This window comes from Pituophis catenifer, unplaced genomic scaffold (genome assembly GCF_029215685.1).
Source record: "Pituophis catenifer annectens isolate HBS135680 unplaced genomic scaffold, rPitCat1.0.hap2 SCAF_5, whole genome shotgun sequence".
Taxonomy (NCBI): Eukaryota; Metazoa; Chordata; class Lepidosauria; order Squamata; family Colubridae; genus Pituophis; species Pituophis catenifer.
The window spans coordinates 45,910,070-46,054,248 of NW_027256885.1; the positions used below are offsets into that span (position 1 = coordinate 45,910,070).

Here is a 144,179-nt window from a genome sequence, read left to right on the forward strand (position 1 = left end):
GCTGGGGGGCAGGCGTCGGCGGGCGGCAGAGATGGCTCGCGGGGGCCTCAGGGACCAGGAGGGACCGATGAAAAATGGGGTGGAGCCGCATGGAGCGGGGTAGAGTCAACTGGTAGGCCACCGGGTTGATGACCGCCTCGATAGGGAAGGGACCGATAAAGCGGTGGGCCAGTTTCCTCACCGGCCGGTCTGTGGGGAGGTGTTTCGTGGACAGCCACACCCGATCTCCTACTTCCAGCGGTGGCGTCGCCCGGCGGGCGCGATCGGCGAACCGTTTATAATCCTCTTTCGCCCGGATCAGCTGCCGCCGCACCAGTTGCTGCACCGCCTGCAGCTCCGAGAGGAAGTCCCGGGTCTCAGGAACAGGGGAGTCCATGATGGTCAACGGGAAAAGCCGTGGATGGTATCCGACGTTGGCATGGAACGGGGTCATCTGGGTGGAGGGGTGTTGGGAGTTGTTAAAGGCGAACTCCGCCAGGGGAAGGTACTTGGCCCAGTTGTCCTGCTGCTGGTTGACAAAACAGCAGAGGTACTGCTCCAGTATGCCAATGACCTTCTCCGTGCCCCCGTCAGTCTCCAGATGGTGCGACGACGACAGGCACACCTGCACCTCCAGCGCGGCCATCAGGCTTTTCCAGAAGCGGGCCGTGAACTGGGCCCCGCGGTCCGAAACCACCCGGTCCGGCAGGCCGTGGAGGCGGAAGATGTGTTGCAGGAACAGGCGAGCCGTGGTGCGGGCCGAGGGCAGGCCGCGGCATGGGATGAAATGTGCCATCTTCGTGAACGCATCCACCACCACAAGGACGGTCGTGAACGTAGCGGACAGGGGCAGGTCTGTCAGGAAGTCCATGGAGATGGCTCCCCACGGTCTCTCCGGTGTCGGCAGCGGCTGGAGGAGTCCAGGAGGGGGGCCGGACGCGGCTTTGGCCTGTCGGCACGTCACACAGGACGTCACGTAGGCGTGCACATCGTGCCGTACCCGAGGCCACCAAAAAGTCCGCGTCACTAAGTTCAAAGTCTTAAAGAAGCCGAAGTGCCCCGCCGCGGGGTTGTCATGCCACTGGTTCATGACGAGGGCTCGGAGCGGACTCGTGGGCACGTACAGCCGACCCCGGTGCCTGAGCAAGCCCTCCTCCACGGTCCATGGGGACGCGGAGCCGACGTCCCGTTGCTGCGCTTCCAGCACCTGAGCCCGCAGGTCCACCGGTTCCTGGACCGTGGCCAAGGAGTCCGCTGGCAGCACCGTCCGGGGGGAAAGGGAGTCCTTGGGGCAAAAGTATTCCGGCTTACGGGATAGCGCGTCCGCCCTCTGGTTGAGGTTGCTCGGAATGTAGGTGACGTGGAAGTTGAACCGGGCGAAAAACAACGACCACCGGATCTGCCGCTGGTTCAACTTCCTGGCTGTGGTGAGGTGCTCCAGGTTCCGATGGTCCGTCCGCACCTCCACCTGGTGTCGGGCCCCCTCGAGGTGATGTCGCCAAGCCTCGAATGCGGCCTTGATAGCCAGCAACTCCTTTTCCCAGATGGTGTAGTTGCGCTCGGAAGGATTGAGTTTCCGGGAGTAGTAAGCGCAGGGAAAAAGAGTGCCGCCATCCACCGGAGCCTGTAGCAGCACCGCCCCAATCGCCACGTTGGACGCCTCCGTCTCAACCACGAACGGACGGTGTGGATTGGGGTGCCTCAGGACTGGCTCCGTGACGAAGGCCTGCTTGAGGACCTCGAAGGCCTGCTGCTGCGGGGGCCCCCACTGGAACGGGACCTTATTCCGAAGGAGCTGGGTCAACGGCAAGGTCAGGGTGGCGAAGCCCGGGATGAAGGTCCGATAGTAGTTGGCGAATCCCAACAGACGCTGAACGTCCTTCACCCGACGCGGGGGTTCCCAACTGCGCAAGGCCTCCACCTTGCACGGGTCCATCGCGATGCCCTCGGGGGTGATGATGTGCCCGAGGAACTCTATGGAAGTCTGGAAGAAGTAGCATTTCTCCAACTTCGCATAGAGCTGGTGCTCCTGCAGGCGCTGCAGGACCTGGCGGACATGCTGGAGGTGACTTTCCGGGGTCCAGGAATAGATCAAAATTTCATCCAAGTAGATCACCACGAACCGATCCAGCATGTCCCGGAACACGTCGTTCATCAAGTGCTGGAAGACCGTGGGGGCGTTGGTCAACCCGAACGGCATGACGGTATACTTGAAGTGTCCGTACCGAGTGCCGAACACCATCTTCCACTCGTCCCCCTCTCGCACGCGCACCAGGTTGTAGGCCCCTCGGAGATCGAGCTTAGTGAAGATCGAGGCCTCCCGCAACCTCTCCATCAGCTCCGGGATCAGCGGCAGGGGGTAGCGATTTTGCACTGTGATGGCATTCAAGCACCGGTAGTCGCAACACAGGCGTAAGTCCCCCGTCTTCTTTTTAATGAAGAGGACCGGGGCCGAGAGCGGGGAGGTCGAAGGCCGGATGAACCCACGGGCCAGGTTCTTTTCCAGAAAGTCCCGTAAGGCGGCCAGCTCGGGCTCCGACATGGAGTACAGACGTCCCGAGGGCAGGGGTGTGTTGGGCATCAGGTCCACCGCGCAGTCGTAGGGTCGGTGCGGGGGCAAGCGGTCCGCCTCCTTCTCGCTGAACACGTCGGCTAAGGGCGTCAGCTCCGGAGGTAAGGAGATGTTCGGGGCAGAGACGTCCTGGCTGGCACAGGTGTGGCGAAGGTGGTCGACACACTGCAGGCTCGGGAACGAGATGGCGTTTCTTGACCATGCCACCTGAGGGTCGTGCGCCCGAAGCCAGGCCATCCCCAGGACCAAGGGAAAGTGCAGATCCGCTGTCACGTAAAACTGGATCGCCTCCTCGTGGTTCCCAATGGCGAGGCGCAAGGGCTGGGTAGCGAATTTGAAGGGCCCCGCCACGAGTTCCCGCCCATCGATAGTCTCGACCCTCAACGGAGGGTCCACTGGAACCAAGGGGACTTTGTAATGGGCCACAAAGGCCTGGTCCATAAAGTTCATGGTGGCCCCCGAGTCCACCAGTGCGTGCGCCTGGAGCCCCTCCGACCGGTTAGCTAACAACACCCGGGTGTTCAAAATCAGGTGCCGAGGGGGCTCACAGTCCACAGCCGCCGACTCCGGCGGGGCATGGTCACGTGCCTGACCCAGAGTTTCCCCTAGGCCAGGCCTGGCCCGTTTCCCGGCTGGTCACGCCGAGACTCCGGAACAGGCTTGAGCGGTCCACTCCGCTTCCGGGGACACGAGGCGGCAAAATGTCCAGCCTCGCCGCAATAGAGGCACAACCCCCCTTGGCTTCTCCGCATCCGCTCCTGGGCCGTCAGTTGAGGTCTGGCTGCTCCAAGCTCCATGGGCTCCTCAGCCGTCGCCACAAAACGCGGTGCGGTCCGGAGCGCTGTCGGTGCGAAATGCAGGGGTGCCGACGCTGTCGGTGGTTCCGGAAGAGCCCGACGGGGCCGTCGCCATTGCAGGCGGGCGTCGATGCGCAGGCATTGGGTCACCAGCGCATCGAGGGTCTGTGGCGCCTCCACACGAACCAGCTCGTCCTGCATCTCGTCGGAGAGGCCGTCCTGGAAGGCATCCATCAGCGCCACCTCATTCCAAGCCGAATCCTGGCCCAGCAGTCGGAACTCTGCAATATGCAGGGAGCGCTTGCCTTGGCGGAGGTCCTTGATGCGCCTCGCTGCCGTCTGCACCCGGAGGGGGTCCTCAAACATGGTGCGCAGGTGTTGCAAAAAGCCCTGATAGTCCAGGAGCAAGGGGCTATCTTGCAGCAACAGGAGCGTGGCCCATCGGGCGGCTGTGCCAGAGAGGGAGCTGATAACAAATGCCACCCGAGCCCGGTCATCTGGAAAATCCTCCGGCCTCATTGCCATGAACAGTTGGCATTGCCCCAAGAAGGCCGGGAACATCTCCTGCTGCCCAGAAAACCTATCTGGCACGTTCACTGGGCATCTCGGACGGGGAGGGGGAGGAGGGGGAGCTGCAGGAGCATTTCCCAAAGCAAGTTGGGCAGTTAGCTGTGCTACTTGCTGTTGCAGAAGCTGATTGGCCTCCAGCATCTGCTGTAACTGCTGCTGCAGCTGTTGGTCCATCGTGGGTTAACGATGGAGTATGTGGTGACGAAAAAGATGATCTGTCCCCGTCCACACACACACACAAACACAGCCAGCCGAGGGTTAAGGAAGCACTTGGCACACACCCAGGTCTTTATCTCCAACTTGGCAGCGATATACACACCGTCTGCCAAGTGCTTTATTTCCACAGAAACAGAAAGATAATATACTCAGCGTACAAGAGTCCAACAGAAAATAATATTCCTCTCAGCAGTTTCGAACGATGCTTTAGTGACTATCCAAGGTTTATTTTTGTTCGTCACAGGGATCACTGGCCACCACCCTCTATTATATAGCCTCTGGGGTGTGGTCCAGTGACTCAGTTCTAATCCCTAGCACGCCTCCTGAGCTGCTGCAATCGTTTATCACGCCTTCAGAGGTGTGCGTCCAGGAATGATGTCTCTCCTTCACTCTCATCCGAGACACCTGTCTCCCTGCTAATCTCCTCTCCCTCGGCCGGCACCTGAGACAGTGCCAGAGGGGAGGGGCCTGGAGAGGGAGGCCTGGCTGACTCCTCTTCCTCATGCTCGGAGCTTTCTTCCTCCGATGGGATAGGCTCAGAGGGCAGGGCCACAACAGTGCAGCCAAAACTGGCACCTCCTTCCAAAACCCTCCCTTTCCGTTCTTCAACCCCAATGTCTCATTGGCCATCGTGCAGATCCATCTCTTCGTCCCAAGCACTTTCTTTTCACAGGAATTCCCCCCTCCCTCTTCACCCAGGTAACGCTATCTACTAAAGAGCAGGAAACTAGGTAAAAGTTCATCTCAGCATTAAAGCAAAGCTTCTCCCTCTCTCATTCATGTCAGCGCTGGAGGAGATAATAATTTGGAACTCTGACAGTACCCATATGGGCAAATCCTAGACATGCAATTGAAAATATAAGTATAGAACAAAAACAGGAGGTGATTACTTATAAAGATCTCCTTGTTATGGAAAGGGGTAAACTGCAATTGAAATCTTTAGAGACATTGAAAGGAGAAGGTATAATCTATACTTGGTTTCAGTATGGTCAGCTTCAAGCTAGATGGAAGGAAGATCAAAAAACTGGCTTTATGCAACATGAGGAAAATTTGGTAAAGCAGATTAGAGATCAAAGTCAAATGCATATTAAAAGGTTGTACAATGCATTACTGGAAATAGATTCAGAAACAGAATTGGTTAAGGATTGTATGATAAAATAGGCACAAAACTTTCAGGAACCAGTGATGATGGATACATGGGAAAAGATATGGGTTAGAAATGTCAAATTTACACAAGCACAAAATTTAAGGGAAAATTTTTATAAAATGTTTTATAGATGGCATTTAGATCCTAAAAAGTTATCATGTATGTATTCTAATGTGAAAGCTAAATGTTGGAGATGTGACTGTGATGATGCAACCTATTATCATATATGGTGGACTTGTAAGAAAATCAAAGCATTTTGGATAAAGATTTGGTGGGTGATGCAGAATATCCTGAAAAGAAGATTGAAATTTACTCCGCAATTGTTTTTATTGGGTATAACAATGGATTGTACAGTATTAGAGACTAAATTGATTTTGAACCTAATAACAGCAGCAAGGCTGTTGATAGCGCAATATTGGAAGAAAGACTTCTTGCCTACTATTGAGAAGTGGATATTGAAAGTTGCTAACTTAGCTGAAATGGCAAAAATTTCAGCATATTTGAAGGATTATACTCAAGAAAGATATATATTGGAATGGAGAAGATGGATTGATTATATTCAAAATAAGTATCAGATTAGAAAATACCAAATAACTTATGAATGAATGTTAAATCTTAAAATTATGTTACCTATGGTGGAGTTAAGGTGTTAAGGGGCGGTTTGTTAGTTTAATTGTTAATTGAAATACCTTGTATTTTGCTCTGGGAAGTCGGGGGGGGAGGGGGACAGGGGTTGGTGGGGGCGGGTGGCCGGGAAAAGGGGTTAGGGAAAATTGTTGTTTTTCTTTAAAAACTTTTCAATAAAAAAAAAAAAAAGATCATTAAACTTACAGGTGAAAGTCAAAAAATTAGAATATCGTGCAAAAGTTCATTTATTTCAGTAATGCAACTTAAAAGGTGAAACTAATATATGAGATAGACTCATTACATGCAAAGCGAGATAGTTCAAGCCTTGATTTGTCATAATTTTGATGATTATGGCTTACAGCTCATGAAAACCCCACATTCACAATCTCAGAAAATTAGAATATTACATGAAATCAATAAAACAAGGATTGTACATAGAACAATATTGGACCTCTGAAAAGTATAAGCATGCCTATGTACTCAGTACTTGGTTTGGGCCCCTTTTGCATCAATTACTGCCTCAATGCGGCGTGGCATGGATGCTATCAGCCTGTGGCACTGCTGAGGTGTTATGGAAGACCAGGATGCTTCAATAGCGGCCTTCAGCTCTTCTGCATTGTTCGGTCTCATGTCTCCCATCTTTCTCTTGGCAATACCCCATAGATTTTCTATGGGGTTCAGGTCAGGCGAGTTTGCTGGCCAATCAAGCACAGTAATCCCATGAGCATGAAGTGCTCCAAAATCTCCTGGTAGACGGCTGCGTTGACCCTGGACTTAATGAAGCACAGTGGACCAACACCAGCAGATGACATGGCTCCCCAAATCAACACAGGCTGTGGAAACTTCACACTGGACTTCAAGCATCTTGCAGTGTGTGCCTCTCCATTCTTCCTCCAGACTCTGGGTCCTTGGTTTCCAAATGAGATGCAAAAGTTGCTCTCATCAGAAAAGAGGACTTTGGACCACTGAGCAACAGACCAGTTCTTTTTTTCTTTAGCCCAGGTAAGACGCTTCTGACGTTGTTTGTTGTTCAGGAGCGGCTTGGCGAAGAATACGACATTTGAAGCCCATGTCCAGGATCCGTCTGTGTGTGGTGGCTCTTGATGCACTGACTCCAGCCTCTGTCCACTCCTTGTGAAAGTCCCCAACACTTTTGAATGGCCTTTTCCTGACAATCCTCTCCAGGCTGTGGTCATCCCTGCTGCTTGTGCACCTTTTTCTTCCACACTTTTCCCTTCCACATAACTTTCTATTAATGTGCTTTGATACAGCACTTTGGGAACATCCAACTTCTTTTGCAATTACCTTTTGAGGCTTTCCCTCCTTATGGAGGGTGTCAATGATGGTTTTCTGCACAACTGTCAGGTCAGCAGTCTTTCCCATGATTGTGATTCCTACTGAACCAGACTGAGAGACCATTTAAAGGCTCAGGAACCCTTTGCAGGTGTTACGGCTTAATTAGCTGATTAGAGTGGAACACTTTGAGCCTAGAATATTGAACCTTTTCACAATATTCTAATTTTCTGAGATTGTGAATTTGGGGTTTTCATGAGCTGTAAGCCGTAATCATCAAAAGTATGACAAATCAAGGCTTGAACTATCTCGCTTTGCATGTAATGAGTCTATCTCATATATTAGTTTCACCTTTTAAGTTGCATTACTGAAATAAATGAACTTTTGCACGATATTTTAATTTTTCGAGTTTCACCTGTATATGCACTGCCCATCCTTCTGGTCGACTTGATGGCAAAGAGAAAGAATTTTGCCATAATCATTTCTGAGTGACTGTGTGTCTTTTTTCTTTCTTATGTAATTGCTCTGTGTTCCCCATTTACAGTCCAACAAGTGGCTACGCTTGCCTAATGTAGTGTGTTTACCAGGGGCGGGTTTCAAAACCTGTTGCTACTGGTTTGCTCATGGGTGCACGCGCGCTCACGCGCAATGCTTCTGCACATGCGCAGAAGCATCCAGGCAGGTGGACGGAGCCTCCTGCCGGGGCGAACTGGTAGCAACCCACCACTGATGTTTACACATATTGTAGTAGGTTTGGACAACACATTAATTTAGCTGTGGTTTGCTAAGTTGATTTCCAGGATTTATACAACTTACTGAATCATAAACTACTCACAAAGATGGGGTTTTCAGAACCACTAGATGGTAGTGGTAATTTGTGGTTCAGGCTGTCATGTAGATATATTCAGCATACAGATAGTCCTTGCTTAATGAGTGGTTGTTTTATAACTGTTTTGAAGTTATAACAGCCACAGAACAGGTGCTTTATGGCCCTAAAGTCTGTGTTGACAGGGGGACAGAGGTCGACCCCGAGGCCCCTCATATGTGGGGTGCCACAAGGGTCGGTCCTCTCGCCTCTCCTGTTCAACATTTATGTGAAGCCGCTGGGCGAGATCATCTGTGGTTTCGGGGTGGAGTACCATCAGTACGCTGACGACACCCAGCTGTACATCTCCACCCCAGATCACCCCAACGATGCCCTTGAAGTGATGTCCCGGTGCCTGGAGGCCGTACGGATCTGGATGGGGAGGAACAGGCTCAGGCTCAACCCATCCAAGACCGAGTGGCTGTGGTTTCCGACGTCCCGATATAGTCAGTTGACGCCATCACTGACTATTGGGGGCGAATCATTGGCCCCCACGGAGAGGGCTCGCAACTTGGGCGTCCTTCTGGATTCACGGCTGTCTTTAGAAGAGCACTTGACAGCCGTGACCGGGAGGATTTTTCATCAGGTTCGCCTGATTCGCCAGTTGCGTCCCTTTCTGGATCAGGACTCGTTACGCACGGTCACTCATGCCCTTGTCACCTCCCGCCTGGACTATTGCAACGCTCTCTACATGGGGCTCCCCTTGAGGAGCACCCGGAGGCTCCAACTGGCGCAGAGTGCGGCCCGCGCGGGTGGTAATGGGAGCGACATGGCGTTCCCATGTAACACCCCTCCTGCGCGAGCTGCACTGGCTCCCAGTGGTCTTCCGGGTGCGCTTCAAGGTTTTGGTTACCACCTTTAAAGCACTCCATGGCTTAGGACCTGGGTACTTGCGGGACTGCCTACTACCACCAATAGCCTCCCACCGGCCGGTACGCTCCCATAGAGAGGGGCTCCTCCGGGTGCCGTCAGCCAAACAATGCCGACTGGCGGCCCCCAGGGGGAGAGCCTTCTCTGTGGGGGCACCTACTATCTGGAACGAGCTCCCCCCAGAGATACGGAGGATCCCGGATCTGCGCACCTTCCGCCGCGCTTTAAAGACCTTACTATTTCACCAGGCCGGCCTGGCCTAATTTTCCCCCTCTTTTATAAAAGATTTTTAATTTTTAAATATCTTTTAGTATTTTATACATTCAATTTTAAATTGGTTTTAAAAGTTTGGGGTTTTAAATTTGTCGGGGCCAAAATTATTTAATTTGATTTTATTCTACTTTTAAATTTTGTATGTATGTGTTTTATTGTTTGGCTGTGCACCGCCCTGAGTCCTTCGGGAGTAGGGCGGTATAGAAATCAAATCAAATAAAATAAATAAATAAATAAATAAAGCACTCCTGGCCATTTAAATTGTCGCACTGCCCCCCCCCCCCCATGGTCACATGACTGCACATTGGACAGTCATCTTTATGACCAGTCATGGCATTCCATGGTCACGTGACTGATTCATGATGTTTTTTGCCGGTTTCCAGAAAAAACACCCACTCAAGTGAGTGGGTTCACTTAATGACTGTGACATTCACTTAACAACTGTGATGTTCGCTTAATAATCATGATAAAAGCCAAAAGGTTACTTCCGGTCATGTGGGTGCTTCTACTTATGACTGCAATGAGTTATGACCGTAATTTCGGCTTCATTGTGGTCATAAGTCGAAGACTACCTGTAATCCACATAGGGACTGGGTGGGTCTTCATCTTCCAAGGCAAGTGGGCGCTTTGGAGCACCTGGGTTCATGAGGTAGGTCTTCTGCACCTGTTCAATCCCCACCAGAGCCTCTGTGCTTGCAAATATATCTTAAAGTACCAGAACTTGGTGATGTCAGCCAAGGCTGACTTCCCCAGTTTAGTTGTTGGTCTCTCTGTGACTACACACCATCTCCAACTTACCCAGCTTGGGCAATTCCTAACCGCACAAGAGCTGGAATTTGTTTTGAGAATTCAAAAGACCCTGGTTTTCAAACATGGAGACCATGGAAACATGGACTTCTCTGCAGGGAACCCCAGCCCTTTCCAAGTTTTTGCCTCTGTAGCCTGCCCAGGACTCTGAAGTCAGCCACACCATTGTATCTGGTAGCATCAAGAGAAGGCTTGCTTTTTAAAAGCAGAGTCCATGCCTTGGTTTATTCTTTGCACAAGGACACTTTCCTCAAAATCAGGGGTCCCTAACACCCTGGTCCGTGGACAGGCACCGGGCCACGGCATGCCAGCAACCGGGCCGAGCAAACAAGCAAAGCTCCATCCATGGGATGCAGGCAGCACACAAAACCATGCCCCCTCCAGTCTGCAAAAAAATCTTTCTCCATGGAATTGGTCCCTGGTGTCCAAAAAGTTGGGGGCTGCTTCTCTAAATGCTCTCTCTCCATCCGGATTGAAAGCAAAATGGCTTTCACATTTAATGGCTTCTTTCTTGATGGATAAGAGCAGCCTGCCTCCTTTTTTCTTCCCCTAAGAGGCAGGGCCGAGGGGTTGGGAAAGAGATAATGGACAAGTGGCAAGAGTATTTAGAAACCTCTTCTGTACCAATACATTTCAGAGCTGCTGTTTTGAAAAGAAGGAAGTTAAAATGAATTTAACAGAACTTTCCCATAAGCTCACAGGGGTATGATTCAATTTTCTGTTGACATCTTCCTGGGCTCTGCACGATTTACATCAATCCGCTGCATTTAAGGTTTTCTTGAATTGTGTGGAAACCCATATTTTACTTCCTGTGCACCAAATTAGGAAATAACGGGAATTCTGGGAGTTGAAGTCCACACATCTTAAAATGGCCAAGCTTGAGGAACATTGGTAACCAGATATCTTTAGACACACACAAATTTATTCCTACAGGGCCAAAAGCAAGGAACCAAATTGTGCCCTATAACTCAGACACTGATTTTGCCACCTTCAATAGTTTAGTTTTGTCTTAGAAAATGAGACAGAATAAATATCCAAGCTAAGAAGGAGTTTTTGTTTTGTCCACTCGCCCCACAGAGGCACAGACCATCCTCCCGTCTCTGCCCAGTTCTCAGTCCTTTGGGGGAGAAGGTGGTAGGATCTGAGCAAAACATCAGGTCACAGGGAATGGAGCATGGATGGGTTGAAACAGCCTCCACATTGCCACCTTTAAAGCGCCAGTAGTGAGTATCCTTGAAGAAGTATGTGTGGCCTGCAAGGGAAAGAAGAGGAAGGAAGGAAGGAAGGAAGGAAGGAAGGAAGGAAGGAAGGAAGGAAGGAAGGAAGGAAGGAAGGAAGGAAGGAATATGACTGTTAGGTGTTTTGTGCCAGCCATGGCAGTTTCTTAAAAGGCCACCAGATGGGAGCAAAGAGGCACCTTTGATCCCACTGGTTGGTCAAGGGGCTCCGGCCCCTGCAGCCCCATTGGGGAGAGTTAATGGCCCTCTGGCCCCTCACACACATGGGTAAGGGAGGGGCCAGGGGCCCCTATAAGAACCCCTGCACAGGGGCTGCTCTTCCTGCTCTTGTTCTACCTTCCTACGGGAATGATCCATGGGCTCAATCCAGGCATGGATGCCTCCATGCCAGGGAACTCATTTTACCTACTTTATTTCTAAATAAAGACTTAACTTGATTGCATCCTTGCGTGCTGCCTTTTCTTGGAAGCGCCCTCAACGAACCATCGATCTTCGTGAGATCCCTCACAAAGTGGTAGCAGAGGATGTTTGAGGCAATGCTTCCAAGGCAGCAGAAGCAAGATGCCTGGAGGTTCCAGCAAGAACCCCCAAGAGATGGATGGCAGGAGATCCCCGATTGTGACCAGAAGTCTTCAATCAAGGATGGCAGCCCTGCATCCAGTCCCAGACGCTAGCTTTGATCCAGAGGAGGGTACAGATGATCTCTATGCCCCCAGAGATCACAGCGGAATGCAAGGGACCCCTTCACATGCTTCCCTGCGATTGCAAGCCACAGAGGGAAGCATGGAAAGCCAGCAGTCCACCCAGGATTGCCAGGACACCGGGGAGGCGGCCAGGGACCAGGCCACCCCCAGCATAGACCAGCTCACTGGTGAGGAATGCAGAGAGCTGCTACGAACGCTCCTAGCAACCCGAGGGACGCCAGGAGCCCAGCCACATGGGACACCAGTGCAGGGGGCCTCTGGACACTGGGTAAGTCCTTCTCCAGCGCCCAGGAGGCTCCCCAACATGGCGCTGGCCACCCTGGGGGACCCCGGGGCCCCGGAGCTTTTGGCGGGAAAATTCGCACCAAATCGCGACCTGCAGCTTCCGGGGCCAACCGGAAGTAACATGGCAGCCCCCAGGCTACCTACTCCAGTGAGGCTTTGTGGGCCTCAGCTAGGCCACGAGGCCCAGCAACCAATGGCAGCCAGCCAAAGCAGCATGCAAACTGCTCAGCCCCCCCCCCCCAGGCAAGCCTCGAAGTCTGCCCAGCCGCACCTGCTGCAGCAGGCATCAGGGCCGCAATCCAAGCCCTGGTCACAGCCCTGGAGGCCACGACCAACACAACCTTGATGTCGGGGGTAGCCAGCCCCCCTCACTACCCCCAGAAGACCACCGAGGGGGGGGCGTCCAGTCCGGAGCCCCTCAGCCAGGACCCACACCTCCAGAGAGTCCCAGAAGAACCCCTGGGGGCTCCAGCCTTCCCAACACCCCCACTGAGGCAATGGAGGACTCACCTCGATGACTTCAGGGGGCCTCCAGCCGAGCCTCCCACTTCCCAAGATGGCCACCTCCTCTGGAGTGTTCAGGACCAGTGGTGGGCCCCTCCAGGCGATCCTCGGCATTTTCGGGCTTTTCCGACCCCATCCTGCAGCCTTCTCCCCGCAGTAAGTGTTCCAGTACTGGGAGGGCTTCCAGAAGAATCTTCAGAGCTCCACAGGCCTGGGCTCAGGCCTGGCCCTGAAGCACCAAAAGAGAGGTCCGCCCCCTTCGGCTCCTGGGCTGGAATAAGTTCTGAGCATGCCCAGTTCACTCCGGCTGAAAAAGAGAAAAATAATCAGAGAAAAATACCAACACTTACCAGCAGAGGGATCCCTCTCCCATTTACTTCAATGGAGCGTTCGCAAAGGTACCTCGGACAGCAAAATACATCAGCATTTTCTACCCCAGCTATGTCTGTTCTCCCAAATAACTTTAAGAAACTGCATCGGGGGTGTGTGTGTGAAAATTTCAACATATGGAATAAAGAGATACAGGTATGTCTCTTAAAAGAAGGGACCCTAAAAATGGTTTTAGACCCCCCACCTTTCCCTTGGGGGCCTCAAAAAGAGTGGTACCACAGGAAAGCCTATACCACTCTACTGAGCTCACTGGATGCTAAATTGTACCCCAGCATTCCAGATGGGCTCACAGCTGGTGAGATTTGGGGGTTGTTATATAGCCTATTTAATAGTGATAGCTTGGGCTCCACCACAAGGCTTACATCGGAGTTCTATAACACCAAGCTGAAATTTGGGGCTAGCGTGGCTGAGCACCTGGGAAAGTTGAAGGCACTCAGGGCAGAACTGGTGCTCAGGGACTACCCCGTGACTGAGGCCAACATGATTGCTGTCATTCTGGCATCCCTGGACAAAAGTTGGGGCAATTTTATTGTCTCACTAGAGGGAACCAGAAAGGAAGCCATGACTCTGTCCTACCTCACAGGGAGGCTCAATGAGGAAGACAGGAGGCGTAAAGATGCAGGAGAATACACCAGGGCCACAACTCAGTGCATCAATAGGAGGCACCAGAGTTCAGAGCAGGTTAACGCTCTACCCAAGTGTTTCATCTGTGGCTCTGAGGAGCATCTGAAGAAGGACTGCTCCCATTACCAGCAAGGACCTAAGCATGGGCTCAATCAAGGAAGGAGCAGGGGGCAGAGAAGGGGGCCTGGTGGGGGCAAAGGTGGTGCTAAGGGCAATTTTGTGTGTACTACTTACCTCACCCCCGCCACAAGGGCTGATGGCCCTACTGGCCTCTGGTTACTGGACTCTGGGGCTTCATCTCACATTGCTAACATGAAGCAAGGCTTTAAGAAGTTAAGGAGAATTAACTCCTCCAACAAGGTTGCTAATGGTAACAATGCTTTGGTTGTTGGGGAGGGCACTGTCTCTGTACCAGGGCTCGGCAATGTTGAAGGTGTGTTGCATGATCCCTCTATCGCCAATAACCTGTTGAGTATAACCAAGTTATGTGATGATGGCAGGGTGGAGGTATTGTTTCTCAAAGGGGGAGGTCATGTCACTCAAAACAAAAAGGTCATTGGGAATGTTACCATTATAAATGGTTTACCATATTTCTCCCCCGAGTACCCAGCTACAGGAGACAGCTCACAGGGTGCCACCTCAGAAGGGGCCTGCGCGCAGAGAGAGAGAGAGGCCCCACAGCCAGCCCCCAGGCTGTCAAAGGGACGCAAGGCCGAAGCAGTTGCACCCATACCGCCTAAGCCAGCCCCACGGCCTTCCAAGGCCAATGCGGGAAAGAAACCCGAGCCTCAGCAGGCACCTAAGGCAGGTAAGCCCAAAGAAGGGCCTAAGGTGCCAGCATCGCCCAAGACAACCAGAGCCAGGAGGGTGTCAGTGGGGAAGCCACTTCATACCAAATGTGCCCACCTCTTACATCAGAGGTTAGGCCATGCCAGCTTCCCAGTGGTCAAAAAGGTGGGGGAATTTGCTGAGGGGATTCACCTCCAGAATTGTGAGGTGTTTCTGGACTGTGCCATCTGTAAGAGGGCAAAGAGGAAGGCAGCCCCAATACCTAAGGTGTCACTCCGTAAAACCCAATACCCATATTAATTAATACATGTTGATTTGGTTGGGCCATTTACACCATCCCTAGGGAAAAGGCAGTATTTCCTCAGTGCCGTCGATGACTTCTCAAGGTATGGCCATGTGTATACCCTCACAGAAAAGTCTGAAGCCTTTGATGCCATAAAATCACTATACAACTACGTGGAGACCCAGTACAAGACCAAGATCGCGCAGCTGCAGAGCGAACATGGGGCCGAGTTTATGTCCAGAAATTTCCAAGACTGGGTAAGGCATAAGGGCATACACCATTTTCGAACAGCGCCTTTTACTCCTGCGCAGAACGATGTGGCGGAAAAACAGAATGGTATTCTGCAGACCATGGTGCATAGTCTGATTGCAGATGCTGGGGTTGCAGAATCACACTGGGCGGAAGCGGTACACTACACCAGTTACACCCTGAACCGCACCTGGAGCAGTGTTGTGAACCAGACCCCCTACTTTCTGGTCCACGGTAGGAAGCCAAGTTTGGGACACTTGCGTGTGTTTGGCTCCTACGCTTGGGTGCACATCCCCAAGCAGCTGCGGAAGAAGGGGAGATCCGTCTCCCAGAGACTGAGGTTCTTGGGCTATGCCCCTGGCTCCAAAGCCTACCAGTTCCTGGGAGAAGAGGGCAGGACTGTGACCTCCCAATCTGCCTCCTTCGAAGAGGACTCCAATTGGACCCAGATCCACTCAAATGATCTGGGCCCATACATCAACCGGCACAGTATGGCCGCACCGACCACGACACAGCCTGAGACAACCACAGACCCTGCTACTGACGAGAGTGAGGAACAGGACGAAGAGGTCAGCCTACCTGGTCCAGATGAGGAGGATGATCCGTCCAGTCCTGAGGGGAAAGACACGCCATCTTCACCTGACTCTTCGCCTCCAGCGACGCTTCAGAGGCCCATGATGCCCAATGCCTGGGACCGAGGGCCTCCACATCCCGGTCGTGAACAGCCAGTCGGCGAGGAACCTGCAGAAGAAAAGGGCGGTGAGTGGCAGGAGGTCAGAAGGTCAAAGCAGTCCAACAAGGTGGTCCCACCAAAGAGAATCAACATTGGACATGTTGCATCTGTCAACAGCGTCATGGTCACCCCAAAGACTTTCTCTGACATCCAGGAGCTGCCCATCGAAGAACAGGAGAAGTGGCAGCTCGCGATGGAACAGGAGATGGAGAGCCTGAGAAAGCTCAAGGTCTTCACCCCTGGGCAACCAACAAAGGAGAAGAAGGTCATTGGCACAAGGTGGGTTTTCAAGGCCAAACCACTTGCCAATGGCCACTACCTGTACAAGGCCCGCTTGGTAGCACAGGGGTTCGCCCAACGCTACATGGAGGACTATATAGAGACCTATTCTCCGACCATCCAGGCAGAAAGCATCAAGGCTGCCCTCGTAACTGCAGCTACTCTGGGAAAGGAAGTCTACCAATTCAACATCCAGACGGCCTACCTCCACGCCAACTTGGACCGGCAGATCTACGTGAGGGCCCCTCCTGGTTACCAGCAGGAGGGGGGAAACACATGGTTGCTCCAAAAGGGACTATATGGCCTCAAGCAGTCGAGGAAACTCTGGTACGACTGCCTCAAAAAGGGTCTAGAGCGAATTGGCTTCAGGGCATCTCATGCAGATGAGTGCGTTTTTACACGTGACACCAAAGGTGATACAGAACGGGTTTTAGTTTATGTGGATGACCTCCTATATGTAGGGCCTGGCAAGGATAGGTGTGATGAATTTGCCAAGGCCCTGGGGGAAAAGTTTACCCTGAAGTCCTTGAGGCGGGTTGACAGGTATCTGGGTGTGCATATGTTGGCCACTAAAAAGGGATTTGCATTATCCCAGAAAGAAAAAAATGAGTTGTTGGCCAAATGCAAAATGGCAGAATCTAACCCAACGCGTAGCCCCATACAAAGTGATTAATATGGCCACGATCACAAGGACAGCCCTGTCAGGGTGGCAATTAATCCCATCACAAAAAGATCTAACAATGCATATGAGATAGTTCTTGTTTATGTTGATGATATTGTTTATATTGGTCCAAATAAGCAAATGAGTGAAATTTTTACCAAAGCTTTGCAGAGATACTTCACATTGAAATCATTGGGTCACATTAGTACTTATTTAGGTGTTCAGATTGAAAAAACACAGAAGGGGTTTAACATCGGGTTGAGAAGAACCAGTGAAGTCTTGATCATCAATCTGCGTAGCATCAGCAGTATCATCTCTAGGAAAATAAACTCCAGGATCATTGGAATGAATCCTGGGCCAGTCAACATCTTCCTCAAAATTAGCAGATTGGGAAATCACAATTACATGTCTGGAGTCAATAAATTTGCTCCACTTTGAATTATCATCAATACCCATAAATCTCAGTCTCTTTGCTGCTGGACCTCCTTTTCTTCTATGAGCTAAGGGAATGTTCACCATAGCATATGAACCAAAAATATGGATGTTTTTGAGATCGGGCTTGTAGCCATACAACATGAAGAAAGGAGTCTGATTTATTACACTACTCCAAGTACGGTTGACAATGTAATTTGCATATTAGATAGCTTCACCCCAGTATGGCATACTAAGGTTGGCGTCTTCTAGGAGACAACGCATCATGGTTTGCAGTACCTCTTGTCATCTTTCTACGACTCCGTTATGAGCCGGTGTGAAAGGGCCGAGGTCTGATGAAGAATTCCATTCTTATGCATCCAGTCCTGGAAACGCTGAGACATGAATTCAGCACCACGATCACTTTGGATTCTGGCAATGCGAACTTGGTGTTGGGTAGAAACAAGAGCAGCAAAGTCTTTAAAGATCTGAAAGGTCTCAGATTTTTCTTTCATAGGATATACATATCCATATCTAGAGTAATTATCAACAATTGTTAGAAAATACTTTTTACCACCAAGTGTTGGCTTAAAAGGACCAACTATGTCAGTGTGAACCAAATCAAAAATGCGTGTTGACAGGCGTGTAACGCGTTTGGGAATGGCTGCTGCTTTGGATTTGGCTTTCTTGCAGACAGCACAATCCAAAAACCCCTTACACCCCTTTAGATCCAAACGTTTTGCGAACTCCGGCATCTTCCTAAGAACACGGAAACTGGCATGCCCCAATCTTCTATGCCATTTGTGGATACACCTGGAATGCAAAGGTTTACCAGTTAGTGAATTCTCAACATTAACAGTTTTATTAGGAACCCCAGGCTTGCTCTGAGCAACCTGTTTCCTAATTTTCTTTTTGTTGGCTTTAGGAGCCTTTGGAGTAGCAACAGGATCTCTCTCTGGAACATCTCTCTCTGGGCCTGTGCTCTCCTCTTTTGGTATACTTGCCTGTGTTTGCGGTTTAGACTTTGGCTTTAAGTAATAAACACCACCAATTAACATGGTTTCAGCAACAATATCTCCATTTTTAGCTATTTAACTTGCTTTTTCAAGGTGGTGAACCTGGAACTTTAACACTCTAGACAAGTGACTCTGACTAAGCAAATTACTATTTGCTGTTGGTATATAATAAACATCAGGAATGAATGCATCGAGCTCTTCAACATAAACAGTTCCTTTTCCTTCGACCTGACAAGGATGATTGGAAAAAGAATAAAGTTCACGTAGTTCAGGTTCAGGCTCATGCATCTCTGTAAAAAGTTCCTTTCTGTAGGTAACATGCAATGCTGCACCACTGTCCAAAGTCCACAGGAGTCATCTGTCGTACTCTGAATGAGGTTGTGGATCGTTGGTTAACGCCAATGTGGCAAGTGGAACTTGTGGATCACGCCTGGGACCACGACAACCTTGTCTTCCGCCTCTGCCTCTGCCTCCTCTGGAATCTGTTCCTTGGGGCTGGTACGAGACGGGAGCTGGAACTCGTTGGGGACAATCCCGGGTGGCATGTCCCACACGATTACAGATGTAGCATCTTGGCATCCTTGGAACGTAGGCTCTTCCTCGGAAGGGATGCCTCGCTGGAGCTCTTAATGCAAATTGTCCTCGCAAATGTGTGGCTAACATGAGTGCTTCTTCTTTAATTAAAAGTCTGCATACATGGTCCACTGTGTGTTGAGCAATAGGCACTTGATTAATCTTTGTAATGGCATCTTTCCATTCATAATTCAATGAGTTAATAATAATGCTGATCATTTGAATATCATCAATAAGATAGCCTCTTTCTCTCAATTCTTTTCTCATTCCTTTCAGTTTGGTTAAATGTCCTCCAATTTGTTCACCAGGTTTCAATCTTGAACCATGGAACTTAGACATGAGCAAACATGAAGATTCAATTGAAACAGGCCTGTAGCAATTTTCCAATTGGACCCAAATTTGTTGGGCTGTTGCATCAGGCGGAAAGATAACCTGCAGTTCAGTATCCATGGACATCAATAATGTTGTGCAAGCTTTAGTCTCTAAGTCTCTTATTACAGGAGTCCATGGCTGAGCAGGAGGATTAAAGACCATACAGTGGGTACATTCTCTACAAAGTAACAATCCAATCTCACTGACCCAGGCCTTATAATTTTGTCCTGATTGCTTTAATTTTGACTCACCAGCTAGTGGAGCAACAGAAGAGGCCTGTTGAGGAACATGCATTAGAGGTGCTGGTAAAAACACTTGTGGTATTTGCTGTGCTTGTTGTGGACCAACAAATGGTCCTGGTTGTGCCGCTGGAGGTGGACCGGGAGCTGGTCCTGGTTGCACGGCTGGAGGCATTTGTGCATGCACTTATTTATTTATTTATTTATTTATTTATTTATTTATTAAATTTCTATACCGCCCTTCTCCAAATAGGACTCAGGGCGGTGCACAGCCAAGGTAAAAACAGAGCATACAAAATTTAAAAACAGTATTAAAATAATTAAATATTTGGCCGTAAATTAAAACAACCCAATTTAAAATCAATTTAAAATTTAACTCAAGCCAGCCCAGCTAGTTGAAATAAATAGGTTTTCAGGGCCCGACGAAAAATCCGGAGGTCTGTTATTGTACGTAACTCTGGGGGAAGGTTGTTCCAGAGGGTGGGCACTGTCACAGAGAAGGCTCTCCCCCTGGGGGTCGCCAGCCGACATTGTCTGGCGGACGGCACCCTGAGGAGGCCCACTCTGTGCGAGCGTACTGGCCGGTGGGAGGCTATTGGTGGCAGAAGGCGGTCTCGTAAGTACCCCGGCCCTAAGCCATGGAGCGCTTTAAAGGTGGTCACCAACACCTTGAAGCGCACCCGGAAGACCACCGGAAGCCAGTGCAGCTCGCGCAGGAGAGGTGTCACATGGGAGTGCCTCGTCGCCCCCATAATCCCCCGCACGGCTGCGTTCTGGACCAGCTGGAGCCTCCGGGTGCACCCCAGGGGGAGCCCCATGTAGAGAGCGTTGCAGTAGTCCAGGCGGGAAGTGACTAGTGCCTGAGTGACTGTGCGTAGAGAGTCCCGATCTAGAAAGGGACGTAACTGGCATATCAGGCGAACCTGATAAAAAGCCCCCCTGGCCACGGCCGTCAAATGATCTTCTAAAGACAGCCGTGCATCCAGGAGGACGCCCAAGTTACGAGCCCTCTCCGTGGGGGCGAGTGATTCACCCCCAATAGCCAGCGATGGCGTCAGCTGGCTATATCGGGATGCTGGAAGCCACAGCCACTCGGTCTTGGAGGGGTTGAGTCGGAGCCTGTCTCTCCCCATCCAGGCCCGCATGGCCTCCAGGCACTGGGACATCACTTCAAGGGCATCGTTGGGGTGGCCTGGGGTGGAGATGTACAGCTGGGTGTCATCAGCGTACTGATGGAACTCCACCCCGAAGCCACGGATGATCTCACCCAGCGGCTTTACATAAATGTTGAACAGAAGGGGCGAGAGGACCGACCCTTGTGGCACCCCACAAGCAAGGTGCCTCGGGGTCGACCGCTGCCCCCCCGTCAACACAGATTGCGACCGGTCAGAGAGGTAGGAGGAGAACCACCGCAGAACGGTGCCCCCCACCCCCAACCCCGCCAACCGGTGCAACATGATACCATGGTTGATGGTATCAAAAGCCGCTGAGAGGTCTAACAGGACCAGGATAGAGGAGTAACCCCTATCCCGAGCCTTCCAGAGATCATCCACCAATGCGACCAATGCCGTTTCCGTGCTGTGCCCAGGCCGGAAGCCGGACTGGAGCGGGTCTAGATAGACAGCTTCATCCAGGTACCGGGGAAGCTGTTGCGCTACCACACTCTCAACAACCTTCGCAACGAAGCAAAGGTTGGAGACTGGACGATAGTTAGCCAAAACAGCCGGATCCAGAGAGGGCTTCTTGAGGAGGGGCCTCACAACTACTTCTTTCAAAGCAGCCGGCAGGACCCCCTCACTCAAAGAAGCGTTAACAATCTTCTGGAGCCAGCCTCGTGTCACCTCCCGGGAAGCCAGTACCAACCAGGAGGGACACGGGTCCAATAAACATGTGGTCGCGTTCAGCCATCCCAGGACCCTGTCCATGTCCTCGGGAGCCACAGGATCGAACTCCCCCCAGATAACACTCTCAAGACCTGCCTCAGTCATCCCGTCCGGACATACCCAGTCAGAGGCCAGCCCTTCCCGAATCTGAGCGATTTTGTCATACAGATACTGCACAAAGTCCTCAGCTCGGCCCTGCAAGGGGTCATCCCGCGCTTCCAGATGGAGGAGGGAGCGGGTCACCCTAAACAGGGCGGCCGGGCGATTATCTGATGACGCGATAAGAGCGGCAAAATAGCTAGATTTCGCCGCTTTTATCGCCACTAGGTAGGTCTTAATATGAGACCTCACCAGTGTTCGGTCGGATTCGGAGCGGCTGGTCCTCCAACTACTCTCCAGGCGTCTTTTCCGGCGCTTCATCTCCCTGAGCTCCTCGGAGAACCAAGGAGCTAGGTGAGTTCGGTGCCGGGTCAGAGGCTGCAAAGGCACGACACGGTCCAAGGCCCCGGCAGCCGCACTATCCCAGGCGGCCACCAGGTCCTCAGCCGAGTCATGAGCCAGAGTCTCAGGAAATGGCCCAAGCTCCATCTGGAACCTATCAGGGTCCATCAGGTGCCTGGGGCGGAACCACCTGGTCAGTCCCGCCTCCCTGCAGTGGGGTGCAGCGGTTAGAAAGTCCAGTCGAAGGAGCGAGTGGTCAGACCATGACAAGGGTTCGATGACTATATCCCCTGTATCAAGGCCACTCAACCACTGACCAGAGACAAAAACTAAGACCAGAGTGTGTCCACCCGTGTGAGTGGGGTCATGAATTAACTGAGTAAGGTCCATGGCTGTCATGGAAGCCATGAACTCTCGAGCCACCTCAGACGTTTCGCCGACAGATGGCAGGTTGAAATCCCCCATGACTAGAAGTCTGGGGGTACCAACCGCCACCTCAGCTATGACGTTGAGCAGCTCGAGCAGGGCTGTTGCCACGCGGCAGGGAGTCAGGTACGTGATCAACAAGCCCATCTGTAAATGTGGCTGCTGTATAGGAATTTGCTGTGCTCCAGCTGCCACTTGTGCTTGAGCTTGGAGTTGTTGCATTTGAGCTGCAATATTAACATGGCCTGCTGGAGACGCAGTCATTTGCCTTTGCTGCATTAAGCATTGTTGTGCTCCATCTAAAAGGACACCAGCACCACCAGGGAGTGCTGAAGATTGAGCCTGTGGAGACACTTGTGGCATTGCAGTCTGAATATCTGAGTGAATTAGGGACATGTGTGATAAAGTCTGATGTAATACTTGTAATTGTTCTTGCAAATTGCGATGCATTTCAGCTTCATCTTGTAAATTACTTTTGCCAGCTGTGATACACAGGAAATACCTGTTATCTTTTAAAGAGGATACAGAGACTAAAATAAGCATTGGACAGAGTTTATTTACTTTGCAAAGGGCCTTTCTCTCTCTGGAGGAGAGGAAAGACGAAAAAACAACAAATTACACGGGTTTTTATAGTCTTCAGGATACATCAGAATACACGTCAATAAAGTCCCTTGGGAATCAGTTTCAGATCTTATATAACATATGTAGTACATGATTCACCCTGGAAATTCCCCAATTTCCCAACAGAAATACCCCTCAAAAACATCAATTGCGTACTTCCTTTTCCTAGAACAGACAAACCTCAAAACAATCCCATTTCAGTACTTTTCCCAGAACATCAGCTTCCGTCAAAACAACTGCATGATACATATTTCCTTCAAGGTAATCATTTCAGAAAATCCTTATTATGTACTTTTTGTCTAGTTATATAATCAGGTTATACAAGGTAAAATAAAACCTTAATATGATTTTAAAATGGCGTAGCTTAGGCTATACTTTTTACAGGAATAATTTTTATATTTCTCACAATCCCCACTTCTCCTCTTTACCAGTTTATTCCTGTAAATTATGAATATCCTGTAACAGTATAGAAACTCCTCTCCATACAATAGGTAATTTGGGCAATGCCATGTTACCACATAAAAACATTAACTTGGAGGGAGCTTGTATCCCTAGACATGGAAAATGTAACCCTTCCTCCAAAATCCGAAACTTCTTGTATGAAGGTGTATAATTACCATATAGCTCCGTGCATTGCTTATGTAAAAATTCCATTCTATTTGAAAGATCAATGTCATCTTTATCTCATATGTACGGTTGCACTTGGCACACACCATCTCCAAAAGATGACTTAATACATATCTCAGCTTCCTCAGTGGTGTCTATTAGGGTTAGTGGTGTTTCTATAAGAGAATAACGGTGCTCGAGTTCAGTATGGAAACATAGCTGCTACCATGTTATAGGGTAACTAGGCAACACAGCCAAAATCCCCATTCCTATCTGCACCTGTAGGATAACAAACGCTACCACAAGAAACCCCATTATTCCTAGTGAACTAGCCCCCCCCCCCAACGTATTGTCCAAAGAGATAAAAGGTTATTATCTTACCTCCAATTCGTCAAGCAATCGAGGGGAACTTACATCCACTGGATACCAAAGCATAGATTTACACCAATCAATAATATCTTTCCTCAATACAATCAGAAACACAACAAAAAATTATTATCACTCCTAGCCAAATACAAATCTCTTCTTCCATCCATTGGTCCTCAATCGTCTAAGGTTTGTCATCGAAAAGTCAATTTAAGAGGGTTTGCAAGTTTTGTAGCAACTGTCCATCCATAAGGCGAAGCCACCAGTCCCTCGACTCTGGAATAGCGTACCCAGCCTTGTTCCTTAGTCCTTACAGCCGACTCTGTAGTTAGCAGAACTTGGAACGGTCCTTCCCACACTGGCTGCAACTTCTTTTCAGTAATGGCTTTTATCAGGACCCAGTCTCCGCTTTTGTATTCATGTGCTTGGAAATCAAGAGGTGGATTCTGTTCTTTTTACCTTAAATGAGAAAAACACTGGGACAGTCCCTGTATATATATATTTTCTCAGAAAACATCCTTCAATTCTATCCTAGGCATCTCAACTTTCCCCGTATATGGCAATCCAAACATCATTTCATACGTAGATATCCCCAGATCTTTCCTAGGACTAGTTCTTATTCTTAATAGAGCTAAAGGCAAACACACTTCGTCCAAGGTAGTTGAAGTTCTAACATTAATTTTTGTAACATAGATTTACTTGTCTGATTAGCACATTCACAACGCCCTATAGAACTTGGCGTGAACAATAAATGTAGTTGCCAATCAATTCCTAATTATTCCATAACCTTTATCACCTGGACAATGAAATGTGTACCCCTATCACTATCAATAAGATCAACCAATGCATATTTGGGTATTATTCGCTCCAATATGATTTAACAATCATCTGAGCACCTGACCTTACACAAAGAAAGGCTTCAAACCATCCAGTAAAATAATCCACTATTATTATTACATATATCGATGGTCACACCACCGGCATTTCAATGTAATCTACTTGGATTCATTGAAAAGGCCAAGTGGTCAAATCTCTACATGTTATGCACATACACAATGTATTCATTTCCGTACCATTTGTATAGCTATTGTATACATACCCCTACACACATATATGCATATATACATTTAATAAAATCAATGAGTGCTTGCATTCCCCAATGGGTTCCCTCATGCACTCGTTCAATTACATTCCACATCACAGCTTTAGTAAAAATTTGCACCCTTCCTTTAGTCATCCATTTCCCATTCACTTACACACCCCTTCATCCACTATTTGTATAATAGCAAGTTTAGAAGGACCCCTCAGCTGCCTTTAAAACAGCTGTGTTAAGATCCACCTGTTGGAATTCCTTCCTTTTACTAAATATCAACCCCCTTTCAATCCAGATTATCCCAAAAGTATGTAAGATACCATAAGCATACTTTAAATCAGCATGTATGTTCCCTACCTCATTAGTTAATATGTGCAATGCTTACAATAAAGCAAAAACCTCACATGTCTGCGCTGACCATTCAGACGGTAACTTTCCAGCTTCCAATATCTCAGTAATGTCTCCATTCACAACTGCATAACCATTTAGTCTCATCCATTCTCAACTCGGGAAAACCCATTAATTCATAACCACACAATTTCGTCCCACATCGTCCCATCTCTCTCTCCTGACAGGAATTCAACTAAATTCAAATTCCTATTGGTCAAGAGAACCAAACTCTCTTGAGACAATTTTAAAAACCTAGCATTTGTGCACCACCCTTTTAGTTTCTCATCTTCCCAGTCCACATGCGAACCAACACTCCTTTGGCTATACCATCTTCCACTGCTACAGACAAGTGGAAATTTTTTCCTTAAACCAGGCAAACATAACACTGGAGCATCACTATATTATTACTTTCTTTAACTCTTCAAACCTTTCTTCCAAACAACTTAGTTTGGAATAAACTATCAATAAATCAATAAAGTATCAATAAATACTCAACTCTCCCCACTTCGGAGGAATCACACCACACCTCTACCACAAATTAGCTAAACTATTTCCACAAGCTTCAAAGAATTGCAAAGCTTAATCTAAATTCACAAGTCTATACAGACTAACTTACAGGTAACTTCCTAGCTAACCAGACCAAAAGTCCATCTTTACCTTCTACCAGTAATTCTTCCCTCAAGGGAACATCCCTTATCTGGGCAACACTAAGCTAAAATAATATAGTCAACTATTCCCCAGGCTATCCAGTATCCAGGCTATCCTAGAAATCTCCTTCTCAGCATTCAAAATCATTCAAAATGCACAGACATAAAGACATAAAAGAGGGTAATAAAAAAACTTCAAAAAGCAAAAGAAGATCACCTAATAGAGGTACTCCGGGTCTCTACTCCCAAAAATAATTGTTTTAAACTTTTAATGTCACTTCTCTATTATATAGATTTATCTAAACACCTCAAACATTTCACAAACAAAAATAAAATCAAAACTCAGAGCAGGACAGGAAATATATCTGCATAGCTGCCAATGCAGTCAGAAACAATGCAGCAGGATCAAATCACCCATTCACCCCTCCTTTCTCTCAGACAAACTCAGCAAAGAAAAAAAAAATGTGTAAAAGGGAAAACAAACCGCACCTTCCCCCCCCCCCTTTCCTACTTCTCTTGTTCAGAACAAAAAGAAAGGGGAAACATAGGGAGGAAAAATACTACTCCTGTCTCCTTTCAACATCGTAAATACCTCTTCCTAATCCTACTTCTCCATAGGATCTCTCTCATCTCTCACTTGCTCATTCAAACACGTTGACAACAACTACAACAACAAACTCTTGCCACTCACTATTTCAATATACAAAGGGAGATCTCTCGGGGGTTCAATGCACAGGCATTCACAAATATCAAAATCACCTTACCACCCCCGTATGAGGGCTTGCCACACACACTCATATTTATTCTGCAATCAGACCTTTTAGTGTATTCCAACACACACATGCTTTCTCCCTGCCAATTAGCATAAATACTTCAGGGAGCTTTATTATTATTCTCAGTATTATTTTTTTACAAGACAATGAGCTCTATTGCCTAAACAACTTCCATTTCACATACAGACCATTTAACAACATTTGCAAACCTGGAATAAAACCTGGGAAGGTTCCATCCCTTCAGATACCCATTTCATTTCCATCCTTGACATCTTGTAGCCTATTCCTCAAGCAGTGGAAAACTTCAGGATGCGGTTTTTAATCAAAAACTTGATTTCGGGCCCTAACCACCACCCGTTTTCCACAGCTCCAAGCTCAGGCCAAGAAAGTCACTTAATTCGCTGGCACACACATATCACTATCACATCACATTAATCAAAGACAAATTATTCACATTCAACCTCAAGTAGGAAGAACAATAAACCTTCCTTACTACATTCCTACAGAGTTTTCATTCCTCATCCAAGAATGAGAAAGATCTGTATACCAAGCTCACATCCCAGAAGAGACAATGCATCCCTCCCAAGCAGATTAATACCTGCTTCTGGAACAAATATCACATCCAAATGTATAATACACTTTCCACAACTCAATTTCATATACTTCAACAATGGCACTTCAAAAGGTATACCCTTGACACCCCTTATCTTAATAGTTACACTTGTGGGATGCACTCCTCTAGGCAATTTACAAATAGAGGTTCTAGTCACACCCGTATCTATTAGAAACACATTTTTTTTTTTTTTAATTTGATTTATATGCCGCCCTTCTCCGGAGACTCAGGGCGGCTTACAGTGCGTTAAGCAATAGCCTTCATACTTTTGTATATTTATACAAAGTCAGCTTATTGCCCCCACAAACTGGGTCCTCATTTAACCTACCTTAGAAAGGATGGAAGGCTGAGTCGACCCTGAGCCTTGGAGAGATTCGAACCAGCAGTAAATTGCAGGCAGCTGTGTTAATAACAGGGTGCTTTAAACCACTGTAGTACCAAGGCTCTTAATCTTAATCTTCCTATCTTCCTCTTCTGGACCCACTAATCATCCTCTTCTCAGGACAAGCTCTAGCAAAATGCCTCTTCTTTACACACACAAAGCACTTTTTGCTTTCCAATCCACCAACACTAGGCTTTTTTCCACTGGAGTAATCCTCTCCCAATTCCAGGACGCTGTCGCCGCATTGCAACAGAAGTTTCACAAAGCTTTTTCCTCGTCCCTATTCACATAGACCCTTTGAGCTTCTTTCAACAGAGCAGCAATATCAGTAGTAGCCCAATCTTCAAGTTTCTGTATGCCTGGCCATGATTTCGTCACAAATTTCATTTTCATTAAGGACTCATAAGCCGGCGTTTCAGGAGAAAGACCAGAGTACTTATTTAAATTGTCCTTAATATGTTCCAGAAACACAGACGGTGTTTCTTCCCACAACTGTTCCACCTCAAAGACTTTTGTTAAAGTTTCCTCCTTGAGGTACAGCTGTCTTAACTCCCTGAATTATAATTCTCTTCAGGTCCTCCATTTGCCCCCGGTCAGCTAAATTAACTAATTTAGCTAATTTAGGATCAACTAATGGAGACTTAACATCGGCAGCACTTGGGTTTTATCCCCAAAAAGCCATAGCTGCCTTTCGAATTTGTGACCTCTCCTCAGGGGAGAACAAATAACCCAATATATGCTGTAACTCTGCAAAAGTATACAGATTGGGTCCCAGAAACAAATCCAATGACTCAGACAACTTGATCCGATCCGCCTATAAAGACGGCATGTTGCTTTTATAATCTTCCAGATCAGAAGATGTCAAAGACACATTCACAAAAGCCGCAATACCATTCGGCCTTCCTCTTAAAGGAAACATTCCTTTAGTTTGTGAACATGTAACACGAGGAGAAGTGGATGGATTCTGTTTCACAGTTACTGACAATTCATCCAACTCCTTCTCCAGCTGCCTATATTACTGCCCTGCCGAAGTCTCTTCCTTTCTGCTCCCAGCAGCAACATCAATTCCACTTGGATTATATGAAGGAGGGGGAGGTGGGCATGTAGCATAAACTAAAGGATCCCAGCCTTCCTCTTCTTCTTCCTTCCCATACAAAACTCTAGAACTTCTCTGGGGAGAAGGGTCAAACTACTGAACATGGAACTGAGGTTCAACATATAACAATTGAGCTTTCAACTTCCTTTTTCACCAAAACTTTCTTCAAAGCATTGATCCAATATGGATCTGACTCCCCAAACTTACTCCACCTATAATTAGGCTGTATCAATACAAACGTCAGCCAAACCTTTTTACAATAATTAATCATAGTCACCTTATCTAATACCTTTGTATAAGCTTTCAACCAATCCTCTGACCACTGTGTTAACAATTTCCCTAATGGAGATATGGGGGATGGAGGGTATTTCAGTCTCAGCAGCACTTTTCCCTAGTAAAGGCCCCATACTTTCCCTAGCCTGTATTATACTAATTATACACACAAATCATACAGGGCATACACACACAAACATACACAAATCCAAACCACCAAAAAGAAAACATATACTCACTCCTAGTGCACCGTAGTCGTCAGGAACATTCCTCTTTGTCCAGGCATTCACGTCTTTGCCTCAGGGTACATAGAAAAGCAATTCCGGCTGGAAAGGAAACAACCCCATCTCACTGAAATCAGTGTGTGCGCACTTATCAGGGAACACCTTTCCAGACAGAGAGTTTTCAGGTCCCTTCGGGCGCCAATTGTGATACACAGGAAATACCTGTTATCTTTTAAAGAGGATACAGAGACTAAAATAAGCATTGGACAGAGTTTATTTACTTTGCAAAGGGCCTTTCTCTCTCTGGAGGAGAGGAAAGACAAAAAAAACAACAAATTACACTGGTTTTTATAGTCTTCAGGATACATCAGAATACACGTCAATAAAGTCCCTTGGGGATTCGGGGCTTGGACTTCCGGTTTGCTGCTTGTTGCTGCCAGACGTTCCTTTGGGATCGTCAGCTTCCACTGCCTGTCAGAGCCGCCTTCACAACGGAATGGCGGCTCGAAAAAACTCCGTTTCCATGAGGAAACGGAGATAGAGCCGGCAGGGGTGGGTAGAACTCTCTGCGGAGTCCCAAAAGTTTTTTCTTTACTTTTGGGACGGAGCGGATGAGATGCCCCGTATCCCCAGCCGCTGCTCCGGGCTTTGGGAGACCTCTGCTAATGCAGAGCCAGGCGTCAAAAGCAAGCCTGCAAATTTAACAGACTACTCAAAGAAAATGTGAGCTGGACCTGTAATACTGAACCGCAAGTATTTTACTGATTTTTTAAAAAAAAATACTTAAGAGAGAGGAGGAAAAGAAAGAGGAAAAAAAGCCTTTTAAAATGGCGCTGGCTGGAGGAGAGGCTGAAAGGGAAAGTCCTTCCGTTTTCTATTACTACAATGTAGCGGAATGAATACCACTGGCTACATTTGTAGACAAAACTTCGCTCCTGTGTCTTTTTCTCTTTTTTTCCCTTGGAGACTTGATATTGTTGTTGATTGGAAAGAAGTCTTTTTTTTTTTTCTTGCTTTTTTTTTAACAAAGCCTGCCTGGGCGGAAACATGGCACTGAGACTCACAAAGTCAGATAAACAAGAAGGGGGGGGGATTCCCCCACCAACAATTTAAAGGAACAAGTCTTAACTCTTCAGTCTCAGAAACCTGATTTTAATATAATAGAATTTTTCTTAGAGGAGATTGAAAGAAGGGAGGAGATTGTGAATCAGCAACTTGAAAAATTTAAGCAGGAAATTAAAGAATTGGTGAAATCTAAGTTTGATTTTTTGGAGAAAAAATTCTCAAAAGTGGCTAATGGTTTTTCAGAATTTATGATACAGTTGGACACAAATACTAATTTACTAGAGTCTAAAATGGAAGAAATTCAAGATAAATTGGACAATAGAACTCAAAAAATTGAAAATGATTTGACAAACACTCAGGATAATAGCTTAGAAGAAAAACCTAAAATGGATGCTGATCAAAAGTCTGGTAATGCAGAAAATCTGCAACAGAAGATTGAAAAAGAGATTTTAATGGTACAATATAATTTCACAGAATATGCGATAAGATTAAGAGGTTTGCAGGAAAATAATAGAGATGATTTAAGGAAAATATCTTCTGAAATTCTAGCTGGGATTCTAAAGGTTCAACCTGAGGAAGTGTTTTGTAGGATTGACAGAGTTTATCGAATAAACTCCTGGACTGCCAAGCAAAGGCAATTGCCTAGAGATGTGGTGATTTATTTTACAGATAAAGAAATTAGGAATAATATCGTGCAAAATTCCTTCAATTCTAATTTGCAATTGTATGGAAGAAAGATTTGGATTTACAAGGAACTCCCACCTAAGATATTGATGGAAAGGAAGAAATTTGGTTTTCTGGTGAATGAGTTAAAAAAGAGAAATATCCCATTTAGGTAGGACGCCCCAGTTGGTATTATATTCAGATATCAAGGAGAAAGATATCAGCTAAATACTGTTGAAAGAGCGGAAGAATTTTATCAAAATAGGTTGAAAATGAACTTAACATCTTCAGGTATAATACAGGATAAGCAGAAGGAGCTGGAAATAAAGGTAAAATATCGAATTACAGAGACTGTACCAGATGAATTGCCTTTGGATTTATTGGATACCCCAGCTGGACTATCTACAAATTTGAGAGAAGTGGCATCTAACCTTAATGTGATGACTTATCAAGGCAAGGATAAGCATGGAAACCAACTAGGGGATATACAAGGGATAAAAAAGAAACATGAGATACAAAAACAAAACCAACAAGACCAATCTACAAAGCAGAATGAAAACCGACCAGATGATACACAATTTGTAGAAAGGAAACCAGGATGGAAACCAAACCCACAAAAAGAAAAGAAAAAAAGAAAAAGGTTGCATAAAAATAGAAATTTCTAAATCAAGCAACAGTGAAGCCAGTGACTTTAAAATATGAATGATTATGTGTAAACATAGAAGAGGTGATGTATTGGTTAATATCATCCTGAGGATTGTGGCAGATCTCTGCATGGCCGTAATCTGGGGACGTGAAAAGAGCCTTAAACTGATGGATTTGAATTATCCACTTTGGAATTTCTTTTTGTGTTGATAAACATATTATAATTATCTTGAATCACAAGGCAAGAGAATTATGCTGGGGCATGCAGAAGATCGGGTTGTTACCCACTACGATGATGGGAATTAATAATCCTGATGAAACCCACAATTATTACTATATGGAATATAATTATAATGTCACTCGGGTGGTTGTTTTTACCTTTATACATATAAGAAGATATTTACTACTGATGGGGGCAGATATGATTGAAGATCCTGAATAAACTGTTGCACCAGCAAGCTATGTTACCCGATTATGGATGTTGGTTCTACCAATCCAGTGGAAAGACCTCAAAGAAGATATTATATGGATTATAAATTTAAAGTCATTGTCTTTTCTTTTTTTTTATTTAGATATAATGGAAAATATAGACATATATTTTTAAGTAGTGTGGGCAGTGAATCAAAGATATTAAGAAATGTTGTGTATGGTAATTTTGCATGATAGTGGGTGAATAAGCTAGTTAGTAGATTGATTAGTCTAAGAAAAGGGATTTTTAAGTGATATATTTAGGGGAGTGGAGGAAATGGATAGAGTGGAATAAATGTTAAACTAGATTTTATGGGGAAGGCCGCTTTGAAATGTTATAGTAATATATATAGAAGATTAAATGTTAAAGTAGGACTTATCGTATAGTTTTAAAGTGGAGAAGTTATTCTATAATGTTATAGTATAATGTCTTTTTTTTTCTTTCTTTTCTCTTTTCTGAAATGTATGGATAAAGGGGGATGTTATAATATTAATAATATTTTTAGTAAGTAAAGGTCAATATTTAGAGGAGGGAGTAAGTAATCTGTTACGAATTAGGTTTTTTTTTTTTGTTATGAAGAAGTCACAGGGGGGGATGGGTGGGGAGGGGGGGTTAGGGAGGGGGAGGGAGAGGGGAAAAAAAAAGGGGGGGAAATTTGTATTTGAAAACTTTTTCAATTAAAAAAAAAAATAAAGTCCCTTGGGAATCAGTTTCAGATCTTATATAACATATGTAGTACATGATTCACCCTGGAAATTCCCCAATTTCCCAACAGAAATACCCCTCAAAAACATCAATTGCGTATTTCCTTTTCCTAGAACAGACAAACCTCAAAACAATCCCATTTCAGTACTTTTCCAAGAACATCAGCTTTCGTCAAAACAACTGCATGATACATATTTCCTTCAAGGTAATCATTTCAGAAAATCCTTATTATGTACTTTTTGTCTAGTTATATAATCAGGTTATACAAGGTAAAATAAAACCTTAATATGATTTTAAAATGGCGTAGCTTAGGCTATACTTTTTACAGGAATAATTTTTATATTTCTCACACCAGCAGATGGTGCTGCAACTTTAATTTTAGGCTGCTCAGTTAACTTTTCTGCCTTCGTGGCATGATGTGTAATTTGAGAAGAGAGAACGTCATGTGACAATTGTGACGTGTACACAGCTCTCTGTTCTGATTTGCCTGACACAATACCTTCTAGGGGGTGTGTCTTAGGTTTCGGAGAAGAAGGCAAGATGGAGGTTTTAGTGGTTTGAAAAACACGAGACTCTCTCTTATCTGGCTCGAGCATAGATAAAGCCATTTTTGCCTGGTATGCTCAGCCGTTTGTAGAATTTTTGGCTTTGCACCAAGCCTTTCAAAACTTTGGGCTTCTGCAGGAATTGTTTGAGAGCATGAATAATCAGAAGGGGACGTCACTGACCTCAGTTGCAGCACGTTGCCTTCAAAAGCAGCTTTTCTGTCCTCTTCCTCCTGAAGCCTCTTTAAGAGCATTTCATCCGTTTCTCCTCCCACAGCTTCTTCTTCCAGCCGGGTGGCTGAAGCAAGGGGCTGGAAATTTGAAAGCCTTCTTTCTATCTCCTGTTCGTCAAAGATATTCAAATCATTAATAGAGAATGCTCTGAGTTTCATTTTCCCTTTTTTCTTCTTTTTTGGCATCTTAGCAGTCAATTAATCAGCGTTCCGCAGTAGCTAAATTAATCATCTGTCTAATTAGCCTAGATGCTTATCATCAAAGTAACAAGCAAGGAAAAAAGCCATAAATCAATCCAAGCCACCCTCCTGCTACCACGTGTCAGGGTGGCAATTAATCCCATTCCCCTTTGGGGTAATTGCACTTAATTAGAGACGGACCGTGGCTTTTCCTTGAAGTATACTTTAAGAAAATAAACCCGAGATACATTCTAATAAAACACATTTTATTATAAAGAAGTAAAAAACAATCTTACTAGCTATTAATTACATCTTGGCAGCGTTTCTGCCTTACCTCTTGGCAGGCGAACAAAGAAAAGTTAGAAGAGAAAAAGTGAGAAAGAATGTGGACATGCGCAGTAGTTTAGAGATAAGGTTCAGCATCTACCATAAGTCTTAGAATTCAAGCACACCTGGCAAACACAAAGAACGCAGTGACAAGCCCTGAGTTCACAGACAACAAATTATATAGATCTGTGATTGGCTCCTTGCTATACATTAGCAATTGGAGCAGGCCTGACATATCTTTAGCTGTAAATCTATTGTCCAGGCACGTAGAAAACCCAAAGGAATTCCACTGGAATGCTGTCAAGAGAGTACTTAGGTACCTCAGGGGCACGGCCGATGCCCTCCTTATGCTGGAGCCAGAGAAGGTGAAGCCGGCCCAGCTCTCCGCTTACTCGGATGCAGACTGGGCTGGTGACACCAAGAGTAAATGGAGCACCTCTGGTTTCCTCATACTGCTAAATGGCTGTCCTATCCATTGGCATGTTAGGCAGCAAAAATTTGTTTCTTGCTCCACGGCCGAGGCAGAATATGCCAGCCTATCAGACACTGCAAATGACTTGATTTGGTTCAATGCTCTGGTAACGAGCATCTGGGCACCTCCTACTCTGCCCATCCAAATTCAGGAAGATAATACGGCCGCAATTGGGATCTCCGGGGCATACGCGGTGGGCTCTAGGTCCCACCACATAGACATCCGCTACAAGACTGTCAGGCAGCTTGCCAGAATGGGGTTTGTACATATCAAACATTGTAACACAACCGACCAGTTAGCTGACCTGTTCACAAAACCTGTGCCCATTGACCGACACAACCTTCTGTGTAAATGTTTGTGTTTGGTCCTGTAAATGACGCATCTGTATGTCCATGACACCTGCTCGCCCTCTCACACATATTCACCATCACCTGTCATTGGCTGGCAAGAAGGGGATTTATTAGGTGTTTTGTGCCAGCCATGGCAATTTCTTAAAAGGCCACCAGATGGGAGCAAAGAGGCACCTTTGATCCCACTGGTTGGTCAAGGGGCTCCGACCCCTGCAGCCCCATTGGGGAGAGTTAATGGCCCTCCGGCCCCTCACACACATGAGTAAGGGAGGGGCCAGGGGCCCCTATAAGAACCCCTGCACAGGGGCTGCTCTTCCTGCTCTTGTTCCACCTTCCTACGGGAATGATCCATGGGCTCAATCCAGACATGGATGCCTCCATGCCAAGGAACTCATTTTACCTACTTTATTTCTAAATAAAGACTTAACTTGATTGCATCCTTGTGTGCTGCCTTTTCTTGGAAGCGCCCTCAACGAACCATCGATCTTCATGAGAGCCCTCACAATGACGTTTCTTTTGTCCCTTAATTTGAAGGATCACATCTGGAGTGGACAACTAAATTTCCTGGGATTATTAAGTGGCTCAATTCCTTCACTGTGGAAATAAATGCATCAGGATTTGATTGTGAATACTGGATCATGTTAAACTTCCTTGGTTATTTTTGAGACCATTTTTTTACCTTTTGTACTAGATACATATTTTAGTAGAAAGAGAGGAAGACTTTTTCATCTTGGAAGATGATTTAAAGAAAATTGGATGAATGTTAAGGGGCTGGAAAGATAAATATGTCAGGGCGTTGATTAATCCCATTCTGCTTTTGGGATAATCGCACCTGATTACGAGGGGTGGATCAAGACTTTTCCTTGCAAGTATACTTTAAGAAAACAAAACCCGAAGATATATTCTAAGAAAACTCATTTATTTGTTATAAAGAAAATAAAACATCTTACTGATCTAATTAGTTACATTTTGAAATAGTTTGTGCCAGCTGCTTCTCAGCAGCCGGACCTTTGGCAAGAGAACAAAGGAAAAGTGTGAGGAATGTGGGTGGAGACACATGCGCAGTTTAGCTTACTGATAACAATTCTTGGCACGCTATGGAAAATCTGATAGTCCAGAAATGAGAGCTCAGCTGGTAAATAAAAAAACGCAGTGACAAAATAACCCTGGGGGAGTTTGGTAATATCCTTTAAAATATTTCACCTGCAACATAAATTACTTAACTAAAACAGGGACGGGAAGGATATTGGAATATAGAACAATTCCTCACATCACTGGCATTTTTAAGGCAAATGATAGACAGAAGAAAAATGCCTATAGGGCCCTGCAGTTCCATTTCTGAACATCCTTTGATGCTTAACATTAAACTTGTTTTATTGGTTAAATTTAGGAATTCACAGATGTAGAATTTTGTTCAATTGACTTGGAGGTTGCCTTCCCCCTTGCGATTTTCTAGTTTACTATCTCTTTTCTATTCTGTTGAAGTTGGTTAACTGGATACTCTTTTAAATATGAGCTTTTTTTCCTGTAAATTTAGTTTCAAAAATGAGCTTCAGCATCTGACAGTTATTCTTGAGAGAATGGTTAAGTCAAAGACTCAATACAGGTTGCTCTTGACTTATGACCACACTCAGCCCAAAATTGCTGTTGCTAAGCAAGACATTTGTTAAGTGATTTTTCCCCATTTTACAACCTTTCTTGCCACAGTTGTTGTGAATCACTGCAGTTGTTAAGTTAGGGACAGGGTTGTTAAGTGAATCTGGCTTCTCCATTGACTTTGGTTGTCAGAAGGTCACAACAGGAGATCACATGACCCCGGGACACTGCGACCGTCATAAATATATGTATACCAGTTGCCAAGCATTTGAATTTTGATCACATGACCATGGGGATGTGGCAACGGTCGTAAGTGTGAAAAACACTCACAAATCACTTATTGTAACTTCAAATGGTCACTAAACAAATGGTTGTAAGTTGGAGACTACCTCTATTTGGTACCAAATTCTGCATAGTTCAGTGCTTTGATATGTGGAAGCTGTACAGCACATTTCTGCAATTGCGTGTCACTAATAATTATTGGGGCAAAAAAACTAAAGCCTGGAACAGGCTTGTGGGAGATTCCCTACAGTATAGTATGCCTTAGTACAGGGGTCTCCAACCTGTAGGCCGCGGCCCACTAGTGGGCCGTGAGGGGTTTGCAACCGGGCTGCAGAAACAGCTGGCGAGCGCACACGGACACGGACATGCATCCTTACTTGTGCTAGTAGTGGGTGAGAGCGTGTGCGCACGTTCCATTTAAGCGAGCGGCAGATGCACATGTGTGCCACTCGTGCAAATGGAGCTGCATACACGCTTGCCGGCCGCTTGCACAGAACCATCCCCTCTCAGCTGGTCCACAAAGCCAGAAAAGTTGGGGAACTGTCTTAGTGTGCTGTTTTTCGCCCTCAACTTTTAAATTGCTGGCTGGGGAATTCTGGGAGTTGAAGTTCACACATCTTAAAAGTTGCTGCAATTGAGAAAGTAGAACATGCCATCATTCTAATGAGTGATGTCATCCAGCTCAGAAGGGACTCCTTTCCAGAGGGTGACAGGTTTGGGATATCCCAGTTCCACATGCCCCAGCTGATCATCATAGCACCAATAGCACTCCTTCTCTAAGAGATATGTCTTACCATTGTGAGGCCAAACAAACACAGCCCCAACTATGGTGCCAGGAGGGAGTCCCAGATCTGATGTGGTATGGGGATAACCTCGATTGACTCGAGTGTCAGCAAAAACCAGTGGTAGGGCCCTGCAAAGAGGAGGAAACAAGAAATTAATTCTGTAGCAGAGATGCAAATTCGATTTCATAAATAACTTCTATTGGGGCCATATGCATTTTATTCTATCTATCTATCTATCTATCTATCTATCTATCTATCTATCTATCTATCTCATCGCCCTGGAAAAGGGAGAAGGCTATCATCTCCCTGGAAAAGCAGAGATATTGATATAAATACAAAAAACAGGCTAGTTAGAATAATAGTCTTCCCTATAATGATGCATGGGTGTGAGAGTTGGACATTAAAATGGCTGACCAAAGAAGAATTGATGCCTTTGAACTGTGGTGCTGGTGTAAATTATTGCGTATACCATGGACAGCCAGAGCAACCAATACAGAAGTGCTGAATCGTATAAAACCAGACACATCATTAGAAGCCAAAATCACAAAACTACAACTGATTTACTTTGATCATGTCATGCAAGCAAAGTCATTGGAGAAGCCAATGATGGTAGGAATGTTAGTGAAACAAGAAGAAGGGGCAAGCAAAAAACTTGCTGGCTTGATACCGTGATGGCGCAGTGGTTAGAATGCAGTATTGTGGGCTACTTCTGCTGACTGTTGGCTGCCAGCAGTTCAGCAGTTCGAGTCTCACCGGCTCAAGGTTGACTCAGCCTTCCATCCTTCCGAGGTGGGTAAAATGAGGACTCAGATTGTTGGGGGCAATATGCTGACTCTGTAAACTGCTTAGAGAGGGCTGTGAAGCACTGTGAAGCAGTATATAAGTCTAAGTGCTATTGCTATTCCTATCGTAGCCGATACAAAGATGAACATCCAACAACTGAAAGAAGTTGTGCTTGACGGGGTAGCATGGAGAGTCAGACACAACTGGTTAAAACAACAACATATGTATTTCTCATATAGCAAATATCTATCTAACTTCCAAATTTCATAAGCTGCCCAGAGTCACCTACTGTATATGTGAGTTAGCCAGCTATATAAATTTGTTTAATAAGTAAATATTTAAAAACATCTATATTGGCTAATTAATAGGCATGGTGAATTAATGTATGATGCTTTCACTTATTTAGAAGTGAACTTGTTTCTGGCTTCTAGAAAGCTACACAGAAGCCTGTTCATCAGGAATTCTGATTTATGGTATGATCCACACTGGATTTTTGTAACATCTCATAATACTCTCAGTGCTCATTTTAATGTCTGTAATGTGCTGCTTGATTAATGTCAAAGAAGCTGCTTCTTCGAACTTCAGATCTAGATGGTGCATGTGTCAGCGGTTGACAAATACACCTTATCTCCTATTTGGAAAGGTGGTTGGAGAGACCGGCGTTTGTCGGCCTGGGCCTTATATTTTTCCACTGATTCAGCTAAAGCTTTCTTAGTATTCTCCCAACCCTTTTTTAATGAGGTCATCCATTCTGTTAGGGACATGGAAGTGGGCGGCTCTCTAGGCAACTCAAGCATCAGCACAAAATCCATGCCCATAGTTATCTGAAAAGGAGTCAACCCAGTACTGCTGTGTACTGCATTATTATAAGCCACTTCTGCGAACGGTAATAACTCAGCCCAGTTTTCTTGTTGATAATTTACATAACATCTAATGTATTATTCCACCATTGCGTTCAATTTTTCAGTGGATCCGTTAGTCGATGGGTGGAAAGCTGAGCTAAGCCCCTGGGACGACCCAATGGACCGCAGGAACTCCTTCCAGAACTTAGTAAACTGGACCCCGCGATCTGATATTATTCTCCTTGGAACCCCATGTAGTCTGTAGATATGCTTCATGAAAAGCATTGCCAGCTTCTTGGCTGAGGGTAGTTCGTTGCAGGCAGTGAAGTGTGCTTGTTTGGAGAATAAATCAATGACAGTCCAAATCACCTTGTTCCCTCCACTGTCAGGGAGCTCAACTATGAAGTCCATTGCAATCTCCTCCCAGGTTTTGGTGGGTTCGGCCATGGTTTGGAGAAGCCCAGGGGGCTTCCGTGGTCTGGACTTCATGGTGGTGCAGGTGGCGCAGCTTTTAACATAGTCCTCTACATCAGCTTTCATTCTTGGCCACCAGAATTGTCTCCTAGTCAAATGGAGGGTTTTTAAAAATCCAAAGTGGCCCCCTAGTCGAGAATCATGACCCCTCTTTAACACCAGGAGTCGCATGCTGCTGGGCACATAATTCTTACTCCCCTTCCAAGCCAATCCCTCTCTTAGGGTTAGGTCCGTCTGGTTTTCCTCGAACCAAGAATCAGTTGAGAGCGCCGCTTTTAGCTCTGCTGTCAACTTGTCTTCAGGGAGGTCGGAACCACGGCACATTTGCACTCTAGTGCGGGCTTGGGCTGCTGGCTGAGTCTCAGAGATCATGGCATGAACTATCTTTGTCGGCTGTCAAACTGGGGCTTATGGGAGAGAGCATCAGCTAATAGGTTTTTTCCCCCCGGAATGTATTTCAGGTTGAAGTTAAAGTGTTTGAAATACTGAGCCCAGCGAACCTGCTTGGGGGAAAGCTTCCGTGGGGTCTTCAGCGCCTCGAGGTTTTTGTGGTCAGTCCACAATTCGAAAGGCTCCTTAACACCCTCTAGGAAGTGTCTCCAGGATAGGAGAGCCCATCGCACTGCAAAAGCCTCCTTCTCCCATACCGCCCATCTGCACTCAGTGTCTGTTAACTTTCTCAATACCTAAGCACACGGCATTAGTTCGTTTTGGGCATTCCTTTGCAGTAGAATAGCAGCCACCACCACATCATTCATGTCAGCCTGGACCACAAATGGTTTATTTGGGTCAGGGTGCTGGAGGATCAGCTCCACTGCAAATCGGTGTTTTAATTGTTCAAAGGATTTTTGACAGTCCATTGTCTAAGCTAGGGGTTGGCTAGGTTTTGGCTTGGTCAGAGATGGACTGGTTTTTAGTAATTCTGTATAGGGGAGAGCAACCTTGGCGAAGGAAGGGATGAATTGTCTGTAAAAATTTGCAAACCCCAGGAAGCTTTGAAGTTGCTTATGGGTTCGTGGGGGTTGCCAGTCTAGCACCATCTTCACCTTCCCCGGGTCCATTTTGATTCTTTGATTCGACACCCTGTAGCCCAGGTAGTCCAAAGACTCCTTATGGAACTCGCATTTTGACAGCTTTACATAAAGTTTGGCCACTAGAAGTTTTTCAGCACTTGCCTGACTAATTTGACATGTTCTTCCATATTTTCGCTGAATATAAGAATGTCACCCAGGTAAACAAGGACCCCCTTATACAGGTGCTCATGCAGAACTTCATTGATCAGTTGCATGAAGACTGCGGGGGGCCCTTGGAGTCCAAAAGGCATGAGCCGGAATTGGAAGCTGCCCAGGGGGCAGTTAAAAGCAGTCTTACATTCGTCTCCCTCCTTTATGCGAACCCGGTAGTAGGCTTCCCTTAGATCTAACTTGGTGAAAATCTTGCCTTTTGACAAGTGGTTCAGCAAGTCTTTCATTAGTGGTAGGGGGTAGGTATTTTGTATACAAATGTAGTTTACACCTCTAAAGTCCACACATAATCTCAGCCCCCCATCTTTCTTCTCTTTAAACAATACTGGGGCGGCCACCCTGGATTTCGCAAGCTCGATGAACTAGGTTGGCGTCAATGTACTTCCTCAACTCGGTCATTTCAGCAGGCATCTGTTGTGGCTCCGTTACCTGAGCCTGTGTCATCAGCAGGAGAGGACTCTGAGAGTGAAGGAGAGGAGTTGGCAAGGCCTCCCTCTCCAGGACCCTCCTCTCTGGCAATGCCTTCGGTGTCCACCAAAGGTCAAGAGATAGGCCCGGGGCCAAGCACGTCCACGCAGCCACAGGTGGACAGTAATGAGGGAGATGAGTCTTGGCTGGATCCTTGGCAGCGTCGCAGAGATAAGCGCGCGCAACAGAAGAAGAGGCGTGCCAGAGATTAAGCTGAGTCACTGGACCACACCCCACAGGGTATAAAAGGGGGTGAGGTGGCCATTCAGACTCTGTGACAGACAAAACTAACTACTAGCGAGTCACATTGCATCTTTGGAAACAACATTATCTGCCTTGGATTTAATTACGGACTGGACTTGACAATTCTTGAACTGTGTGTATTTTGTTTATGAGTAAAGTCTTGGCAAGCAGCTACTGGGTTGCTGCCAATCCTCTTATCGAAAGAATTTGGTTGTCTGCCAGTTTATTTAACCCCTGGCTGTCTGTTTGTGTGCGTGCGTGTGTGAGACGGGGACAGAACAGCGTCATGGAGTACATCCTGGGTTTTGGCAACTTGGTTCCTGGTTCTAATTCGATGGCACAATCTGTGGGCCAATGACGGGGGAGGAGGTTACATTCCTCCTCGCTAAACGCTTCGGCTAAGTCTGTATATACCTTAGGAATTTGGGGTTTGCCTGGAGGCCTGTCTGAATCAGGTCCGCCTGATTCGCCAGTTGCGTCCCTTTCTGGATCGGGACTCGTTACGCACGGTCACTCATGCCCTCGTCACCTCCCGTCTGGACTATTGTAACGCTCTCTACATGGGGCTCCCCTTGAGGAGCACTCAGAGGCTCCAACTGGCGCAGAGTGCGGCCGCGCGGGTGGTGATGCGAGCAACGTGGCGCTCCCATGTAACGCCTCTCCTGCGCGAGCTGCACTGGCTCCCGGTGGTCTTCCGAGTGCGCTTCAAGGTCTTGTTTATCACCTTCAGAGCGCTCCATGGCTTAGGACCTGGCTATTTACGGGACCGCCTGCTGCCACCAATAGCCTCCCACCGACCAGTATGCTCCCATAGAGAGGGGCTCCTCCGGGTGCCGTCGGCCAAACAATGTCGACTGGCGGCCCCCAGGGGGAGAGCCTTCTCTGTGGGGGCACCTACGATCTGGAACGAGCTCCCTCTGTGGGGGCACCTACGATCTGGAACGAGCGAGCTTAAGACGTTTTTATTCCATCAAGCTGGCCTGACCTAAACTTTTCCTCTTTTAAATGGAATTTTAAATTTGGTTTTAATTTATTGGGGTTTTAAAATGTCTCAGCCAAATTTATTTAATTAGTTTTATCTCTATTTTAAATTTTGTATCTACATGTTTTATCTTATGGCTGTTCACCGCCCTGAGTCCTTCGGGAGTAGGGCGGTATACAAATTTAATAAAATGAAATGAAAATGAAAATGAACAAGCAGCTGCTGTTTCTGGCAGCTGGCTCTTATGGGTAGGCTGTTCCTTGGGAGGAGGGGCAAGGGGTAGTGGGCCGACGCCCATTATGATTTTCCGGTATCCATCTTCCCATTTGATGGTGGGGGCCCATTTGTCCAGCCAAGTCAGGGCCCAGTATGACAGATTCTGACATCTTTAGGGTTACTATAAACCGTATAAATTCATGATGTCTTCCAATTTCTAATCTAACCAGTTCTGTAATATGGGTGGTGGGGACCTCAATTAATGTCCCATCCACCTGGTGAAATTTAATTGGGCACTTTAAGGCTCTTGTTCTGATCCCCAATTGTTCAACAATTGGAAGTCCAATTAAACATCTGGTGCAGCCTGTATCTATTATTGCTGGCAGTTCTCCTTGCTCCCCTATCTCTGACACCACCAGTTTCAATTAATTGAAAAGGGGGGGATGGGTGAACTCACCATTGGGTCTTCATCTCTGCTAGATTCGTCGGGAGGGGCTTCTTTGGCCGGAGGTTCCTCGCTCTCTTCAGTGGGAGGGGAACCTCTACGGCTTGTCTGGCAAATCGACTGGTGTCTGGGGCCTTCCTTGGAGCCCTTCTGCCTCGAGCGGCTGTGGCAGGACGTTGTTGCGGAACTGGGGCAGGGGCCAGGTACTCAGAAGCTTGATGTCCCGGTTGTCCACACCGATAGCATTTAATCGCCCCTGCCAGTTGAGGTGTGTGTGTGTGTGTGTGACTTCAGCAGGCTTTGAAAGGGGTCGTCTAGCTAAAGCTCTCCGAGGAGGCTTCTCTGCTGGGATTTTGCGGTGGGGTGAATTTCTCTGTCTAGAGCTATGGACATGGTATACCAGTCGTGCAGTCACTCAGGCACCCCCCAGACCCCACAGGCTGTTCTGACTTCTTGATCAATGGCTTCTTTAAAATAGTGTAGGAGTATGCGGTCCGGCCAATGCCCCAGGTTCCCTGTGACCTGTCTAAAGTCCCATACAAAGTCTTTTATGGGTCGATTAACTTGCTTCATCACATTTAGTATGGCTTTGTTTTCATTTATTCGATCTGGGTCTTCAAATCTGGCCCGGAGCAGCGCAACAAACCCATCGGCATCATTTAGTTCCGCAGTGCCCTCATTGTGCAGCTGGGCTATCCATTCAGAAGCCTCCCCTCATTCATCCCATCAGAAATCACCGATACCAAGTCCCGGTCTGACTCATATTGGTCTCCATACTGATCTACATGAGCCCAGACCCTGCTGAGGAAGTAAGCCAGTTTGGCAGGCGTACCATCAAAGGTTGCTCTGAAGCAGGGTGGCATTGGCCTCGTTGGTTGATTGGGCCCAGCAACGGGCAGCTGAGCTGGAACCTGTGGCGGAGCTGCTGCTGGTTGCTGGACTCCAGCCGGCTTCTGGGGGAGGGGGGGGGGCGGCTGCTGAGCTGCTTGTTGGGATGCGGGGGGGGGACTCCAGCTAGCTGCTGGATTAGCCCCCCCCCCCCCCCGTGGTGCCGGGATTGTTGGGCCATATTGGGGCCATGGGGATCCCTGGAAAATTGGAGCAGACGAAGCTGGATACCACTGGCACTGGACCCACCCCTGGCCGGGATAGAATCCCCAGCCTGGGGGGGATACATTCAGCAGGAGGTAGCACAAAGGCATGCTGGTGAGGGGGCCCAGCAGTGGGGTTTCGCATTCCCCATGCTGGCTGTGTCTGATGTCTCCCAGCTGCAGGATGGCCATGCTGTGCTGATCCGCTCGTTTCACCCCTGGCCGGGTAGAGAGGTGCCTGCGCCCCGCTAATTCCTCCACCAGGTCCTGGATCGGGGAAGGTGAATGTAGGTTGTGCTAAGCTCCATCTCACTTGAGGGGGTTGGGAGTGGGGTGCATAACTTCCCACTTCCATCTGTTCAAAACTCTCAGGGAGCCCAGTTAACGATTGGCTTCACGATGGGAGCAACAGGTTCCAGTCCTGGGAGTCTCCGGATCCCATAGCTGTCCCTCTTTTCCACTCTGGCTCATGGGGCGACTTCATTGAGCTGGGAGCAGCACTATATCCAGGCGGTCTCTCTTCTGGTCCCCTTTATGGAGTTGGGTCAGACTGTTGTGGTCCACCAGCAGCCTGCGGAGCTGGCAGCAGAGTCGGACGGTGATGAGGCTGAGGAAGAACATGGGCTTCCTCAGTGATGAGGAAGTCCTGGAGGCTGGGGAAGGCCCGGATGAGGGCTCTGCATCAGAGGCAGAGATGGGGCCAGGGCCATCGGGGAGTGATGTGCAGACTTCGGAGCCTCCAGAGGCTGACAGTAGAGAGGCAGAGGAACAGGAGGAGCTGCCAGAAGGCAGGAGCCAGAATATCAACTACGTGGGCCTGGGTCACAACAGTTTGTTTTCTGGCCTAACGAGGATAATTAGTAACAAACCTTGATCATAATGAATCAGCTCCGTGCCGAAAACGCACTCAGCTCCAAGCTCCAGCTTCTCCCCCTCCCCGTAGAAGATGTCATGTTGCCGTGCCAGACAGGTTTGACGGCACTCAAGCCATGTTTCCTGCTTTTATGGGACAATGCCAGCTTTTTATACTCTTCCATCCCTCTCTCTCCTACTTCCTCCCTTCCACCTCTCTTCTCCTTCATCTCTCTCTATTGCTGTATTCATTTTCAATTTAATATTTTCCACTGTGGAGTCCAGGCAGGCCTGATCCCTTGTCCTTTTAATTATTAACAGTATATTTCATCTTGTTCCCTTTTTTCCTTCAGATCTTTACTCAAACAATCTTCTAATCCTTTGTTTTTTTTACTTTTACCCATGTACTTTTTCTGCTTTACTTCTTGCAAGTATAACATTTAAATCATTTTTATCAGTTCAATTTCATTCAGTTTTACATTCAATTTCAATTATTGAATATATTTCTCAAAATATCTTAACAATATATTTCCACTTATTCAAATATATATTTATAAAGCGCATCTTAATCATTTCTCATTTTACCCAATCCAATTAGTTCTTAAAATATTCTTAATTTGCCTTCTTTTCTCTTTTTGATTGTTTCAGATATATAGTTTGAAATATTCCAATTATTGCATTTCCCTCAACAAGTTTATTCATATTATTAAAACCTATCATTCTATAGACCTCCAATATTATTAAGCATATGATATTTATTACAGTTTCTCTAGTTTTCAGTAGAGCATATTTAAAACTTAAAATATAGAGTATAAATCTTATTCCCTTTATTTCATACAGCTCTATACTCCCCATTATTATTATTATTATTATTATTATTATTATTATTAATAATAATAATAATTGAATTTTTATACCGCCCTTCTCCCGAAGGACTCAGGGCGGTGCACAACCACGATAAAACCAACAGTAAATAAAAGTTAAAATTAATTAAAACAAATTAAATAATCTGGTTGAGAACATAATTAAAAACTAAAATTTCCCAATTAAAATTCAAATTTTTTAGGCCAGCCCAGCTTGCTGGAATAAAAGTGTCTTGAGGGCCTGGTGAAAGGTGCGAAGGTCGGGGATCCTCCGTATCTCCGGGGGCAATTCGTTCCAAAGGGCAGGTGCCCCCACAGAGAAGGCTCTCCCCCTGGGGGTCGCTAGTCGACACTGTTTGACTGACGGCACCCTGAGGAGTCCCTCTCTGTGGGAGCGTACTGGTCGATGGGAGGCTATCGGTGGCAGAAGGCGATCTCGTAGGTACCCAGGTCCTAAGGGTTAATTAATTAACCCTTAATTAATATCACTGTTTTATCTTTTTTTCTTGACATTAAACTCATCTATTAAATTTTACAGTTCTGAATATATTTTCATTTCTTTCTGTCTTTCTGTCTTTCTCCTTTTCTGCCCTATATTTCCCATTGTTTTTGCTTTTCCTTTCCTTTTTCGTATCTTTTCATTGTTAATCCCAATGTACTTATTTTGTGTTTTAAAATCATGAAATCTTTGCCCTTTATTTCCCATTGTTTTCCATCCCTTTTCCCTCTTTCTTATATTTCCACTGTAAATCCCAGTGTAATCGTTTATGTTTTTAATATTTTTTCTTCTCCTCCACCCTCTTTTCTTTCTTTGCCTTTTCTTTTTCCTTCTTCTTCCTTTCTTTTGTATTTTAGAATTCTGCACTCTCCTATTCTGCCCTATATTTCCCATTGTTTCTCCTTTCTCTTTCCTTTTATGTGTCTTTTTATTGTTAATCCCAGTATACTTATTTTGCATTTTAAAATCATAAAATCTTTTATTTTGTCCTTTATTTCCTGTTATTCTCCATCTCTTTTCCCTCTTTCTTATTGTTCTGTCCCCAACCACACGCACACACACCAACAGACGTTCAAGAGTTAAAGACCAAACCAGCCGGCAAAAATCCTTTTCCTTATGATAATGGAACTTGGCAACAACCTAGTGGCTGCCTGCCAAGAGTTTATTATTTACAAAGAGGAGAGATAACTTTTCCCCACTCCTGGTACATCAAAAGAAACAGCTCAATAATTACGGAGTCAATCAAGTCCAGAGATAATCCAGCAAAAGTCCGGCAATGCAGAATGGCGTGGAAGCTTTCAGCTTTGTTCGTCACAAGGTTTGACTGGCCACCACGCTCCCTTTTATATCCTGTGGGGTGTGGTCCAGTGACTCAGCCTAATCTCGGGCACGCCTTTTCTTCTGTTGTGCGCGCTTATCTCTGCGACACTGGCGTGGATCCAGCCAAGACTCATTACCCTCATCACTGTCCATCTGTGGCTGCGTGGACGTGCTTGGCCCCGGCCCTATCTCTTGCCCTTTGGCGGACACTGAAGGCATTGCCAGAGAGGAGGGTCCTGGAGAGGGAGGCCTTGCCAACTCCTCTCCTTCACTCTTGGAGTCCTCTCCTGCCGATAACACAGGCTCAGGTAACGGAGCCACAACACTTATATTTCCACTGTAAATCCCAGTGTAATCATTTAATTTTTTTATATTTTTCCTATTCCACCCTCTTTTCCTTTTTTATTTCTTTTCTTTTTGTCCATACTTAATATTACAATTGTTTAATTTTCCATAGTCAATCTCTTTGTCTTTGTTTTCTTCGTTACCCATCTCTCTTTCTTGTTTCTCATTAGTCATTTCCTTTTCATCTTCAGTGCATTCTAACTCAGTCTTTACATCCTCAAATTTCGATTTTCCATGCAAATTAATAATCATTTCCTTTATTTCTAAACACATTGTCTTTATCAGTTCATTAAGTTCCTGTTCCATTTTATTCTTTCCGGGTTGATATTATTCCAGTTTTAAGTCACATTAAGGTCTTTCTTTTTTAATCATCAAAGTGTATCCTCTTTTTTTTTTTTTATTGAAAAAGTTTTTCAAATACAAATTTTCCCCCCTTTTTTCTCCCCCCTCCTCCCTAACCCCCCCTCACCACTCGTCCCCCTGTGACTTCTTCAAAATAAAATCCAACTTCGTAACAGATTATATAATATTTTACCATCCCCTTGCTCCATCCCTCAAATACTGACCCTTTCTTTCTAATAGTATTATTACATCCCCCTTTTACCATACATTTCAAAATAACATTCTACTGTAACATTATATAATACCTTCTAGTTTAGCATAATAACATTATTTTAACTCCCAATTTAGCAATAATCTGCCCTTTTTCTCCTCCCCCATACATATATCTATATATTAATATAACATTTATAATATAACATAATATAACATTTCAAAACAACCTTCCACTTTAAGACTATATAATAAATCCTATTTTAACATTTAATCTTTAATGTATATTAATATAACATTTCAAAGAAGCCTTCCCCTAAAAAGCTATATAATAAATCCTAATTTAACATTTAATCGGCTCTATCCATTTCCTCCACTCCCATAAATGTGTCTCTTAAACATCCCTTTTCTTAAACTAAACGATCAATAAACTAACCTGTCTCCACCCACTTTCCTACAAAATTACCATACATAACAATTCTTAATATCTTTATTCTTCTACCCACCCTACTAAAAAAAAATATTCCCTTATATAGATAAAATCAATGACTTTAAATTTATAATCCATATAATATAATATCTTCTTTGATGTCTCTCCACTGGATTGTTAACTCCATCGCCCATATTAGGGTAACATAGCATCCTGATTGCAACAGAATGTTCAAAAAAAAATCCTCAGTTATCATCTGCCCCCATCAACAATAAATATCTTCATGTATATAAAAAAGGAAAACAACCACCCGAGTGACATTATAATTGTATTCCATATAATATCTGTAGTAGTGGATTTCTTCAGGATTATTAATTCCCACCATCATAATGGGGTAACAACCAGATCTTCTGCATGCCCCAGCATAACTCTCTTGCCATATAGCTCAGGATAAGCATGGTATATTTATCAAAAAAAAAAAAAAAATCCAAAATGGATAATTCCAATCCAACAATTTAAGGCCCTTTTCACATCCCAAAATTACAGCACTGCAGAGGTCTGTCACTCTCCTCAGGATAATATTGACCAATACTTCGCCTCAACTATCTTTTCATGTATTCAGTCATCTTTTAAATAACTGGCTTCACTGTTGCCTAATTTATAAATTTTTGTTTTTGCGAGATCTATTTCTTTTTTTCTTGACTTGTTGTGGGTTTGATCTCCATCCTAATTTCCTTTCTACAAGTTGTATATCGACTGATCGGTTTTCATTCTGATTTATAGCTTGATCTTGTTGGTTTTGCTTTTGTGACTCATATTTCTTTTCTATAAGTTGTGTATCAACTGATTGATTTCCATGCTTGTCTGTGACTTGATGAATCATCACATTAGAATCCAATGCCACATCTCTTTTATTTGTGGATAATCCAGCTGAGGTATCTAAAGAATCCAAAGGCAATTCATCTACAGAGGCCTCTGTAGCTTGATTTTTTTCCTTTATTTCCAACTCCTTCTGCTTATCTTGTGTTGTGCATAAAAAAGTTGAACTCATTTTCAAAATTTTTTGGTAAAATTCTTCCGCTTTTTCAACAGTATTTAATTGATATCTTACTCCTTGATATCTCAATATTATACCAACTGGAGTGTCCCACCTGAATATAATATTTCTCTTTTTAAGCTCAGTCACCAGAAAACCAAATTTCTTTCTTTCCAATAACATCTTAGGTGGTAGCTCTTTGTATATCCAAATCTTTCTTCCAAACAAATGCAGAGTATAATTAAAAGATTTTTGTACAATATTATTTCTTATTTCTTTGTCTGTAAAATAAATCACCACATCTCTTGGCAATTGCCTTTGCTTTGCAATCCAGGAGTTTATTCTATAAACTCTGTCGATCCTACAAAATATTTCCTCAGGATGAACCTTTAAGATCCCAGCCAGAATTTCAGAAGATATTTTTCTTAAGTCATCTCTGTTGCTTTCCTGTAATCCTCTCAGTCTAATCGCATATTCTGTGAGATTATATTGCATCATTAAAACTTCTTTTTCAATCCGTTGTTTTATATTTTCTGCATTACAAGTCTTATAATCAGCTTCCATTTTAAGTTTTTCTTCTAAGCTATTATCTTGAGTGTTTATCAAATCATTTTCAGTTCTTTGTATTTTATTGTCCAAATTATCCTCAATTTCCTCCATTTTAGACTCTAATAAGTCAATATTTGTACCCAACTTCATAAGAATTTCTGAAAAACCATTAGTCACTTTTACAATCTTTCGTTGCAAAATATCAAACTTTAATTGCACCATTTCTTTAATTTCCTGCTTAAATTTTTCAAAGTTCTGATTCACAATCTCATCCCTTCTTACAATCTCCTCCAAGAGAAATTCAATTATATTAAAATCAGTTTTCTGAGTCTGTAGGTTTAGAACTTGTTCATGTAGTTTATAGATGGGGAAATCCCCCCCCACTGCTTGTTTGTCTAGCTTTGTAAGTCTGAACGCCATATTTCCACACAGACAAACTCTCTTAGAAAAGGAAAGAAAAACAAAGAAAGAGAAAAAAGCTTCTTTCCAAACAAGATCAATACCAAATCTCCAGGAAAGAGAAAACACAAAAGTGGAGCTTTTTCTTCAATTGTAGCCAGGAGTATTTATTCCGCTACTTTGTGGCTTAATAAGAAACGGAAGGACTTTCCCTTTTCAGCTTCCCTGCTCAAACTTCGGCAGTCGCCATTTTAAAAGTTCTTTTTTACTTTGTTCAGTATCCTTTACAAAATAAATGTAAATACTTGCGATTTAGGGTCACAGGTCCAGGTCCCGATCTCATCCTCTTTACTTAGTCTGTTAATTATCTTGAAAAGCTTGTTTTCGTCGCCTTGCTCTGCAAAAAGGCAGAGGTCTCCCAACGCCCGGAGCGAACGGCGAGTGATAGAGGGAGCCTCATCCGCTCACCCCCAAGAGTAAAAAAAAAAACTCTGGAGGCTTCGCGGAAAGCTCTACCTACACTCACCTGCTCTATCTCACATTTCCTCCTGGAAATGGAGTTTTTCGAGCCGCCTTTCCGTTGTAAAGGCGGCTCTTTACAGGCGATGGGGCCGTCTGGCAGCGACGAGAAGCAAGCAGGAAGTCAAAGTGTATCCTCTTGTAGGCAAAACATATCTTCCTTAGTTCTCGCCAGTTATCGTTTTAAAAGTTCAAGGTTTTATTTTTTTTTCCCTCGCTTCTTCAAACATTTTTTCAAAACAGACAATTCCATGTCATGCTCTTCTTTCTCCTACAGATGTCTCTCTATAATCCACTGTTCCACTCAGCTAATTAACAAATCGCCATTTTATTTGTAATCCACATCCGTTTTTACCGAGTCAAAAAAGAGAAAAAGCCAGTTTTCCAGTTCTTCTTTCACCTTTATATACAACCAATCAGTTCATAATTCAATCCAAATTAGATCCAAGTTACAAATTTACATTTCCATTTATCAATCACTGCTAATTCTTTGGTCAGGATTCTTCTATGGCGTGCCTATCATTCTCACTTTCTCTCGCCATCCGCCATCTCCCCCTGTCGCTATTTAGCAGCTATTTACAGCCCAGTTTTGGAAAGGGCTGATGATGGCCTTGGATGTGAAAATCTGCCTATGTTGTGGCCCGTACACGGCCTGTGCGGCTGGTGGCTGATTCGGACAGCGAGGAGGCTGGTGTGGTGCTGCGCCAGCAGCCTGTGCAGCTGGCACTCGAGTCGGACAATGACGCTGGAGAAGATGTGGTGCCAGAGGCGGGGATTCAGCCAGGGCCTTCAGAACCTCCAGAAGCTCCCTTAAGTGAAGAGGATGAAGAGGAGGAGCCTCTTCTCGATGCATGGGCACGCAGAGCTGCCAAAAGGCAGGAGTGGCTCCTCAGGAGGAGGTCTCCTTGAGAGTAAGACTTGGGGCTAATTGGCCACTCCCTTAGCCTATTTAAGGAGGAACGTCGACTGAAGCAATTTGCAGGGAACAACTTCATTCACTCTTCTTCGTGCCTCGATCTTAGTTCTTTGCAAATTGGTTCTGGGCTTTCTGCCAACCATAGTAAGATTAAGATTATTTATTCTTTGGATTCTTGTAGGCTGTTAAGAAAGTTAATTAACAGCCTTTGTTTGGAAAAAAAACTTATTTAATTTAGTAAAACTAAGGTTTGTACAGACTTTGTGTGTGCTGCGTTCTTTGGGGTCCATAGCTCGGGCAGAAGAGCCTATCATCGGCACGTCATCCGGAAACCGATGGTGGGACTGAGAGAGTTATCAGCATTCTGGAGCAATACCTGCGCTGCTTCGTGAACCAGAAACAAGACAATTGGTCAAACTATTTGGCAGTAGCAGAGTTCACATTTAACAACTCGCAGCACACCTCCAAGCAAATGACCCCATTTCTGGCCAATATGGGATATCATCCTCGGTTCTTTCCCCTCACCCAACTCGACTCCCCGGTACCGGCGGCTAATGACTATCTGTCAGCATTTGATTTAATAATGTAATTCTAATAGTAGTTTTAAGACTGATTGGGTAGATGCAGGGGTGACATTGTAATGTAATTTTAATCATATTTAATTTGTATCTCAAATTATTGTATTCTATTCTGATTTCATTCTAGATCGTATTTTATTCTAATTCCATTTTAAATGAAATTTAAAATGAACACATTTTAAATCGTGTTTTATTCCTATTCCAATTTCATTTTAAATTGTTTCTAACAAACTTTTCTAAAAATTGTTTCTGGAGCTCTGCACTTTGATATGGCCCAAGGGCTAATCAATAAATAAAGACTGATTGATTGACTATCTGTCCGAGTTGCAGGCAGTCCATCAGTTGGTGCGACGGTATCTAGAGAAAGCCAAAGAGGACTATAAGAGAGTTGCGGACTGATCTCGGTGGGCAACGCTGCCATTGGCTGTGGGGGATTGGGTTTGGTTGTCCACCAGGCACCTTCCATCAGACCGGCCAGTCAAGAGGTTAGACCACCGGTACCTTGGTCTGTTCCCTGTGGAGGTGGTTATTAACCCATTCGCCTACCGTCTGACCTTGCCACGCTCGATGCGGGTCCACCCTGTCTTTCATAGATCCCTCCTTGTCCCAGAACGACCAGCCTGTCCGCTCCGCCAACCTGACCATCCCCAACCAGTGCCACGAGACGGAGATGAACCACCTGCGTACGAGGTCATCAGCATTCGGGACTCCCAGTGGCTGAAAGGACAGTTCCAGTATCTCATTGAGTGGAAGGGATATGGGCCGGAGGACTTCACCTGGTAGGATGCGACCTCTGTACATGCACCTCTCTTGGTGAAAGCCTTCCATCACCAATTCCCGTCATGGCAGCATCCAGATCGTCAGACCCGGGGGAAGGGCCCTGCGGTGAGGGATAGTGTTGTGGTCCGCCAGCAGCCTACGGAGCTGGCAACGGAGTCGGACAGCGATGAGGCTGAGGAAGAACATGGGCCAGTCCTGGAGGCTGGGGAAGGCCCGGATGAGGGCTTTGCGTCGGAGGCAGAGATGGGGCCAGGGCCATCGGGGAGTGATGTGCGGACTTCGGAGCCTCCAGAGGCTGACAGCAGATAGACAGAGGAACAGGAGGAGCCTGTTCCTAGTGCACATATGAGAAGAGCTGCCAGAAGGCAGGAGCAGCTAAAGCAGAGAGGACGACTTGGGAGTAGGGTCAAGAGATGATTGGCCCCTCCCATAAGGCTTAAAAGACCAGCAACGGCTCTTGGCCTCTTTGCCAGAAAACAACCATTGAGAGAATTGCTTCTTGTTTGGCTGTAGTTATTTCTTCTGTTCCTGAACTGTTGCCAAGAAAAGCCTTTGGCAGTTTGCCTAATTATCCCAAGGTCAGAGATAAACTAAAGACTGGTGTTTTGAGGACTTTGCTTTCATTTAATTTAGAATACGCTGAGAATGAGTTAATTCTCAGCTGTTTTAATAAAATCTGTTTGTTTTTTGGAACTGTTTTGCATTTAGTATCAACTACGTGGGCCTGGGTCACAACACAGACCGGCAACTTTTCCAGGAATCTGACTCCTTGGGCTAAGCGCCTAGCCTTCGGGCCTCCTCTGCAGCCTCAATGGCTCGCACCATTTCTTCAGAAGGAGAAAGCAGGGTGTCAGTAAATCCTTGAGCATCCGTCCCCATGGCCCCCTCTGTGATCTCTCCTTTCTCCTCCATTTTCACTGAGTCTTTGCACCACCCAAGGTTTAGGTAGATGCTGGGGCTCAGCACCCCTGACAGCTCCCTTTCGGGGTGCTGTTATGCTTTAAGGGGGATTCAGGTTAATGTCAGCGTTCCAGAAAAACCCCAACTCCAAGTAAAGACTCTGAAGCAAGCATTTTTCAAAGTTCTATTTACTAGAATAGGTAAACTGGCACATCTAGGAAAACCCGAATCTGAGAGGTCCGGGTTTTCCCTTAGTAAAGCAAAACCCCCAAAACCATCCCCTCACTCCTCAGTCGATCACATGCTCCAATCAACCACCGTCCCATCTCGAGACATCACTCCGACCACTCCTTCTCCAGATGCAGGATCGCCCTGACCTTGACTGACAGGAAGAATGCTATTATGTCTACAGACAACCCCTCTACTAAATCCCACCTCCTACTTTCTCACACATGAGAAGGTGGCAGCATGGAAGCTTCCAGCCTCATATGGCTTCCAAAGCTGACAGCATGTATGTGCACTGCACACTTAGCTACTCCAAAGTACATAGGCATGACATGTATGTGCTACACTCTCCTAGAGGTGTGTTCTCCCTATTGCTGTAGGGTAATGTGTTGGAATGTAGTCTGCAGTCCCAGGAGGGAGGGGACGCTTCACAGAGAGCAAAGAGACAGGAGCTTGGAATGTCTGGTAGACAGGAAGAAGGCCAAGACGGACCCTCCCAAGCAGTTCACAGAATATATATTTATACAAATAGTTGTTTTAGTCTGGCAAGATTCTAACAATAAAGAAACTCCCAATAGAAGAGAATATTTGAGGTTCAGGGTTGAATTATGGGGTCTTTGGTACTTTCCGAGCTTGGTTGTTTTCTTGCAGACATTTCATTACCGAACTACATAACTACATAACATCATCAGTGTTAGCCACTTGTACATAAACAGAGCAAACCCTTCCAGCACTAATGATATTACCTAATTGGGTAACAAAACATCTGCAAGAAAATAACCAAGCTCAGAGAGCAATAAGGACCCCACAATAAAGAAATTACTCAGAAGTAAATCCACGTGTCATTCTTGGTTTGTTGAGTCTGACAGTGAATAACTTTAATATTTGTATTGTCTGTATTTTATCTTGGCTGTTCACCGCCCTGAGTCCTTCGGGAGTAGGGCGGTATAGAAATTTGATTAATAAATAAATAAATAAATAATAAACTTATACATTTCTGGATTCTGAGTTGCAGATTAATTGAAAGATCTCAGCGTTTAAGATTTTCCTCTAAAAACTTGATATTAAGCTGGTTTTTTCCTATTTTAGCCTCCTTTTGCATTAGTAGACTATCCTTCCAAATAAATCTGCCACCTCCCATTGCCATCTTGACACACTCACCAATAAAGAATATGATCTGGCTATCATTGGCACGTTCATACGCAGCATCAATTGCCTTAAAATCTGGGGGAGTCCGTTCCAGAAGTGGAGGGTCTGGGCTGGCTCCATAGAAACCAGATTCTGGGATGGCTGTATCCTCCAAAAATGTTGTAAGGTCCGGCTATACGCTTAAGCTCTCAGTGAACCAAAAGGAAAGACTTAAACGGAGGCTTGAATAAGAATCAACATTTAATCTTTGATCAAAGACAAAAGGCTGGGTAAAACCATTCCAAACACATACAAAAAGATATGTATATGGGAGGGTTCACCTCTTCAGAGAAGATGTAACCACTTTTTATACCTTTAAAGCATCAGTTAGATCCCCAATTCTGGCCCCTTAATTTATGTTTTTGTATTCTTTGTTGCCCTGCAAAGGAATCTAAACTTCCAATTAGTCTTATCTTTGTTTACTTAATTGGCCACTTAGCGCCTGGCTCCTGAAGACCAGATCTTACCCAGATCAGACATAAATTAGGATTGAGATGTAAATTACCCCTTTGTTGATGGCTGGAGTTCCAACAGATACATACCATGTTTTTAGGTGGCACAGAAAGAGATTGATATGAGCAGGTCAAATGGCAGGGACATACGTTTGACAAATACCAGATACATTTCAGAGGCCTAATGACAATATGTTTGTAACAGGAGATACAAATAGAAAGGAATAATATATGTGATACAAAAGCACAATATATATGTTACAGGAACCTAATGATTACAGAATAACAAGCTTTTACTAAATCTAGTATATCAGTATTTTATATTCTATATTATTGTTTCCCTACAATGTCTTGCTGCAAAAGATTATGTGGTCACATTCAAAGAAACCAAAGTTGATGCGGGCAGCTGACCGTTCCCTTTTAAATCTCCTAATATTTCAAAATAATAATAAAAACAGACCGTATTGCCAGAAATCAGCAATTATTCATTAGAATTGCTGTGTTACCAATGGAGAGAAAGTAAGTAGCACTAGTAAATTACATAATTGTTGGCTGCAGTTTCCTGCCGCAGCAATCACAGCATTGCAACTCCAAAAGTCCACAAAACCATTTACTATGGGTTTTTCGATTTTACAGATAGTCCTCGATTAATGACCGATCCCTTAGCAACCACTCAAGTTACGACCAACCCAAAAAAGGGGACTTATAACCTGGATTCAAAATTCCAACAGTTGGGGCGCTCTGCAGTCATGTGATCAAACTTTGGATGCTCAATAATACAGCTACATTAACAGTTGATTCACTTAATAAATATGGTGTTCACTTAACGACTGCAGTGTTCGCTTAAAATTACAGTGTTTGCTTTAGAACCACTGCATAAAGGGGCGTAAAAAAAAAGGTCAGTCACATCATGACTGACCCATTTTATGACTGTTGTGATGTACAACTGCAGCGGGCAGGCTCCGTTATGGTCCTATGTTGAGGACTACCTATAGATCTCTGAGAGGAAAGGAACCCTTTCAATTCTGGTTGACCCACTGGTCATTTGCATGGTGATTCCAAAGCAAGAAAGAAGCATTAGGACCATGATGGCGAACCTATGGCATGCCCCAGTTCAGCTCCGCTGCGCATGTGCGCATGCCTCCCACTGGCCAGCTGGTCATTGGGTCTCTGCCATGCATGCGTGGGAGGGCAGGGCGCATGTGCGGGGGCCGCACGTGCATTGCCTTTTGGGGGTTCGGGCGCACGCACACGCATTCACACTCAGTCCGGAAAACATTAGCCATCACTGCATTAGGAGATCAGACTAGACTAGACTAGACTAGACTAGGATAGAATAGAACAGAAGAGAACAGAAGAGAACAGAACAGAACAGAACAGAACAGAATAGAATACAATACAATAGAATAGAATAGAAAATAGAATAGAATAGAATAGAAGTTCTGCCCCAGCTCCGGATCCCAAGGAGTGTGACACAGACAAAGCTCCAAAAACTCTGTTTAATACAAACAGACCCCTTTCAAAATGCAGGCTTTCAGTGCAAATGTCCTTATCAGCCTGCTATGAATTACAGAGAATAAACAAAGTCCGACAAGGGTTGGCAACCAGCCCAGAAACCAAGATGTAACAAGAAACTCACTCTCAAAATGCTCTGCGTAGTAATTAAATGTTGTTTCCAGCAGTGTTTGCTATCTGTGAGTGAACTTAAATAGGCTAAGGGAGTGGCCAATTAGCCCCAAGCCTTACTCTTGAGGAGACCTCCTCCTCCTGAGTAGCCACTCCTGCCTTTTGGCAGCCCTGCGTGCTCGAGCATTAAGAAGAGGCTCCTCCACTTCACTCTCTTCACTTGAAGGAGCCTCTGGAGGTTCTGAAGGCCCTGACTGAGTCTCTGCCTCTGGCACCACATCCTCTTCAGCCTCCTCGCTGTCCGACTCGAGCGCCGGCTGCACAGGCTGCTGGCGCGACACCACACCAGCCTCCTTGTCGTCGGGATCAGCCACAATCCGTGCAGGCCACTGACGGGCCACAACAATAGAATAGAATAGAATAGAATAGAATAGAATAGAATAGAATAGAATAGAATAGAATAGAATAGGCCAAGTGTGATTGGACACACAAGGAAGTTGTCTTGGTGCATATGCTCTCAGTGTACATAAAAGAAAAGATACGTTTGTCAAGAATCATAAGGTACAACACTTAATGATAGTCATAGGGTACAAATAAGAAATCAAATCATATTAGGAAACAGTCAATATAAATCGTAAGGATACCAGCAACAAGGTTACAGTCATACAGTCATAAGTGGGAGGAGATGGGTGATAGGAACGATGACAAGATTAATAGTAGTGCAGACTTAGTAAATAGTTTGACAGTGTTGAGGGAATTATTTGTTTAGCAGAGTGATGGCGTTCGGGAAAAAACTGTTCTTGTGTCTAGTTGTTCTGGTGTGCAGTGCTCTATAACGTTGTTTTGAGGGTAGGAGTTGAAACAGTTTATGTCCAGGATGTGAGGGTCTGTAAATATTTTCACAGCCCTCTTTTTGACTCATGCAGTATATAGGTCCTCAGTGGAAGGCAGGTTGGTAGCAATTGCTTTTTCTGCAGTTCTAATTATCCTCTGAAGTTTGTGTCTGTCTTGTTGGGTTGCAGAACCAAACCAGACAGTTGTAGAGGTGCAGATGACAGACCAATGGTGGGTTGCTCCTGGTTCTGTCCGGTTCCTGCGAACCAGTAGTAAAAGCGGCGAGAGGCTCCGCCCACCTGCCCGGACGTCACAATTAACGATCTGCGCATGTGCAGAAGCCCGTGCACGCTCCCGTTGCGAACTGGTAGTAAAGGTACAGTAAGTAGAACCCACCCCTGTGACAGACTCAATAATTCCTCTATAGAACTGTATCAGCAGCTCCTTGGGCAGTTTGAGCTTTGATATGTATTTTCATATCACAGTTCAGCTGTCAAAGAGATTCATTCATCCGTTTCCCTGCTTCCCCAGCCCATTGTACCAAAGCATCAGTTTTTTCATACATTCGACCTGAGCAGGCATCAGCCAGAGCAAAGCCTCTACTAGAGGAAGAGATTAAATCTGTCTCCTCTTTTTACAGAGGCAAAGCTAGTCTTCGACTTACCATTCATTCAGTGTAGATTCATTCATGCATCTGTTCAAAGTTACAACAGCACTGGAAAAAAAAGTGACTTGCTTGCTCTTATGACTCTTGCAGCATCCCTGAGGTCACACTTTCAAAATTAGAGCATTTAGCAACCGGCATCTATTTGTGATGGTTGCAGCATCCCAAGGTCACATGATTGCCATTTGCAACCTTCCTAGCTGGCTTCTGACAAGCAAAGCCAATGGGTGAAGCTGGATTCACTTAACAACTATGTGATTCACTTAACAACCGTGGCAAAAAGTGTCATAAAACTGAGCGGGATTCACTTAACAACTGCCTAGTTTACCAGCAAAAGTTCTAGTCTGGATGTAAGTCAAGGACTATTTATACGTGTCCGTGTTTGACTTACCTTTAAAGAAGAAAACTTTGCCAGAAATATTAGCAATAGCATCAAAGCCGGCTTTACAATGTTCAAATGCTGTCAAGGAAGGCCTGGAAAGGAGAAAGAATTAGTAAGAGGTCCAAGGGTGAAATGCTCCCGGTTCAGACCAGATCGCCTGATCTGGTAGCAATAGTTTGGAGAACTGGTAGCAAAAATCCCTGCTCCCCCCATGCCCAGCTGAGCCGCACAATCATCAGAGGATTTTTTTTTTACTTTTAAAAACATTTTTCTACAACCTCTTCGGCCGAAAAAATGCTTTTAAAAGTAAAAAAAAAAAGCCTCTGATGATTGTGCGGCTCAGCTGGGATCGTCAAAGGCATTTAAAAGAAAAAAAGCCTCTGCTGATCAGGCAACTCAGCTTGGCTCGCCAGAGGCATTTAAAAGAAAAAAAGCCTCTGCTGATCAGCTGGGATTGTCAGAGCCTTTTGAAAGCATTTTTTTACAACCTCTTCGCCGAAGAGGTTGTAGAAAAAATGGTTTTAAAAGTAAAAAAAAAAATTGGCCACGCCCACCCAGTCACATTACCCCCCCCCACCAAGCCACTCCCACAGAACCGGTAGTAACAAATTTTAGATTTCACCACTGAAGAGGACCCATTAGTTCACTGGAGTTAGGTTGAGACCAGCAGGACAAAATATGGCCAGTGATTTGAAAAGCAAACTTGGCTTTCCTCATTAACGCTGGATGTTTCTAAACCGATCCCAATAAACAAGACAACAACACTATTTGGCAGGGCAAAAAAGCGATAATAAAACTAAAACTGTTGCAAGATACTAGAATACGAGGAGGATTTGGCTTGCCTAATTGGGAATTATACTATCAAGCGACAAGTTTGATGTGGATCAAGAAATGGATAATGCTAAGAAATACTAGATTATTGACTTTAGGAGGACATGATTTGTTGTTGGGATGGCACGATTTTTTATGGTATAAGGGAACAAAAACGCAGGGGTATTTTAGAAGACATTTTATATGAGAGGCCTTGCTATTTGAGAGAAAAATGAATTATTCCTGTAAAAATCATAACCTAAGTAATGCCATATTTAACCTTCATATAACCTGATTTATATAACCTGTGAATAGGACATGCATAAGTGTTAAATGCAGAAAATCAGCATTTCCTTATAATAAGTGAAACAGAGAGCATGAACAAGAAAAAACAGCAGATTGGACTTCCGGTTTCCTCGTCTTCGGCGGCGGCGGCGCCTTTTGAAGCTCCGCCAGCCCCGCCGCTTGTAGAGCCGCTTCGCGACTAAGAAGCGGCTCGAAAACTTCAAAATCCCTAGGATTCTTGAAGAGAGATCGCAGGGCACAGGTTGAGCCCCTGCAACCCCCCCAGGGAATAGTTTCTGGGGAGGGAACAGGAGCGGCTCCCGTTTAACCTGCTGGAACTCCGGGCGGCGTGGGACAAGTCTGCTTTTGCAGAACAAGCCGGCTACAGGAAACTTCAAACTGAAAGGAAAGGAACTAGCCTTAATAAGCAGCATATTTTTACTTGAACCCTGAAACTCGGAATCGCAAGTATTAGAGTTTTCTTGGCTTTCTAATCTGAGTGAAAAAATGCAGATGAGTGAAAGTGAACTGTAAAAACATGGCGCTTAGCCCCAGAGTTAACGAGCTGGCGAGTGTGGATTGCTGAACTCATCTTGCTTTGTTACAAAGTTTCTAAACTGGTACGAAGTTGCTTCGCTTGTAACAAGAGAAATAAGAGAGAAATTTCTCCTTTTTCAATACTGGACTTTGCTTTATTTTAGTTCTTATTTGATTAAATCTGGGGGATTTTTTCAGAAGTCTTTGTGGAGGCGGGAGAGGAAGAAGAACTTCCCTTTTTAGTAAAACTAGCCTACGTGGCAGGATGGCCTCAAAGAAGCAGGAAGCGAAGGCAACAGGAGGTGGATCTCCCACACATAAAACACAGCCTTCCCCTGCACAACAGACACAGACTCAGAAAAAAGATTTTGATGTGGGAGATTTAAAAGAATTTATTTCTAAAATTTTGGATGATAAATTTCAAAAATCTCAACAGGAGATAGATGACAAACTTCAAAAGTCACATCAGGAATTTATGCAGGAAATTAATGAAGTTAAAGATATGGTGAAACAGAATCAAAACAAGGTGACCCAAAAAATATCAGAAGTGGCGTCTGGCCTGGCAGAATTTATTATTAAAGTTGATTCTAAAGTTGAAGAATTTAAATCAGAAGTTAATGTTAAGATGAAAGATAATGATTATAAAATTGCTGATGTTGACAATAAAATGCAGAGAGTTGAAAACGAAATCGTGATGGTACAATTCAGGGCAATGGAGTTTGCAATACGGCTTCGAGGAATTTGAGAAGAGGATAGACAGGATTTGAGACAGGTTTGTTCTGAGGCTCTGGCTAAGATTTTAAAAGTTAATCCTGATGTGGTTTCTCACAAAATAGATAAAATTTACAGAGTGAATTCTTGGGTGGCCAGACAAAGACAATTGCCCAGAGATGTGGTCATATATTTTACAGACAGAGAAATAAGAAATGACATCCTGCAAAAATCCTTTTACACTTCTGTGCAAGTGGGGGGCTCACAAATTGGAGTCTATAAAGAATTACCTCCTAAAATGTTGAAAACCAGAAAAGACTTTGGCTTTCTTGTTAAAGAATTGCAAAATCTACAGATACCATTTCGGTGGGACACCCCAGTTGGTATAATTTTGAGATACAAGGGAGAAAGATATCGTTTGAATACCGTGGAGAAGGCAGAGCACTTCTACACTACTACTCTTAAGGAAAGAACACCATCCCCACGTACATCTACAGCTTTGGAGATTAAGGAGAGTGATGAGAAGCAACCTCAACGAGAATTGCAAGAACAGTCTAAGCAGGAACTAGAGGAAATGCAAGGCGCAGAAGGAGGTTTTCTGGATGAGCCTTTGCTGGAATCTTCTCCAATCTTGGACCCGGTTCGGATGATCGAAGTTAAGGATCAACGTATAACTCGAGCTCAATCTAAGTTACTTAAACAAAAGCAACAACAACAACAGGAAAGACAAGACAAGAAGGGAGCTAAGACTACTATACAAGAGACTGGAGCCATGGGGGGAGCGACTCCGAAGATTTTGGATGATATTCGGTTATTCTGCTCTTTGCTCCAGAAGGATGAAGATGACGCTTAAGTGTTTATCTTGGAATGTGAATGGGTTGAATTCAGCACAGAAAAGGAAGAAATTATTTACATATTTGAAACAATTTAACAATGATATAATTTGTCTACAAGAAACGCATATTACAGTTCAAGATCAAAAATACTTGATAAACTCCAAACTAGGAATACATTTTATATCTTCAACGTTGCAAAAAAAGAATGGTGTGGTTATCTATGTAAATAAGAAATTTACGGCTAAAGTTATAGAAACTGATGAAGATGGTAGGTTTGTAGCAATTGAATTACTTACAACATATGGCCAAATTCTTTTGATAGGAATTTATGCTCCCAATCAACAACAGGATTATTTCTATAAAATGTTACATACTAAAATACTACAATGGGACTATAGATCTATTTTAATCATGGGAGACTGGAATGGAGTAATAGACTCTAAATTAGACAAAAGGAGTTCAGCGAAATCTAGGATTAGGTTACCTCAGACCTTTTTTGATATGAAAGAAGATTTGGAACTAAAAGATATTTGGAGAATACATAACCCAAAAGAACTGGATTATACTTTTTTTTCAGATAGACATAGATCCTTCTCTAGGATTGATTTCATTTTGTTGTCAGATGATTTACTTGTCAAGACAAAAAGAACAAAGATTTTTCCAAGAACTTTGACTGACCATAGCCCAGTATGGATAGAAATTGAGATGGACAAGATTGAGAGACGTTCTTGGAGATTAAATGAGAACTTGTTCAGATATGAAAAAAACACAACAGAACATAAAAAGCACTTGAAAGAATTTTTTGAAATAAATTTGAATAAAGGTACCCCAATAGAAATTGTGTGGGATGCAAGTAAAGCTTATATGAGAGGGGTGCTTATCTACATGAACTCTAAACATAGACTGATTCGACAAAAGAAAAGATCTGAATTGGAAATAGAAATAAAGAATAAAGAACAGTTACTTATTAAAAATCCAACAGATGAAAGAATATGCGGTGCTATAAAACTTTTGAAAGATCAATTTCAAATGCTTATGGCGGAACAAGTTGCAACAAACATACAATATGCGAAGCACAATACATTTTGTAACGCTAATAAACCGGGCAGATGGTTGGCTTACACATTGAGGAAAAAACAGAGTATACGGACTATTGATAGTATTGATATTGGAGGGAAAGAAATTTTTCAACAAAAATTAATTAAAGAAGCTTTTGTGGACTATTATACCAAACTATACGCCAAAGAGGAGGTGCAGAATGGACTTATAGGAAAATATTTAAACGATAAAAGAGTTACAAAAATTACTGATCAACAAAAGGAAAGAATGAATTATCCTATAACAGAGGAGGAGATAATAGTAGCAATTAAACAGTTAAAAACAGCCAAAGCTCCTGGCACGGATGGTTTGACCGCAGTGTATTACAAAACTTTGCAAGCTGAAATGGTGGAACAACTTAGAGATTTATTTTGCAATATTCAACAAGGGGGTAAAATACCCCCATCATGGACAACAGCTTATATATCTTTGATACCAAAAGAACAAGTCGGTCCTAAAAAACCAGAGAATTACAGACCAATATCTCTTTTGAATACAGACTATAAAATCTATGCGAAAGTATTAGCCAACAGGTTGATGCCAGTAATCCAAAAGGTGATTCATGATGATCAAGCGGGATTTATCGAGGGCAGATACATGAAGGACAATGTAAGGCAAGTAATAGATTTATTGGAATATCTTGAGAAGAATAAACAGATTCCTGCAGTGCTGGTCTTTTTGGATGCAGAGAAGGCCTTTGATAGAGTGGATTGGAATTTTCTACTAAAGACTTTAAAAAAGATGGATTTTGGGGATCAATTTATACAGGCGATTTCAGCAATTTATCAAGAGCAAAAGGCACAGATCATTATTAATGGAAGTTTGACAACAGAGTTTAAAATTGAAAAAGGAACAAGACAGGGATGTCCGCTGTCCCCACTTTTATTTATTTTAACACTAGAAGTCTTGCTAAATACAATACGGGACTCTAATATCCTGAAAGGTATAAAGATTAGGCAAGAGGATTACAGAATAAAGGCATTTGCAGATGATCTGGTTGTTACCCTATCACAGCCAATGGAATCAATAATCCAGATGAAAGACATTATACAAGACTATGGTAAAGTTTCAGGTTTTAGACTGAATCCAAAAAAGACTAAAATGATAGCTAAAAACATGACACAAGATCGTAAACATGAGCTTGAAAGGAGGGCAGGTTTTGAGATTGTACCAAAGGTAAAATATCTAGGAGTTCAGGTTGCAGAATCAAACATGAAATTGTTTCAAAATAATTATGAGGTGTTATGGCGAGAGGTGCAGAAAGACATGGAGACTTGGAAAAAACTGCAGCTGTCTCTACTTGGAAGAATAGCAGCAGTTAAGATGAACATTTTGCCAAGATTTCTTTTTTTGTTTCAAATGATTCCGGTGCTTAAAAGTGATAAACAATTGAAAGTCTGGCAAACTGGAGTGAATAAGTTCGTCTGGAACGAGAAAAAGCCGAGAGTGAAATTGAAAATTATGCAAGATGTTCCAGAAAGAGGAGGTCTTAAACTTCCAAACCTACAGCTATATTATGATGCAGCAGCTTTAACTTTAACAAGTGATTGGTTTGGAAGGAAAAAGGCTGGAATATTGAATGCAGAAAGTTTTGATCTTGAATTTGGATGGCATGCCTACTTATTTTATGATGACAAAGTTGATAAAGTATTTAAAAGCCATATACTTAGAGACTCTTTGATGAGAGTTTGGAAGAAGCACCGATTCAAATGGGATTATAAAATACCGTTATGGCTGGATCTTGGTCATATTTTGTGGAATACAAATATAATGTCACTCGGGGGGTTTTTATACAAAGAGGTTCTTTTTACAGATGCGGGCAGATGGCAGCTGAAGACATTGCAGACACTGTTGGACGAAGGGATTAATCTAACTTGGTTACAATATAATCAATTACAATTGAGATGGAAAGAGGACCAAAAAATTGGTATTATGTTGCACGAGGAAGAATTGGTTAGACATATAAAAGAGAAAGGTCCAATGCATATCAAAAGGCTTTATAATGTTTTGTTAGAAAGGGATTCAGAAACTGAATTAGTTAAAGACTGTATGATTAAGTGGGCACAAAATTTTGAAGAACCAGTGATGTTGGAAACATGGGAAAAAATTTGGGTTCAGAATGTTAAATTTACACAGTCACAGAATTTGAGGGAAAATTTCTATAAAATGTTTTATAGATGGCATTTAGATCCCAAAAAGTTGTCATGTATGTACCCTAATGTTCAGCCAAAATGTTGGAGATGTGAATGTTTGGATGCTACGTATTATCATGTTTGGTGGACCTGTAGGAAAGTTAAGGCTTTTTGGATAAAAATCTGGTGGGTCATGCAGAATGTTTTGAAGAAAAAAATTCAATTCTCCCCACAATTGTTTTTATTGGGTATAGTTAAAGGTTTTACATTGGGTGAAACAAAACTGATATTGTATATGATAACAGCAGCAAGATTGTTGATAGGTAAATATTGGAAAAATGAAGCCTTGCCCACTATTGAGGAATGGACTTTGAAGATGGCCAGTTTTGCAGAGATGGCGAAGATTTCAGCATACTTAAAAGATTGTTCACAAGAGACTTATGAATGGGAATGGAAAAAGTGGATAGAATATGTTCAGAACAAATATCAAACTAGAAAGTATCAAATAGCTTTTATTTGAAAATAATGTATTAGAAATATTTTAATGTAATGAGGGTAAAAAGAAAAACTATAAAGGGGAGGGAGGGGTTCAAGTTTTTACACAAGTTTTATATCAAGGGTTTTTTTTTTATTTTTTTACCAGATATGAGTATAATATAGGGAAGTCTGGGGGGAGGGGAGGGTTAGGGAGGGTTAGGGAGGTTGGGAAGTTTGGGGTGGGTGGTGGGGGGGGGAAAAAGGGGTGAAAATGTAATTGTAAAACTTTTGCAATAAAAAAAAAGAAAAAAAAAGAAAAAACAGCAGATTTATTAAAAATATATATATATATATAGCTATCTATATATTTCAAGCTTTTGCAAAAGGGTTCTCCCATGAAAGAGAGAACGTCTGACCACTTCGATTACACGGTTTAAATACAGTTTTCAAGGTACAGCAATACAATGCAAACACCCCCACAGGGTATTGTTTTCAGGTCTTATATAACATTTTTGGCTCCTCTTCTCATGTTCCGCCCTGGAAATTCCCGTTAGGAATACCCTACAAAAATATCCCAAACAGATGTACCCTGTTGATTTGTATCATTATTTGTGGACTTCCCCTTCTGGAATAGGCAGGCCCATTTCGGAATGTACCAAAACATTTATTTCCTTAAAAATATGCATCATATGTCCTGTATGCATCATATATCCTGCAAAACAAGCATCACAGGAACAACACAGTTTCCTTTCTCATGTCCTCACTACCAAGTTATATAATCAGGTTATATAAAGGTTAAATATGGTGTTTAAAATGGCATTACTCAGGTTATGCTTTTTACAGGAATAATCCATTTTTCTCTCAGTAAGCATTATATTCTGGGAAGGATAAGGGAACTGTGACACTTGTTTTGAGAAAATGGATGTTTTGGTACATTCTAAGTTGGGTCAGGCTGACCTAAGCTCTATTGAAAAAGAGGAAGAGACTAAATGATCAATTAAGGAGAACAATACTAATAATTATGAAAACATATTTAAAGGGTATTTTTGGAGGGGAATTTTGGAGGGGAACTCCAGGGCGGAACATGTGAAGAAAGCCAAAATGTTATATAAGACCTGAAAACAATACCAAGCGGGGGCGTTTGAATTGTATTGCTGAGCATCAAAAACTGTATTTAAACCATGTAATCAAAGTGGTCAGACGTTCTCTCTCTTTCATGGGAGAACCCTTTTGCAAAAGCTTGAAATATATATATAGCTATATATATATATATATATTTAATAAATCTGCTTTTTACTTGTTCATGGTCTTTGTTTCACTTTTTATGAGGTATGCTGTTTTTTTAAATGTCACAATTGACGCCTGAACAGGGACTTGAAGACTTCCTTCTGGAATGGAATTTTTACCTGAGGACCGGTGGGTACCCGCGCTGATTTTAGCGATCCGGGACGGGTACTTCTTTTCCAGGGGGAATTACTCTTCTTTAACCTGATGTGACGGGGACCTGAACAACTGAGCAGGGAAGTCTGAGCCGTGCGGGACCAGGAATACAGTGCACTGACCCAGAGTGAGTATAAGTACGAAGTGCTTATTGGGTGTCTCGCTGGGGTGGTCTGACTCCTTAAATGTCTGGTGCTGTGTGTATGTTGAGATGCATTAGACGTGATTAGTACTCACGTTAAACATGCTAACCTGAACTTTCCTCTGCGGTTCCATTTTCTGGGCGACTGGAGTGGCCAGAGGCTAAGCGTGTTGAGTGGATTTTTTAAGGGAAAAGGAGTTCAAGGAGGGAAGTATTGGCTTTAGCTACAAATAGATAAGTAACTATGGGGCCCCGACATGGTATATTTGTTAAGGATCCTGAGAAATTTACTGAAGGAAACATAAGGAAACTCCTTCTATATCCCTCCTATTCCTTTTACTATGTTGATGGAGGGAAGTTTGGTTGAGTTCATACACTGCGCAGGATAATAATGTACTTAATTATTGTTTGAAGAGATAGAACATCCCCAGGGCAGAAACAGGTAGTCCAGTGCTTAAGGGAATAGAACAACAGGGGTAACTTTAAGTAGGAGTGAGAAGCTCACTAAAACAATTAGGAAAAGAAATAATTAGAGGTTGGGAAGCCCCTCTATCCAATGGGAAGATTCAGATGTTGGGGCTGACCAAGGATGATTTTGCTTCATGCTGTTATGGGTGGAAGGAGTAGAAATACTGCAGTGGTATACAGATCTTTATCATTCTTGAAAGAGGCAGAAAACTCTGAAAGAATTAGAGTAAAGAAGAAAAGATTTATTGTTCTTCCCACCTGAGGTTAAATGGGAATAATTTGTCTTTGATTAACGTGATGTGATTTCTGTTAACCATTCTTGGGTGCATATTTATACTTGAAGTGATAAGTGATATGTGTGTGCCAGCAAATTAAGTGAACTTCTTGGCTTGAGCTTGGAGCTGTGGAAAACAGGTGGTGGTTAGGGCCGGAAATCATGTTTTTGATTAGAAACCACATCCTAAGGTTTTCCACTGCTTGAAGAATAAGCTGGGCTTCCGGTTTGCTCTTCGTAGCCACCAGACGGTCTCTTGGGACCGCCAGCCCCTCCGCCTGTACAGCGCAAAGGCGGCTCGAAAAACCCCATTTCCAGGAGGAAATGTGGGATAGAGCAGGTGAGTGTAGGTAGAGCTCTCCGTAGCCCCCAGGGGTTTTTTTTTTACTCTTGGGGGCGGGCGGAGGAAGCTCCCTATAGCACTCGCCGCCCGCTCCGGGCGTTGGGAGACTTCTGCCTTTTTGCAGAACAAGGCTACGAAGACAAGCTTCTTAAGATATTTAACAGATTAACTAAAGATGATGAGATTTGGATCTGGACCTGTGACCCTAAATTGCAAGTATTAATACTTATTTCGCAAAGGATATTCAACAAAGTAAAAAAGACCTTTTAAAATGGCGATTGCCGAAACTGGAGCAGGGAAGCTGAAAAGAGAAAGTCCTTCCGTTTCTTATTAAGTTACAAAGTAGCAGAATAAATGCTCCTGGTTACATTTGAAGGGATTTGAGCTGGACCTGTGACCCTGAATTGCAAGTATCTCACTTATTTTATAACAATTATTGAAGAAGGAAAAGGAAAAGGAAAAAAGAATCTTTAAAAAGGGCGATTGCCGAGGCTTGAGAAGGGGCTGAAAGGGAGAGTCCTTCCGTTTCCTATTGAGATACAAAGTAGCTGAATAAATATTTTTGGCTAAACTTGAAAATAAAGCTCTACTTTTGTGTTTTTTCTCTTCCTGGAGATTTGATATTGATCTTGGTTGGAAAGAAGTTTTTTTTTTTCTCTGCTGCCTCTCTTTTCTTTTTTTTTAAAAAAAATAGTTTGTCTGTGTTGAAACATGGCATTAAAGCCGGACAAACAAGCAATGGGGGGGGGGGATTCCCCCATTAACAAATTACGTGACCAAGTTTTAAAGCTCCAGTCTCAGAAAACTGATTTTAATATAATTGAATTTCTTTTGGAGGAGATTGTAAGAAGGGACGAGATTGTGAATCAGAACTTTGAAAAATTTAAGCAGGAAATTAAAGAATTAGTGCAATTAAAGTTTGATATTCTGGATCGAAAGATTATAAAAATGGCTAATGGTTTTGTAGGATTTATGATTAAGTTGGATGAAAATACTAACTTATTAGAGTCTAAAGTGGAAGAAATTGAGGACAATTTGGATAATAAAATACAAAAAATTGAAAATGATTTGACAAATATTCAAGACAATAGCTCAGAAGAAAAATCTAAAATGGAGGTTGAACAAAAGTCTTGTAATGCAGAAAATTTACAACAACGGATTGAAAGAGAGGTCCTAATGGTGCATTACAATTTTACAGAATATGCGATCAGACTCAGAGGTTTGCAGGAAAATAACAGAGATGATTTAAGGAAAATATCTTCTGAAATTCTGGCTGGGATTTTAAAGGTTCAACCTGAGGAAGTGTTTTGTAGGATTGACAGAGTGTACAGAATAAACTCCTGGATTGCAAAGCAAAGGCAATTGCCTAGAGATGTGGTGATTTATTTTACAGATAAGGAAATTAGGAATAATATTGTGCAAAATTCCTTCAATTCTACTTTGCAATTGTATGGAAGAAAGATATGGATCTACAAAGAGCTCCCCCCCAAGATGTTAATGGAAAGGAAGAAATTTGGTTTTCTGGTGACTGAGTTAAAATACAGAAATATTCCATTTAGGTGGGATGCCCCAGTTGGCATAATATTGAGATATCAAGGAGAAAGATACCAATTAGATACTGTTGAAAAAGCGGAAGAATTTTATCAAAAAATTTTGAAAATGAACTTAACATCTATAGGCACAATACAGGATAAGCAGAAGGAGTTGGAAATAAAGGGAAAACATCGAATTACAGAGGTTGCGGTAGACAAATTGTCTTTGGATTCTCTCGATACTCCAGCTGGATTATCTACAAATATGAGAGAAGCGGCATCTGATTTCAACGTGATGATTCACCAAGTTAAAGACAAGTATGGAAATCAATTAGCTGATATGCAATTGGCAAAAAAGAAATATGAGATACAAAAACAAAACCAACAAGATCAACTTATAAAGCAGAATGAAAACTGATCAGTTGATATACAACTTGTAGAAAGGAAAACAGGATGGAAATTAAACCCACAAAAAGAAAAGAAAAAAAGAAATAGGTCTCATAAAAACAGAAATTTCTAAATTAAGCAACGGTGAAGCCAGTGATTTTAAAAAAATGAATGAATATGTGAAAAGATAGTGGAGGCGAAGTATTGGTTAATATCATCCTGAGGACAGTGACAGACCTCTGCAATGCCGTAATTTTGGGATGTGAAAAGAGCCTTAAACTGTTGGATTTGAATTATCTATTTTGGATTTTTTTCTTGTATTGATAAATATATTATAACTATTCTGAGCTACAAGGCAAGAGAGCTACGTTGGGGCATGCAGAAGATCTGGTTGTTACCCATTACGATGATGGGAATTAATAATCCTGATGAAAGCCACAATTACAACTATATGGAATACAATCATAATGTCACTCGGGTGGTTGTTTTTACTTTTATATATATATGAGGATATTCATTACTGATGGGGGCAGATGATGACTGAAGACTTTGAACAAACTGTTGCACCAGGATGCTACGTTACCCAATTATGGATGAGGGACTCAACAATCCAGTGGAAAGACATCAAAGAAGATATTATATGGATTATAAATTTAAAGTTATTGTCTTTTTTTTTTTTAAATAACGGAATATATACATATATATATATATATATTAGCAGAGTGGGCAGTGGATTGAAGATATTAAGAATTGTTGTGCATGATAATTTTGTAGGAAAGTGGGTGGAAATATGTTAGTCTACTGATGGATTAGCTTAAGAAAAGGGATGTTTAAGTGATATATTTAGGGTAGTGGAGGAAATGGATAGAGTTGAATAAATGTTAAATTAGGATTTATGGGGAAGGCTGCTTTGAAATGTTATATTAATATACACAAAGAATAAATGTAAAAGTAGGATCTATTATACAGTCTTAAAGTGGAAGGTTGCTTTGAAATGTTGTAATAATACATAGATATAAGTTTTTGGGAGGACAAAAAGGGCAGATTATTGCTAAATTGGGAGTTATAATAATATTATGCTAAACTAGAAGTTATCATACAATGTTATAGCAGACTGCTTTTTTTTTGAAATGTATGGTAAAAGGGGAAAGTAACAATATTAATAATATTTTTAGTAAGTAAGGGTCAGTATATAGAGGAGGGAGTAAGGCGATGGTAAAATATTATGTAATCTGTTATGAATTAGGTTTTTGGTGTGAAGAAGTCACGGGGGGGATGGGTGGCGAGGGGGGGTTAGGGAGGAGGGGGGGAAGGAAAAAAGGGGGAAAAATTTGTATTTGAAAACTTTTTCAATAAAAAAAAAAAAGAATAAGCTACAAAATGTAAAGGATGGAAACAAAATGAGAATCTGAAGGGATGAAATCTTCCCAGGTTTTATTCCAGGTCTGCAAATGTTGTTTAATGGTATGTATGTATGAAGGCGTCTGTGTGTAATAAAAGTTGTTTAGGCAATAGAGCTCGTTGGCTTGTAAATAATAATAATAATAATAATAATAATAATAATAATGCTCCCTGAAATAATTATACTGACTAGTTGGCAGGGAGAAAGTATTGTGTCCCGCCAGCGGCCTGCGCGGCTTGTGGCTGATCCCGACGATGAGGAGGCTGATGTGGTGTCACGCCAGCAACCTGTGCAGCCGGCGCTCACGTCGGACAGCAAGGAGCCTGAAGAGGATGTGGTGCCAGAGGCAGAGACTCAGCCAGGGCCTTCAGAACCTCCAGAGGCTCCTTCAAGTGCAGAGAGTGAAGTGGAGGAGCCTCTCCTCAATGCTCGAGCACGCAGGGCTGCCAAAAGGCAGGAGTGGCTACTCAGGAGGAGGAGGTCTCCTCGAGAGTAAGGTTTGAGGATAATTGGCCACTCCCTTAGCCTATTTAAGTCGCACGCAGTTAGTAATTTCTTGCTGGAAACAACATGTAATTATTACAGAGCATTTTGGAGAGTGAGTGTCTTATCGTATCTTGTTTTCTGGGCTCGTTGCCAACCTTTGCCGGACTTTGTTTATTCTTGGTACGTTATAACTTTGATAAGGACTGTTGGTGTGTGTCACAATCCTTGGGAATCTGGAGCTGGGGCAGAACAGTTTGTTTCCAGCCTAAAAAACACACACCACAGCTTTGAAGACAATGGAGCAGCTGCATGAAGAGAATGTGAAGCTTCGGCAGCAGTTAACTTTGATGGCTGTTCAGTTGGCTCAGCTTCAAAGCCAAATGGCTTCTTCTTCTCCTCCGCCCCCTCCACCTCCTCCACTTCCTTGAAGAAACTGCCCGGTATCTGTGCCTGAAAAATTTGCCGGTAATGTGGAAATGTTTCTGGCTTTCTTTAGACAATGCCATCTGTTTATGAGCTTGCGAGCTGAAGACTTTCCGCAGGACCGAGATAAAGTCGGGCTTATTATCAGCTTGCTCTCTGGCTCGGCAGCTCGTTGGGCCACACCCTTGTTGTTTCAGAACAGCCCGTTGCTCAATGACTTTCGGGGGTTTTGTGAGCACCTGCGGCTGATGTATGAGGACCCTATTAAAACCCAAACCTCCTCCAGATGCCTGAAGGCCTTGAAGCAAGGCTGGCTGCCTCTTCAGGAATACATCAGTGAGTTCCGTTTGATAAGCCAGGACTCAGCATGGAACGAGGCAGCACTTATGGATGCCTACCAGGCGGGTTTGTCGGATGCATTGCAGGACGAGTTGGCCAGAGTGGACATTCCTCCGACTCTGAACAAGCTGTGTCACCTGTGCCTCAGGAACGATGCGAGGTTACAGCATCGGCCCTCGCGTCGTGCCCCTCTGGAACCCCGTGTGGCCCCAGTTGTACCTGAGGCTCCAGCTCCAAGGGAGGAGCCCATGGAGATTGGTGCAGCCAGACCCCGCCTGTCTAGAGATGAGAAGGACCGACGGCGGGCAGGGGGGTTGTGTTTGTATTGTGGGGAGCCTGGACACTTTGCTGCCTCTTGTGCCAAGAAACGACGCGGCCCGCCGGCTCCCGGTCCCGTACCACAGCCCATGCTTAACCTGTCAGGAAACGGGCGGAGCCCGATCTAGGGGAGACCTGGGGTCGGGCACGTACCAACACAGACTCACACTCTGCGAAAGTGGACTCTGGACCCCCTCGCCATTTGATTCTCAATACTAAGATCTTCCTTGCCGACAACCCCCAAGGCATCCCAGTTCATGCTTTGGTGGACTCCGGTGCGACGACCAACTTCATGGATGAGGTGTTCGCCACTCATTTTGCTGTTCCCCTATGTCCCATGGATCCTCCCATGGTCATGGAGACCATCAATGGTCGGGTGCTTCTGTCTGGGCCAATTAAGGCTGCCACTCAGCCCGTGCACCTGACCATCGGTAAGCATGAGGAGGCTATCCAATTTTACGTCACGTCCAGACTGCATTTCCCCTTAGTTTTGGGCCTGGCTTGGCTTCGGACTCATGATCCACACATTCTTTGGTCCAGGAATTTCATGTCGTTCCTGAGCCTGCAGTGTGTGGATCATACTTTTTTTTTCCTCTTCCGGCTTGTCCCAAGATGGCGGCGGTCGGCTGAGCTCCGCGAGGAGATGGAGAGGTCGCTGGTGTCAGGGGTCTTCGGGAGCCGCTTTAACAATCTCCGGCTCCAGTCCCAATGAGGGGAATGCCCACCCTGCCTGCTGAGGGCTTTTTCGCCCTCCGGAATATCAGGGCAGGGCGGGACGCGCTGTTTGAAGCCGCTGCGGGAGATGGGGCGGCGGCCTGCTAAAAACAGCTGTTTCCGGCTTGTCAGTGCCGGGAGGAGTGGAAGCCGGAGCGTTTCGGCGGCGGGCGGCGTTACTATGCGGCGGCGGCGGCTTGGAGGTGCCCTTCATCCCCTCGCCCCTCACGGATCTCTGGGACGCTCTCTGGATGTTTTTCGGGGGTCCTGGAGGCACCATGGGGAGCCCAGGGTGCCGGTTACGAGCCGGCCGTGGCGGTGGTGGCGGCGGCGCCGGCGGAAGGCAATGGCAGCCACAGATCATCCAGCTGTGGAAAGAACTTGTAGCAGGTGGATGGGGGAATACGGACAGCCTTGCCTTGCCCTCAGGATTACCATCTGCTCTTTTTTGAGCCTTGACCCCTGTTATCCGGGGTTTGTTTGTCATCAGAGCTGAGACTGGGGATTTGGGGAGTTTTGGGACAGGAGAGGCGGGAGGCTGACCAGGGCTCTATTGGTCGCCTCGGGTGGCTTCTCTCCCCCCCCCTTCTTCCCTCAGGTATGTGTGGGTGTTGGCCTTTGATGGCCACCCACCCTGGACTTGGACTGGGTTTTTTTGTCTGCTATCCCTACTTTCGCCCCAGAGAAGAACTTGTGCCTGTGGGATTATCAACATTGTTTTTAATAACTTTACAAATTGCTGGCTTCTTGTGCGACCCCAAACTGGAGGAGAACTGGGCAAAATGGTGTGCAGGTGCTGAGGGGGCTGTTTGTCATCCGCCAGATGAAAGGATGGACTATTGTGACTTTATTGTCGGTGTCATCTGCCCCAGTCACTGTGAGAGGGTGACTGGGATAATTATCCTCCAGACGTGGGGGGATGTCACTGGCCCCTTTCACTGTCGTGAGAGGGCAGTGAACCAGCTCCTGATATGAAGATCTACTTTGACCCAGTATTATTGGACGATCTGGTGAAGCCCTGACCAGTTGACTCTCCATCTCTGTTTTTGTGCGATGTTTACGGCTGCTGACCTGCTTGCACTGCGAGACTCCCCCCTCTCGCAGGTTTGGCCCTCCTCACTATCGAGGGCCTACCTTGATGACGGATTTTGGAATCCCGAGAGGTGGCATGCGGCGAGGAGGGGGTTGTGGGTTTTTTTAGGGAAATTTTTAGATAAGGTTTTAAAGGTTTCTGGGAGGGGGGTGGGTTTGGTGGGTTTGGGGGAGAACCTGTTGGGGAGGAGGCCAGAGCCGGCTGAAGAGCACGGCACTAGAGATGCGGGAACCGGGGTCAAGGTGGGGGTTAGAGCTTGTGTTATGGATGGTCATTACATCAGTACTGTGGGTGGGAGGGGCAGATATGGCGGGAGCAGGGGGCCACATCAGGTTGTGGGAGCACGCGCCCACTGGCTCCAAGTGGTGGCGCGCTCCGGCCTCCAATGCTCCTCTCGTTCCCCAGGTTGCACAGACCCTCAGGCCCTGGGCCTTCGGCTGATGCTGTGCAACGCCCGGTCCGTGGTAAATAAAGCCCCCCTCATTTGTGATCTTGTTCAGGAGGGGGGAGCGGACCTGGCGGGTATTACGGAGACCTGGTTGGGCCAGGAGGGGGGGTTCCCCTCGTTGAGATGTGCCCACCCGGTTTCCGCGCATTCCATCAGCCGAGGACACAGGGGAGGGGCGGGGGGGGTGGCGGTTGTCATTAGAGAAGGTCTTGGTCCGAGGGAGGTCACTGTTCCTCAGACGGCTGGTTGTGAGTCCCTCCTTGTGAAGTGGGGTCATGGGGTGCAGATGGGTGTGCTGGTTACGTACCTGGCTCCCTGCCACGTGACGGCAGCCCTGCCCGAGCTGCTCAACGTTATAGCCGCGGTGGCGGTTGACACCCCCAGGCTTATGGTCATGGGGGATTTTAACCTGCCATCCGTCGGTGAGGCGTCTGAGGTGGCTCGGGAGTTCATGGCTTCCATGACGGCCATGGACCTGACCCAGTTAGTTCATGGCCCTACTCACACGGGGGGAAACACGCTAGACCTGGTTTTTGTCTCTGGTCAGTGGTTGAGTGATCTTGAGATAGGGGATATAGTGATCGAGCCCTTGTCATGGTCAGATCACTCCCTCCTTCGCTTTGACCTTCGAACCGCTGCACCCCGCCGCAGGGAGGCGGAACCACTGAGGTGGTACCGCCCCAGGCGCCTGATGGATCCTGATAGGTTCCAGACGGAGCTTGGGCCATTTCCTGAGGCTCTGGCACACGGCTCGACTGAGGAGCTGGTGGCCGCCTGGGATAGGGCGGCCGCTGGAGCTTTGGATCGGGTCGTGCCTTTGCGGCCTCTGACCCGGCGTCGATCTCGCCTGGCTCCTTGGTTCACCGAGGAGCTGAGGGAGATGAAGCGCCAGAAAAGACGCCTGGAGAGTGGTTGGAGGGCCAGCCATTCTGAATCTGACCGAACACTGGTAAGGTCTCATATTAGGACCTACCTGGTGGCGATAAAAGTGGCGAAGTATAACTATTTTGCCACTCTTATTGCGTCATCAGATAATTGCTCGATGATCTCTGGAGGGCTCGGGACAGGGGTTATTCCTCTGTTCTGGTCCTATTAGATCTCTCAGCGGCTTTTGATACCATCGACCATGGTATCATGCTGCACCGGCTGGAAGAGTTGGGGGTGGGAGGCACCGTGTTACGGTGGTTCTCCTCCTTTCTCTCCGACCGGTCGCAGTTTGTGTTGGCAGGGGGGCAGAGGTCGACCTCGAGGCCTCTCATTTGTGGAGTGCCGCAGGGATCGGTCCTCTCGCCCCTTCTGTTCAACATTTATGTGAAGCCACTGGGCGAGATCATCCGTGGCTTTGGGGTGAGATACCACCAGTACGCTGATGACACCCAGCTGTACATCTCCACCCCAGGCCACCCCAACGATGCCCTTGAAGTGATGTCCCAGTGCCTGGAGGCTGTGCGGATCTGGATGGGGAGGAACAGGCTCAGGCTCAACCCTTCCAAGACTGAGTGGCTGTGGCTCCCGGCATCCCGATATAGTCAGTTGACTCCATCACTGACTATTGGGGGCGAGTCTTTGGCCCCCACTGAAAGGGCTCGCAATCTGGGAGTCCTCCTGGATAGGCAGCTGTCTTTGGAGGAACATCTGACGGCTGTTACCAGGGGGACCTTTTATCAGGTTCGCCTGATTCGCCAGTTGCGGCCCTTTCTTGATCGGGATTCCCTGTGCACAGTCACTCACGCCCTCGTCACCTCTCGCCTTGACTACTGTAACGCTCTCTACATGGGGCTCCCCTTGAAGAGCACCCGGAGGCTCCAGCTGGTCCAGAATGCAGCAGCGCGGGTAGTGATGGGAGCAACATGGCGCTCCCATGTAACACCACTCCTGCGCGAGCTGCACTGGCTCCCGGTGGTCTTCCGGGTGCGCTTCAAGGTGTTGGTTATCACCTTTAAAGCGCTCCATGGCATAGGGCCTAGCTATCTCCGAGACCGCCTGCTGCTACCGATGACCTCCCATCGACCCGTGCGCTCCCACAGAGAGGGCCTCCTCAGGGTGCCATCAGCCAAACAATGTAGGCTGGTGGCCCCCAGGGGGAGGGCTTTCTCTGTGGGGGCTCCCACCCTCTGGAATCAGTTGCCCACGGAGATAAGAAGAATCCAGGACCTCAATGCCTTCCGTCGTTCCCTGAAAACCTATCTTTTTCAGCAAGCCGGGTTGGCTTAAGAAGAAATTTTTTAAAATTTTTAAATCCTTTTAATTAGTCTGCGATTTTAATTTTTTGGGCCAAATTTTATATATATTTTTAAATGTTTTAATATTTGTATTCTATGTTTTTTATCTTGGCTGTACACCGCCCTGAGTCCTCAGGGAGAAGGGCGGTATATAAATTCGAAATTAAATTAAATTAAATTAAATTAAATCTTTTGGATCAGTTCATGGTGGTGTACCTCGACGACATCCTGATTTACTCCACATCCCGGAAAAGCCATCTTCAACATGTCCGTCTGGTCTTGCAATGGCTCCGTGAACACCAGTTGTATGGCAAGCTGGAGAAGTGCCAGTTCTTCCAGTCGACCATCGACTTCTTGGGCCATCGCATTTCTCCTGAGGGCATCGCGATGGATCTGAGCAAGGTCGAGGTGTTGAGAAGTTGGCAACCTCCCCATCGGGTGAAAGATGTTCAGTGACTCCTCGGGTTCGCCAACTATTACCGGACCTTCATCCCCAGCTTCGCCACTCTGACCGCACCCCTCACCCGACTCCTGCAAAAGAAAGTTCAGTTCCTGTGGGGCGACCCTGAGCAGCATGCGTTCCTGGCCTTAAAGCAAGCCTTCATGTCCGAGCCAATCCTCAAGCATCCTGACCTGCAGCATCTGTTTGTGGTTGAGACGGACGCGTCGGATATCGCGGTCAGCGCGGTGTTACTCCAGGCTCGCGTGGATGGTGGTACTCTTTTCCCGTGCGCTTACTACTCCTGGAAGTTGAATCCTTCCGAGCGCAACTATACCATCTGGGAAAAAGAGCTCCTGGCCATTAAGACCGCGTTCGAGACACCACCTCTAGGGGGCCTGACATCAGGTGGAAGTCCGGACGGACCACAAGAATCTGGAGTTTCTGCAGACCACGCGGAAGCTCAATCAACGCCAGATCCGGTGATCCTTCTTTACCTGTTTTAATTTTAAAGTCACTTACATCCCGAGTGGGTGCAATCTACGGGCAGACGTGCTCTCCAGGAAGCCCGACTATGCCCAAGCCAAGGACCTGCTTCCGCCTCGGACGATTCTTCCCATTGAGTCGTTTGCTGCCGTCCAGGAACCTGTTGACCTACGGGGTCAGATCCGGGAGGCGCAGCGGCAGGACGCCTTCATCGACCTTTGGAAGCAGGAAGTAGGGCCCGACTCTCCCTGGACATTTACTGACGACCTCTTGAGGTACCGGGAGAGGCTTTATGTTGTGTCAGGGCCGCTTAGGGGTCTCATTTTGTCCCAGTGCCATGACAACCCTGTGGCGGGGCATTTCAGTTTGTTTAAGACCCTGAATCTGGTGTTGTGGACTTTCTGGTGACCTCGTCTCCGTCATGATGTCCAGTCCTATGTGACCTCTTGCATTCATTGTCGACAGGCCAAGTCGGCCATGGACGCTCCCCCAGGACTACTTCAGCCTTTGCCGATGCCCGAGAGACCTTGGGGTGTCATCTCGATGGACTTTCTCATGGACTTGCCCCAGTCCTTGGGTTTCACGATGGTGGTCGTGGTGGTGGACATGTTGACAAAGATGGCACACTTCGTACCCTGTCGGGGACTGCCGACAGCTTGCGCCACTGCCCGCATGTTCATCCAGCATGTCTTCCGGCTTCATGGACTACCGGATAGGGTCGTGTCGGACAGAGGGACCCAGTTCACCGCCCAGTTCTGGAAAGGGGTGATGTCGGCCCTGGATGTTAAGATCTGCTTATCGTCAGCTCATCACCCCGAAACTGACGGCAGGACTGAAAAGGTCATTGGGATCTTGGAGCAATACCTGAGCTGCTTTGTCAATCAACAACAGGACAATTGGACAGAGTACCTAGCAGTCACGGAGTTTGCGTTCAATAATTCCCAGCACACCTCCACCCAGACCACCCCTTTCTTAGCCAATCTGGGCTATCACCCACGCTTCTTTCCGCTCACGCCCCTGGACTCCCCAGTTCCAGCAGCGGATGACTTCTTGGCTGAGTTACAGGCCATGCATCAGTTGGTGAAGCGGTACCTCAACAAGGCCAAGGACGATTACAAAAGGGTCGCAGACCGCTCTTGGCGAGCCACACTCCCGTTGGCTGTTGGGGATCATGTGTGGTTGTCAACGAAGCATCTCCCCTCAGACCGGCCAGTGAGAAAACTGGACCATCGGTTCATTGGACCTTTCCCGGTAGAGGCGGTCATCAACCCAGTGGCCTACCGCCTGACCCTGCCTCGGTCTTTGAGAATCCACCCGGTGTTTCACCGATCCCTCCTGGTTCCCGAATGGCCTACTTGTCCGCTCCGTCAATTGGACTGTCCTCTGCCAGTGCCCCGTGACAGGGATGGATCGCCGGAGTACGAGGTGGCGAGTATTCGAGACTCCCGGTGGTTGAAGGGTCAGTTTCAATACCTCATCAAGTGGAAGGGGTATGGGCCGGAGGACTTCACATGGGAGGATGCGGCCTCTGTTCATGCTCCAGACCTGGTTCGCGCCTTCCATGAGCAGTTCCCGTCCCGGCCGCATCCAGATCGACAGACTGGGGGGAAGGGCCCTGCGGTGAGGGATAGTGTTGTGGCCCGCCAGCGGCCTGTGTGGCTTGTGGCTGATCCCGATGACGAGGAGGCTGGTGTGGTGTCGTGCCAGCAGCCTGTGCAGCCGGTGCTCGCATTGGACAGTGAGGAGGCTGAAGAGGATGTGGTGCCAGAGGCAAAGACTCAGCCAGGGCCTTCAGAACCTCAAGAGGCTCCTTCAAGTGCAGAGAGTGAAGTGGAGGAGCCTCTCCTCAATGCTCGAGCACGCAGGGCTGCCAAAAGGCAGGAGTGGCTACTCAGGAGGAGGAGGTCTCCTCGAGAGTAAGGTTTGAGGATAATTGGCCACTCCCCTAGCCTATTTAAGTCGCACACAGTTAGTAATTTCTTGCTGGAAACAATGTGTAATTATTACAGAGCATTTTGGAGAGTGAGTGTCTTATCGTATCTTGTTTTCTGTGCTGGTTGCCAACCTTTGCCAGACTTTGTTTATTCTTGGTACATTATAACTTTGATAAGGACCGTTGGTGTGTGTCACAATCCTTGGGAATCTGGAGCTGGGGCAGAACAGAAAGGATGTGTGTATGTTAGTGTACACTAAAAGGTCTGATTGCAGTACAAATGTGAGTGTGTGTGGAAAGCCCTCACACAGGAGTGATAAGGTGATCCTGACACTTGTGAATGCTTGTGCGCTGAACCCCCCCCCCGAGAGATCTCCTTTTGTATAAAGAAACAGTAAGTGGCAAGGGTTTGTTGTTGTTGTTGTGAAGGTAATAGCAAGTGTTCGAATGAGAAAGAGAGATGAGAAAGAGAGGGATGAGAGAGATCCCATGGAGAAGTGGGAGAATTAGAAAGAGGTATTTGCGATGTTGAATGGAGAAAGGAGAAATATTTTTCCTCCCTGTATTTTCCCTTTCTTTTTGTCTTGAACGAGAGAAGTAGGAAAGGGGGCAGAGGTGCGGTTTGTTTTCCCTTTTACACATTTTTTTTCCTTTCCCGAGTCTGTCTGAGAGAGAGGAGGGGTGAATGGGTGACTTGATCCTGCACAGTGGTGGGTTCCTCCCGGTTCCGCCTGGTTCCGCCGAGCCGGTAGCGGTGACAATATGATGTCACCGAACCGGTTCTTCCCCCCACCCCCCCGCCCCACCCCACGCTATTCTTACCTTTTATTTGGCCCCACCCCCAATCTATTGCTGCCTCCTGAGTCCCAGCTGATGGCTAGAGGGAAAAAAACTGTTTAAACTCTTGCCGCGGGGCTTCAAAGGGCCACCCTACAGCTGATCAGTGTTACAAGAAAACATATGAGTAGACCGGTGCCTGCAAAAATAAATGGGTAGACCAGTGCCTGCAAAAATACATGAGTAGATCAGTGCCTGAAAAAATAAATGGGTAGACCAGTGCCTGCAAAAATAAATGGGTAGACCAGTGCCTGCAAAAATAAATGGGTAGATCGGTACAGCTCTGCAAGCAGTTAAAAGCCTGGTAGACCAGTACCTCTGCTAAATCCTAAAGAATTGTCACATGACCATCAAGCCATGCCCACAAAATAAGCCAAGCCCACAGAACCGGTAGTAAAAAAATATAGAACCCACCCCTGATCCTGCAGTATTGCTTTTGACTGCATATGGCAGCTACGCAGATACATTTCCTGTCCTGCTCTGAATTGCGATTTTGATTTTTTTTTTGTGTGTGAAATGTTTGAGGTGTTTAAATAAACTTATATAATAGAGAAGTAACATTAAAGTTTGAAACAAATATTTTCCGGAGTAGAGACCCGAAATACCTCCTTTAGGTGTGTGAGGGATCTCACGAAGAATGATGGTTCATTGAGGGCGCTTCCAAGAAAAGGTCAGCACGCAAGGATGCAATCAAATTAAGTCTTTATTTAGAAGTAAAAGTAGAGTAAAATAAGTTCCCAGGCATGGATGCCTCCATGCCTGGATTGAGTCTATGGGTCAGTCCCATAGGAGAGTAGAACAAGAGCAGGGAAAGTGCAGGGAAAAGCAGGGAGCAGCCCCTGTGCAGGGGTTCTTATAGGGGCCCCTGGCCCCTCCCTTACCCATGTGTGTGAGGGGGCTGGAGGGCCATTAACTCTCCCCAATGGGGCTGCAGGGGCTGGAGCCCCTTGACCCACCAGTGGGATCAACGGTGCCTCTTTGCTCCCATTTGGTGGCCTTTGAAGAGACTGCCATGGCTGGCACAAAACACCTAACAATTCCCCTTCTTGCCAGCCAATGACAGGTGCCGGTGAATATGTCAGAGAAAGTCTTTGGGGTGACCACGACGCTGTTGACAGATGCGACATGTCCAATGTCGATTCTCTTTGGTGGGACCCCCTTGTTGGACCGCTTTGACCTTCTGACCTCCTGCCACTTACCACCCTTTTTCTCTGTGGGTCCTTCGCCGACTGGCTGTTCACGACCGGGATGTGGTGTTTGAAGGTGTTCTTTTTATCACCCTCTTTTATGTCTTTATGTCTGTGCATTTTGAATGCTAAGGAGTTAAGGAGATTTCTAGGACAGTCTGGATATTGAATAGCCTGGTGAATAGTTAACTAAGTTATTTTAGCTTAGTGTTGCCCAGATAAGGGAATGGATTTTGAGGATTTTTGAGGACGGAAAGACTAGTAGGCATATTTCTCTAAAATGCTAGATCCCACCCTAATGGATGTTCCCTTGAGGGAAGAATTACTTACTAGTAGAAGGTAGAGATGGACTTTTGGTCTGGTTAGCTAGGAAGTTACCTGTAAGTTAGTCTGTAGACTTGTGAATTAAATAATAATAATAATAATAATAATAATAATAATAATAATAATAATAATAATAATAATAATAATAATAATAATTTTATTTTTATACCGCCCTTCTCCCGAAGGACTCAGGGCGGTGTACAGCCAATTTAAAAACACAAGACACAACAATAATTAAAAATTAAAATAATTAAATAGATTTGGCCGATTTAAAACCCCAAAAATTAAAATACCCCAATTTAAAATTATTATATTGACAGCCCTGCCTGGCGGAACAACAGGGTCTTCAGTGCGCAGCGGAACACCCGGAGGTCGGAGATCTTACGTATTTCCGGGGGCAGTTCATTCCACAGGGTTGGGGCTCCCACAGAGAAGGCCCTCCCCCTGGGTGTCGCCAGCCGACATAACTTGGCTGATGGCACCCTGAGGAGACCCTCTCTGTGGGAACGGACTGGTCGGTGGGAGGCTATTGGTGGCAGAAGACGGTCTCGAAGGTACCCGGGTCCTGTGCCATGGAGAGCTTTAAAGGTGGTAACCAACACCTTGAATCGCACCCGGAAGACCAATGGGAGCCAGTGCAGCTCGCGCAGGAGGGGTGTCACGCGGGCACAACGAGGTGCGCCCATAACCAAATACAAATCATGCTTTGTATTTCTCTAAAGCTTGTGGAAATAGTTTAGCTGACTTGTGATAGAGATGTGATTCCCCTGAAGTGGGGAGAGTTAAGTATTTATTGATGATACCTGTATGAGAAATCGCTGGAAGAAAAGCCATGGGAAGTTGTTTGGAAGGAAGGTGATGAAGATAGGTTTGAAGAGTTGAAGAAAGCAATGATACAGGTTCCAGTGTTGAGTTTGCCTGATTTAAAGAAACCCTTCTACTTGTTTAGCAGTGGAAGATGGCATAGCCAAAGGAGTGTTGGTTCACATATGAGCTGGGAAGAGGAGACCTGTAATTTTTGTCAAAATTGATGGATCTTGTGGTGCAAGGTTGGCCCTTGTGCATACAAGCTGAAGCTGCCACTGCACTTTCGGTGGAGAAGAGTAGAAAATTAACCTTTGGTGGGGCATTGGTGGTGAGTAGCTCGCATCAGGAATGGACAAACCTGATGCAGAGAGCCCAAAGGTGGCTCACCAATGCTAGGCTTTTGAAATATGGGATTATTTTATTGTCTCAAGAGAATTTGGTTCTCTTGACCGATAGGAATTTAAATCCAGCTGAATTCCTGTCATTGGAGAAAGAAAGGAATGGGACAATGTGGAACATAATTGTGTGGTTATATATTGATGGGTCTTCCCGGGTGGAGAATGGGAAGAGGATGAATGGATATGCAGTAGTGAATGGAGACACTGCCGAAGTACTGGAAACTGGAAGGTTACCATTTGAATGGTTAGCATAAACATGTGAAGTTTTTGCTTTATTACAAGCATTACAATCATTAACCAATGAAGTAGGTAATATTTACACTGATTCAAAGTATGCTTTTGGTAAAATATGGATTGAACGGGAATTGATATCGAGTAGAGGGAAGGAATTAAAACAAGTTAATGTTTGCAAGGCTCGTTATTATACATGTTGAAGCACATAGAAAGAGAACCTCTAAATTAATTGTGGGAAATAGGATGGTGGACAAAGCAGCAAAAGAGGCAGCGTTAGTAGGGGAGGCATTAATGATTTAATCCCTGCATTGGATTTTGATGTGAAGCCTGTATTTACGGATGATGAGGAAAAACAAATGATGGATAATGGGGTGTGTAAAGTGGATGGTAAATGGATGATTAAGGAGGGGGTGCAAGTGTTTAATAAAGCAGTTATGCGGAATGTGATTGAGAGTGTGCATATGGGAACTCATTGGGGAACCCAAGCTCTTATTGATTTTGTTAAACGAAAATATGTTTGTAGGGGTATGTATACAATAGCTATGCAAGTGTTACGAAAGTGTATACATTATGTAAGGATTAATAAGAAGGTGATGCGTAAGCAGATAGTGGGAGGTAGAGATTTAGCTGTTTGGTCTTTTCAACGAATCCAAGTAGATTGCATTGAAATGCCGGCAGTGGGAACACTGAAATATTTGCTGGTACTGGAAATAGTGGATTATCTTACTGGATGGCTTGAAGCCTTTTCTTGTGCAAAGGCAAATGCTCAGATGACTGTTAAAATCATATTGGAGCAAATAATACCCAAATATGGATTGGTTGATATTATTGATAGTGATAGGGGTACACATTTCATTGTCCAGGTAATAAGGGTAATGGAGCAATTGGGAATTGATTGGCAATAAAAATATTGGCAATAGAAACATTCAGTGAAAAGATTAATGTTGGAGCTCCAGGTTCTTTGGATGAAATGTTTGCCTTTATCTCTTTTCCATCTAAAGAAAAGATGTTTTACCATATGATATGATATTTGGTTTAACCTATATTGAGAGTATGGGATGGCCTAAAATAAAGCTTAAAGATGTCTTTCTTAGAAAAAATATACAGGGACTGTCCCAGTGTTTTTTTCGTTTAAGGTCTAAAGGACTACGGACACAAACTCCACCTCTTGATTTCCAAGTGCATGATTACAAAAGCGGTGACTGGGTCCTGATAAAGTCTATAAAGGAAAAGAAATTACAGCCGGTGTGGGAAGGACCATTCCAAGTGTTGCTAACCACTGAATCAGAGGTGAGAACTAAGGAACGGGGCTGGATACATTACTCCAGAGTGAAAGGACCAGTGGATTCGCCTTATGGATGGATTGTATGAATAGATGCAACAAACCTGCTTATATTAACCTTCAGAAGACAGATATCCGACAATTGATGGAGCTTTCCAATGACTGATGGAACTTTGGGCAGTTGATTTGAACATTTGGTTGGGAGTAATAAACATTTTTATTGTGTTATTGATTGTATCAAGAAAGGAGACAATTGAATGGTGTAAATCAATGCTGTGATATCCGGTGAATGTAAGTTCCCTATGATCGGCTGAAAGACTTGAAGTCTAATGGTAAGCTTTTAAGCTTTTACACATCTAAAACATACTCTAAACTGGGGGCCTAGTCCACTAGGAAAATGGGGTTTGTTGTGGTAATATTCATTACTTTGTGGACTCTTATACTACAGGTGCAGACAGGAATGGGGACTTTGGCTGTATTGCCTAGTTATCCCATAACATGGCAGCAGCTATGTTTCCATACCGAACTTGAGCACCAATATTCCCTGATGCAGAAACCACTAACCCTGATAGAAACTACAGATGAAGCTGGGATTTGTATTAAATCATCTTTTGATGATGGTGTACCTTTGGGGAAATACCCCAGGTGCAACCGTACATATGCAATAGTTTCCCAGTATATGGATCTTTCAAATAGAATGGAATTCTTATACAATCAATACACTGATATGGTAATTATATTCCTTCTTATAAGAAGTTTAGGATTATAGAGGAAGGGCTACATTTACCATATACTGAGTTGAAAGCTCCCTCCAAACTTATGTTTTTATGTGGAAATATAGCATTGGCTAAATTACTTTTTATATGGAAGGGTAGATGCACTGTTGGATATCTTAAAGCACCAACAAGGTATATTAGACAAGTGAGAGAGCCTAATTAGAAGGAAGGGAATATTTTTCTGGACTTGATAAAAGTAGCTCTCAATAGTTCATCCTTTTGTATAAAAAGGGAGACTACAGTCTCTGATATAATGTCAATATGTTTTGTGGGAGTGCCAGTTCCTGGGAAGTTTTTATTTGAAGAAGCACAAATTACCATAGAACCTATTAATTATAATTTATGACAAGTGATTTGGGAGTCTGCAAAAGTCTACTAAATGGACTAACCAGAGGAAATTGGTAATTGAAGAGAAAACCATATTGCCAGCTTATAATTGTGTGGTATATAAACATCCTGAGAAAAAACAGGAGAAAGTAATATATGTTCCTGTGCCTACTGAGCATGTGTTTACCTGTTCTGAAGTGGAGGAAATAGATGCTACAGGCCAGGTTTTATATTTGCCTAGAGGGTGGTTTCTCTTTTGTGGATTGTATTGAGCTAGGCTAAGATCCGATATTGGGACAAAATTCAAATATTATAATTCTAAATCTTTGGTCAAGACAGAAGTGCCTCTTCCGTGCCAAGGTGCTAAGCTGGCAAAAGGTATTTGACGTAGGTACAGAATTGTAAAAGGGCAAACTGACCCTAAACAGTTACATCCTGTTGTTTACTGTTTATTGCATCCCAAATGTCAGTCATATCCCCAGATAAGAAGTGCTGCTTCCTTTACTGCCCTTGAGGCGTCTCCAAGCCTCTTATCTCCATTTGTTATGTCTTGAGCTCCGGAGCAGAGAACCTGAGTATGTGAGAAGAGGATTGTTATTTCCTTTCCTAGAGATAGATGAAAGGGCAACTTCTACGTGTGAAATGTATCACTCTTTGTAATGATTCTGCCTTTAAATTGTATAAATATATGGCCAGAAGAAGCCATCGGGGTTCAGACTTTGTGTTTGCCTTTGAGCTGTTTGAACCGTGCACAATAAACTCTTTCCTGCATTGAAGAGCTTGGCCTGGTCCCGTTTCTTTTCCTGCAACAGTATGCTTATGCTTATATACCTGCACATGCAATAGGTGGTCCTTGTACCATTAGCCGTTTAACCACTGTAATGGCAGTTGCACATATAAGGGACATAAATCATAACACAGAATTCTATTAGGAAATGATGAATGCTAGTTTTTATCATAGTACCCGTGTTCCTAAGAAGGTGGCTACAAAGCTGGCTACACATGATGGTTCGTTGGAAACAGTTGATGAGTCACATGTGCATGGACATGAACATATGGAAGCACCTAGTCCTGAGAAGGAACCACATCTAATTATTTATGCACCTGTAAAACCTATAAAATGGCATATAACACTAATAAAATCATATGACCATATGGCGGACAGAACATATAAGGGAATATATAGGGGTATGAGAGCTACATTACATGAAGCATTTGATGCTGGATGTAATGATGCGGTAGTAATATTAAAGAAAGTATAAGCAGGGCTTTTGGGAATGTTTCCCTGGATGGCTACACAATATAACCAGTTGCAACTTGGACATCTTGCCTGTGCTTTAGCAAAAAGTATAAATGAAACATAATTTGCTATTGCTGCACTGGCTGATGAAATGGGTGAAATAAGAAAATCATTACTGCAAAATTGTGTAGCTATAGATTATACGTTATTAAGAATGGGTCATGTCTCAGCTCTGTCTCTCATCCAGTCCGTGGCTGTCAAAAAACCAAGAAACGATGTCAAGCGGCAATAGTTTTAATCAAGGTTTAGCAGCAACACAGCAAAAAGAACAGAACGAGCCGGATCACAGGGTTTAAGTCAGCGCTGCATGCAACCGCCGTGCAGCACTATTTATTTCCTCCCCGGCTCCTAAACTATCATCCGGCATTCAAAATTCCCCCCACCCCACATCAGCTGTTGAGTGGCTTGACGATCCCGCTGGCGCAGCCATAGCGTCATAGGACGGCGCCGGTACTTCAGATTCGGGAGCTGCGCCGATCCTGGCTGCTGGCCGCTACGTGGAGCCGTCCCCACCATCATGGGCATTCAAGTGGGCGCTCCAATCGGCCCCCAGGTCCCCAGTGATGGCGAGTCCTAGCCGGGGCTCGACATCATGGATGTGAGGAATTCCAAGGTATGTGTTGATATATCCAATAAATCACAATTTATCCAGTCTAAACTGTAAAAATTGAATAACATTACTACACATTTAACACATATAACAGAAAACACTGCTTTTAAAGGAATTTGGGATTTGCTAACTTCGTGGTTACCCAGTTTTGTATGGTTAAAGGAGTTGTTTGTAGGTATCATTATCATTGTAATCATATGTCTTATTTCTTGTATCTGTATCAAATGTGTACCTGTATGCTGTAACTGTTGGAAACATTGTTATCGTGTGATAAAACAAAAGGAAATAACAGGAGGATCACCTGGAACATTAGGAAGACAGTATCAATAATGTTACAAGACATATGCAATTTACAGGAATAAAACTGATAAAAAGGAAAAGGGAGGATTGAGAAAAAAATGAATTATTCCTGTAAAAATCATAACCTAAGTAACGCCATATTTAACCTTCATATAACCTGATTTATATAACCTATGAATAGGACATGCATAAGCATTATATTCTGGGAAGGATAAGGGAACTGTGACGCTTGTTTTGAGGAAATAGATTTTTGGTACATTCTAAATTGGGTCAGGCTGACCTAAGCTCTACTGAAAAAGAGGAAGAGATGGACTTCCGGTGGCACCGCAGGCGCTGAGGACGCTCTTCCCTTGAGCGCCAGCCCCGCGATCTCGTAAAGCCGCTAGAAGAGCGCAAATCAGCTGTCTAGCGGCTTGAAAACTTTCTCCCCTGGAAAAGGGGAGGAAGAGAGCAGACGGGCGTAGGTAGAGCTCCCCAAGGAGCCCCAGGAACAATTCTGGGGCTCGAAGGGTGAGAGCTCCCTGGAAGCCTGACAGAGCTCCAGATCCGGGACGTTTCTGCTTCAAGCAGAAGAAGAAAACGCAGCGACCACCCCTGCAAACAACGCTTGAATAAACATCATTCGGAAGCAGGCTGAGCAAACTCAGGAGAAATGAGATCTGCAAGTACTGAACTTTAACTCCAAATGTATATTACTTCCCTCTGATTTATTAAGGGGAGAAAGTGAAACCAAGATGGTGATTGTGCTTTAATGGGGCATGAAAGCGAAAGTTAAAAAGGAAAGTTTCTTTTAGTGTTGGCAGCCCCTATCTAAAATTAGAGATTTGTGTTTTTTTTTTTAAAGGAGAAGATTAGAGATTACAGCAGTGATCCTTTAAAAAAAAAAGGACTGATATTATTTAAAGACTGATTTCTGGATTTGGTGGATTTACAGTTCTGGCAGTTGACTGAATTTAAATTGGAAAGTAAAAATGGCTTCAAAACAAATTAAGGCTATTGTCCCCAAAAGTGCTGGGACTTCACCAGCTCAAACGTCCAGATTGCAATCTCTCTCTGTTCCAACGGAACCAACAATATTAACATTTGAAATGTTGCAGGAAGCCCTCAAAACACAAGCCTCTGTTACAGAAAAAAAAAATTGCTTCAATGTTTCAGGAGCAAACTCGAGAAGTTGCTGAAGAAATTGCACAGGTCAAAGAGACTATTCAAAAACGAAACCAAGAAATTAGAGAAGATATTATTATGGCAGTACAAGGATTGGCAGGACACATTGAAGCAATAGATGAAAAAGTGGAAGAAATTAAGCAGTCTAATGAGAACTTGGAAAATAAAATGGGGGAGGTCCAGGACAAGATGGAAAGAGCAGAGGCTGATGTGATAATGATACAATATAGAGACATGGAATTTGCTCTGAGAATAAGAGGCCTCAAGGAAAATAAGCAAGAGAATTTGAGAGAGATCTTTTCAGAAGCATTTGCACAGATAATGGGTGATCAAAAAGCAAATTTTGAATGGCAAATTGACAAAATTTATCGTGTCAATTCATGGGTGGCCAGACAGAAACATCTACCAAGAGACATTGTAGTTTATTTTACAACAAGGAGATTACGCAATGAAATCCTACAAGTCACTTTTAAAAACAATCTTCAAGTGCAGGGGCAGGAGGTTTTAATACTGAAAGAAATCCCCCCCAAAATGTTGAGAGCTAGATTATGCCTTTCTGGTGGAAGAATTGAGATACCATCAGATACAGTATAGATGGGAAGTTCCAGCTGGTTTGGTGGTGAATTATTCAGGAGAAAGATACCGTCTCAATTCAGTGTGGAAGGCAAGAGATTTTTATACCAATGTATTAAAGGCTGGATGCCCTCAGCCCCAGGAAGCTAGAAGGAAGACGGAAATGGATGGGGCAAGAAAGGGGGAGAAAGAATAATTGTTGATACAGGCCCAAAAGGGTGATTTGATTATTCAAGAAGAATTAATACAATTTTCGGCTACTGTTCAAGCTTTGGAGATAGAAGAACCTAAGGATCAAAGACAGACTCGAGCGGCAGCCAAGCGTCAAGAAGAATTAAGAGTGCAGCAACTTCAAATGATTCAAGATACTACAAAAACAGAAGCAGTGGGAGGAACAAAGCCAAAAAGTAAAATGCATGGAGATTTCCAGCAGATGCTCCAAGTGCTTCAGAGAGCCAAGAATGGCAACTAGATTTTTGACCTGGAATGTTAATGGCCTAAATTCACCACAAAAGAGGAGAAAAATATTTCATTATTTGAAACAGTTTAAAAATGATGTAATTTGTTTACAAGAGACTCATATTAGAAGTAAAGATCAAAAATATTTAATAAATGCAAGGTTAGGTATACATTTTGGTTAGGTATACATGTTGGTTATCACCTTTAAAGCGCTCCATGGCATAGGACCTAGTTATCTTCGAGACCGCCTGCTGCCACCGACGGCCTCCCATCGACCTGTGTGCTCCCATAGAGAGGGCCTCCTCGGGGTGCCATCAGCCAAACAATGCAGGTTGGTGACCCCCAGGGGGAGGGCCTTCTCTGTGGGGGCACCTACCCTCTGGAATCAGCTGCCCCCTGAGATAAGGAGAATCCAAGACCTTGGTGCCTTCTGCCGTGCCCTTAAAACTTTCTTTTTCCAGCAAGCCGGGCTGGCCTAACACTTTTTAAATGTTTTAACTGGTTTGTTACTGTTTTTAATTATGGGGCCAAATTTATATATATCTTTTAATGGTATTTTAATATTTGTACTCTATTTTTTTATGTGGCTGTACACCGCCCTGAGTCCTTAGGGAGAAGGGCAGTATACAAATTCAAAAATAAAATAAAATAAAATAAAATAAATAAATAAATTTTGTTGCATCTGCTCCTGAGTAGAAGAATGGTATAGTTATATACCTAAAAAAAGACTTAATTGCCAAATTAATTGAAGCAGATGATCAAGGAAGATTTTTAGCAATTGAACTGTTAATAAAAGGAGAAAAAATACTTTTAATTGGAGTTTACGCACCGAACCAACAACAGGAAAAATTTTTATAAGCTTTTACATTCCAAGTTATTACAATGGGATTATAAATCATGTATTTTATTGGGCGACTGGAATGGAGTTTTGGACACTAAAAAAGATAAGAAGGGGCTCTTGCAGAACATTTCAACGCGTGCCAGATTGCCAAAATCGTTTTTTGAAATGATGGAGGACATGGAACTGAGAGATATCTGGTGAGAGAGAAACCCCGAAGAAAAAGACTACCTTTTTTTCTGATAGACATCAATCTTTCTCAAGGATTGATTTTATATTAATTACAAATGATTTCTTTTCCAGAGTGAAGAAGACGAAGATTTGTCCAAGAGTTTTAACCGGTCATAGTCCAGTCTGGATGGAATTACAGTATGGAAGGGGATATAAGAGGTCTTGGAGGTTAAATGAAAATTTGTTTTGATATGAGGAAAATGTAAAAGAATGTAAAAAATTTATGAAAGAATTTTTTTATTATAAATATGCATAAGGGTACATCTATGGAAATGGTATGGGATGCAAGTAAAGTATATATGAGAGGCATTTTGATATATTTGAATAATAAATATAGACATAAACAGGGAAAAAAAAGGAAGGACTTAGAAGAGGAAATCAGGAAAAAAGAACAAGCTTTGATATTGAATCCAGCAGATAAGAAAATAAAAGAGGCAATTAATTTATTGTGCGGGCAATTTAATATGTTAATGGCAGATCAGGTTGCAACTAATTTGCAATATGCTAAACATAATACTTTTTGTAATGCTAATAAACCAGGGAGGTGGTTAGCATATTTGTTAAGGAAAAAGCAAAAGTCACGGACCATAGAGAAAATAGAATATAAAGGTAAAGAGGTTTATCAGCAAAATATGATTAAAAAAGCATTTTTAGAATTTTATACGAGGTTATATGCTGGTGATAAAATTCAAGGTACAGATATAGTGCCTAACTTAAGACTTTATTATGAGGCAGCTGTTCTATCAGCAATGAGTGATTGGATGAATTTAACAGAAGAAAGAATATTGAATATCGAGGGATATGATTTGGTTTACGGGTGGCATGCTTATTTATTATATGATAAGAAAGTGGACAAGACTTTTAAAAGTCATATATTAAGGAATGCTCTATTGCGTGTCTGGAAAAAGTACAAGTATAAACTAAACGAGTTACCATTGTGGGCAATACCCAGACACGCGATAGAGAATATAAGTATAGAGCAAAGGCAGGATGTGATTACATATAAAGAGCTTCTTAACAAGGAAAGAGGTATACTACAATTAAAATCTTTGAATCAACTAAGAGAAGAAAGGACAATTTGAACATGGTTTCAATATGTACAGTTGCAAGCTAGATGGAGAGATCACAAAATTGGTTTTCTGCAAAATGAGGAGAATTTGGTAAAACAGATTAGAGATCAAAGTCAAATGCATATAAAAAGGTTGTATAATGCGTTGCTAGAAATAGATTCAGAAACGGAGTTAGTTAAGGACTGTATGATAAAGTGGGCACAAAATATTGAAGAACCAATAATGATGGAAACATGGGAAAAAAATATTGGTCAGAAATGTGAAGTTCACGCAAGCCCAAAACTTAAGAGAGAATTTTTACAAAATGTTTTATAGATGGGATCTGGATCCTAAAAAGCTAGCCTGTATGTATCCAAGTGTGCAACCTAAGTGTTGGAGATGTGAATGTGATGATGCTACATATTATCATATATGGTGGACATGTAAAAAAATTAAGGAATTTTGGATAAAAATATGGTGGATTATTCAAAATATTCTCAAAAAGAAGATAAAATTTACTCCACAGTTTTTTCTGTTAGGCATAATTACAGACTGTACTGTTATAGAGACTAAGTTGATTTTAAATTTAATAACAGCAGCCAGACTCTTGGTGGCACAGTACTGGAAGAAGGAAGATTTGCCTACTATCGAAGAATGGACACTAAAAGTAGCGAATTTAGCAGAGATGGCCAAAATTTCAGCGTATTTGAAGGACCATACAAATGAAAGATATATATCGGAATGGAGAAGATGGATTGACTATATTCAAAACAAATATCGGACTAAAAAGTTACAAATAGCTTATGAATGAAACCTATATTTCCTTTTTGAATATGTTTAGTTAGTTGAAGGGGGAGTTAAAGAGCAAGGGGGAGTTTGGAGACTACAGAAAGTTATCTTATTTTAGCTTATGTTTGTTATGCTATACCCTGTTTTTGCTCTGGGAAGTCCGGGGTGGGTGGGTGGGGGGAGGGTGGTTGGAGGGAGAGGGGGGATGGAGGGGTGGGAGGGGGGAAAATTGTTGTAATGATTGTTAAAACTTTTTTTAAATAAAAAAAAGAAAAAGAGGAAGAGACTAAATGATCAATTAAGGAGAACAATACTAATAATTATGAAAACATATTTAAAGGATATTTTTGGAGGGGAATTTTGGAGGGAAACTCCAGGGCGGAACATGTGAAGAAAGCCAAAATGTTATATAAGACCTGAAAACAATACCAAGCGGGGGCGTTTGAATTGTATTGCTGAGCATCGAAAACTGTATTTAAACCATGTAATCGAAGTGGTCAGACGTTCTCTCTCTTTCATGGGAGAACCCTTTTGCAAAAGCTTGAAATATTTATATAGCTTTATATAATATATTTAATAAATCTGCTTTTTATTTGTTCATGGTCTCTGTTTCACTTTTTATGAGGTTTGCTGTTTTTTTAAATCTCACACTATTAAACTGGGAGAGGATTAAAAGACAACATTATTTAAAAATTCCAGTCTGGTTATCAACTATTGATGCATTCTCATATTCAATAACATTTAGGAAGGAACAAATTGTTAGATATAATGAGTTATTGAATGAAAAGGGTGAACTTAAATCTATGCAAGAATTAGAAGAACAAGGTATAAAGATGAATTGGTTTTCTTATTTGCAGAAGGTTTTTATAATAATTTGACTAATTTAGATAAAATTTTAACAGGTACTGATGAAAGAGGTTAAGTTGGAAGAAGAACAAGTTAAAGAAACAATGATTGCTTGGGGGGAAAATTTTGGACATGGAATTGACTTAGAGAAATGGCAAAAATTGTGGTCACAAAATTATAAAATGACAATGTCAACTGCATATAAAGAAAATTTGTATAAGATGTTTTACAGGTGGCATCTACCCCCGACGAGAATAGCCAGAATGTTCAAGAATAAATCCAAAAAATGTTGGAAATGTCATCAGATACCGGGTTCATATTACCATATGTGGTGGACATGTGCAGAAGCCAAAAGATACTGGACTAATATCCACACATGGTTGGAAAAAATGACAAAAAAACACACAGATTTTAAACCAGAGATTTTTTTTATTGGGGATTATACCTGAAATATATAATAAAGAACTGAGATATTTGATTGTGAATGTATTAACAGAGGCCAGGATTGTGTTTGCTAAAAATTGGAAGAATGAGAAAATACCAACGCAGGATGAAGTTATTAAGAAAATAATGGAATGTGCTGAAATGAGCAAATTGACATTTGAAATTAGAGAACAAGAAGATAAACAATACTATAAGATATGGGACCTATTTTATCAATGGTTAGATAAAAAAATATGGAACTGAAATATGGTAGAGACTTTCACAATACAAGAATTGTAGAACTATGTGAAATATAACATATAACATTATAACATATATAACATATAACATTATTATTGGATAGATTCAGGAGGATGAAATAAATGTTATAATAAAAATTAACTCAAATCTTAGAATACTTTGAATTATAATGAGGGAAGAAAGAGTCATAGTTAAATAAATGATTAATGAGGATAACAATATATAGATATATATTAGGTCGATGATATGAGAATCTAGGTAAATTGTAAATTGTAAGCTATGAATTTGGTGAATGATGCACAAAAGACTTGTAACCGACACACTGTTTGCAATTGAAGATGGTTTTATGTATGTTTGTTTAAAAATAAAAAAATATTTTCAAAAAAAAAAGACAACAACACTATTCTGTTCCCCTTGTTAATGGGTTTATTTATGGTAGGAGGGAAAAAATAGGGGAAACAGGGGGAAGATGTGGAGCAGTTACCAATGGAAATCAACAATGCTGCCTTCCATGCTAAATTCCATGTATGAGGCCTGGGGGTGCACAATAAAAGCCTTGTCTAGAATTCCCCTGCACATCACTTACTCCTCCTCCTCTGCATCCTATAATAGATATGCATATCAATCTTCCTCCTGAAGATGCGTGACTGGGAAACATCTCCAGTTGGGACGGTGGATTGATTGGACCATGTGATGGACATGTGGGTGCAGGGTGTTGTGGACCACCAGTGGCCTGCGCGGATTGTTGATGATCCCGACGACGAGGAAGCTGGTGTGGTGCTGCGTCAGCAGCCTGTGCAGCCAGCGCTCGAGTCGGACAGCAAGGAGGCTGAAGAAGAGGTGGTGCCAGAGGCAGGGATTCAGTCAGGGCCTTCAGAACCTCCAGAGGCTCCTTTAAGTGAAGAGGACGAAGAGGAGGAGCCTCTTCTCAATGCACGGGCACACAGAGCTGCCAAAAGGCAGGAGTGGTTCCTCAGGAGGAGGTCTCCTCGAGAGTAAGGCTCGGGGCTAATTGGCCACTCCCTTAGCCTATTTAAGAAAGTACACAGCTGGTAACAAGCTGCAGGAAACAACTTTAGTTTGCTAAATCATCGCATTGGGATGTCTCTGCAAACCTTGTTTCTGGGATTTCTGCCAACTCCAGTAAGACTCTCAATATTTTATCTGTGGAATTCTGGCAGGCTGTTAAGAACGCTTTATTAACAGCCGGCATTTGCTAAAACTGTGTTTTTGAGTAAACTAAGTTTTGTTCAGAGTTTGTGTGTGCTGTGTTCTTTGGGGTCCGTAGCTGGGGCAGAACAGTGCAGGGGAAGGGACTTTGACTTTCCTTTGGGTGGGGAAAACCCGGGGGCTTTCAGATTTGGGGTTTCCCAGATGTACCAATATGACATCTCTAATAAAATGGAACTTTGAGGAATTGCCTGCCTTGGAGTCTTACTTGGTTGGGGGTGTTACTTGGAACCCTGACATTAACCCGAATCTGCTTTAAAACCTCAACCCAGCTCCCCGCTTAGTGAAGTGCTGTCTGGGGTCCTGAGCCCCAAGCGCTGACCCAGATACTGGGTGGTGTAAAGACTCAATGAAGATGGAGGAAGAAGACGGCAACCTGGGCATGTCGCTCAGCTGGATCCTTCCCTATGGGGTGAAGCTGTGGGAGCCATGCCACCTCAGGAGATGGCATTCGGGGTGACCTGGCAAGAATCTCTGATCGGAACGAGCAGAGTGGTGCATGCCCATGCCTTCGAATGGAGAGAAACCCGGCCTCCGGAGCCCAGTGATTCCAGGGAGTGGGGTCTCCCGCCGCCGTCATGGAGCCAGTTGCTAGCGGGTCTCCCAAAGCAGTTTGACCAGCTCAGCATGGGTAGCATTGCACAGCCTTCCCTCACCGGCCAGCCCGGCTGGGCCCTGGCTCAACCCATGTTCACTTTCCCAGGCCCAGGAGCCGGGACCATCCAGAGTGGAGCGTCAGCTTTGTTTCACTCTGCATGAAGCGGATCACGTCTTAGCCTCCCTCACTGGACACGGTCCACCGGGATGACAGCACCTGCAGGTGTCTATCACTTCAAAGAGGCCCTAGACCAGGACCTCAGGCAAGCTTGCAGCATTAAAGGAGTTCCAGACCATATACAGGACTGGTACAGGTTGGCCATAGCCATGGATTTAGAGATCCACCCACATCAGAAGCCTACCCCAGAGAAACCAGCCAAAATAACCCTGGGTCGCTGAGCCCCTGCAAAGCCAGCTGAAATGCCGTAACTGGCACTGCCAGGGACAATCAAATGCTTCCGATGTGGCCAATATGGCCACCAAGCATCCAAGTGCCTGGCACCTGCCCCAGTTCCCCAACTCCGGACTCCATCAACCTCCCGGGGAAGAAGAACCCCAAGGAAGCCACCAGACAAGGGAAAAGTTGCCTGACAAGCCATTGAGGTTCCTCCTCCCCCCGCCAGGAGGGAAGAAACTCCAGCTGTGGAGACCCCTCTGGGCTCCACCAGTGGAAGCAGTGGGGAAGAGGATACGATGGTAAGTGAAGCCATCCACCCCTTCTCCATCAAGTCCTGGATAGTAGTGCCAGAGACTGGGGTCCAAGGGGACGTAGAGGTCGTTATAGATATTGGCTGCACCAGGTGCCTGATCAGCTTCCCCATTGTCCAACAGCTAGGGATAAACACGAAGCCCCTGGTACATCCCATACGCTTTGAGCAGGTCGATGGGATGTTAATAGGCAGAGCCCGAGCCACTTTAGTCACAGAACTCGTTAGACTGGAGATGGGGCACCACCAGGAGCTTATACGCTTTGTAGTAGCCCCCAAAATGACTGAGTCAATCATACTAGGTCTTGCTTGGCTGGACAAATGGGCCCCCACTGTCACGTGGGAAGATGGCTACTGAAAGCTAAGAATAGGCATTCCTATAGGTACCACTGCCTCCAGTCCCGCCAGACAAATGCCAACAAGCACCAGCCCCTGTCAGCCCCAGCTGGACAGAAAACATTGCAGCTGCCACAGATGAGCTCCCTGGCTGTCCCCAAATGCCCAGAGAATATCAGGACCTGACAGCCACCTTTAGCAAGCAAGACTGCAACTTCCTCCCTCCCCACCGCCCTATGGACTGCACAATTGAATTTGTACCGGAAGCAAAGTTGCCAAAGCCAAAAATGTACTACATGACCCCAAAGGAAATGGCGGAGCTGAGAAAATACATCGATGTCAACTTAGCTAGGGGTTTCATTCAGCCAGCAAAATCCAAAGTGGCGGCCCCAGTGCTGTTCAAAGAGAAAAAAGATGGGGGGATGAGGCTCTGTGTTGATTTTCATTAAATTAATGCTGTGTGCATGGAGAACACCTACCCCTTCCCCTTGATGAAGGACATGCTAAGCCACTTAGCGAAGGGCAAGGTGTTCATGAAGCTTACTACCGGATACGGATTAGGGAGGGGGACGAATGGAAGACTGCGTTCAATTGCCCACTGGGCAGCTTCCAATTTAAGGTCATGCCGTTTGGGCTCCAGGGAGCCCCTGCCGTCTTTATGCAACTAATTAATGAATCATTAATGAAGTGCTGCATGAGCATCTGTACAAGGGGGTCCTAGTTTACCTGGATGACATTCTCATATTCAGCGAGGCACTGGAAGAACACGTAAAATTAGTGCGGCAGGTGCTGAAAAAACTCCTAGCTGTGAAGCTCTATGCGAAGCTGTCTAAGTGTGAATTCCATAAGACCTCCCTAGACTACCTGGGCTACTGAGTGTCAAGTGAGGAAGTTGAGATGGATCCAGGGAAAGTGAAAGCGGTGCTAGATTGGCAACCCCCCACGCACCCGCAAGCAACTCCAGAGCTTCCTGGGGTTCGCAAACTTCTATAGGCAATTTATCCCAGCATTCACAGAGGTGGCCCTGCCCCTAAAGGAACTATTGAAAATGGGGGGCCCTCCTACAAGACCACAGCCAACCCAACCGCTGGCCTGGTTGCTGGATTGTCAAAAAGCATTTGAGAAATTGAAGTGGCTTTTTGCAGAGAAGCCAATCCGGAATGACAGTTCATCGTCCAAGCTGATGCCAGTGACGTGGTGGTGGAAGCAATGCTTCTGTAAAAGCACCCACAGGGTCCTCTTGCCCTGCGTGTATGTGTCCAAAAAACTCACCGACATGGAAAGACAGTGGGCAATATGGGAGAAAGAAGCCTACGTGGTCCGCTGGGCTCTCCTCTCCTGGAGACACTTCCTGGAAGGAAGCAAGGTGCCTTTCGAGGTCTGGACTGATCACAAAAACCTCAAAGCCCTAAAAATCCCCCAGAAGCTCTCCCCCAAACAGGTCCGCTGGGCACAGTATTTCCGGTGGTTCAACTTTGAGCTAAAATACATCTTGGGGGGGGGGGGGAACCTGCTAGCTGACGCCCTGTCAAGAAAAGCACAATTCGATAGTCAGAGAGAGGAAGTCGTTCATACTATCATCCCCCCCTCACAACAAGTGGTGCAGATCACCACCAGGGATCAAGCCAAATGCCAAAGTAACCCCACGGGGGGAAAACTGACAGTGGCACTAAAAACTATGCTCCCCGCCAACCAATGGTTTAATGAAAACAAGGATGCCCTAACTATAAGAGCGGGGCTAGCCTGGAAGGGGTCCAAACTATATGTCCCCATCAGTTTGAGGCTGCAAGTTTTGCAACACAGCCACAACTCATGACTTCGGATTCCTAAAAACCCTCCACCTGACCTGAAGGCACGTTTCGCCGTGCTCTCAAAACTTTTCTATTTCAGCAAGCTGGCCTGGCCTAACTCCCCTCTTTTAAATTCTTAAATTTTAAATTTTTGAATTCGTGATTTTATAAATTGGGTGTTTTAATCTGTGTTTCGGCCGAAATATTTAATAATTTTAAGGGATTTTTAATATTTGTATTGTCTGTATTTTATCTTGGCTGTTCACCGCCCTGAGTCCTTCGGGAGTAGGGCGGTATAGAAATTTGATTAATAAATAAATAAATAAATAATTGTGCTCTGTTTGGCTCAGTGGCTGTCATTCTATGGAAAGGACTCTTGTTGCTTCACATTTACAAGAGCCAATGAGGAAAGGGAGAATTAGTAGGATCAACCAATCAGAAAAGAGGTTCACTTTTCTCTCAGCTTGTCTGGTGGTAGGTCTGGGATCGGGGGTGCTGTGGGAACCAGTGGCACTGGAATGTCTTGCTCTGGATATGAACAAGAGGAGAGAAATAATGAGGTGGCCACAGATCAAATGGACAAACAGGCAGTATGAGATACTTCCTGACCTGAGAAAAAGAGAAGGGTTGTGTATATCAAAAGATGAAAGAAAAGAACAACTTCCTCCAACTTACTCCTAGCAGCTTGTTGTGTACAACATCCATACTCCCTAATCAGCATAGTCATTGCAAAGCATGAGAGGAAATCAATAGAGAAACAGTGGTTGATACAAGTAAAATGTCTCAGGAAGGAGAAGAAATATCAGTCAAGGTGGAAAGAAAGAGGAATGACATTAAAGAATTGTGTTTTTCATCAGACCAAAGCCTCTCACCATAGATTTGCTGAATTCCCATGGCATCATCTATAGAAAGTTGGTAGAGGTGGGGCAAACCAACAGGACCTTGGTAATATGGCATCATGATGGATTCCTTAACAGAAGAATGAGCCAGTCCCAAGGCATGGCCAAACTCATGCACTGCTACAGGAAACAGATCTGTGCCACGGCCTGAAATCAGAAGAAAAAGGACATTTTAGTCAAGATTTGAGGTTCTTTGGATAATATTTTTAGAAAATACTACAGTCTTGTTCAACGGTGCATTTGAATTCTGAAGATACCTGGTGATTCATTCTGCGGGTCATAAATCCAGGTCTCTTCATTATCAAAATGGGTATCACCCGAAATGGGATGTTCTCCAGGGAAGACGGCATGGGCCAGGGTGCCTCCAGGCCCATCAAAGGGGTATGTGTCATGATAAGAGGCCGCAAAATCCACCACAATGTCTGCTTGCTGAGAAGACACTTCTTTGAAAGTCAAGGCTGAAGAATTGCTCCAAGCTTGAAAAGCATAGAAAATGAGATTTATGGACATGATTGTGGGACAGTTGTGAGGAACAAGGGAAGGAACTGATACTGGAATGGGAAACAAAGAAGAGAAGGAAAGAATAAGGTAACGTCAGATGAGTTTTGCTGGGTGAGATTACACCAAAGTCCTGTGTGGTTCAGTATCTTGTTTTGCAAGATGGTCAACAAAAGACTTACTGGAAGCCCACAAACAGGATGTGTAGACAACATCCTCTTACAGGCAGTGGTGGGATTCAAATAATTTAACAACCGGTTCTCTGCCCTAATGACCGGCTGGGTGGGCGTGGCTCAGTGGTGGGTTGCTCCCGGTTCGCACTGGTTCTCGAGAACCGGTAGTAAAAATCTCTTATCGTTCGGAGAACCGGTAGTAGTTGCTGGCTGGCCACACCCCTGAACCGGTTCCCCAGCCGCCATGTTCATCACCGCCATGTCCTTTGCACATGCGCATCCTATTGCCTTGCAAGTCCAATGGAATGTGCATGCACAAAGAACATGGCGACAACAGCAGATGCTTTTTGGCAGCCTGCGGAGAAAGTGGCTGGCAAAAAAGCCTTTTCGGAGGCTTTCTGGCCAGCCACTTTCCAGCAGCGGCGGCTGGCTGGGGGCTGCCAAAAACTCAGGTTAGCTTGCCTTCCCGACTCTGGACCAGCCACCGTGGAAGGTAAGCAGCCGAAAAAAGAAGCGGTGGTGGGGGAGGAAGGTAAGCAAGCGGGCCTGGCCACGGGGACCACCGGGAAGGCAGGCAAGCATGTTGGGGCCGCTCAGCTAGCTAGCTCCCTTCCCCATGGCCCTACCATGCTTGCCTGCCTTCCAGCCCGGCCAGCGGGTGGGTGGGCGGCCCTTCAGGGAGACGGAGCCGCTGTACTGGAGGTGAGAGAGTGCCAGGAGCAGCGGCGGTGCTGGGGGAGGGTGGCTGGATGTCTCTCTCTCTCTCTCTCTCTGTCACACACACACACACACACACACACACACACACGTCCTGCCCTGTTGCCTCCACTGCTGCTTCTTTTGCGTTGGCTTCTCGCCTCTCTTAAAGTTGATCGTGAAGAGCTGGAAGACGTTTCCTTAGATCTCCCCCAAGTCATTGTGCAACGTCAGAGATCTACATTGGCTTCTTTAAGAAAGGTGAGAAGCCAATGCAAAAGAAGCAGCAGTGGAGGTGACAGGGCAGGGTGTGTGTGTGTTTATCCCTTTGCAAGGACTTGGAGGCAGCCCCTCTGAAGGAAAGAGGAGGCGGCGAAGCTCTGGCTGTCCCCCGGGAGAGGACTGCAGACGGACAAACACACACACACACACACACACACACACACACACACACACACACACACAAACCCCTGCCGCTTCTTTTGCATTGGCTTCTCGCCTCTCTTAAAGTTGTAAAGTTTCCTTAGATCTCTGATGCTCCAACAATGACTTGGGGGAGGAAACGGCGCCTGGTTCCACTTCCGGGACAGGAGAAGCGAGGAGCAGCAGCTGCTGCAAAGTTGGAGGCTCTTGGAAATATTGGGGGGGGGGGCGAGAGGGAAATGAATCTCTTCTTGGTCTTGGGGGAGAAGTTTGTCAAAATTCCACCCTTTTTTTACATGCATCCACGTTAAGGGGGCTTTGTCCCTCTCTCCCCCTTTAGTCACTTCCCCACTCTTCGTCCGACCCGTTACTCAGAGACCGAAGCCCTGATCAGAGGAGTTTGTGGTTTGATGAGGCGATTAAAAGAAAGTCTGTTTTTCTAGACATGAAGTGTCCCCCCCCACACACACATTTTCCAGTTTAGGCTGCTAGGCAGGCAGGCTTTTATTTTATCAGCCCAAGGGTCAGGGAAAGGTACATAGGAAATTGCTCTGTCTCTGCAGCATCGGTCATGTGACTGAGTGGGCATGGACAACTTGATGTCACTCACAGCAAGGTGCCGCCCCACCTTGCCGTGAGTGACTTCGAGTTGGCCACGCCCACTCAGTCACATGACCACCAAGCCACGCCCACCAAATAAGCCACACCCACAGAACCGGTAGTAAAAAAATTTGGAACCCACCCCGGCGTGGCTGGGTGGGTGTGGCCAGGGGGTGTGACAGCACTCGGCCTCCTGCAGCACTCTGCCAGTCAAAAAAGGGCACGGGTTAATTACAAAATGTGGGCTTTGCTTTGTGACATCCAGATCCAGCGAGCAAGGAGTGTGAACTGCACAGAAAATACACTTGGTTTGGTTATGAAGAAATATCCCCAAAGCAGGGGTGAAATGCTCCCAGTTCGGACCGGCTCTGGCGAGTAGGTAGTGGAGATTGAGGCTAGTTCGCCGAACCGGGAGCAATGCTGGCTGGCCATGCCCCCGAACCGGTCCACGGCCCGCAGTCCTGCCATGCTTGCCTGCCTTCCATGCTGCCTTCCTGGCATCCCGGTGGCCAGCTTGCGAAGGCAGGCAAGCAGGGCAGGGCTGTGGGGAAGGAGCTAGCACCTTACTCGCCCCTCCCCCTTCAATCAGCGGCTTCCCTGCTCAGCCCCGACAAGCTATGCATCCATAGCAATGGGTTGTTTTGTTCGCCGCGGTGGTGCTTTGGGAGGGCAAGTGGATATATTCATTATAGTTGTCAGCTGCAGACATCCGCCTGCCCTCCCGAAGTACCACTGCAGCAAACAAAACAACCCCATTGCGCTGCACCTCCTTCTGCAGCCAAATGCGTGCAACCATGCATGCCCTTTCCTCAAATGGGCTGTGCATGGGGTGCTTGGCGAGCGAGCGAGCAAGAGAGCTCTCCAACCTCTGTTTGTGTGTGTGTGTGTGTGTGTGTGTGTGTGTGAGGGAGGGAGCGATCTGAAGCCGAGGCACCCAAATTTCTGGCAGCGGCGGGGGCGGCATCTGAACAGCCCTGAGTCAGCCAGCTCCACCTGACGTACTTGCTGAGTCTTGCTGTTCTCCTCGCCCCCCCCCCCCCCCACTCAAGCAGCGGCAGGCTCTGCGGGACAGCAGGACCTCTCATTTTTCCCACAGCACGGCATATGCTTGCTACCTCTGCTTGTCTGCTTGCAAGCGATGATCTTCTCTGCTTCTCTCAGGATGCTGGTGCGGGCACCATGGATGCATAGCTTGTTGGGGCTGAGCAGGGAAGCCACTGCTTCAGTGGGGTGGGGGTGGGGGCGAGGAGAACAGCGAGACTTAGCGAGTAGGTCAGGTGGATCTGGCTGACTCAGGGCTGCTCAGAAGCCACCCCTGCTGCTGCCAGAAGTTTGGGTGCCTCGGCTTCAGATCACTCCCTCCCTCACACACACACACACACACACACACACACACACACACACACACACACACACAAACAGAGTGTCAGATGTAAATGCCTTATTCTCTATTGTGTAAATAATGTATATATGGGACATCAGGGGTTAACTTATTCTTTGGATTTTAATGTATTCATAATTTACCACTCCCATTCCTGGCTCCACCCCTTGTATATATAAGGAGCCACCCTCACCATTTTCTTTGCTTCTATCTTGAATATTCAGCGAATATAGAATGCCTATTATTATTAAAGAGAAATATATTTAAATCTCTAATTCTTATTATCTTTATTGAGTCTGATCCTGAAAATATTGCAACAAGCTGGTAGCAGAGGATGGTTAATTGACTCAATAAATAATTAAAAATGTCTAAGAAAGATAGGCCCAACACCAGGGTCTACAGCAAGGAAATAGAAACTGAACAAGAGATGATCAACGAATCCACTAACGCGATTTTGAGAGAATCCGAAGAATACACCACTGAAGAAGAAGAACTGATAAATGAAAATAATGACCAGGAAGAAATCGAAATAGAAAATAACGAACTCAGGTCAGAGATATTGAAGATACTAAAAAGCCAGAAGAACGATGAAAGCCTCATCGCGAACCTCCAAGAAATGCTGAAGAACAACGGAGCAGCGAGAGAGAAAAACGTCGTTAAAGAAAAACCCAAAGATCAAAAAACTGTGAGTGAAATGAATACTGAGAAAGTCGTTGTGAAAAAGAAAAGATGTGATCCCGCGCGAAATTTTGAATGGCAGCCATCTTGGTTTCAACGAACTTCAAAAGAGAGTGAAGCAGAGCCAATCAAAACGCTCAGTTCAAAATTTCTGGCGCGAAAAACGCTATCAGACGACGAAAGCGAAAAAGAAGACTCAAACTCTTCAGAAGAACCAGAATCAGAAAGTGAAGACGATTTAACAAAGTCTCAAGTAAAGTCAGCAATGAAAACGCTTTTTGCTGCTTTTGGGCCAAGATTGAAAATTTCCAAGGCACCAACGAAGAAGCAAGAGATCAAACCGACAACTCGAGACCTGCACGCTCCCATCCTGACTTCGAAGGCGACGACACCTGAGCCCAGAGAGCCATGCCGATTCCGTCCTACACCGCAGACCGGATCAAGTGCCAACGCACACGAAAGAAAGAGAAGAGCTGTCGCCACCACCAGAACCCCTAAAACCGAACCAGAGACCGACTCATCTGAAGAGGAGCGGAACGAGAGAGCTGAAATGGAGAGAACCTTCCACGACGACGCCAAGGAAGAAATGAGCAACGCGCATGTGCAAAGCTACGTAGACGGCCCCGAAAGACTTGAACTGGCCAGAGAACCGCGCAGACTCGTTGCGAGCATCCCCATGCCGTTCTGTAATTTCCTGCACTTGCGAGACCACGGACTGCCTCAGGTTGTAAGTAATAGACAAAATAATGTGGGGAACTTACCCAGTGACTTCCCAAAACTTAGAATTGATGGCATTAATTTACAAGAGTGGTATCAACAACTTCAGGTTGTCTTTATGAAAGAAAATTTACTATTCTTTATAACTAATCCTCCAAGAAGACCTTGGACTTTAAAAATAGATTGTTTACATCATAGAGCATTTTTCATAATAATATCTAGCGTGTCTCCTGCAATGTATCATAGCATCAAATCAAACCTAACTGTGTCAGAAATAATTCAATGCATGTTTAATCTATTTCACAGCGATAGCGTAGCTACAACTACAAGAATGTCTAAGGATTTCTTTTCTTCTAGAGTGAAACCAGGGGTTTCTATAAGTGAGCATTTGATATCTCTAAACAAAATAAGAGCTGAGCTGCAATTGAGGGGGGAAGTGATTTCAGATCAAACAATGAAAAGTGTTATTATCAATTCACTTGATCCATCATGGGATAGCTTTATGTCACACTTAGATACTATTAATTTAGGATATTTAACCATAGAAAGTCTATCTAACAAATTGATAGCAGAAGACAATTCAAGAAAAAATCGTTACAGTAATCAAACAGAACACAAATCTTTTAGGAAAGTAGCTTTCCAAGAAAAATATAATGAAGCCTTTAGATGCCACAATTGTGGGTCCAGGGAACACAGTAGAAGAGACTGTCCCAAAGTCTCAAGGGAGAGACATAGGCCAGAATATAGGAGCAAATACAATTATAGACAGTCTTCCACAGATAGACACAAATATAGAAGCCCACCAAATTACAGAGAAAGTAGAGGGGGTAGAGAAAATTCAAAAGAGAGAAAATCTGGGTCACTAAATGGACTAAACAAACAAGAAAGCACCAAAACACAACAAAATGAGAACAATAATTGGCTTATTGATTCTGGTGCAACCAATCACACCACTAACAACAAAAGTATATTATCTTCATTTACAGAAGATAAGTTTGTGATAAAGGTAGCTAATCAAGAAAAGGTTCAAGTATTAGGCAGAGGAAATGTGACCTTGCCTGGTTTAGGTAAAATAGAGGGGGTATTATTAATCCCAGAAATACCTCATAACATACTAAGTGCTATAAAACTAAGCAGAGATTCTGACATCAATATAGTTTTCTCAAAGGGGAAAGCAACTTTAGAGAAGGACAAAACAAATATAGGCACTGTGATGATAAAAGGAGGTCTACCCTATCTGATAACAAAAGAAAGATGGTTACATAACATTGATTCAAATATGGAAGATTGTATTGAAGCAGATGATGAAAATGTTAGTAACAGTGACAATGATGAATGTAAAATACCTCATGATCACAAAAATACACACAATGAGAAGAAACCAAAAATAGGTAAACCAATTCATGATGAGTGTGCTCACATCTTACATAGGAAGTTAGGACATGCAAGCTTTCCTGTAGTTCAAAAAATGACTGAACACGCAGAAGGAGTCAAAATAAAAAATTGTGATAATTATTTGGAATGCTCAGTATGTAAATCCACCAAACTAAAAACCAGTCCCAGACCAAAAAAATCTAACAGATCAACTAACAATATTTTTGACTTAGTACATATGGATTTAGTTGGTCCATTAACTCCATCAATTACCTATAGAAAACGTTACTTTCTAACAATAGTGGATGATTATAGTCGCTATGGTTTTGTTTACACATTAAAGCACAAGGATGAAACCTTTCAGAAATTTAAGGAATTCTACAAACGCATAGAAACACAACATAATATCAAAATAAAACAAATTATGACAGATAGGGGATGTGAATTCATGTCTAAAGAATTCTCCCAATGGTTAAAGGATAGGGGAATGCTACATTTCACGTCCAATCCATTTTCTGCGTTTCAAAACGGGATTGCAGAGAGAAAGAATTCCACACTACAAACCATGATTAGATGCACATTAGAGGATGCTGGTTTAGGCAAACAATTCTGGTCAGAAGCCCTACATTATTCAAATTACACTCAAAATAGAACCTGGTCCAGTATTGTGAATAAGACACCGTATGAGGTGATGTACAATAGGAAACCTAAATTAGCACACATGCACATATTTGGAGTCACTGCAGATGTGCACATACCTAAGCAGTTGAGGAGAAAGGGAGAAAACGTATCCAGAAGATTAAGATTTATGGGATATGAAACTGGAACCAAAGGGTACAGATTCATTGATAATAATAACAAATTTATAGTCTCCAGAACAGCTGTGTTCCATGAGCAAGCCAATTGGTCTAAACTGCACCTTAATGAAATATTTCCAAATAAATGCAAAGATGCGATATCTTGCGAGGAAGGGACAATAGAAAATCAAAACATTAACAAAAATAAGAACAAAACCAAAACTTGGACAAATAGTCAGCATAAAATAAAGACAGACACATTAACAAAAAAAGAAGCTAGATATTTGCACGACAACCATAGCAAACCTGAAAGAGCTATTAGAAACAATAGAAATCAAATACCAAGTAAATACAAAGATTACATAATGCATATGAATGGAGAACAAATAACACCTAATACATATGAGGAAGTATTAAAACTTCCTCGTGAAGAAAGGGAAAAATGGGAACTAGCTATGAAAAAAGAGATGGAAAGTTTGCAAGGATTAAATGTATTCACTCCTGCGATCGCACCTAAGGATAAAACAATTATAGGTACCAGGTGGATTTATAAAATTAAGAACCTAGAAGGAGGCAATACTTTATACAAGGCTAGACTAGTTGCACAAGGTTATGCACAAAAATATCCAGAAGACTATACTGACACATACTCCCCCACGGTGAGGACAGAGAGTGTTAAAACAGCTCTAGTAGTAGCATCTGCACTCAATCTGGACGTATTTCAATATGACATACAGACTGCGTATTTACACGCAAAACTAGATAAGGAAATATATGTAAGAGCACCACATAGTCAATACACTAATAAGAATGAAATTTGGTTATTAAACAAGAGTCTATACGGATTAAAGCAATCTGGCAAGAGATGGTACGATTGCTTGGTAAAAGTACTAAAGACCATGGATTTCAACGCTACCACTGCTGATAACTGTTTCTTTGTAAAAAAGAGTGATGATCACATTGAATTTGTATTAATTTATGTGGATGATATTTTATATATAGGAAAACACAAAGAGAGCAGAGAAATCTTTGTAAATAAGTTAAACGAACATTTCTCGTTGAAATCTCTAGGTAAAGTGAATAAATACCTTGGTGTACAAATTAACAAAACTAGAAGGGGATTCAAACTTACTCAGAAAGATAAGATCATTGAACTTCTAAACAAATGTAATTTAAACAATGCCAAAACCTGTGACACTCCTATGCAAACTGATTTCCTTAGAAACACTGATGAGTCTTCCCCTGAATTTAAAGATAATACATTTTACAGATCAGTTATAGGCTCACTCCTTTATATATCTAATTGGACCAGACCAGATATTGCATTACCTCTCAATTTATTGTCAAGATATGTTAGCAAACCAACCATGTATCATTGGGAAGCTGTCAAAAGAATTCTAAGATATTTGAAAAGTACATTAGATTTTTGTTTAGTATTAGAACCTAATAATGATAAAGAACCAAAAATTACCTGTTATGCGGATGCAGATTGGGCTGGTGATACATCATGCAGAAAGAGTACTTCTGGTTATATTTTTCTATTGAATGATTGTCCAGTTTACTGGTACACTGGTAAACAAGAACTGGTAGCCACTTCAACCACAGAAGCGGAATATGTTTGTTTATCCAAAGCTGCAAATAACCTTGTATGGTTCAATGACTTGATCTCAGATGTTTGGAAAAAACCTGCATTACCTTTTGTTGTGCATGAAGATAATAAAGCAGCCATTGAAATATCCAGATCCGATGCCATTGGACAAAGGTCCAGGCATATTGATATAAAATTTAAGCACGTGAGACAATTATCTCAAGATGGGTTCATCAAAGCAATACATTGTGATACTTCTGAACAATTAGCTGACATATTAACGAAGCCTTTACCTTCTAAACAGCACAAATATTTAACTTCTAAATTGTATGTATTATATTGTCCTGAATCTGAATGTAATTGGTGTTGTATAGCGAACCGGCATTTAGAGGGGGATTTGTCAGATGTAAATGCCTTATTCTCTATTGTGTAAATAATGTATATATGGGACATCAGGGGTTAACTTATTCTTTGGATTTTAATGTATTCATAATTTACCACTCCCATTCCTGGCTCCACCCCTTGTATATATAAGGAGCCACCCTCACCATTTTCTTTGCTTCTATCTTGAATATTCAGCGAATATAGAATGCCTATTATTATTAAAGAGAAATATATTTAAATCTCTAATTCTTATTATCTTTATTGAGTCTGATCCTGAAAATATTGCAACACAGAGGTTGGAGAGCTGTCTTGCTCGCTCTCTCTCCAAGCGCCCCATGCACAGCCCATTTGAGGAAAGGGAAAGCAAGGCTGGGCACGTTTGGCTGCAGGAGGAGGCCCAGGTGGAAGGCGGCTTTTTCAGCAGCATCCCCCTCCCCTCTTTGGATCGCCCTGCAAGGGGGAGGCTCTGCCTTTGCAGAAACGGGATGGGCGGTTTGTACGGAGGATTGGTGGGGGAGGGATGTGCGGCCCTCCAGGATGAAGAGCAGGGCAAGAGAAGGCTCCGAGGTTCACCTGGGCCAGGGAAACTCAAAGCGTTGGGGGCTTCATAAAGGCAGAATGTGCTTTTGTGCAGCTCCTGGCTTCTGTGACATTCTCTGAAAGACAGAATGTGCTTCTGTGTCAGAATGTGGAGCTCCTGGCTCTAATGGTGAGTGACGTGAATGACGGCAAACTGGCCATGCCCACCTAGTCACATGACCACCAAGCCATGCCCACCAAGCCACACCCACAGAACCGGTAGCAAAAAAATTTAGATTTCACCCCTGCCCCAAAGTCAGTTGTACACTAAATATAGACTGACTTTTAGCAACACATCTTCCCAGCAAACAGCAAATTTTGAAGCTCCAGGTAAAGAATATTCATTTTAGGATGAGTAACCACAGTTTGCATGTTGGAGGTTCCTAAAGGAATGCTGGGAGACTCTGTATTTTAAAGAACATTTGATGGAGGGGTGCAGAATAGCCCTTCTCTGCCTGAGGCTGTAGAGACTCGGCACCAATCAAAACTCTGTTTGTGAAGCAACTGATCAACACTGACAGGGTAAGCCACTAGTATATGAAAATAAGAGCAAACTCCACTCCCTTCTGTGATAGGTAACTGATGATGTTACCTAGTTTGGTAATGAAACATCTGCAAGAAAACCATCAAGCTCAGAGGGGGGCATGGCTAGCATTGCGGCGGAACAGCAGATCTTTTGGGGGCTCCTGAGGGACGGTCGATATCCCAGCTGTTAGGTGGTCCTTTTGCACCTGAGTTGTCTCGTAGGGACAACGAGCAAGGGGAGCACACTCTGTGGATCTCAGGGAACTCGCAAATTCCCTGATAGGGCCGGAGAAGCTCCCTAAACAGATGGCTGGGAAGGCGACCATTGTGAGACGCTACAAAGCTGGGGCAGCCACTGCAGAGAGCGGAACAAAAGGAAGGTGTGATCAGTCTGGGTGAGGTATTTTCAATATTTTTTACTACCTTTTAAACTGGATTAAAGAAGAACCTTCTTGGAACAGCAGAGGAGAGTGTGGCCTCAAAGGAGGAGGTGGAATTGGGTGTTTTACCTATTCCACCCTCGGAAGAATGGTGGTGAGGAAGGTGGGTGGAGCCAAGAAAATTAAGGAATAAAAGAAAAATTGGCTTATAAAGATCGGGCTGAAGAGTAAAGTCTGAATCCAAGCTGGATACTTCAATTTTTAAATTGGGGATTATTGACTAAAGAATACGTGATTAGATGAACTTTCTTGGAACTTTTTTTACAGTTTGGACTTTAACTTGCTGTGAGGTACTGTAAAGAGGGGAAGAAGGAGAGAGAAATAAAGCAACGGTGCCACTTGCAGGCAAAGGCTAAAATTGGAGGATATATATATATATATATATATATTTCCATTTTAAAGTATTTTAATATTTGTATTGTGTGTGTTTTTTTTTTAAGTTTTATTAACATAAACAAACATAAAACACAAATACATGTAAACACTTATACATTAACAAAGAGTCAATCGACTAACTTCTAGAAAACCTTCGCATCGGTGATTAATGTCCATTTAACCAATTTTCCTTAATCATACTATTTACAAATTCACTTGCTTATACCTTAATATATTCATTGAAGTTCAGCAATATCTTTCTACAAACATATTAACCATTTATTTATACAATCCTACGGCTCATCTCATGTATCTATTTCTACAATTCTTGAGTTATGTTCTCCTAATGTCCTATGTTGTTGGCCCTATCCTTCTTTCTAACCATGTGTACCATTTTTGCCAAACTAAATAAAAGTCAGTGTTCTCTTTATCTTGGAGCTCTTTTGTGAGCCTATCCATCTCTGCGCATTCATTTATTTTTGTTATTATTTTTTCTTCTGTTGGTATTATCTCGGATTTCCAATTCTGAGTGTACACTATACGTGCCGCTGTCAATATGTGGATGGTAAGATATTTTATCTCCTTGGTACACTGTGGTGTAGTCATTCCAAATAGAAAGAATTCTGGTTTCATTTCTACACTTTGCCTCGTTGTTTCTTCGATTATTCTCTTAATCTCTTGCCAGTAGCGTTGTGCCTTCCTGCAAGACCACCAGAGATGGTAGTATGTCCCCATTTGTGTCTTGCACTTCCAACACATTGGTGATGTGTTTGGAAACATTTTAGCCAAACGTGCCGGAGGGAGGTGCCATCTATAAAATATCTTGTATAAATTTTCTTTGTATGGAATCGACAGTGTCATCTTATAATTTTCTGCCCATAGCTTGTCCCATCTATCCAACTCTATATTGTGACCTATATTTCTTGCCCAGCTTACCATGTTTTCTTTCACTGTTTCCTCCTCTAATTTATACCTTATTAAATATCCATAAATTTTAGATATTATTTTCTCATCTGTGCCTTTTAAAATTTTATCTAGTTCACTTGGTTGGCTTTGAAAATCATAATGTCTCCAGTCTGCTGTATACTTTGACTCAATTTGAAGATATGGCCACCAATCAATCATAATGCCTCGTCTTTCCAGTTCTTGTCTCGTAAGTAGGTCTCCCCCACTACTCAACAATTCTTGATATTTCCGCATCTTTCCTATTTCTATAGTGTTTGGATAAATTAGCGCCTCCATAGGCGACAACCATCGTGGGATTTTACTATAGTGTTGCCTTCTGATATCTTGCCATGTTTTATATAGTGCACCTCTTATTACATGTCTCTGGAAGTACGGATGTTGCTTGTCTGTGCCTTCCCACAGAAAGGCATGCCAACCTCGACTCAGATCAAATCCCTCCAAGTATAGCGTTCTCCTATTTGATAGATCTATCCATTCTCTGATCCAATTCAACGCCGCCGCCTTGTAATATAACTCCCAGTCTGGTAGACCTAGGCCTCCCTTCTCCTTTGTGTCCTGTAAGCATCTTATTTTAATTCTAGCTTTCTTTCCTTGCCAGATGTATTTCATTATTGTCTTATTGAGATCCTTAAAGAAATCTTTTCCCGGACCAATTGGTATCACTTGGAAGAGATATAGGAGTCTTGGTAATATGTTCATCTTTACAGACGCTATTCTGCCAAGAAATGATAGTTGTACCTTATTCCATCTTTCCAAGTCTTTTCTAATTTGCTTCATCAATTTAATGTAATTGTCCTCTCTAATAGTTGTTGCTTTTGTAGTAAGCCAAATTCCCAAATATTTTACTTTCTTCGCAATTTGCATTCCTAATTCTTCTTCTAATTTTTCCTCTTGTGTCATTGTCATATTTTTGGTCAAGACTTTGGTTTTTTGTTTATTGATCTTAAGCCCCGCCACTTTGCCATACTCCTCTATCTTCTCTAATAATTTGACTCCCGCTACTTCCGGTTGTTCCACTATGAAGACCACATCATCCGCGAAAGCCTGTAGTTTATACTCCTCATTCCTTATCTTCAGTCCTTTTATTTCTTCTTCCTTTCTTACTTCCTTTAGAAGGACTTCCAGTGAGATTATAAACAGTAGAGGCGATATCGGGCATCCTTGTCTTACCCCCTTTTGGATGCTTATTTTTTCGGTCATATCTCCATTAATTATAATTCTCGCTGTCTGGGAAGAATATATTTTCTTAATCATTTTCAGGAATTTGTCACCGAAATTCATAATCTGCAGTTGTGCTATAAGGAATTTCCAGTTCAAATTGTCGAACGCCTTTTGCGCGTCGAGAAAGATTAGCGCTACCTGATTATTGATGTTTTGCTCGTAGTATTCGAGAACGTTTATTATTGTCCTCATGTTGTTTTTTATTTGTCTCCTTGGGACAAAACCATTTTGGTCGGGGTGTATATAATTATGTATAATTGTTTTCAGCCTCTGTGCTATAATTGTCGTGAATAGTTTATAATCTACATTTAACAGCGAGATGGGTCTATAATTTTGGACTTTAGTCGGATCCGTATCTTCTTTGGGGATGAGTGAGATAATTGTTTCGGCCCAAGATTTAGGTGTTTCTGCTTCCAGCAGTGCCTCATTGAGAACTTGTAGTAGTAGTTCGTCTATTGCAGACTGGCAGTTTTTATAAAATTCTGTTGGAATTCCATCCGGACCTGGGACTTTGTTGTTCTTCTGTTTCTTTCGGGCTTCCATCAACTCCATCATTGTTATTGGTTTATTCAGTATTTCTCTGTGGGATTCCTCTAATTTCTGGATATTTGCTTTTTGTAGGTATTCCATAATATCTTGGTCTTGAGTCTCTTCTTGTGTGTAGAGGTTTTGATAGAATTCCCTTACTATACGTTTTTTATCTAAATTCATACTATATAGTTGTCCTGTTTCATCCTGCAATTGGTATATTATTCTTTTTTCCCTCTCTTTCTTCAGTCTGTATGCCAGCCAGCGACCTGTTTTGTTTGCATATTCAAAGTATTTCTGCTTGACCATTTTCATTTTCTGTGCGATTTCTGCTTGTGAAATTAAGTTCAACTCATGTTTAGTACGATTCAATTTTTCCCTTGTTGTTTTGTCGTCAGGCTGTTTCTGTAATTGTGACTCATATATGTTGAGTTCTTCCATTAATTTTTTCCTCTTTTGTTGTTTATCTTTATTTTTTTTTGCTGTGTATGCTATTGTGAGGCCTCTTATATAGGCCTTAGTAGTGTCCCACAGATTCTGTACTGAAGTCTGCTCCTTTGTGTTTATTTGATAAAATATTCTAAGTTCGTTCTCCATCATCTGCACATAATCTCTATCTTTTATTATTCCGGTGTCCATCATCCACCTCTTCTGCTTTCGCTGTCCTCTCCATGTTATTTTTATAGGATTATGGTCGGCCCATGTATTCGGTATAATTTCGATGTCTTGTAGATCCTTCCTGAGGTCTGGCGTCATCCAGGCCATGTCAATCCGAGACCATGACTGGTGTGGGTTTGAGTAGAAGGTATATTGTTTGGTTTGTTTGTTGGCCTCTCTCCATCCATCATGTAATTGCAATTCTTCAGTCATATCCTTAAATGTATCCGGTAAGATTCTTTTTCGAGTCTTACTTTGTTTATTACTTCGATAGTCATCTTGTATATTCACGATTGCATTGAAGTCTCTGACAACACAGATATTTTCGTACTCCAAATCTTTAATTGTATCATGTAGTTTCTTGTAAAATTCTCTCTGGTTTCCATTAGGTGCATAGATAGAAGCTAGCAATATTTTCCTTGTTTCTGTTTGTATTTCAGTTATTAAAATACGTCCTTCCGAATCTGTATATATCTGTTTAGCTTTTAAATAGTTTTTGACATAAGTTGCCACTCCTCTCTTCTTATTATCTCCTAGGGATGTGAATAATTTTCCTAATTTTTGATTCTCCAACAATATTTGTTGCTGTCTTTTAATGTGTACTTCTTGTAAAGTTATCACTTCTAAGTCCAATTTTTGCAATTTCGTAAATATATATTTCCTTTTCCTTGGGGAGTTGAGTCCGTTTATATTAATTGATATAATTTTTATTTCTCCTTCCATCTCTATCGAGTTTATCTATTTGTGATTTTCAACTTTGTTGTGTTTCTGGTAACTCTTTGAGTCTTTTCCCTCGCTCCCTCTCTCTCCATTCTTTCTCTCTCCAATCTTTTTGCCTCTTCCTGATCTTTTTCTTCCTTCTCCATCCGCCGTGTCCCGGGTTCCGCTTCTCTCCTTGTCTCCTGTTCCTCTTCCATTGTAAAGTGCTGGTCAAAGAATTCTTGAGCCTTTTCCAGATTATCAATCTTGTACTTTCTTTCATCCCAGGAGATAAGTAGGCCTTCCGGTAGTAGCCAGCGGAATTTTATTTTAAATTTATTTAGCTGGGTGGTCAGGAAATTATAATTTCTTCTTTGATCTCTCGTTCTTCTTGGTATTTGTTTGAGAGTTATGATTTCTCTTCCCTTATGCATGATTGTCTCTTCCCTCATCTTCCTGTAGATCTCTTCCTTAATAGATTTTTTCGTGAATCTTATGTGAATTTCTTTGGGTAATTTGTTTCTTCTTGCGTAGTTCGTGTACACCCTATATATTTCATCCATTCCGTTTCGCAGTTCATCCTTATCCACCTGGGTTGCCTTTGCCAGTATCTCAATCATTATTTCACTTAGATTCTCATCCTTCTGCTCTTCTACATTTTGAAACCGTAAGTAGAATGATGCCTTTTCCATTTCCAGATAGGTTAACGCGTCCTCAGTTTCCTTATTAAATGCCCCTTGATCTTGTTCCATTCTTTCCATTCTGTTGGTCGCATATTCTACTCTTTCTTCCACCTTTTGGATCCTCTGCTCGTTTTCTGTTATGTTTTGCTGAATTTGTTCTATCTTCTCATCCATATTTTTGATGTTATCTTTAATTTCACTCACATCTGACCTCAATTCTTCATGATTTTTCTTGGTCTCTTCATGATTATGTGCCATGGTTTCCTGCATTCTATTCATGCCTTCCTGGATCATTGCTAATGCGGAGTGGATGTTCTGTAGGGCAGGACTCATCTTCTCCTTTTCTGTGGTTTCAATTACTTTCTGTTGAGCTGGTGAGGTCATAAGTATCATTTGGCCCGATGGTGTTTTCTTACTTATTTTAGCTGTTGTCGTTATACTTGTGGTCACCATTATTATCTCTTTTTTTATTCTTTTTATTCTTTCCCAGATTTTCATATACTGGTCAATATTTCTAGGTCTGGAGGATATATTAACAAAGATGAAATGTGACCTTGGGAGCTAAGAAAGCTTGTGAACTAAATTGATAAGCAGCTGTTTTGACTAAACAATTCAAGATATAGAGTGAAACACTGGAGATTTGTTTTTTCTCTTTGAGAACAGTGCAGCTCTTGGAATCTAAAAGGCAAAAGACAAAACAACAGAAACAAACTAAGGAAATCTACACTGACATTTGGGAATAAGGCTCTTTCTCTTTAGCCAGGTTCTTCCTACGTAAACCAAGATTTTTATGCAGCCCTAGTTCAGCCCTAGTTCAGGCTAAAGAGAAATACACATAAAGACCTACGAAAAGAAAAGAAAACAAATACTGTACCTTTACAGGGAGGATACATGGGATGAAGGTGTGGCTAACTGATGAGGGCTTATAAGTCTGAAATAGATCTATCTTAGTCTCCTTAGTCTCCCAATGGGCAGCAGGGAGCTTGCTGGCTGCTGGAAAAAAAAAGCCTAGAAACTAGTGGATTGGGATTTCACTGAACTAGGGCTGCATAAAAATCTTGGTTTACGTAGGAAGAACCTGGCTAAAGAGAAATACACATAAAGGCCTATGAAAAGAAAAGAAAACAAATACACACACACACACACACACACATACACACACACATATATGCAAGTCTTGGTGTATTCGGGTCTTTTCCCGTGTAAGATTGAGAGTATCTTGGCAACGTTTCGACGAGGTCCCACTCATCAACTTCAGGCTGGTGTTTTCGGCTTTGTGCATGTGCGAGCAAAGCATGATCAGAGATGCCGTCTCTCTATAAATACTGGTGGGGAGGTGTGGAGTGCTGGCTTTGTTGTTGTAAGCAGGTTGGTTGGCTGTGTTGTTACACACACACACACACACACACACACACACACACACACACACATATATATATATATATGCAAAAAATTAAAATCTCGGGTGTTTTCCCACGTCATTGTTATTTACAATGATGCGGGAAAACACCCGAGATTTTAATTTTTTGCATATGCACACCCGCGAAAACTTAAGAAGACATATATATATATATTCGTTGTGCTTGTGGTTGACATCGGTGGTTTTTTCTTGAGTCTCTTTTTGTTTTTCATTGTTGTTTTGGGTTGAATTGTGAATCTGCTTACTGGAATATATACGCTGGATAACAATTTTTTTTGGGCTTGGTGGGACGATTTGGATTATAAAATTTTAGCCTCTTTTAGAGGCTATTTGGATTAAGGTCAGAAGGACCTGAAGTAAAGTTGGAAAAATTCTGAGAAGGACATCAAAGATTGGGTTTTGGACTGGACTATTCTTTTTTCCCTTGTTTTTTTTCTTTTTTCTTTATTTTTTTCCCCTGTCTCCTCCCTGTCTTCTTGCTGGAGGACCTATATTTGGATTATAAATTAAATTTGAATTATATTTTTTACACTTGGTGGATTACAAGATATAAGACATCACAAAATAAAGAAAACACAATCAGCGCCAGCTTCAGCAAGCTCATCTGCAACTTCTAGCCTTGTGGGTCAGAGAACATTGGAGGCCATGATACAACAAGAAAAATTAGAAAAATCTAATGCCATGCAACTAGAATTGAAAACCATGATTCAAGCTCTTCATGAGGATTTGAAGGAAGGACTAGGCAAGATAGATGAGAGAATGGAGAAAGTAGAAGGCAAATTAGAAAATGTTCAAGAGATTATGGAAAAACATGAACAGAGTACAAAAAGTAGAAGAAAAAGCTGAAGCAACAGAAAAAAGAGTGGGAGAGCTGGATTATAGATTAACAGCGGCATATATAAATAAAGATAAAGCAATTATCTCTTTAGAAATGGACAGGGCAGATTATTACTTGAGATTCCAGAACATGGAAGAAGAGAAAGGAGAAAACTTAGCAGAGATAATGGCTGACTTGCTGGTGGAAGCGATGGAGGAAAATAAGGAAAAAATCTTGAATGAGATTGACAAGATATTTAGAGTGAATACTAGGTATGCAATGAGCAATAAAAAATGAGATTCTACAGAAAGTAAGAGACAATCTGATTAAGTATAAAGGTAGAGAAATAGTAGTGTTAAAACAAATTCCGAGGAAGATTTGAGAAAAGAATACCAATTTTTGACGAAGTGTTTGATAAAAAAAAAGGAGTGAATTTTAGATGCTTGATACCAGAGGGAGTACTGGTGACTTGGCAGGAGTAAAGACATAGGTTAGATTCAGTAGAGAAGGCAGAACAATTTTATAACAAATACTTGGGACCACAAGAAGAAGAGAGATTAAGAGAAGAGAGAGAGACTAGATGCCAGGAAGAATTTGTGGAAGAGAGGGATAAACAACAGAAAAAAGATGCAAGAGACAAGGAGGAAATAGCAATAAGAGAAGGAGCAAGGGCGAAGGAACCAAGAGAGACAAGAATGCTAGAGCAGCAAATCCTATATACAAGTAGAACTATGGAAGGAGAAATAAAGTTAATGTCAATAAACATAAATGGATTTAATTTGGCAATAAAAAGGAAAAGAGTTTTTTAACAAATTAGAGAGACTAAAACAGAACATAATTTGTTTACAAGAAGTCCACATTAGTAAACAACATGGAAAATTTTTGGAATACTCAAAAATGGGGAAATTATTATCCGGAAGTTGACACCGCAGTGAGACGGACGGGCGATTTTGGGGCTCCAGAATCGCCACCGATAGCCCCGCTGCCAGACGGTCCAGTTAGGACCCCACAGTCTAGTTTTGACTGTGGCAGTGGAGGGCACCTTCTGTTGATCTCAGGGACATCGCAAAGTCCCTGATTGATTCAGGAAAGCCCTTTTTCCGGCAGCGGGGAAGCAGCCATTGCGGCTGCCAAGGCTGGGGCAGCTTCGGAGGAAGAAAGAGGAATGACAGCTATCCGATCTGGTGAGAGAGCTTTACTTTGACTGACAAGTTCACTTTAAGAGATGAGTGAGTGGATGATTAATTAAAGGAAGTTAAGTGGCGAATCTATTTTGAATAGACTATTTGAAACCCGATTGCTGATTGGAATGGCTTTTAAACTAATTGCTTTCTAAGACCGAGACTGGACTGAATGAGAAGAGAGGGGAAGACATTGATTTTTGGGACTATACTTTTTTTTAAAAAAGAAAGAATTTTGTCTGAATTGGGACTGATCCATTGTGAAGCCTTTTTTTTTCTTTCCTCTGTTTTTTTTCTTTTATAACTTATAAATTAACTTTTAACAAAGAAGATTTGGATTTTTAATGTAGGAAAGCTAAGAGAGTGAAAGTGCTGCCATCTGCTGGGGAAAAGAAAAGAAGAGAAGAAATTCAGTTGCAATGTGTATCCAGGCAGAAAGATGAAAGATACATTGTAGCCAAAATAATAACAAAGTGGCTCTGAGCTTCAGCTTGTTTAGCATAAGTGAAGAGAACATCTGAGACAGTATCTATCTGCATTGTTGATTCAGGTGTTCTTGGTGGCTTTGAAGTAGGAGCCTTGGAAAAGTGTGGAGGGGAATTTTCCTCTCCATTATCATCACTCTTTTGGGCAGCTACTGTTATTCTCTCTTTCTGAGGCTTGTATGAGAGAGAATTCTCTGTATGCTTTCCGGATAAATATAAGTGAAAGATCTTTTTTATTTTGAGACTTTTTAAGAATTGAATTGGATTAAGGCATTCAAGAGCCTGAAGCTCTTTTTTTCCTTTTTTAAAAATCTCTCATTATTTTTTTTTCTCCCCCCATATTGTTTCCTATTGTGGATTTTTGATTTTGGACTTCTATATTTTTATTATTCACCGGTTTTTTTTTCTCTCTCTTCGATATTTTGTTTTTACATGGATTTTTTTTCTCTCTCTTTTTTTCTTTTCTTTTTTCTTTTTTAATGGAATTTTAGTTGGATTAGGGTTTGAAACAACCTGAAGAGCTGGCTTTTTTTTCTTTTTCTTTTTCCATATTTGATTTTTCACTTTTTTGCCTCTCCTTTTCCTTTTTCCCTTTTTGTTTCCCTTTTTGTTTTTTGTTTTTTAATTTTTTTTCTCTTTTGGCCTTTACACCAGTGGATTATAATAAAATGAATAAAAAAGCAGCAACAGTGGGAGCTGCAACCACACCTTCTGCATCTCCATCTGGAGGACAACATACGATCCAGGCCATAATACAACAAGAGAAAGAGAAAGAGAAAGAGAAAGAGAAAGAGAAAGAGAAAGAGAAAGAGAAAGAAGTGTCGCTACAAACAATTTTGAGCACAGTTCAGAGGATGGAACAACAATTACTTAAAACAGACGAGAATGTCCAAAGGATGGAACAACAACTAATAAAGACAGATGAAAAAGTGATTAGCATCCAACAGGCAATGTCAAAATTTGAAGGAAGACTACAAGAGCTTGAGAAGAAGGATGACCAAAAGGGGGAAAAATGAAAGATTTTGAAAATAGACTGAGAGAGGTGGAAAACGAAAGAAGTGCAGTAGTGGAATTGGAAATGGATAGAGCAGAATTCTACCTCAGATTTCAAAATGTGGAGGAAGAGAAAGGAGAAAATCTTGCGAATGTCATGATTTCTATGCTTGCTGATGCTTTGGAGATATCTAGAGAGATGACATATCCGATCATCCGTGGTTTCGGGGTGAAGTTCCATCAGTACGCTGATGATACTCAGTTGTACATCTCCACCCCGGACCACCCCAACGATGCCCTTGAAGTGATGTCCCGGTGTCTGGAGGCCGTGCGGATCTGGATGGGGAGGAACAGGCTCAGGCTCAACCCATCCAAGACCGAGTGGCTGTGGTTTCCGATGTCCCAATATAGTCAGTTGATGCCATCGCTGACTATTGGGGGTGAATCGCTGGCCCCCACGGAGAGGGCTCGCAACTTGGGCGTCCTCCTGGATTCACGGCTGTCTTTAGAAGAGCACTTGACGGCCGTGACGATTTTTCATCAGGTTCGCCTGATCCGCCAGTTGCGTCCCTTTCTGGATCGGGACTCCCTACACACAGTCACTCATGCCTTCATCACCTCCCGCCTGGACTATTGTAATGCTCTCTACATGGGGCTCCCTTTGAGGAGCACCCGGAGGCTCCAACTGGCGCAGAGTGCGGCCGCGCGGGTGGTTATGGGAGCAACATGGTGCTCCCATGTAACACCTCTCCTGCACGAGCTGCACTGGCTCCCGGTGGTCTTCCGTGTGCGCTTCAAAGTTTTGGTTACCACCTTTAAAACGCTCCATGGCTTAGGACCTGGTTATTTACGGGACCGCCTACTACCCCAAATAGCCTCCCACCGGCTGGTACGCTCTCATAGAGAGGGTCTCCTCCGGGTGCCGTCAGCCAAGCAATGTCGACTGGCGGCCCCCAGGGGGAGGGCCTTCTCTGTGGGGGCACCCACTATCTGGAATGAGCTCCCCCCGGAGATACGGAGGATGCCGGATCTGCGCACCTTCCGCCATGCTCTTAAGACCCTTTTATTCCAGCAAGCCGGCCTGGCCTAATTTTTGCTCCCCTTTCTTTTAAATTTTAAATTGCAATTTTAATTTGTTTTAAATTTATTGGGATTTTAATTGTCATGGGCCAATTATTATTTAATTTGGTTTTAAATTGTTTTTTAACTTTTGTATTTCTGTATTTTATCCTGTGCCTGTTCACCGCCCTGAGTCCTTCGGGAGTAGGGCGGTATACAAATTTAATAAAACCTAAACCTAAAACCTAAACATATGGTGTGGACGAGATTTATCGAGTTCACATTAGATATGCTATGCGCAATAAATTACCAAGAGAAGTCCATATAAGATTTACTAAGAAATCGATTAAAGCACAAATTCTTCAAGTGGCGAGAGAAAAAACATTGAAATTCAAGGAGAAGGAAGTGGTAGTCTTGAAACAAATACCAAGGAAAGTGAGAGATGTGAGAAAAGAGTATAAATGTCTGACCAAGATACTAATTCAAAAGGGTGTTAATTTTAGATGGCTAATACCAGAAGGATTGATTTTAACATGGCAGCTTCAAAGATACAGGCTAGATACAATTGATAAAGCAAGAGCTTTTTATGAAGATTTTTTAAAGTAAAAGGAAGTGGCAATGGAAACAGAAACACAAGCTGCACTGATGTCGACAAAACCTACAGAAGAGGAAACGGTAATGATTGAATCAACGGAGGGCGCTGTTGGCAGGTCTGTGGAATTCAAAGAACAACGGGAAGTAAGATCAACTAGAGCAATAAAACCTACATATAAAATATGAATATGGATACAACGAAATTAATTTCAATAAATATAAATGGACTTAATTCGGCTGTGAAAAGAAGAAAGGTTTTTCATAAATTAGAGAAGCTAAATTTTGATATAATTTGTTTGCAAGAAGTTCATATTAAAAAGCAACACGAACAATTATTGGCACAAACTAAACTTGGAAAAAAAAATTTCATCATTACCGCAAAACAAAAAGAGAGGCATTGTTCTATACATTAAAAATTCAATAAAAGCAGAACAAATATATGCAGATTCAGAGGGTAGAGTTTTGATAGTGGAGATAATTGATAATAATATGAAGATACAGCTAGTTGCAATATATGCGCCAAATAACAATCAGAGTGATTTCTATCAAAATTTACATATGAAAATAATCGAAATGGACTATGATAATATATGCATGATGGGAGATTTTAATGGAATAGTAGATGAAAAATTGGACTATAAAACAACAAAAACAGGAAGGCATAATAGAAAAACACTACCGAATTCTTTTTTTAAAATGACAGAGGAAATAAATTTGAAAGATATATGGAGAGTTAGAAATGGGAAGAATAGACAATACACTTTTTACTCAAACAGGCACTCATCTTGGTCCAGGTTAGATATGATATGGACAACAATGGACTTGATTCCGAAAATTGAGCAGGTGGAAATAGACACTAATTTATGGGCTGATCATAATCCAGTGATAGTAACTTGGAAAGGTCAAAAAAGGAAAGCTAGATGGACTTTGAATAATACAATTTTAAAAGAAAAAGAATTTGTACAGAAAATGCAAAGAGAGCTGGAGGTTTTTTTTAAGGAGAATAAAAAGGAAGATACATCGATACAAAACCGTTGGGATACAATGAAGGCCTACGCTAGAGGTATAATAATAGATTATATAAAGAAAAGGAATGTGAAAAGAAGACAAACTTTTACAATATTAAAGGATGAATATAAGAGATTTGAAAAAACTCCAGAAAGATCCACATCAGAAAGATGTAAAAATGAAAATGGATATGTTGAAACATAAAATGGATTTACTGGAGAAGGAAGAGCTAGCCCAAAAAATAAGAAGTGCTAAACAGAATTATTTTGAAAATGCAAATAAACCAGGAAGGTGGCTAGCATATAAATTGAAAAAAGAAAGGGAATCAAAAAAAAAAATAACGCAACTGATTGATGATCAAGGACAAAGTAAATTTGGAAATAAAGAGATGGGAAAAATAATACGAGAATATTATAGGCAACTTTATAAAAGAGAGCTGGTTGAAGAGGGGAAAGTTAAAAAATATCTACAGAATGCAAAATTACCTTTGATCCCCAAGGACATTGAAGAAATGCTAGATGGGTATATAACAATGATGGAACTAACAGAAGCAATTAAGAAACAAAAAAATGGAAAGACACCAGGACCAGACGGTTTGCCTGTTGAATACTATAAGACATTACAAGAATCCTTATGCTTTCCACTTTTGGATGTTATGAATGAAGTAATGATAAATAAAACAATACCCCAATCATGGACTGAGGCTTATATCACACTGATTCACAAAGAAGACACAGACCCACAGCAAATTAAAAACTATAGGCCTATATCCCTGCTAAATTCGGACTATAAAATTTTTGCTTCAATACTGGCAGAAAGACTTAAGAGATACTTGAATAACTTTATACATCCAGATCAAAATGGATTTCTTCCAAAAAGACAAATTAGAGACAATATAAGAATAATTTTGAATACCCTAGAATATTATGAAGCGCATCCTGAAAAACAAATGGCTTTGGTATTTCTAGACACACAAAAAGCATTTGACAATGTGAATTGGCGATTTATGATGTTACAAATGGAAGAGATGGACTTTGGAAGGAAATTTATTCAGGCAATTGAAGCTATATATACGAAACAGACGGCAAAGGTAATGATTAATGGAGAATTGACTGATGTTATTGAAATAGAAAAAGGTACTCGACAAGGATGTCCCTTATCCCCATTGCTATTTATATTGACGTTGGAAGTACTGAATAGAAATGTTAGAGAAGAAAAAGAGATAAAAGGAATGAAAAATAGAAAGGAAGAATATAAATTACAAGCTTTTGCTGATGACCTGGTTTTTATTATTGAAGAACCATTAACATCAATAAATAAATTGACAGAAAAAATAGGTGAATTTGGGGAGGTTGCTGGTTTGAAAATTAATAAAGAAAAGATGAAGATAATGACCAAAAATATGTTAAAAAAACAAAAAGAAGAACTGAGGGAGTTCTCTAAGATGCAGGTCACAAATAAGGTAAAATATGTAGGAATCTGCAGTCTGCATATGTGCAGGGATTTTCCTATCTTGGAAGGCAAACCTCAGATAAGGAAGGTTACTTGCACGTAAGCGCCAGGAAATGACATTAGAAGATAAGACCCTAACTCTGTAAACAAGAGGAACAGGAGGAGAGGAAGTGGGATGTGTGTTAGATTTTAATTATAGCTAAATATTAGAAGTGCTTAAGCAAGCAGTAATGATTAACCTATGATTTAAGTTACCTGGAAGATTCTGTGAGCCAATGATATTCTGCCAAGTATGCTGTAACTTGAAAGTAACAAACTATATAATGTCACTATGTAAGGCAATAAAGTTACCACATATATTCTCAACCTTTGTGTGTGTGGTCACTCAACAAAAATACTTGGGGATTCAACTAACAGCAAGATGTAGTTCTCTTAAAGAAAATAATTACAATAAGCTTAAGCAACATATAGGACAGGATTGGGTGAAATGGGGAAACTTGCAGCTATCTTTCATTGGTAGAATTGCAACTATTAAGATGAATATTTTACCTAGAATCTTGTATCTTTTTCAGACAATTCCTGTAAAGTTGGATAAGGAATTTTTTGCAGACTTAAATAAAATGGTTTTGAAATAAGTTTGGCAGGGAAAGAAGGCAAGGATAAAACTCAAACTGTTACAAGATGCTAAGATGAGGGGTGGTTTTGGATTACCGAACTTTGAATTATACTATCAAGCTGTTTGTTTAATGTGGATTAAAGAATGGGTAACATTGAAAAACACTAGATTATTAAATTTGGAGGGACATGATTTGCTGATGGGATGGCATGCTTTCTTATGGTATAAAGGAACTAAAATTCAGGGGTACTTTAGAAGACATCAGATACGTGAAGCTTTGTTTTTGACATGGGAGAAGATCAAAAAATACCATTATTTGAAGATTCCAGTCTGGGTATCTACAATTGAAGCTTTTTCTTATCCAGTGGTATTTAGAGGGGAGCAAATTGTTAGATATAGTGAATTATTGGATGAAAAGGGTGAACTTAAATTGAAACAAAACTTAGAAGACCAGGGAATTAAGATAGATTGGTTTTCATACATGCAAATACTTTCCAGATATCGAGAAGACTTCAAACAAGAAGGTATTTATAGTGTTTCGACTCGTTTAGACAAGATATTAATGGGTTGGATGACCATATAATTAAAAAGTTATATGGATAATTACTTGAAGTAAAATTGGAAGAAGAACAAGTCAAAGAATCAATGATAGCATGGGGGAAAAATTTTGGTTATAGTATTGATTTAGAGAAATGGCAAAAATTGTGGTCACATAATTATAAAATGACAATGTCAACAGCATATAAAGAGAATTTGTATAAGATGTTTTACAGGTGGCATCTACCCCCGACGAGAATAGCCAGGATGTTTAAGAATAAATCGGAGAAATGTTGGAAGTGTCATCCAACTCCAGGATCGTATTACCATATGTGGTGGACATGCGTGGAAGCAAGGAGATTTTGGACTAAGATACATACGTGGTTAGAAAAAATGACAAAGAGACATATTGACTTTAAACCAGAAATATTTTTATTAGGAATTTTACCAGACATTTAATAAAGAACTACAATACTTAATTGTGAACATTTTAACAGCGGCCAGAATTGTATTTGACAAAAACTGGAAAGGAGAGAAGATAATTACTGATGAAGAAATTATTATGAAAATGTTGGACTGTGCTGAAATGAGTAGATTGACATTTGAAATAAGAGAACAGGAAGATAAACAATATTATTTGATATGGGAGATATTTTATCAATGGTTTGACAAAAAAGTATGGAGATGAGATAGCATATATGAAATGTTTAAATATTTATCTTCAGTTCAAGTAAAGAATAATTGCTATATGATGAGATTTGGAAAATTGTAAGCACAAAATGATTTTAACCGATTGAGATGCTGTCTATAATTGTTTGTAAGGATGATATTTTTATGTTGTCTTTTTTTTTATTTTAATCTAAAATAAAACTTTTTTCAAAAAAAATGGGGAAATTATACGCCTCACTTGCACAGCAAAGTAAGAGAGGTGTAGCACTATATATAAAAGAGACGATTAAGGCGAAACTAATATTTCTGGATGAGGAAGGAAGAATTTTGATGGTGGAGATAACGTTGAATAACGAACAAATATTGTTAGTGGAGATATATGCACCAAATGAGAACCAAGAAGATTTCTATAGTAAACTATATAGAAAAATAATAGAATTGGAATATGAGAATATATGTATTATAGGTGACTTCAATGCAATTGTGGATGCAGAATTGGACTATAAAACTAAAAAAAGAAATAAAAGAGCTAGGAAGACACTTCCAAAAATCTTTTTTAAAATGGTGGAAGAATTAGGTATGCAAGATGCATGGCGAGGGATACATCCAGACAAAAATAAATACACATTTTATTCTAATAGACATATGTCTTGGTCTAGAATAGACATGATGTGGATATCAACTGACCCAATATACAAGAAATAAATATAGAAGCAAGCACATGGGCGGATCATAATCTGATGAAAATTATATGGAGAGCCCAAAATGTTTACACCAAATTATCATCTTTTCTTTCACCTCTTCCTCAATCATATCTTGTTCTAATAAATACCTATATAGTTTACTTATGGTCTTGCCTTCTCTGCTAAATAAAATTTTATCTAATTCTGATGATTCTTGCTTTATGCCCCATTCCTTTTTATCTTTGCTAAATTTAGATTGAATTTGGAGATACGCCCACCATTCCAATTCTATTCCTTCTTCCTTTAAAGTATTTCTCGCTTTTAATTCTCCTTTCTCATTCAAAATATCTTTATAGGTGACAGCTCCCCCTCGTTTTGTCAAATTTGGATGTGTGTACATTTCTAATGTTGACACCCAATTAGGAATTTCCATATAATTATTTCTTTTTGTTTTTTTTCCAAATATCCAATAGTGCTCTCCTAATATAATGCCTCTGGAAGTACTGATGGTCTAAATGTTTTTCCTCCCATAGAATAGCGTGCCAACCCTGTCTGTAAGTCATGACCTTCTAGTGCCAATAGTCTTGTGTTTTTAAGATGCATCCACTCACTTAGCCAAACCAACACTGCTGCCTGATAATACTTTGTCCAGTCTGGTAGGCCAAATCCTCCTCTTTCTCTAGCATCTTGTAATATTTTGAATCTGATTCTCGGTCGTTTCCCTTGCCATATGAATTTTGAAATGAGTCTGTCCAAGTTTATAAAAAAAGCCTTTTTTGAGCCGAATTGGTATGCATTGGAATAAAAACAACATTTTCGGAAGGACATTCATTTTGAGGGTGGCTATCCTGCCCATTAGAGATAGCTGTAATTTCCCCCATTTTTCCAAATCAGACCTAATTTGCGCCATTAATTTGTCATAGTTATCTTCTTTCAGTGTGATGCATCTCACTGTCAATTGAATTCCCAAGTATCTTATTTTTTTCGTAGTCTGAATATTTATCTTTCCCTCCAATTCTTTTTTTTTTGCTCTTCAGTCATGTTTTTAACTATCATTTTTGTTTTATCCTTGTTTATTTTCAGGCCCGCTACTTCCCCATAGTCCTCCAGCACTTCCATCAGCCTAAGACCAGATTGTACAGGTTCTTCAATAATGAATACAAGGTTGTCCGCAAATGCCTGTACTTTAAAACTTTATTTTCTTACTTTTAAACCTTTGATTTGTTTGTCTTCTCAAATTGTTCTAATTAAGGCCTCTAGTGATAAAATAAAGAGCAGTGGTGATAGCGAACAACCTTGCCTTGTGCCTTTTTGGATTAAAAAGCTCTTTGTCATTTCCTCATTTATCACCACTCTGGCTTCTTGTCTGGAGTAGATTGTTTTAAACATCTTTATAAACTTTCCCCCCAAATCCATATATTTTAATTGTTCTAATCATTGGCATCCTTCAGTCTCAAGAGACTATGGTATCGTGCTCTGGAAAGAGGTCCTAAAACAGCATCTAGTGTGACTAAAAAGGCCAATTCGAGAGTGGCAATCCCTTCCACACTGAGGGCAGATACATTCTGTCCCCTGCCCAGCCCCCAGATTTCGCTGGTTCTGGGACTGCCTCTTTGCCTCAGCCTGCCAAACAAGTGTCTCTTCAAATTGGAGAAGGCCATGCTGCGTCTTTAGCCTCCAAGCTGAACAATCGGAGGTCAAGGTTTCCCAGTTGTTAATGTCCATTCCCAGGGCCTTTAGGTCCCTCTTGCAGATATCCTTATATCGCAGCTGTGGTCTCCCTCTGAGGCGCTTTCCCTGCACTAATTCTCCATACAGGAGAGCTTTCGGAATCCGACCATCAGCCATTCTCACGACATGCCCCAGCCAGTGTAGATGTCGCTGTTTCAATAGTGTATACATGCTAGAAATTCCAGCACGTTCCAAGACTGCGCTATTTGGAACTTTGTCCTGCCAGGTGATGCCAAGAATTCGTCGGAGACAGCGTATATGAAAGGTGTTCAACTTTCTCTCCTGCCATGCGTAGAGGGTCCAAGACTCACTGCAGTACAAGAGTGTGCTCAGGACGCAGGCTCTATAGACCTGGATCTTTGTATGTTCCGTCAGCTTCTTATTAAGCCATACTCTCTTTGTAAGTCTGGAAAATGTGGTAGCCGCTTTACCAATATGTTTATTCAGCTCAGTATCTAAAGAGAGAGTGTCAGAGATAGTTGAGCCGAGGTACACAAAGTCATGGACGACCTCCAGTTCTTGTGCAGAGATTGTAATACAGGGAGGTGAATCCACGTCCTGACCCATGACTTGTGTTTTTTTCAGGCTGATTGTTAGTCCAAAGTCTTGGCAGGCCTTGCTAAAACTGTCCATAAGTTGTTGAAGGTCTTCAGCAGAGTGAGCAGTGATGGCAGCATCGTCAGCGAAGAGGAAATCCCGTAAACATTTCAGCTGGACTTTAGACTTTGCTCTCAATCTAGAGAGATTAAAGAGTTTTCCGTCTGATCTGGTCCGGAGGTAAATACCCTCTGTTGCAGTTCCAAAAGCATGTTTCAACATGACAGCAAAAAAGATCTTGAATAAAGTTGGCGTGAGGACACAGCCCTGCTTCACTCCACTTCGAATATCAAAGGAATCTGAGGTTAAGCCATCAAAAACTACAGTGCCCTTCATTTCCTCATGAAAGGACCTGATGATGTTGAGGAGCTGAGGTGGACATCCAGTCTTGGGGAGAATTTTATAAAGGCCGTCCCTGCTAACCAAGTCTTGGTTAGCAGGGACTTGTTCTAATATGAAGTCCCATTTAATGTTATCAAATGTTTTTTGTGCGTCGATGAATATGAACGCCATCTGTTTTTCATTGTGGACTTCATAGTATTCTATCATATCCAAGATAATCCTGATGTTGTTCCTTATATGCCGTCCGGGAAGAAAACCGTTTTGATCAGTATGAATGAAATTCTCTAAAATGTTCTTTAGTCTGTCTGCCATAATTGTCATAAAGATTTTATAATCCTAATTTAGTAGGGATATCAGCCTATAATTTTTAATATAAATCAAATTGGAATTTTCCCTGGGAATCAATGTGATTGTTGCTTCTTTCCACGATTCAGGTATCTTACCTTCATTAAGTACATCATTATATACCTCTAATAACAGTGGGCTTAATAATTCCTGGTAATTTTTAGAAATTTCTGAAGGTAGACCATCTGGGCCTGGCGCTTTGTTACTTTTTTGTTTTTTGATTGCCTCAGATATCTCCCATGCTGTTATCTCATTATTTAATAATTTTTTACCTTCCTCTGAGACTCTGGGCAATTCTGCTTTTTGTAGGTATTACATATATCTTACCTTCTTCTATCTTCTCCTTATCCTCGTATAGATTTTTAAAAAACTCATACACTACCTTCCTCTTTGCCTCATTTTGATAAATTAACTCTCCTTCTTCATTATGTAATTTACTAATCTGGTTCTTTTCTTTCCGTTTTCTTAGTCTATAAACCAGCCATCTTCCTGGCTTATTTGCATTCTCAAAAAAAAATTGTTTAATGCTTTTAATTTGTTGTGCCATATTTTCCTTTTCAATGATATTTAATTTGTGTTTAATTGTGTTTATTTGTTGTTTCAATTCCCGTTTTATGGGTTCTTTCTACAGCTCTTTTTCCAGTTTGCTAAGATCTTCCTCTAAATTTTTTTGCCGTTGTCTTTTTTGTTTGTTGTCTTTGGCCATGTATTGCGATACCCCTCATAAAAGCTTTTGCCGTGTCCCACAGGTTCTGATTGTTCTTATCCTCTTTTTTATTACTTTGAAAAAACAAACTCATTTGATCATCCATCTTTACTTTAAATTCATTTTGATTCAAGATTGCTTTTTTTAGGGTCCACCTCCTTATCTTTTTTTGCCCTTTCCATTTAATTTTAATGGGATTGTGATCTGCCCATGAATTTATGTCAATATTAACTTCCTCAATTCCCAGATTCAAATCTTTTGATGCCCAAACCTTATCAATTCGAGACTAAGATCGATGTCTACCTGAATAATCTTATCCCCATTTCTTTCCCTCCAACAATCCTTTATGCTTAATTCTTCCACCATCTTGAAAAATGAATTAGGTAATATCCTTATAACACCTTTCTTTCATCTGTCATTTCTATAGTCTAGTTCTCTATCTACAATCGCATTGAAATCACCAATTATAGACAAATTATCACATTCTAGGTCTCTAATCATGTTATACAGTTTCTTATAAAATAGTTTTTGGCCCTCATTTGGTGCGTATATTCCAACTAACATCAGTTTTTTCCCATCCACACTTAATTCTATGATCAATATTCTGCCCTCTTCATCTTTATACATTTGTTTGGCCAAAATACCCTCTTTTACATACATTACAATTCCCCCTTTCTTCTGTTGTGGTGAAGATATGAACATCTTTCCTAACTTAGAGCATTTTAATAGGTACTGATGCTGCTTTTTTATGTGCGTCTCTTGCAGCACTATTATATCCACATTTGTCTTATACAGTTTACTAAAGAAGTTTTTCCTTTTCCCTGGAGAATTTAACCCATTAACATTTAATGATAGAATTGCTAATTCTTCTTGAAAACCTCTACTTATACTTAGGTCTTGTTGCCCTCGTTTGTCTGACTCCTTTATATTCCTTGCGTCCACCATCTTTGTCTTTCCCGTTGTCCACATTCTCTCCTTTCCCATTCTCTTTTTCCTTGATTTGGGATGCCCCCCTATCTGGTGACTGTCCTCCTAGTTCTCCTTCTTCTCTTCTTTCTCTTTCCTCCAATTCAACCTCACTACCAAAATTTTGTCTATAAAACTTTTCTACTTTGTCATCCGGGTCCAATCTCAACCTTCTTTCTCCCCAAGATACCATAAACTCTTCTGAAGTCAGCCACTGAAAATTTACGTTTTTCCTTGTTAGTTTTGCTGTAAGCGTTTGGTAGGGTTGTCTTAAGTCTCTTACCCTTCTCGGGACTTGTTTAAGCACCACCAGCTGTCTTCCTTGTAACTCTAGTGGATCTTCTCTGGTCCTATGAAGAATCTCATCACGGATCGATTTTTTACCAAATCTAATATGCACTTCTCTAGGTAAATTATATCTACGTGCATAATTCGTGTGGATTCTGTAAATTTCATCCATTTCATTAATCATTTCTTCCTTCCCAATTCCTAAAGCTCCTGCCAATAGCTCTGCCATCATCTCCAGAAGGTCCTCATTCTTTTCTTCCCTCACATTCTGAAATCGTAGAAAATGGGCAGCTTTATCTATTTCCAATTGGATTATTGTCTGTTCAAGATCTCTATTGGCTTGAATTAATCTTTCTTCCATCTCCTCCATTTTTTTTCTTCCCATTCTATCTTCCATCTCCTGTAATTTTTGTTCATTTTTTAGAATTTGTTGCTGGAAGCATTCAAATTTGTCATCCATCGATCTCATCTTTTCTTTCATTTCTCCCATGTCACTCCTTACTTCTCCTATCTCTCGTTTCAAATCCTCATGGTTCTTTAACATGACCTCCTGCATTGTTTGTAGCATCTGTTGTAGATCCTTGAATGAGTTTGATTTCTCTCTCTGTAGCGTTCCTTCAATGGATCTTTGCCCTGCTGGACTTAGTTCCATTGTTGTAGTTTGAGCTCCTTGCTTCCTTCCTGCACCAATTCTTGTCAAATTGGGGATACTTGTCATCTTTAATACCGCTTTAAATTGACTTCCTCACTTCCTTATATTTCGCTTAGTTTCCTCCAGCACCCTTCTACTATCACTCTCTCAACTAGTTAATTCTCAATGCTTAACTTTGCAGCTTTCACTCTCTATTTTATATTTTTAAATGTTTCTTATTTATTCTTTAACTTCCTTTCTTGATCTTTCCTACCCCAACTACAGTCTGCAAACCTTCCCCTTAGTCAACAATTAATTAATAACAAAATCGATAATTAAATCACTTAATAGTATCAATAATTAATGCAGTAGGTGGTGGAGCTAATAAAATAGTAGTCCAAAGATTGCATAGAAAAAACAATAATAATTAGAGAGATGATTTCCTCTTAAGAGTGTTCCACTACGACTATTTCATTAAATTTTTTCACATCCAAATTTACTCCTTAAGTTTCCTCGATTTATAAGTCAGTTATTGGCAGACCATCCAAAATAGGTCTTGTTTTTCTTTAGATTGCCTCTCCTTACTTAAATTGTCTCCAGTTTTTTCTTCAGCCAGTAGGTGTCTCTTGCTTCCTATTATCCTAGTTGACAGTCAGTCTTTCTTCAAAATGCCTGCGTTCTCCAATTAATCAGCACTTTCGCTCACAAACTAAATTGTCTACTTCCTGTATATTAAATTAAATCAGCAATAATGGCAAATTCACCCTTTTTCTCTTTCCCCTCACACCGCCGGTGATATCTATCGCATTGAAATGGTCTCTTTTTTTGCCCCCACCTGCCATTCACCACTTTACTACGGAGGAAATTTCCTCCTTCCTTGGGCCTCCTTCTGACTCTTCCCTCTTTGCAACCCCCTGAGAAGATCTTCACCCCAGGTCACTCACAGAGGGCTGCCGAGATCACTTTCACCCAGGTCCATCTCTCTGTTGTCCAGCTATTCCACCGCTAATGTTGTTCAGCTGCCTGTTGTTGTTTCTTCATGGCCACCATTATGGGCCACCTTTCTTCCCCCATTCGAGTTCTCCGAGGCTTTCCTGCCATCTGCACTCTCAACCGCCACCGAGAGCTGCTCTGCAGGGCACCCCTTTCTTCCGATTCCCCTCCAAGGAATCTGGGACTTCGAAGAATCCGCCTATCAGATAAAAAAAACCTGTGTATTCAACTCTCTTAAATGGTCGACTCTCTTAAACGGGTGTAAATATTTTGGGCACAATATCGATTTGGACAATTGGCAAAGTTTATTGGGAAAAAATTTAAAAATCACACTAGCAACTTCCCATAAGGAAAACCTCTATAAGATGTTCTATAGGTGGCACCTCGCCCCCCCCCCCCCAAGATTAGCACGAATGAATAAGGGGAAAACCTTGATATGCTGGAAGTGTGGAGAGACCGTTGGGAATTACTACCACATGTGGTGGGAATGCCAAAAGGCGCAAAAATTTTGGAATTTACTAAAGAACTGGCTGGAAGAAATTTTGTCAACAAATATAGAAGTCAAACCGGAATTTTTCTTACTGGGAATTATAGAAAGAAAATATAAGAAAGATACAAATTATTTATTACTGCATATACTCACAGTGGCACGAATAGCCTTCGCTCAAAAATGGAAAGAGAAAGATATTCCAACTGAAGAGGAAATATTACTGAAAATCTTTAACTGTGCAGAAATGGACAGACTCACTTTGGAACTCAAGGATAAAAGCGAAACTAAGTACTACAAAATCTGGGAACAATTTTATGATTGGATAGATAACAAGAGGGTAGCCAAGACAAATGTATAGTGTTAGAACAAAAATATAGATGTTATTATAGATAAATGTATGTTTAAGAGATAAATAAATATACAGAAATAAGGGGAAAAGTATTAATATCATATCATATTATGTTTAAATAATGAACAAAGCTTAAGAACTATATGTTTATATGAGTACTAATATTACTGTAAAGTGATGGAAGATGTTTGGAACCAGTGATGTCATATCTATGTCCAATGTTTTTTTTAATTTTGTATTATTAATAAAAAAACTTTTTTTTTTAAAAAAAAAGAAAATTATATGGAGAGGACAAAAAAAGAAGTTAAGATGGACAATGAACCAAACAATTTTAAAAGAAAAGGACTTTATACAATTTATGGAAAGAGAGCTGGCCTTCTTCTTCAAAGAGAATAGAAAAGAAGAAACATCATTACAAAATGTATGGGATACAGCAAAAGCATATATTAGAGTACTGGCAATAACATATGTGGGAAAGAGGAATAAAAAGAAAAGACAAACTCAAAAGCAATTAGCAGAGGAATATAAGAAGCTACAGATGGAACTACAAAAAGACCCACGAAAAAAGAACAAAAATCAAATGGACTTGAAAAAACATAAACTAAACTTAATAGAAAAAGAAGACTTAGCACAAAAGATTAAGAGAGCTAAACAAAACTTTTTTGAAGATGCAAATAAACCGGTAAAATGGTTGGCATATAGATTGAAAAAAGAGCAGGAGAAAAAGCTAATTTACCAATTAATGGATGAGGAAGGAACTTTGCATTATAGAAATGAAGAAAAAAAGGGAATGATCCATGACTACTATGAAAAATTATAAAAGCAAGAGGCAATCTCAGAAGAAAAAACAAAACAATATTTGGAAAAAGATGAATTACCTACAATACCAGAGACATTTTAAAAGGCACTAGAGGAAAGAATAACAATGATGGAACTCACAGAAGCTATCAAAAGGCAAAAGAATGGCAAAACACCAGGTCCAGATGGGCTACCAGCAGAACTGTGTAAAACACTACAAAATGTTATAAGTATTATGACGTTGGAAGTATTCAATGACCTGCTCATAGAGGCGAAAATACGGACTTCGTGGATGGAGGCGTATATTACTCGTATACCGAAAGAAGACACAGACTTGCAACAGATTAAAAATTACAGACCAATCTCTCTGTTGAATGCGGATTATATATTTATATTTTATATATTTATTAAATTTTTATACCACCCCCTCTACCGAAGGACTCGGGGCGGTGAACAGCCAAGATTAAAAAACATACAATATAAACATTAAAATACATTTAAAAAAAATTAAATCCAAAATGGCTCCCCAATTTAAAACGCCTTACCCATAACCCTATAATTAAAACAAATTTAAAATTTCCACATTTAAAAGGGGGAAGATTTAGGCCAGGCCAGGATTATAAGATATTTGCTTCAATTATAGCAGAAAGACTAAAGAGATTCTTAAATGAGTTTATACATACAGATCAAAATGGATTCTTACCTAAGAGACAAATTAAAGACAGTATGAGAATAATCTTGAACACACTGGAATATTATGAAGTGCATCCAGGGAAACAAATGGCTTTGATTTTCCTTGACGCTCAGAAGGCCTTTGACAATGTGAACTGGCAATTTATGCTGACGCAACTAAAAGTTATGGATTTTGGAGAAAAAATTATTAATATGATTAAGACAATATATCATAAGCAATCAGCAAGGGTTATGATAAATGGAGATATGACTGAAATGGTTAATATTATGAAGGGTAGAAGACAGGGATGTCCTTTAACCCCATTGCTATTTGTATTGACACTGGAGGTATTAAACAGAAATATAAGACAGGATAAGGAGATAAAGGGTATGGAAATAAAAAAAGAGGAATATAAGTTACAGGCATTTGCAGATGATTTGGTATTTATTTTAGAAGATCCGCAAGAAACAGGACCAAAGTTATTAAAAAAAATAGAAGAATATGGCGAGGTGGCAGGACTGAAAATTAATAAGGACAAAACGAAAATCTTAGTGAAAAATATTACAGAAAAACAAAAAAGGGACTTGACGAAGAGATTAGATATCCAGATTACAAAGAAAGTAAAATATTTAGGGATACAATTAACAGCAAGATGTGTAACAATTAAGGAAGACAACTACTATAAGCTAAAAAAGCAAATTGAGGTAGATTTGGATAGATGGAAAAACTTGCAATTATCGTTAATAGGAAGAATAGCTACAATTAAAATGAACATATTACCGAGAGTATTGTTTTTATTCCAAACAATACCGATAAAATTGGAGAAAAAATATTTTGAAGAGCTCAATAAGATAATAGTAAAATATATATGGCAGGGGAAAAAAGCGAGAATCAATCTAAAAATGTTACAAGACGTAAGAGCTAGGGGAGGGTTTGGACTACCGAATTGGGAATTATATTATCAGGCAGCAGCGCTAACTTGGATGAAGGAATGGATTGTATTGAGAAATACAAGGTTATTGACATTGGAGGGACATGACCTGCAATTAGGTTGGCATGCTTTTGTATGGTATGGGAAAAATAAGATACATAGTTACTTCCAAAGACACTATATAAGAAATGCTTTGTTATTAGTATGGGAAAAAATTAGAGAGCAACACTACTTGAAAATACCAGTCTGGCTTTCGACGATGGAAGTACTTATACATCCAAATATTATTAATATGGGAAATATTGTTAGATACAAAGATATTTTGTCGGAAAAGGGGGAACTTAAAATGAAATGTGAACTGGAAAAGCAGGGGATTGATATGGATTGGTATACACAATTGCAAATACAATCTAGATATGAAAAGAATGTTAAACTTTATGGTTTTTATATGGAACTGACAGAATTGGATAAGATATTGACAGGAATAGAAGAGAGAATGATAAAAAAAATTGTACAGTTACTTATTGAGCGTTAAATTAGAAGAAGAACAAGTCAAAGAAACAATGATAGCATGGGGGAAAAACTTTGACCTGGTCTTTGTTCTGGAAGAGCCACTAACCTCTGGTGGGCGACTTATTGACATAATACAGAAATTTGGTGAAGTGGCTGGATTACAAATAAATAGGAAAAAAAAAACAAATATCATAGTTAAAAACATGACAGAAATACAAAAATTAGAACTACAAAACACTTTGGGCCTCCAGGTAGTTCGTAAAGTTAAATATTTAGGGATTTGGCTGTCTGATAGATGCTCCTCAATAAAGGCGGATAACTATTTAAAATTAACTGAGCAACTAGACAAAGATTTGGAGAAATGGGGCAAGATACAATTGTCATTAATGGGACAGATAGCCTTAATTAAGACCCATGTAGTGCCCAGAATGGTATTTCTCTTTCAAACGGCCCCAGTTAGACTGGATAAAACCTTTTTTAGGAACTTGGACAGGGCCACAAATAGATTTATTTGGCAGAGCAAGAAGCCTCGAATTAAGTTGAAAACGATGCAGAAACCAAAAGAACAAGGCGGGTTGGGGGTCCCAAATTGGAAGTATTACTATAATTTGGTGGTTTTGGTTTGGATCCGTGAATGGATTACACTACAAGGGAGACGTCTGTTAGCAATCGAAGGTCATGATCTCCAACAGGGGTGGCATGCCCACCTATGGTGGGAAAGAGGCAAACCCCCAGCATATTTTACGAAACATCACATGTGAGGAGTCCTGATTGAGAGTTGGATGGAAATTAGGAAAACATATTATAATAAGATACCACTCTGGGTTTCACCTGTGGAAGCTGTGATCTATCCGATTCTGTATAATCCAGAGAAAAAATTGACCTACAAAGAAATATTAGATACGAATGGGAAGTTAAAAACAAAATTGTCACTTCAGGAACAAGGAGTGAACCTAGACTGGTGGCCGTACATGCAAATTAGTAGTAAGTATATGAGAGATAGACAGAGACTTGGGATTAGCCGAGAGGTGTAGATTCTAGATAGGATACTATTGGAGGTGGATGAAAAGGTGTTATCTAGATGCTACAAATTCTTTATGGCTATGGAGGTAGGTGAGGAAGGTGCGAAGACTTCGGTTCATGCCTGGGAGAAGAATCTAGGTTATTCAATAGAGCCTGAGAGGTGGAACGAAATCTGGACTAAGAATATTAAACTAACCTGGTCAATAGGATATAAAGAAAATATATATAAAATGGCATATCGATGGCATTTACCGCCAGCCAGACTCGCCAAAATGTTCCCTGGAACACCCTCAGTCTGTTGGAAATGTGGTGTTAAAGAAGGCACATATTTCCACCAATGGTGGACCTGTTGAGAGGCAATGAAATTTTGGAAGAATATTCAGAAGTGGCTTAATGAGATGTTGGGGCAGCGTATACAATTGCGTCCTGAGGTATTTTTATTAGGGATAAGACCCGAAAATGTTAATAGAATGGCATGGTACCTGCTGCTACATATAACAACAACTGCAAGATTGGCATGGGCCCAATACTGGAAGATGGATGTTAGCCCACCCGAACAAGTAGTAATTCAGAAAATAATGAATTGTGCGGAATCAGATTGCCTTACTATGATACTGAAAGGACGAGGGGACACAGATTACTATATATCTTGGAGTCAATTGGAGCTGTCAATTGGATGTCAAATCAAGCTGTAAATAGAGGTATTTGATAAGCATGTCACTTGGTATATGTAATAGACTTTTGTAGGTTACCCTATATATGTAATGGGACAATTTTATTCCCTTCTCACGTTGTGATGTAGACTGCTATAGATTTAATGTTTGTTGGATGTATAAAATAAAAATAAAAATGTACAGTTACTTATTGAGCGTTAAATTAGAAGAAGAACAAGTCAAAGAAACAATGATAGCATGGGGGAAAAACTTTGGTCACACAATAGAGCTAGATAAATGGCAGCAACTATGGGATAGGAATTACAAATTAACATTGTCAACTGCATACAAGGAAAACTTAGATAAGATGTTTTACAGATGGCACTTATCACCCGAAAGACTGGAAAAAATGTTTAAAGATAAATAAACTAAATGTTGGAAATGCCAACAGACACCACGGTCGTATTCTGATATGTGGTGGACATGTGGGGAAGCAAATAGATACTGGGCAAAAATCTGTATGTGGCTGGAGAAGATGATGCAACAACATATTGATTTAAAACCAGAATTGTTCCTGTTGGGGATTTTACCGGGAATTTATAGTAAAGAAACTGTATATTTGATTATTCATGTAATAACCGCAGCTAGAATTGTATTCACACAAAATTGGAAAAGCAAAGAGATCCTTATAGATGAAAAAGTGATTAAGAAAATATTAGAATGTGCAGAAATGAACAGATTAACACTTGCAATTCAAGAAAAGGAAGAATCAGATTATTATAATATATGAGAGTTATTTTATCAATGGTTAGAGAATAAATATGAAAGTAATGTATTGTAAAAATAGATAAGTAAAGAAGAGAAATGTTAGGTTTATGTTATCTTATCAGTATTATTATTATTTAGTATTAATATAAGAATGAATGTAAGAAATGAATATGGTGGTAAATTTAATTGTTAAGACACAAAGAATTTTATACCCAGATGACACACTGTTTAATGTAAGATGGAATGTTTGTATTAAAAGAAAAATTTAAAAAAACCCATCAAGCTCAGAGAGCACCAAGGACCCCACAGTTCAACCCTGAGCTACAAATATTCTCTTCTATTGAACACTTTTTGGTTAGAGGGACTCAGAGCCTGCCTTATGAGAGATGGCTCCCAGTGGATTTCATTCTAAATTTTGATAAGATTTCTGTAAATAAGGAATGTAGAATTATAATGGCTGAATATTTGATCCTTCATACATCAAAAAAATACAAAGCTAAGGGATAAACAAATAAAAAACAGATTTGAAAAAAGAAAAGGCTCAGGAAAGAAAAAGATTGAAAGTGTAAGAAAGAAAGAGGAAAAGAAGGAAAACCGAAAAAGAATGACTTCCAACTTTCTTTGGTACAGATATAAGTAAAATATATATCAAACTCTTACTCTAAGATTAACATTTGTCTACATTATTTCCATAATCCCATATCTAATCATCAAAGCCCAGATCAACTTTTAATTTCAGTTTCTCACAAAAAGTCCAGTAATGGTTCATATCGCTTTAATCACTATTTGTTAAGGAAACCACAACTGATTTATTTAATTGCACCAAACTCTAAATAAAACAGGAATGGAAAATCCTAAACTCTAGTGTTCATGCTTCTCAACTTTGGCAACTTTAAGGTGCATGGACTTCAATTCCCAGAATTCCCAAGGCAGCATGAAGTTTGCCCAACTTAAACTTTCCAAGACTGAAAAACGCTGATCTACAGATAGGGATTATTCCATTCCTCTTTTACTGGTTCCTACTTACTTATGAGCAATGATAATGCAAAAGCCTCACTTCCACCCCATCCCAGAGCAACCACCATTCTCTCACTAACCTGCTTTCCAGCTCCGTTCTCCTGCGTGCAGGGCAACAAAAGAAGACCATGTGGCTACCAGTTTAAAAAAAGTTCAGTCAGACCTTCCAACTTCTCGGGGAAGAAAAGATCTCACGAAGTTGGAAAGTCTGACTGAACTTTTTTTAAACTGGTAGTCACATGGTCTTCTTTTGCTACCCTGCATGCCAGAGAACGGAGCTGGAAAGCAGATTAGTGAGGGAATTCTGGTTGCTGCAGGATTTTGCAGGAGGCCATCCAGGCCAAAAACAGGCCGCGGGGGGGGGGGGGGGGGCAGCCTCCCAGCTGATCAGCGCGGTCGGTCTATTCGCCGCCTCCCAGCTGATCAGTGCAGCTCCCAGTCATGCCCCTGCAGCCTCCCCACCCTGAATGGCAACCCCAGTGGGCATGGTGTGGGGGGCCATCCAGTGGTGGGATCAAGTGGTTCACCGAACTACGCAAAAAATCAACAACTGGTTCGGATGAACCCATACGAATCGGATGAATCCCACCACTGCTTGGAGGACACTTTTGTTACCCAGCTTGTGGTATTCAGTGTCATGATAAACAAAGCATAATGAGGAGCAATTACTGATGGGGTTGTGGCAAAGTGAATAAAGGTTCTGGAACAAAATAGACACAAGAAATGGATGCAACAGAAGTGGTAAGTTATAGTAGCTCTTCTCTAAATGGGTGCAACAGCTGTGACAGAATACAGGTATGGGGTGAA

At 42.7% G+C, this 144,179-nt stretch overlaps 1 protein-coding gene across 1 annotated transcript; it reads right to left on the reverse strand.

Annotated features, from left to right (window-relative positions):
• Positions 1-11,010: 11,010 nt before the first annotated feature.
• LOC139317673 (matrix metalloproteinase-25-like) lies at positions 11,011-102,994 on the reverse strand. The gene is given in 11 exon segments (XM_070944752.1): positions 11,011-11,268; positions 37,386-37,631; positions 37,634-37,645; positions 55,729-55,800; positions 55,803-55,895; positions 59,723-59,805; positions 101,616-101,702; positions 102,020-102,209; positions 102,320-102,563; positions 102,565-102,613; positions 102,954-102,994. Coding segments are annotated over 11 exon segments (1,371 nt in total). The 3' UTR covers positions 11,011-11,014.
• Between the last annotated feature and the right edge of the window lie 41,185 nt (positions 102,995-144,179).